General features: G+C 38.3%; 13 protein-coding genes, 1 long non-coding RNA gene and 1 other non-coding gene across 21 annotated transcripts; 11 read left to right on the top strand and 4 right to left on the bottom strand.

Moving 5' to 3' along the window:
- Positions 1 to 7,809: 7,809 nt before the first annotated feature.
- Positions 7,810 to 11,903, top strand: LOC130744310 (uncharacterized). Of its 2 annotated transcripts, none has more exons than XM_057596498.1 (7): positions 7,810 to 8,308; positions 8,605 to 8,805; positions 8,895 to 9,038; positions 9,980 to 10,099; positions 10,198 to 10,284; positions 10,554 to 11,009; positions 11,605 to 11,903. In XM_057596498.1, the coding sequence occupies exons 1-6, from the start codon at positions 7,967 to 7,969 to the stop codon at positions 11,004 to 11,006; spliced, it is 1,347 nt and encodes a 448-aa protein (XP_057452481.1). In that variant the 5' UTR covers positions 7,810 to 7,966; the 3' UTR covers positions 11,007 to 11,009; positions 11,605 to 11,903. The 2 variants fall into 2 exon arrangements, with proteins under 2 accessions (XP_057452481.1, XP_057452482.1); XM_057596499.1 differs by having other exon boundaries at positions 8,898 to 9,038.
- Positions 11,904 to 15,254: 3,351 nt separating this feature from the next.
- Positions 15,255 to 20,625, bottom strand: LOC130744420 (F-box/kelch-repeat protein KIB1-like). Its single transcript, XM_057596606.1, has 3 exons — positions 20,513 to 20,625; positions 15,612 to 16,697; positions 15,255 to 15,354 (listed from the first exon to the last, which is right to left on the bottom strand). The coding sequence occupies exons 1-3, from the start codon at positions 20,623 to 20,625 to the stop codon at positions 15,255 to 15,257; spliced, it is 1,299 nt and encodes a 432-aa protein (XP_057452589.1).
- An 8,467-nt stretch (positions 20,626 to 29,092) lies between these two features.
- Positions 29,093 to 33,852, top strand: LOC130744314 (uncharacterized). Its single transcript, XM_057596502.1, has 4 exons — positions 29,093 to 29,877; positions 31,750 to 32,033; positions 32,561 to 32,788; positions 32,949 to 33,852. The coding sequence occupies exons 1-4, from the start codon at positions 29,448 to 29,450 to the stop codon at positions 33,441 to 33,443; spliced, it is 1,437 nt and encodes a 478-aa protein (XP_057452485.1). The 5' UTR covers positions 29,093 to 29,447; the 3' UTR covers positions 33,444 to 33,852.
- An 8,866-nt stretch (positions 33,853 to 42,718) lies between these two features.
- Positions 42,719 to 43,311, top strand: LOC130744317 (histone H3.2). Its single transcript, XM_057596508.1, has one exon. The coding sequence runs from the start codon at positions 42,783 to 42,785 to the stop codon at positions 43,191 to 43,193; it is 411 nt and encodes a 136-aa protein (XP_057452491.1). The 5' UTR covers positions 42,719 to 42,782; the 3' UTR covers positions 43,194 to 43,311.
- Positions 43,280 to 48,576, bottom strand: LOC130744316 (G2/mitotic-specific cyclin S13-7-like). 4 transcript variants are annotated; one of them, XM_057596505.1, is made up of 11 exons: positions 48,351 to 48,574; positions 46,538 to 46,638; positions 45,242 to 45,389; positions 45,102 to 45,144; positions 44,956 to 45,003; positions 44,653 to 44,844; positions 44,426 to 44,551; positions 44,098 to 44,346; positions 43,869 to 44,024; positions 43,598 to 43,779; positions 43,280 to 43,508 (listed from the first exon to the last, which is right to left on the bottom strand). In XM_057596505.1, exons 2-11 carry the CDS (start codon positions 46,554 to 46,556, stop codon positions 43,361 to 43,363), a joined length of 1,311 nt encoding a protein of 436 aa, XP_057452488.1. In that variant the 5' UTR covers positions 46,557 to 46,638; positions 48,351 to 48,574; the 3' UTR covers positions 43,280 to 43,360. The 4 variants fall into 4 exon arrangements, with proteins under 4 accessions (XP_057452488.1, XP_057452487.1, XP_057452489.1 ...); XM_057596504.1 differs by having other exon boundaries at positions 48,296 to 48,574; XM_057596506.1 differs by having other exon boundaries at positions 45,272 to 45,389; positions 46,538 to 48,576.
- A 6,981-nt stretch (positions 48,577 to 55,557) lies between these two features.
- On the top strand, positions 55,558 to 55,956 carry LOC130744318 (histone H3.2-like). Its single transcript, XM_057596509.1, has one exon. It carries the CDS (start codon positions 55,558 to 55,560, stop codon positions 55,954 to 55,956), a length of 399 nt encoding a protein of 132 aa, XP_057452492.1.
- A 15,936-nt stretch (positions 55,957 to 71,892) lies between these two features.
- LOC130744421 (uncharacterized) lies at positions 71,893 to 72,384 on the top strand. Its single transcript, XM_057596608.1, has one exon. It carries the CDS (start codon positions 71,893 to 71,895, stop codon positions 72,382 to 72,384), a length of 492 nt encoding a protein of 163 aa, XP_057452591.1.
- A 14,916-nt stretch (positions 72,385 to 87,300) lies between these two features.
- LOC130744324 (uncharacterized) lies at positions 87,301 to 89,258 on the top strand. Its single transcript, XR_009021496.1, has 2 exons — positions 87,301 to 87,687; positions 88,818 to 89,258. It is a non-coding gene; the product is annotated as an uncharacterized LOC130744324 (long non-coding RNA).
- LOC130709688 (small nucleolar RNA U30) lies at positions 87,742 to 87,841 on the top strand. Its single transcript, XR_009010165.1, has one exon. It is a non-coding gene; the product is annotated as a small nucleolar RNA U30 (small nucleolar RNA).
- A 3,612-nt stretch (positions 89,259 to 92,870) lies between the features above and the next one.
- On the top strand, positions 92,871 to 95,328 carry LOC130744325 (IRK-interacting protein). The gene is made up of 2 exons (XM_057596515.1): positions 92,871 to 93,440; positions 93,669 to 95,328. The coding sequence occupies exons 1-2, from the start codon at positions 93,204 to 93,206 to the stop codon at positions 95,181 to 95,183; spliced, it is 1,752 nt and encodes a 583-aa protein (XP_057452498.1). The 5' UTR covers positions 92,871 to 93,203; the 3' UTR covers positions 95,184 to 95,328.
- A 13,555-nt stretch (positions 95,329 to 108,883) lies between these two features.
- LOC130744334 (UDP-glycosyltransferase 92A1) lies at positions 108,884 to 110,700 on the top strand. The gene has a single exon (XM_057596523.1). It carries the CDS (start codon positions 108,996 to 108,998, stop codon positions 110,448 to 110,450), a length of 1,455 nt encoding a protein of 484 aa, XP_057452506.1. The 5' UTR covers positions 108,884 to 108,995; the 3' UTR covers positions 110,451 to 110,700.
- A 116-nt stretch (positions 110,701 to 110,816) lies between these two features.
- Positions 110,817 to 112,003, bottom strand: LOC130744335 (uncharacterized). The gene is made up of 2 exons (XM_057596524.1): positions 111,493 to 112,003; positions 110,817 to 111,331 (listed from the first exon to the last, which is right to left on the bottom strand). Exons 1-2 carry the CDS (start codon positions 111,817 to 111,819, stop codon positions 111,287 to 111,289), a joined length of 372 nt encoding a protein of 123 aa, XP_057452507.1. The 5' UTR covers positions 111,820 to 112,003; the 3' UTR covers positions 110,817 to 111,286.
- A 3,396-nt stretch (positions 112,004 to 115,399) lies between these two features.
- Positions 115,400 to 125,109, top strand: LOC130744337 (pre-mRNA-splicing factor ATP-dependent RNA helicase DEAH7). The gene is made up of 18 exons (XM_057596526.1): positions 115,400 to 115,569; positions 115,670 to 115,776; positions 115,866 to 116,010; positions 116,127 to 116,336; positions 116,794 to 116,864; positions 118,494 to 118,704; positions 118,936 to 119,097; positions 119,216 to 119,361; positions 119,555 to 119,649; positions 119,998 to 120,106; positions 120,967 to 121,144; positions 121,240 to 121,469; positions 121,559 to 121,735; positions 122,255 to 122,326; positions 122,482 to 122,658; positions 122,856 to 122,917; positions 123,004 to 123,156; positions 123,235 to 125,109. Exons 2-18 carry the CDS (start codon positions 115,771 to 115,773, stop codon positions 124,832 to 124,834), a joined length of 3,804 nt encoding a protein of 1,267 aa, XP_057452509.1. The 5' UTR covers positions 115,400 to 115,569; positions 115,670 to 115,770; the 3' UTR covers positions 124,835 to 125,109.
- Positions 125,110 to 126,396: 1,287 nt separating this feature from the next.
- LOC130744339 (ETHYLENE INSENSITIVE 3-like 3 protein) lies at positions 126,397 to 129,564 on the bottom strand. 3 transcript variants are annotated; one of them, XM_057596530.1, is made up of 3 exons: positions 129,285 to 129,564; positions 126,899 to 128,657; positions 126,397 to 126,805 (listed from the first exon to the last, which is right to left on the bottom strand). In XM_057596530.1, the coding sequence occupies exons 1-2, from the start codon at positions 129,302 to 129,304 to the stop codon at positions 126,929 to 126,931; spliced, it is 1,749 nt and encodes a 582-aa protein (XP_057452513.1). In that variant the 5' UTR covers positions 129,305 to 129,564; the 3' UTR covers positions 126,397 to 126,805; positions 126,899 to 126,928. The 3 variants fall into 3 exon arrangements, with proteins under 3 accessions (XP_057452513.1, XP_057452512.1, XP_057452511.1); XM_057596529.1 differs by lacking the exon at positions 129,285 to 129,564 and having other exon boundaries at positions 126,397 to 126,799; positions 126,899 to 128,713; XM_057596528.1 differs by lacking the exon at positions 129,285 to 129,564 and having other exon boundaries at positions 126,899 to 128,713.
- A 9,492-nt stretch (positions 129,565 to 139,056) lies between these two features.
- On the top strand, positions 139,057 to 139,488 carry LOC130744422 (uncharacterized). Its single transcript, XM_057596609.1, has one exon. It carries the CDS (start codon positions 139,057 to 139,059, stop codon positions 139,486 to 139,488), a length of 432 nt encoding a protein of 143 aa, XP_057452592.1.
- The last annotated feature ends 2,607 nt before the right edge of the window (positions 139,489 to 142,095 follow it).

Raw genomic sequence — 142,095 nt, forward strand, 5'->3', positions numbered from 1 at the left:
CAAACAACGTCTCCGTCCTCACTCGACACGTCGCCACGTGTTCTAGGTAAATTAAAGTCTCTAAAATCTTACCCTAAGGCAAAGTCGATTCTGCGACAAAAGACACACTTCACAACACACATCGCTGCTCCAACAGCACAAGAGTATCACATACTCGGGAACTAACGGTTCCCCGGACTTATCCCCAGGATAGCCCCACAACAAAGCTGCTCCAACAGCACAACAACCAACGCTGCTCCAACAGCACAACAACAAACGCTGCTCCAACAGCACATCAACAAACTCAACACTTGGATCCGACGACACTTCTCGTTTTCCAAAACTATGATTTTCATCCAAAGCCTCCTTTCGAGATTATTACCCTTACTTAAAGATTTAGAGGTTGTTTAATGTCTTATGAATTTTCTTTTCAAAATAATATCCTTTTTAGTCTTATCGCAATTCCTATAAGTTCTCGGGATCTTCGAATCCCCAAATGACTCCAGAGAATGTCTCGATCCATAAACCCTATACAAGACCCGAACCTCGTTCGTCCTATCAAACTTTCTCAAAACTCTCAAAATAAAATCGGCATGACCTGCCCGCTATTCTCACCGTTCAGAATCTCAGATTCCAGCACAGAGCATATTTAAATCATCACAATCAACAACATGTCATATATCAATAAATCGCATCATAAACACTTAGCACTTAGCATATAAAGCATGCACCACACATCCTAGATTACCCACATAGCACATAGCATGTAAGACAATCTCAAAAACATTCAGTAGATGAATCATCTACATTGTCAGCCGAAACCTCAGAAAACATTTTCCAATCACGCACAATTCCAGTGCATAAACAGTAAACAATGTCGAAACATCGACCCTAAGCATTAACTAGAGATTCAGTGAGAAGCCCTCACCTGAAAGTTCTCCAGAATGATCAACTAGTGCTTCCTCGCACTCAAAGTGTTGGTCCTCGGGGAAATCCTCGAAAACACCTTTATAATAAAATCACAGAATACTATAAGAATCTATCGGAAACTAAGCTATCGATACTTACTAAGGTTACTTGAAGTAATCTATACTCTAAGGTACGATAATCTAGCGCGAAAAGACAAGTTTTCGGAAAAGGAAATTTCCTCCTCCTCCTCTAATAGGCTCGGCCACTTTTCACAATTAAGGGGCTCGATTTTTCTTCGATCAAACTTGGTTCCTATGCTTTCATAAGCCGTAACTAAGGGTATTCTGAACTCGGAAAAATTATCGGATCAAAAACTGTCGCAGGGGTATTTTGGTCATGATTTTTAACTTAGGATTTTCAAAACTGAAATCCCAAAAATAAAATTTTGCAGGGACGTCACCAACGACGTTTATGACAACTAATCCTACTAACACTAAGCTAAGGCGATAGTTTTTAGCCTAAAGGTTGAAGCTTTACCTCAAAAACTCCAAAAATGGGTATTTTAGGTTCAAATTGATTCCGGCGGAATTCCGGCGACATAACGGAAAATCTAATCCGGCAGAAGTGATCTTGGGCACATATAGAAGAGGTTTAGAATCAGAAATGAAAGATTCAGGATAGTTTTGCAAAAACCCATAAACTATCCGCTCAGAAAACTCTACAGAAAAGCTATGGAAAAAGCGATCCGAGGTAAGGATTAGCGACTATACCTCGAAGCCTTGAAGTAGCAACTGATTGATCGACGATCAAGCAAGTAATGAAGAAAAGCTCTTCTTCCTCTTCCTTCTATGGAGCTCGCGGCCTTGGAGAGAAAATGGAGGAGTTTTGTGTTTTTTTCTCACTTGCTTGCTATATATAGAAAATGGTAATTCGCGGGAAAATGAAAGTTTCGCGAATCTGATTTTTCCGGCATCATTCTCCATGAATTCTAAGATAGGTTTTGGCAAAGGAATTCCTAAGCTAAGAAGATGTCTCCTTGTATTTTTGGCAACTAATGCAAAGTCGGTGCATAGTCGGTGTAAAACTATTTTACCCGATAAGTTGCTTTTTGCATCAAATGTCGGAATAGAAAACTTCCTTCGGAAGAAAGATTGAAATCATCAAGAGAAATGGGTGTACGCGTGTAGAATATTCATTTGAAGCTCTGAATAGATAAAGTCTTCATTGTCGAGAAATTCTAGGGTTTTGAAATACAAGGGATTCGGTTTCGGCAAACTTCCGATGATTGGAATCGGACGTTCGTAGATCCTAGAGTTTCGCCTCGAAACGATTGTGATATATGGAAAAAGAGAAGTTCTAACATTTCTCTGAAGATTTTTGGAATTAACTGCCATCGTGCCTAAAAGTGAAAATTAGCTATATACTAGGGTTTCTGACCTAGGTTTAAGCGTAAAACGTTCGTGCTATAACTTTTATCGATCATAATGCAATCCTTGAACTTTTCCTGAACTTTCTCCTTCATAAATATATTTCATTTAATAAACTTTCGTTCAGGTTTCCCTTCACATTACATCAACCCTAATCGTGAATAAGAAGTTTATTCACTTAGCATGAACTTAAAAACTCGGGCCTTACAGAAAATTTCACCCTCACCCTCAGTAAGTCTGATCGGGGTCTGGAGAACTCTACCTAAGTCTGGGAGTGGAAGCACGCTAGTAATTTTGGAGATGCTCCAAGTTCTATTCTGATTCTCCATAAGACTGCTAACTGTTGTGTCTAATGGACCCTCTCTAAGTCTTTCATTGTAGGCCAACCATCTATGTCCCAGCAGATTAACTGACTTTCCATCTCCAATGCTCCATCTCCCCTGGTTGAGGATAAGCTCTCTGCCATGAAGGATACTATTCCAGGCCCAAGAAGCTTGTCTCTTCTTTTTAGCGTGTAGAAAGTTCTCATTGGGGAAGTAGATACCCTTCAGAACTCTGGCCCAAAAGGCATTGGGTTCCTGAAGGATTCTCCAGGCCTGTTTAGCGAGGCACGCTTGGTTCATTACTGCAAAATCTTTGAAGCCCATGCCTCCCTGAGCCTTGCTAAAAGTAAGGGAGGCCCAATTCTTCCAATGAATGCCCCTGTCATTGTTTCCCCGCCACCAAAACTGAGCAATTTGAGAGGCAATTTGGTGACAAAACTGCTTGGGGAATTTCAGAATGGCCATAGCATATGTAGGGAGAGCCTGAACCACTGCCTTGATCAGAGTCTCTTTTCCAGCTTGGTTTAACAATTTCCCTTTCCACCCTTGAATCTTATTCATCATCTTCTCTCGGATCCAGTTGAGTGCTTATGTCTTGGACCTGCCCCATTCCGCCGGCATCCCAAGGTAAACCCCCGGATTATCCCAAACCTGAACCCCAAGAATGGCTGCCAAAGACGCTTTCTTTCTACTATCCAGGTTGCGCCCACCAATCAAACCAGATTTGAGCACATTGATGCGCTGGCCAGATGCTTGAGAGAAAAGATTCAGAACGCTCTGCCACTGATACACCTCTTCTTCCTTGGCCTTAGTGAATAAGATCGCATCATCTGCAAAAAATAAGTGGGTTAGTTCCGGTGAACCATGCCCCAAGGTGAGGCTTGAATAGCTCCTTTCTCTTTCTTACGGATGATGAGGTAAGAGAGTACGTCCATGGCAAACAGAAAGAGGTAAGGTGACAGTGGGTCACCTTGCCTCAAGCCCCGTTGGGGGGTGACACTCTTCCCTATTTTTCCATTGATTTTGTAAGTGTAGGAAACCCCTTTGACCAGCGTCATGACCTGCTTAATCCAGTCCTCTCGAAAGCCAAACACCCTAAGAGCTCCTTCCAGAAAATCCCATTCAAGGCGATCGTAGGCCTTATTCATATCCAGCTTAATAATTACATGCTCTTTTCCAAGCCTCCCTGGTTTTTTTAAGGCGTGAAAAGCTTCTTGGACAAGAGTCAAGTTGTCTTGTATTAGCCTGCCTCCAACAAAAGCACTTTGTGGGTGGGAGATGAGGGAATTCATGGACCCTTTCAATCTAGAAACAAAGATTTTTGAGATGATTTTATAGACAAAGGAGCAGCAGCTTATAGGTCTAAACTGAGAAACCAAATCTGGATGAAGGATTTTTGGGACCATTACAACAATAGACTCATTCACCTCGGGGGGGATGACACCCTTGACAAAGAATTCTTGGACCGCTTGGCACACTGTATGTTGTATGGTATTCCAGTTTTTTTGATAAAAGAGGCCATTTAGGCCATCAGCTCCAGGGGCCTTAAGGTCACCAAGGGAGAACACTGCATCTCTAATTTCCTCATCTGTAACTTCTTCCATAAGAGCTTGGTTAAGTTCAGGCTTGACTACCCTAGGGACAGCTTGTAGACACGCTTCCAGGTTTGAAATAGGTGAGGTTGTGTAGATTTTCTTATACGCATCCAGAAAAAGGTCAGAGATTGCTTCATGGCCTTCCACCCAATCACCCATATCATTCTTCAGCCTCGCTATGTGATTATTTTCTCTTCTTTGGACAGTGGAGGCATGGAAGAATTTAGTGTTTCTATCCCCACCCCTGAGCCATTTAACTCGAGACCTCTGGCTCCAAAATAATTCCTCCTGTTTCCAAAGTCTTTTAATCTCTGCTTGCGCCTGCTTAATCTGCTCCCAAGTGCTCTCTGTGATTCTACCATCCTGTAATCTTTCTATGTTTTTCTTCAAATGGCTAATTTCCCAATCTGCTCTTTTAAACTTCCCCTTGCTCCACGACCTGAGACTCTGTTTGCAGTGGTTAGTAGCAGAGAGTAAGGTCTGGAAGCGGCTCTCCTCTTCCTGGCCTTGGGGGAGGGAGGTCCAGCTCTGTTTGATGATCTCCCTGCACTCAGGGTCTTCTTCCCAAAAAGCCTCAAATCTGAAAGGTGGGTTTCTTTTCTCTTCAACTGCTAGGCTAAGGTGGATAGGCGAATGATCAGAGCTCACAATTGGAAGGGATGTCGCTACTGCATTAGGGTAGGAGGAACGCCATTGCCAGTTAGCTAGCACTCTATCCAAGCGCTCTTGGGTTACCCGACCTTGTCTTGGGTTACTCAACCAAGTAAATTTACACCCTTTGAGATTTAAATCCATTAGGTTGGTTTCATTTAAGAAATCTCTGAACAAATCCATTCTGACTCTGCTCTGTAAACGCAACCCATCCTTCTCTTGCTGACTAAGAATTTCGTTAAAATCCCCCAGGCAACACCAGGGAAGCTGAGAGCGATTTAGCGAGGCAATTCTACTCCACAGGTGTCTTCTATGGCTGAAAATTGGGTTAGCATATATGAAGGTGCAGTACCATTTCTTGTTGTGCTTCTTATCAGTAATAAAGGTGTGAATGAAGTTTCGGTTGGATTCCTTAATTTCAACATCTATCCCATTATTCCACAGTAAGCAAAGACCACCCGAGAGGCCTAGAGGGTCCACACAATGCATATTTGGGAAAGAAAGGGTTCTTTGGATTCTGGAAGCTCTACTCAATGGAGCACGTGTCTCCATTAAGAAAAAGATGGCAGGCTGGAACCTTCTTTTGAGGTCCTTGAGTTCCTGGATTGTCGCGGGAGCCGCCATTCCCCGACAATTCCAGCTGAGTGCATTCATCTAGAGGTTGGGGGCGTGGTAAGGCCTGCCTCCTCAGCCGTAGGTGGTGATGATTCCTGATTCTCCAGGGTCAGGTAGCCCTTTAGACACGCTCCTTCAATCTTTCTTGCTTTGCAAAGACCCTCTCCCTGTGAGCTTGCCTCCAGTGCTCCACTGCCTCTCTTTAGCGTCATAGCTCTTTCAAAGCCCCTTGCCAGGGATTGTTCTTTGGAAGGAGATAAACCCACTGTCTCCTTTGAGGATTGACCATCATGGTCATCAGGGAACTCCACGATGTAGTCTTTTTAGCAGTCCCTCCTTACAGTCACAAAGTTCCCTTTTGTCGCTACTCCAAGTATGGATAGTGACCCCCCTTTTGTTACCCAACCTCATATGATGCAGTTGGACGAGAATATTCCCCCTTTTATTTTAGAGGAGGATCATGACCAAGCTGAAAGAGCTTCGAGCTCTTCTAACACCCAAGGTGAAGCCCTCCCCCCACTGGAAGGAGCCATTGTTGATCTGCAAGTGGACGAGGACCATTCCCTGGACCTGGCAAAGAGGACCCTCATAGGGAAGGTCCTGACTGATAAACCCATCAACAAGAATGCCCTGAAGACGGTGATCGCTAAAGCTTGGAACGCTCAATCTGAGATCCAGATGACAGATATGGGCATTAATGGTCTTCTCTTCACCTTCCCTGACGAGGATAAAGCAAGGAAAGTCCTCGAGGATATAAATTTTAAGATGATAAATCATTTAAAATAATAATACTTTTTTGTTTTCCCTATCTTCTACAAAAAATAAACAATCTTAACAATTTTTCATTTCCCAACCCCAAACCATCCATGCGCCAAGTATGTTTATTTTGTCAACATAACATAGTTTAATATTGCATTGGGCCAAAAAGCCCATATTACAGCAAGGTGGGTACACGTAGCACGAAAGCACATATAGACAAAGCACCAAGATTTATGTGGTGCGCACTGAAGCGGTGAAGCCCATATTGACATCTTATGGCTCCAGAAACTTTTTGCACTCTCAAAAACAGACAAGATTATCAAGAAAAAAAAATAGACAAGAGTTTCAAGGTTGACAAAAGAAAAAAGAAATATAGGCTTTTATGCGACAAAAAAAAAGGAAAAAGAAATCTACGGGTACTTGATCCACCCTTACTACTTGAGATGAATTTAACGAAGATTTTCAGAAAAACAATTTTTTTGAAAGTAATTAAAAAAATTAAAACTAAAACATGTAGAAATCATGAGAGGAGAAGTGTGGTGTAGTTACTAACCAATTGTTGATAATTGTGCTCGAAGGTTAGTTTAAGTGGTAAGAGTTAGGGGATATAGGGTTGAGTGAGATGAAAGTTGAAGGGTCCGAGGTTCAAACCTTAATGATGAACTAATTTATTAACATTACTACCAACGGACATTTATCTATAAAAAAAATCAATTGTTGGTTATCTATAAAAGGACTAAATTATCGACAATTTTGATCGTGTGTAAAATGAACAGTATCATAATCGCTCTAATGGATTGAATTACTGACGATTGAGTCTAACGAAAAATGGTTGGTGACTTTACGATAGTATATGTCGTTAGTAGTAATGTAAAATATCACATTTTTTATCTAATTAATGAAGAAAGTACAATGATAATTTTTTTGTTTTGACCAATGTATCTCATAGTCGGTAGTTGTGAGACTAGTTATTCACCTCACGATCAGTGCACTAAACGGCATGAGCTCTATGATAATTAATAAATATCTCACTAAATATATTGATTGCAGTAATTAAGAAAAGAAAAACTCCTTTTATTTAAGCAATTTACATAAAATGTAATCAACAATTGGTAATGATTCATTCACCACCTCAATTTTTTTGTCATCTCAGTTTCACTCATTTTTCTTTCTATCTTTCCCTCCGGCTTCTATCACATCATATATCATATCACAATTTTCTCTAACATTTCTTCCTTATTTCAAAAGTTGGAGATGATTTAGTTTGTAAAGCAAATATTATTCACAATGAAACCCCAAAAAACTATTTATTGGGAGATACAACTACAATTTCCCAAACATTTTAAAGAAGAAGAAAAAAAACTTAAAGGTTTGTACTAGATTAAGGAGGAGAGGGTAGTCAATCATTAATCAAATTATCAATTGTGGTAAATATCTATACATGAAGAAAAAGAAAAACTTGATCATCCATCCACATATAAATTTTGAAAAAGAACCTTTACTGACAAATTTGTCTCTGTGTATTTTGTTTTTATACCAAAAGAGAAAATTTTAGGGGTTGTAAGTTTTGTATGCACCCAAATCCAAGTCCAACCAATATTCACAAACACCAGCTCACTCACTGGTTTCCCTCTCAAAACTCAAATATTTGAACCAACAACACAATGCCTCTGCTTCTGCCTGCCCTTTGAATCACTCACGCGCCACCATGGACGACGCAAACGGTGGCGCAGTACCTCCACCACCACCGTGCCTCGTATCTATCGCCCCATTCTCCTCCCGCCGGCGCCGCCTCTCCGCCACCTTCGTGCGGCAGAGCCTCCCTGTCTCGCCAGTGGCATGGATATCCCTCCAGGGACGGCTCATCAACGCCGAAGAAGCCAGCTCGGCGAGAATCATCCGCGGTGGCTTAACCTCCGAACAAGCCCTCGCCTGGGACCTCTTCCCTCCGATCCACCGGTTCCTCATCGTCGCCGTCATAGGCGCCGCCGTCGCTCAGTCGCAGAAAAACCGTCAGATATGGTACCTTCAGAAGTCCGTTGAACTCAGAGTAAGGGCTCAATTTAATGCATCTCTGATTCTGTTTTTCTTCATGCTTGATTGCAATTTATTCGAGGGTTTCAATTTCAGCTTGCATTCATTTTGTTTGTCAAGAAAACTGGAACACCGTTACCGTTTCGGGTTTCGAAATTGATACCTAAATCTAATTTCTTTAATTTCCCTTTCATTTTGAAGCAACAATTCAAATGTAATGTAATTTAGTTTTAAATTTGCATGCCTTTGATTTTAATTCTTCTAAAGTTTGTATGTATGGGTCAATTTTGCTTTGTTTCATCATTTTATCAGGACCAGGTGCTATCAAGCATGCAGCAGAAGCTGGACAATCTTTGTGAGCAGGTTAACACTTCTAAAGAAAACTCACCAGCTGCCATCAAGGATAGTGAACTGAAACTGGATGATGAAGCTTTCGGCACCGAGAAGATTAAGTTTGTTGATTGTGGTTGTTGGCATTGCGAACGGCATTCTCCCTTTTTTAATGAATCCATGGTAAGAACTCTTTTGGTGCTTGTGGCCTATTATAACTGTCAATACTAAACAGCTTGGTTTTGATTTTGATCACTTATTGACTTGATTAGCAGGATGCCTCTGCTATGAGAGCCTCCAGTGGAAATGAGGTGCTCCAATATAAGATGCCTTGCAGTAATGAAGAGCAAGAGGAGCGAAGAATGTCCGATTTGTCAGACTTAGCTTCAAGTGTGACATCTGCAGCTGATATCCAGGTACTATTTTCAAATTTCTTCACTCATTTGTTGGGTTCCTATATGAATGAGCAAAGATACCAACATTTCTTTTGTACACCGCTTCTTATCTAGCATTGTCAGTTTGGGTAAATAGCTTAATCGAGCACTTATGACAGTAAACACTTATTACATAAACATTTATTCATAAGCTAATTTGAGAAGTTTATTAAATAAGTTTAAATTAGCTTATAGCTAGGTATAAGTCCTTATTCACAAGCTAATAGGAGTTGCTTATGAAAATAAACTCAAAACAACTTATAATAAGCTATTTTAATAAGTTTACCCAAGCACTTGTATAAGCACAAAGTCATAAACTCTTCCAAACACATTAGTAGTAGTAACTTCTTGTTGTTCTTTCTGACAAAATTAGTTTCTTGGTCTTTTTACAATTTGGTTGAACCCATTATTGTAATGTTTTTGTAAGGCTGATCTTGATATTGATTTTCCTATTATAAGTACAGCATCAATCTGATTTTCCGCCACCATGTCATGTGTCACTGTATATATAACTTGTTCAAATGGAGTTCTCATGAATCATCCTGATCAAACATTTTTGTAGTTTGTATGCATTCCACAGCCTTGACTTTGACTGGAACCAGGATAATTAATTAATTGCAATTGCTTAATTATGTTGTTGCGCCACTAAAAAGTAAAGATAACTAACCATACATGGAGTATGTGTCATGATATGAATGGAAGGAGTGCAGAGTACTCAGTACAATTAGAGGACTGAAATTTTCTGCTTAATTGAAATTCTATAATTGTCTTGTTATTTCTACCTACTTTCGGCAATGCTTCATTTTTCTGGTTTTCTTATATATTCTTAAGTTCCACCATCATTTAACTATTATATGCAAATATGCTTCTCCTTTCATTCTTTTTGGTACTTTGTCATGCCTTGTGACTTGTCTTATCCACAGTTGAACAACTTGGCTGTAGAACAAGATATTTATAATCTTAAGAGAGACTGTGAAGAGAAGAATACGACAATTAAAGAGCTAACCACTCAGCTGAACTATTCTGAAGTTGCTAATAGCAAGGTAATACTTATTTACATTTTATTCTCGTTAGTTAGAATTTTGAATTTCTCTTTCTCTTTGTTTAATCCACTCACTACTCCAACTACTATTTGATACAGAGGGTTACTGAATTAGAAGACATTATACGAAGGAAGAATACAACAATTACTAAATTGAAGAATGATTTGGTGGTTCTTGAACAAAAGGTATTATATTCATCCTAGATATAAAAAATTGAGATGCACCAGGTTGGTAGCTTAGGTATTTAAGTTGATTGTCTAACACAACCTTTGTTAGATACTTGAATATATATTGCATGATGAGAAACCAAATCCTGAATTTGCATTGCTATGGAATAAGCACATAACACTACTGATTACTCTATAAAGCACTGAAAGCAGAGTTAAAGAACTGTTCCTTATCCATCAATTTGAAATGCTTCTTTTACAACTGGCTTTTTCACAATTGACCTCAGGTTGTGCAACTTACAAGACTCCGTAGAGCCTCCTTCTCTGCTAGTACTTCAAATTGCAGCCCACTGCCGCAAATGAGAGATAACCTCGTTTATGATATGGATAGCACCACTAGTCCCTCATCTTCTGATACAGATGGTTCTCCTGCTAACAAGGCACAAGATCCTCAAGTTGATGTCATTGTCTCGAACCAGGGTTCTGCTTCCGGGATTGATCAGATACCTATGCCAGCAGAAGTCTTCAGTTCTTCAGGCAGAGTCTTTGAACGCCGCTCAAAAACAAAATCGCGATCCATTAGTCCTCTTAAAGAGGTTTCAATGAATCGGAAATCTAATGCTGCTTCTTCTTCTTCAAGTCCAAAGCAATTGTCAGCTCGTGGGGACTTGAAAAAGAGTAGAAGACGATCTCTTAATGGACCTAAGAGTGCAACTGCACTTAAGAGATGGGTACAGTAATGAGTAAGTAATCTTGAATAATGTTTACATTAAAGCATAGAATTTTATTCGCTTGTGTTAAAACTTCTATAAGCATGTTTGGATCAACTTCTTTTTCTTCAGAATCAATTTTGAAAGGCAGAAGTTACTCACATTAGCTTGTCCACTGAGTTAATTACGATTTTAGAATCAATTGTAGAAGAATTTTCAAAAATGCACCATTTCATTGCTTTTTTAATTCTCAACCATTTAGAGTCTGCTGCATTATCGGTTTGCATCAGTGCAAACAAATGCTTTTCAAGAAAAAAAGTGAATGCTTTCCATAAGGATCTAGTGGGAAGTCCATTCACACTACACTCTCAATCATTACCCAAACACATGCTTATCGGACATCTTTATGTTGAATTTGAAGCTAATGAACTAAGAACATTGCAAGTATGGTATAAACATATTCTCCATAGCAGCAAATTTCTTCACATGTTTGCTAGAAATTTACACCATGCCCTCAACTATGGCCATCAATGAACGCTTTTTTTATTTTGATATTTTTGTTTTGATTTTATCTTTCACTAAGTGGCCACTTTCACATATGTTCATTCATTTTCATTTCTCATTGTAGGTTGCTATGGGACGCAGGTCGAGGGTAAAGGATTCGCTATGTTATGCAGTTAGCCAGCGGGATCAAATAGTGTTAAATAGGATGTAGTAAATATGCCAGAGGAGTATAGTGATATAAATTATTTACTTGAGTTTTGGCACATTATGGTTTAGATTGATAAATTACTTATGGCCGCAGCAGGGATTTTATTCAAATATAGGTAGCGTTGTCTAATGCAATGTTGTAAAACTTAGACTCTGTCATGAGTAAAACACTAAAACTTATTGCATTCCATGAATATAACCAGTTTATGAAGTAAACTTTACTTTCAGATTATTTTCATTATTTTCATTGTTTGTCAATTCTCCACCTTCTTCATTACCTTTCTCCATTCTTGCTTGTAATTCCCAACATGTTTATGATGTCTAACGTGTGTGAATCAAATTTCATGACAAAAGTAACCCAACATTAGGTTATTTTTGTCATGAAATTTGATTCATTAAAGAACAATACTATATCACACTAACGATGACGATGCAACACGCACTCTAGCACGACATGGTGCAACGCACATAAATCACATTTCTAAATAACATATAAAATAAAAAATCATTGACTCCAAATCACAAATAGACATGTCGTGCAAGGTTGTGTGGTGAGAGTGTTGTATGCTTCGGTGTTTCCCTTCATTAAAAGTTATATGAAACCACGCAAAAAATTAACCATCTTAAATAAGTTTGAGCACTTGGTATGCAAATGGATTAAACACTCATGAGGGGGGACAATGCATAGTAGTACAATCTGGCTCGAGTCAAATAACTTAGTAGGATCAAGATTTTTGAACTCTAGAGGATCTAAGTCCATTAAATAGATGAGAGCGTTAGAGAGCAAAACATAAAACCAGAAGGGAGAAAAGAAAGGTATATGAAATCCGGGTTCGTAGAATAGAGAAAATGAAAATAAGCGATAAAGAAACTCAAACATGAAAGAAAGCGATGTATAATTTCTGCATATAACATGAGTAATGGATATTCCTTTTGAAAATCCATGAGCAAGGCCAAAAATCGAAGTCATAATATAAATAATTAAAGGGTTAATCCTCTAATTGGTCCCTGTGGTTGTGTGGCCGTCTGAAATTAGTCCCTCCCGTAAAATCTAAGTCCTCGCGTTTGAAAAAGTGTGTGTAGCAGGTCCTCGCCGGAGGGACTAATTTCCACACACTTTTCAAACGCGAGGACTTAGATTTTACGGAAGGGACTAATTTCAGACGGCCACACAACCACAGGGACCAATTAGAGGATTATCCCATAATTAAATATGGTCCTATTCTATGACAATTGACAAATGTATAAGCAAAGAGACACCATTTGACCCTTGAAAATATGAGCATCTCTCCCAAACAAAATACACACTAAAGAATCACATAATTGCTCATTTATGAAATCATTGACAAATCTAATCTCTACATGAAAGGAACTTGAAAAGATATATGATAAAAGTAGAGCTTTCATTTGGGCACATAAGGCTTTTCTTGTGTGGGGTTTTTTACCCTAACCCATGTGGGTTAGGGTTGGGCTAGGGTTTGTGGGCCAAATTGACAACTCTACTTCCAAGCTGATTTTGGGGTTTTAGGTCGATTTTTGAGGTTGGGAAATTTTTGGGGATTTATGACCGATTTTTTGGTTTAAAGCTGATCTTAGGTTTCATGGCGTATCGACGTCGAGTCAGGCTGGTCGTTCTACGTCGACATCTTGTTGGGTAGGTCGGCGCTGATTCAAATTGAAATTAGGGTTTAGGAGCAAAATGTTGGAATTACTTTTTATTTTATTTTAAAATTATAGTAGAAAAAATAAAAAATTAAAGAAGAAATACTTTTTGGTCAATTATTTTTTATCAATATTTTGGTCAACTATCAAAATAATAGATGTGGGCTGACCCTGAGACTGACCATACTAGCCCACATCATTAGTGGGCCTAAATGGCTTAGGCTTAATGACCCACCCTTAATAGTGGGACTTAATGGGTTAGGACCAAGATAAGTGACTTGAGGCTGGCCCTACGATTTGGGGCCAAATTCACAGCTAAATGGTCCATAATACTTTTATTATGCACAAAACTCGTTACAAAACGGCTAGGCTTGTGACATGTTCTAAAACACGGTCAACAACATTCCTAGATAGCTATAAAGGATGATCCAATATCTACATCAATATTTACAATTCACAAAATTTCTATCAAAGTGAAATCCATCAAGTACACTGAAGCTTAATTCTATGACCAACTTTTATAGATTGCACACAAATTAGAACAATAACTTTGAATTGGGAAATTAAACTCTTTATTCAGGCATTTCCTCTGTACAAGCAAAAAAAAATTGTGGGTTAATTACAGGAGTGACATGTACCAGTAGGATAATTACACATGGATTTATTGCTAAATTAAATTGTGGACTTTTTAAAACTCCGAATCAACCCAATAAATTTATTTTAATTATAAACCAACCCCAAAACTTACGTTTGTTAGGAATTTAGTCCTTCTATCAGGTGAAAAAATATAAACATGTTAATTTTTTCAGACATTCTTTCACATCTGTTCATTACGACGATATCAGCTTCTTTGGGGCGACTTCTCCGCCGTCACCATCGTCAGCACGGCGGCGCTTCTCGGCGGCGAGGACGAATGAGTCTCCCACGGGTGCATTGGCGGTGGTGTTGTTGTTGATGAGATGGGAAGAGAAATTCTGAGCCACTTCCTCTCTCCACACTTGTGCCAAAAATCTGGGCTGTGACCGGATCTGGTATCATATCTGGGTTGGGAGAGGGTGAGGGACGAGATCGAGGGGAAACCGAAGGAGGCGGCGCTGCGCGGCTGGGCTCGTGACGGTGAGCGACGAGACCAGGACTGGTATCTCACAATGGTAACAACGGTGGACCCAGAAACCTCTCTCTCTCGATCTCGCCTCTTCTTTGGTTCAGAGGAGAGAATCGGGGTGGTGGCTGATGATACTCGCCAAAATTGTTTTGATTTGTTTCTCTGAATATCAGGAATAAATGGGCTTCGAACGAGGATGGGATTGTTTTGATTTGTTTCTCTAATGTTATGATTCCGATTTGTTTCTTATCTTCTACAATGCCCAAACAATTACCATTATAACAATATTCGATTATGTTAAAAGGACATTACAACGAGGATTTAGTGACAATGTAGCATAGAAATTTAAGAATCGAGTGTTCCATGCTTTTATTTTGAATATATATAATTTGTGTTTTGTTTCCACAATCTGAAAAATATTTCCAGTTAAATGAGTCTTTTTTCTGAGTTAAGATGATGAAGATGATAGAGGTAGAAGATGAAGATCATAAGTTTTTTGGGTTTGATTTGTTTAGGTTGGGTTAGAGAAGATGATGTTCCTGAGTAATGGGTAGTGGTGTAGAAGAGGAAGTATGTGCAGCTCACATAAGTGTTATGGGTTTGATTTGTTTAGGTTTGTATTTTCTTTGACATTTGTGTATATGTATGGGTGGCACCCTAGCTTATCTAAAAAAATTGTGGTTAAAAACTTAATTTATGGAGGTAAATATTAAGAAGTAAACTAAAGGTGATAACGTAAATAGTGTAAAAAAGAATCTAGTCAGCTTTTACTTATCCATGACATATTAAATGGAAAAAGATTATTGGTACACTTCACTCCTGTAGCCTACACTCATTTGAATTTGTGGGCATCCAAGTATGCACCCTTTATTCCTTACTTTAATGAAACATGAAAACGTCCTGCAAGGACAGAGATTAAAAAAAAAACCATTACAGAATGATGAGAAACTGAAACTTGCATAAAAGAGAGCTAAATAACAATCATAAGAGTAATATCATCTCACAAGTCACATGAGGGAGGGGCATCTTCAACAGCAGTAGATGCAGAATGAATGAAATGAACTTGACCCCAAACCCGAGTAACAACAATTAACGATCCTTATACGGGCCTCCACAGCGGTGAGGGATGGCATTTGCAGTCACACTCAAATGCATACCTAGGCCAGAGCCAAATGGGAGAATTGGCGGAACTCTGACGAATTAACTCCCTAGCGATCTTCGCCTCATCAACCAAAAAGGTTCCTAATTCAGCTTGATAACCGTTTTCAAAGTCGCCAATGAAGTATATGCGGTTTCCTCGAAGCTGTGGACAATTGTTAGCCGAAAGAGATTCACAAAAAAAATCACTGACAAACAAGGCTTGATCTCCCAAGCTATCCACATTGACAAGCAGATGGGGTGAATGATCACCATTAGTACTTCTTTCTTGTACCTTGAAAATGTCAAAGCCAATGGTCTTGTCAATAATGCTTACAGTGTCAGAGTATCTCTTGACAACCAAAATATTTCCCTTAGACTCCACCAAATAAACATCGAATGTATCTGATAGACTCACAGTTGGGATGGTAGCACATATAGTATCATGGTGAATGAGTTCATCTTTGTCATTATCAAAACGGAATATGTCAACCTTGTTACCATCTTTGTTAATGGCATAAAGTTTGTCATTGTGAAATGCAATATTACCATATTTTTCATTGCTTATGTAGCCTTTCCATTCTTTGTCTCCAATGTTGCACCAAATTAGGTTTGAATCAAATGTGATACCTGCAACGGTGATGGGATTCAACATGGCACACGTCGACATCGTGAAAAATAAAGGTGTTGACACGCGAATACCAGGTTTTGAGCTCATAGCTGGAGGGAGATCAATACGAACTTTAGAAAAGAGGTTCAGAATAAATATTTCATCTCCAGATTCAATGACTAACCATCCCTTGCAGGATCCGATAATTGAGGCATAATAATCCATAGGAGTGAATGGTTTCGGGATAAAGAAGGGTTTTCCAAGTATGACACTGAAAAGCCTATAATGTGAACTGTTGTCTTCATCAGCAAGGAGCCAAGGGATATCCGGAGTCCAAATGCTAGCCTTGTTGGTGGTAGAAGAATACCACTTTTTGCACACGGTGCTTACTTGAGCTTGATGTGGAATTGTCATTCTCTTCCAAATCTGCTCTAGGATCTCGGATAGCATCATAGACCAGTCTGGTCTTGTGAGTTTCACCATATTCCCGTCCATCCTGCAAATATAAGGCCATGAAAATCCATTAATTGTCTACATGTATGAATCTTAATAATATTCATTGGCTAGAATTAATGTGAAATGGAATGAAAATCATTCAAATGGCGTTAAATTAAATCATATATGTATAATTCATTATATCATCAAATATAAAGATACATAGCTACAAAAATTAATCACTGAATTGAAAAGGACACACATTGATACTAGCTAGTAGAACAATACATTAAATCTAGCTAGCTAGCCTCGATCGTTGTCAATGAGAGTTGAAGGGATGTAAAATTTCAAGCTTTGAACTTTGTTTCACAAGGAATATAATCACCAATTAATCTCACTTGGAGAGGAATGGTGATTTCTAATTGCATGGAATGAGAGTATGAGACCAAAAATATACAATCTTCAGTTCTTGTTTCTTGTTTCATATAAGCAAAAAAGGTACAAAGTCTATAAAATAAAACTCAAAACTAAAATCACTGTACGAGAAATGACTAAAAGAGAATTTATCCGATAAATTGTAGTAGTGGCGATTTCATACAAATAACAAGACTTGGATGAGAAAAGACAAACCTTCGTTGCTTAACAAAGATGAAGATGAACTCGTAGAGATAATTCTTAGTTTGTGAAAGAAAAGTAATCCTACAGGTGATATTTGTACTGGATGATATTTGACAATTTTTTTATAGCGGATGAGGCGCCTTTTGGATATATGCATCCAGTTCATGGTTCAAACGTTGCAACGATTGATTTGAAAATTTTAAATACACTACGCATTGTATTAAAATTATTTCATATTAATTGTTAATACTAAATTAAAATGTATACCAAAATCATATTTTATTTTATTTTTTTATAATTTACTTTTTTTGATATTTGATTAATTTCTCTAAATTTATTTCATATTCAAATTCAGTTCCTTTAAAATAATTCTTACTATCTTTAGATAATCTTTCCGTTCTACCATTTTATGCATAAAAAAACATCTTTAGATAATGTTAAATTCATTTGAAAAAGCATTAGCTACCACGTCAATTAGTTACTAGTGTTTTCTCGTGTGTAATGAATGAGAAAATAATTTTCACAATATTAAAACATAAATTTATAATAAATTAGTGTTTTCTAATATGATTTAAACTAGTGTTTTTTTTTACTCGCACGGGGAATATGTTTGTCGTATTTTATACGTGAATCAATACGTTGATTATTTAAAATATAATAAACAAAGATGAAATTGAAGAGTCTTAAATAGTAATCAAAGTGGACAAAAACATAAAGGCAATAGAACAAATCATAAATATAAGGCTTTGCCAACATATTAAACGACAAATTAAAATAGAAGAGTCTGAAACGCTATGCAAAGTGGTGAATAAGTCTTAAATTGAAACACTTGTTTGAAATTTGTGTGGTTGAATAACTAATAAACAAAGATGAAATAGAAGAGTCTGAATTGCGAAGCAAACGACTGATTAACTAATAAAAAGATTGGTTAATAACGAAATCTCAAATTCTCCAAAACATATAAGGGGACGGTTTTACGGTGTCTAATAAACAATAGCTAAGTTAATCTACAGTGAACGTGATTATGCGCGTTCGTTTCCGCTCATATGTTCTCAAAAACTTATTGGTAGACAACATTGCGCGTTGAGGTCGAAACTACCCCTTGTTCATCCACAATGAACACCTTCAGCCCTTTTCTAGACTTCACCCTCAAGAGAACGACATACAGTTGTCCATGAGTAAACACATGCCTCGGAAGGTACATACCCACATGAGAAAGAGACTGACCATGACTCTTGTTTATAGTCATTGCGAAGCATAAAGTCACCGGGAATCGCCTTTGAGAGAATTTGAAGGGAAGACCAGAGTCAGAAGGCGTTAAGGTTATCCTTGGAATGTACTCTGTTTTACCCAGCCTAATTCCTGATAAAACAGTTGCAACAATTATATACCGAGTAAGATGAGTGACTCTCAACCGAGTTTCATTACACAAACCAGCCGCTTGGTCTATGTTTCGAAGAAGCATGATCGGAACTCCAACTTTCAATCTCGATCAGTGGTTTGGAATTCCCAAGCACTGAACGTCGTTTAAAAACTCAGAGGTGAACCACTCCGCGTGAACCTTAGAATCTTCATCCGATCTACACGAGGTATCGTAGCTCAAGTACTCTCTCTCGACACCAGGAAGCTTTTACAGCATGTAGTTGTTGACTTGCTCGACACTCTCGAGGGTCGGGGCGAGAATCGTTCTTTCCTGGAAGTACGAATCATTTTCCAAGTTCGCCACTAAGTCCGGATAAGCAAAATTAATCAATTCAAGAAGAGGATAAGGACCTTGTCCAATCAACAAATCTGACAGAATCTCAATTGTGGTGTGAGCCTCGTCGATGGTGTCAACCGTTTCGTCGCCCACCTTAAGAATTCACTCTGCAAACACTCTTATTTCTGCAACAGGCGCTGAGAATGAGGCACTCTGTAATCTCATGTTTTTGAATAAAACGTGTAACGTTTAATATATAGATATTAAGGCTTAGTTTTCAAAATCAATAAAATACATAAATAATTTTAGGGTTAATCCTCTAATTGGTCCCTGTGGTTGTGTGGCCGTCTGAAATTAGTCCCTCCCGTAAAATCTAAGTCCTCGTGTTTGAAAAAGTGTGTGTAGCAGGTCCTCGCCGGAGGGACTAATTTCCACACACTTTCCAAACACGAGGACTTAGATTTTACGGGAGGGACTAATTTCAGACGGTCACACAACCACAGGGACCAATTAGAGGATTAACCCATAATTTTACTAGTTTTAGTTAAGAAAATGTATAATTAATATGCATTTGATTTATTAAATTTTTACAATAGAAATATAAATTAGAAATTCAATATTATCGTGGATATGTTAGTAAAGTTATGAGAAATAAAGTAAAAAGTAAATAAAATTAAGGATCAAAAGAGAGAAGTATAAATAACATAATGATTACAATTTAATTCAAGTTGGATAAATATTAAAGTTGAATTGAAAATAAAGATTTCGTTACAATAAAAACACGAATTGTCCGATTAAAGACCATCGCTAATGTTGTAAAACGGTCAGTAATGAGAAATTAACGACGACCTTTCGACGGTTAACAATCTATCAGTAATATTTACCGAAGATTTTTGGGAAAATGTCATTGTATTTACCTACAGAAAAGTTTCAACTCTCTTTGTAGCCTAAATGTATTAAGTTTCATAACTGATTAGCTTACACAATGCTTTCCATTGCCTGATAATATTTTTCCCAAATTGAATCGATGATTAGAAATTTTCTAAGAGTGAAGACAAATTATTTTTATTTTTGATCAATAGACAAATTAGCTTTTCCACAAAAAGAGGTTTGGGCTTTCTGTATTTTCACAACCTTCAATAATGTTTTTTTTTTAAGAATGCTTGGTTGAAGTATAGTCAGAGTAATTTCCTCTGCTAGGGTTTCAGATTTGGTGTGCTGCTTCTCCTCCCTCCCTCCTCCACAGGGGTGGGATGGGGGGTTTCCTTGCCCCTAGAGCCTTTTCTTCTCCTTTTTGAGCTTTCTTCGCTCTCCATGGTGGGAGTTTTCCTCTCTTCGGTGTGAGAGTTTTCTATCCTCTAGGTAGGATTTTACTTTTATGTTCTTTCCTTCCCTCTCTCCATGCCAATTTTTTCCTTTATCATCACATGCGACCACCAACCGCGGTAGCCCTTGCATCCCCTTCGTTCGCCACCACTGCTCTTTCAACATCCTCTATCACGTCCTCCTCCGCCACAAGCGCATTCGCCACATCTGCCGCTAGTTCGACCACTTCCTACCTCAACCATAATTCTCTACTACTAAGACCATCGTCTGTTGCCACTGTTTCCACCAACACTGGTGGTTTTGCCATCGGATCCGCTGCATCTCCGCCAACACCAGCTGCTTCCATGTCACCGTCACTGCCACCGTTGCGGGCGCCATCTATCTCCTTGTTTGTTTGTTTCTTTTCCTCTGTCAGTTTAGGATAGTTTGTAGAAGAACCTCTTCCTCATTTCTGTGTTCTAAATGACGGCGACCAAGACTTCATTGTTGCCACCAAAGCTGCGATGACCTTCTTGGAAGATGCACAATATGTAGCCACGACAGAGTCGAATGGGTTGTAAAAGTTTGAAGCACGGTTTAATATTAAAAAAAATGCTTTTTGCTTAGAAGCTGGTTTGGTTGTATTTTGAATTACAGGAGTTTAGGGGTTTTAATGGCTTTGTGGGGTTTTTACTTCATGTTTTTAGCTTGATGTATCCGATAGAGTGGGCATGCTTTGTACTTTATAATTGTCTTACCTAGCTGCATTGCGAGATATCATTCTTTGTGATCTTATTCTCACATGATGTAAGTGTCATTCAACGACCCTTTGGGAGTTAATCCAATCATCTTTGACAAAAAATAATAATAATGTTTTTCTAGCAAATAAATGTTGGACATTTTTTTAAAGACCAAAATTATTGGTTAACATGTTAACTAAGGCTATTTATTTTCACAAATGTAATATTTTTGAAAGTTGGACTTGGGTATAGACCAAGTTAATGGTTTCATATAGACGTAAATTGAATGTTTTAATTTTTAAAAGTGTTATTCATAATGAACATGGAGGTCCTAGATCTAGGGTCTATGTAGTCATCATCGTGCTCAAGAGAGAACCTAATTTATTATGAACGGGGTCAGCCTTTTATAGTGGGGTTGAACCCTAAACCTAAATTTATTACATTTGGGCCTTAATCTTGACTTGTTGGGCCTTGATAGTAATAAACCCAAAGATCCTAGCCACATGCCTGAGTAACCCGTCTCGCTTAGTTCGGCCAGGTGTCATCTGTATGGATCTCGTCAGGCTATACGGGGCAAGACCAGCTCACAAAGTAACTCGTCTTGCGTAGTCCTGCCAGGGGTCATCGGTATGGGTCTCTCAGCAGTGGCGGAGCCACCGCCCGGCGACCCTGGGCGCTTGCCCGGGCTCCAGAGCTTGGCTCCAATAGCAAAAATAGTTGAGTGGGAGGGGTGTGGGAGGAAGGAGGAGGGGTTTTTGGGCAACTGAAACTGATTTTGGCCATGAGATTTGAGGGAGGTGCATGGGTAGGTGGGAGGAAGGTGAAAACTGAAAAGAAAATTGTATAAGATGACCTGGTGTGATGGGTCGTGATTTTTATTTCTCTCTCTTAGTTAGATCAGACTAGGAGCAATAGAAAAATTTCAGAATAAGAGGGTGCTTTTACTATTATTGATTACTTTACTTTACTCAATGCACTAGGTATTTATACCCGTGCGTTGCACGGGTTTATTTACAACATTTTTTAACATTATATAACAATGATTATAGTTCAAATTATTACATAAATGTTAAAATAGTTTTTATTTTAAAATAAAAAATAATAATTGTGTTCATTATTTCAATAATTTTGAAAAAAAAGACTTTTCAATAAATAGTATTGGAGTTTTCTTTATAAATAATTAATATTACTCGAATTTAATAATTAATATTTAATAATCAGCATTGGATCACTTTATAAATTTAATTATTTATTTATTTAATAATGTGAAAAATAATACAGTCCATGTGAAAAAAAGATTAAGCAATAAGTTTTTAATGCCATCAAAATAGTTGTTTTACCATTTTATGTACTTTTTACAGAGAAAGTCGATTTTTGGAAAGAGCAATCACAATTTCCCAAACAGGTTTACACATGTTAGATCCTTTTATAAATTTAATTATTTATTTATTTAATAATGTGAAAAATAATACAGTCCATTTGAAAAAAAGATTAAGCAATTAGTTTTTAATTCCATCAGAAAAGTTGTTTTACCATTTTTTATACTTTTTTCGGAGAACGTCATTTTCTGAAAAGGGCAATCATAATTTCCCAAATAGGTTTACACATGTTAAAATCGAGAAAAATAAAGTAATTTCATCTTTTTCAACTATAATAAGATATAAATTAAATAGATTAAGAATTATGTAATAAATTTATATTTATTCAACTTTGGTCATAACTTTTTTTCTCTATTAAGCTTGCTCAAAATCATTTTTACTAATATGTAATAAGATCATAAAATTATATTGAGATTGTTTCTTCAAATAAAACACACATACGTTATAGTTTTTTTTTTGAACATTACGTTATAGTTAATAGTAAATACCTCATAGTGTCATTTTAAAATTTACACTATTTTATCTAAATTTTTTATGGATAACATTATTTTGTCATTAATCAAGTTTAATTTTTGTTATTTTTCCCTAATGCGAAATTCATGTCAATTTTTAAGTTTATGACCATTATTATTCAATTTAGGTAGTTGAATTACTTTGGACAATACAATTTTTTTCAGTTTTAAATTTTATTATTTAATATATTAATTACAAAGAAATTTTCTATTGCTTCCTTTATTTTATTACAATGGTAGGAAGATTTTACTGCTTAATGTATTTAATAAATTTTTTATGATAATTGAATTAAAAAAATAAATGACTATGACTAATATATATTTTTTGAAATATTTTTGTATCTAATTAAATATTTTATTAAATCATTACACTATCTCGTATTAACCTCCCTACTTGAAATGAAAGTGTAGTTTTTGTTTATTAGAGTGTCTTGTTTCGTTTTTTTTTTCCCACACTTTGTTAGAGAACTAAAGAGTTATGTTTCAGGAGTCTTTTGTCATGTTCTATTCTACCTTATATAACAAACATGAAAATTAGTTGGTAGTTGAATAACTAATTAATTTGAAAATATTATTAATCAAGTTTTAGTTTAGTTTAATGTATATAATACAAATGATTTTTTTTTTTGGTGTATTTATAACAAAATTTCAATTGAATTATACATTTTAGTAGGTGTTTGAATAGCTAATGACTTAGGCAATTTTATTCATTTTTAATATTTTAATATAATTTATTTAATACAAAGGAAAATGTTAATACAAAGGTTCAAAGTAACTTTTACTTTTACATTTTAGTAGGTGGTGTAAAAAATAGTAATAAGTTTATTTTTTAAAAATTCCTCAACTTATGATGAATAATTATTATTAAATTAATTTTAATTTTAATATATAAAAAATTAGAAAGTTTTACAATTAGAAAGAAGTATAAAAAATTACTATTAACTATGTAATATTGTTATTAGTGTAAAGTTAGTCAATCTAAATTATTATTATTACTTACATATTTCCCTCATGTAGTAATTAATAATTAAAATTTAAATTTAAATAATATCAATATTTAATTTAAAATATGAGATTAAAGGTTGAAACAACTTCAAAAAAAAAGTTGAATAAAAATTTGTTTAACTTCATTATTTAATGCCTTTAATACTTATAGCTTAAGTGAGCTTTACATATATATATAGATAGATTGCATTCTAACAGCTGGCAGGGCACTTATTTCATATTTTATGCTTTTTTTTTGTCAAAATATCTTATGCTTTGCTTTGTAGCTTCAGCTTTTTTCTCCTCGTTTGTATTTGACACTTTGGGCCTTGGCCTCTTTTTTAAATGAAATACTTCAATAATTGATAAAAAAGGACAAGCCTAGCTTGAGCAACTAAAAATATTTATTCAAAATGCTTAGACAATGAAAGCATTTTTTCTTGAGTTTATTTTGACGTATCATCAACTAATTAGATTTCAAAAGTTTCTCATGTAACTCAATTTAATTAAATAAAAAAATTATATTTTCCCACATTTAAGAAATCTGATTGGTTGATGATGTAAAAAGACTTTACACTATCGGTACATCAAACATTTTCTTTTGTTTCTTTAACTCAAGTGTCACAATTCTAGAGTTCGATAAATTGAAAGCATTGTTTTTTTTTTTTTGCACGTATGAAAGCATTGTTATACTTTATATGTTTGAATGTTTTAGTTAAAATTATTATAAGGGTCATTGTATTGTTTTTAGTTTTAAAGTATTTTTTGAAAGGAAATAAAATATAAAAAACAATCTACTATTATAAATAATAGATTTATAATAATTATATATAAATTTTTACTTTTTGAGATTCACATCGCAACACCTCAATGTCCGCAACCGCAGCACCTACAACTGCGATCACAACCGCAATTCATAACCTTAGTTTAGACGTCAGGTGTGAGCAGTTAAATTTAGGTTTAACCTTGTCAGGCTCTACAAAAGTCCTGGCTCCGCCACTGTCTCTCAGGCTATACGGGGTGGGACCAGTCCAATAACAAACCCAAAGGTTCAGGATCCAGTCATGTGCCTTAGCGGCTCATCTCGCCTCGTTCAGTCAAGAGTCGTCTGAAGGAAGGTCGCCCCGCCCTTATGGGGCGAGACTTGTTCACATGCCCGCAAGACATCGAGTCTTTGCAGTGCAGAAGGACGAAGTGCGTCTTTAGCACTAGGTCCAGGCACGCCAAGGTCGCTAGGTCCCCTAATAGAGGTCGCGTCGCCATTGTGAGTCGAGACCTGTCCAATAACAGAAGAAAATAACAATTTACAAAAGCTCAAGTTACGAAAGTGTAAGTATGAATGTATGAATGAAATAGTAACTAATATTTTTTTATTGGGTTAATGGTCAAATTGGTCCCTGTGTTTGTAGTGAATTTTGATTTTAGTCCATCCCCGGTAAAAACTAGTCGATATCTCCCTGCAGTTACAAGTATTTTGGTATTAGTCCTCGCCGGAGGGCGGAGCTCCGGCAAGTGTGCCCAGTGGCAAGCTAGAGCTTACATGGCTTTATCCACATCATTTTTAATTAAATGCATTTTCCACCTGTATAATTAAAATTAAAATTTAATTTAAAAAATAACAAAATGACTTTATCAATAACTAACAAAAGTAAATTAAAAAAAAAAAAAACAAAAGTAACAAAATATCCTATTACCGGAAAAAAATCTAAACTCCAATAACACTAACCAAACTAATATTGACCGTAAAAAAAAAAACTCCATCTTCTTCAATCTTCATACATCCTCTCCTTCTCATCTACTTCTTCTCTACTTCTTCATCCATCTTTCTCATCTTCATCTTCATCCATCTTGTTCTTCCTCCTCCTACTCCTCCTTCTTCTTCTTAACCCAAACCCATAAATCTTAACCAAATAACCCCAAAATCAGAATCTGCACACTAGAACATCGTCAATTAATTCACTCTTCATCTTCACCAGCCTCTTCTTCAACCTCCAGCCCAACCCATAAACAATCGCATCTACATTCTTCAGAACTTTTGCTGCTGATTGGGGCTTTGGGTCTCATGGAGGTTGGGGTTTCTCTCTCTCTCTCTCTCTCACCAACTCCTCCTTCCTCCGTCTGTTCTCTAGGCTCTGTAGAAAGGGTGAAGGCGAACCCAGACACCAAACGAGGGAGAGGTTGGTGGTGAAGACGAGTTGGTGGCGGTGGTGGATTTGGGGTTTTTGGGTTTTGCGGTTGAGATTTCAGGTGGGGGTGGGGGTGGCAGAAACCCATGATTCTGTTTCGGTCCACATGGAAAAGATCTACCTTGGTGGAAAGGTCCTAGCTTCCACCCATCATCTTTCTTTCTTATCGTTTGTGGGCTTTGGGGTTAAAAGTTCAAGCTTTATTCATTTTGATCTTCTGGGTGATCAATTTCATGTGTTTCTCAATTGGGTTTTGGTGATTAATGGGTTTCAATTCTTTCTTTTTTGGTTCTTGTTGTCATCATTTCCCTCTCTTGAGAGAATGGTTTATGCTGCATTTTCTGTTTTTGGATTATGCCATTGCTGAATGAAGAGATTATTCCTGAAACGTTTTTACTTGCTTGTTCTGGGATGGTGATGTTATTTCCGAGTTAGTGATGTTTAATTTTGGGTTTGTCAAATTCAGTTGCTTATTTGCTGAGATGAAAGCAAAATGTGGTGGTGGAAATATGAAAAACATTGAAGAAGCGTTCTGGAAATGATGAAAGAAGAAGAATTTTTTTTTTGTTTTTGAAAGAGAAGATGAAGTTGATCAGGAAGATGAAAATTAACTGGGTTTTGTTTTTTGATAGGCATTTTTAACGGTAATGATATATACACACCTCATTTTTAAAACACTTTATTTTCACATCTTTTTGTTTCTATCTCTCTCTTCTTACCATCTATCACATCTCATACTTTCCCTCTCTTACTTTTTTCTTTCTTCCTATCTCTCTCCTCATTCCACCTCTTCCACCTCAAAGAGAGGTGTGTAGGTAACATTATTCCATTTTTAACTCAAATTTCAGTTTTTGATTTTTTCAGTTTATAATTTTTTTAATTAGAAATTAAAAATACGTGGAAATTAAAATTTAATTAAAATGACATGGATAAAGCCACGTCAACACTCGCAGGAGCACTGCCCTCCGGTGAGGACTAATACCAAAATGCGTGCAACTGCAGGGAGGTATCGGTTAGTTTTTTCCGGGGAGGGACTAAAATCAAAATTCACTACAAATACATGGACCAATTTGACCATTAACCCTTTTTTATTTAAGGGACAACTTGGATTTTTTTTTTAATTATTAGGTCTGCAAAGCAAAAAGCATCACCTGGATGACGTACATATTATATACTATATGTTTCGTAACTACGAAGAAGGCTGTGGGCTGCGAATTGAAATTGGATCTGTTTTGTTTTGGTCCAAATTATTTAGAAACTTCCATTCATTCTAGTCAGAGTCAGTAGTGGACCCAAAACGAAAAGTCAGTCCACGTATGAATACATCTTTTCTTTGTGTGCGCGCTGAATGGAATGTCGCTCTTAATTTCTTCATGTTTTCTTCAATCAACTTCCTAATCATTTGCTTCAAGAATTAAATCAATTCTATGACTGAATAATTCCTAATTTTATTATAAAATAATCCACTTGCTTTTGCCTTTTCTCTGACACTTTTTTTTACAAATGGAAAATAACAAACCAATAAAACAAACTAAAAGAAACAAAAATGCAATCAAACTTGAAGGCAGCTGCCTCCATACACATTGCGACTCACTATCTCTCAAAGTTTGACAAGCCGATATATCCGCGGTATATGGATGTATTAGAGAAAACACAAATTACAATTCCTTTTTTTTTATCTCATTTGGTACAAGAAAAAGTTGAGAAAGAAGAGAAAAATCCAAAGTATTTGCATGATTAAACAAGCTCACATTTTCTGTTTTAAAAAAATTTGTTTAGATATTTCTTTATTTTGTTAAATATTTATATCCTCTAATCTCTGTATATTCAAATATCTTTTGTATAATCAACTTTTCTAAGTGAAGTTCTTTCTTTCCCATTTACCAGAAAACTTTTCTAATTGAAGTTAGTATTAATAATTTTCTTTCTTAGTCCTTTTGCTAATAAATCTGAAAAGGTACAAACAAACAAATAATTAAGTTAAAAACAATAGTCTAATTTTGTTACATTTTTATAAAGTGGGGTGTAGTGTTCCAAGTTCCAACCAAGCCAAAAGTTCAACAACCATGATATCATCTAAAAAGAAAACATAAATAATACAAAATGTCAATCAATACGACAAAGAGTCGGTAATAACAGTTTTAGTGGGAGGAAAATGATCAGAAAACCTTTGTTTAGATGGGATTAATTTTGAGAAAAGTTAATATTGGTAGACAGCAAAATCTTAATGGGAAAAAATGAAGAGAAGATGGTAAACTGATATATATATATATATATATATATATATATATATATATATATATATAATAGAAAGAGAAATAGAGATTAGAATTCTCTCATGTCACTTAACAATGCCAAGAGAAATATTGTTTATATGATCTTGATAGATATTCAAAGGAGAGAGAGAGAATTACAACATTTCAGCATAAAAGAATATGGAATAATTGTGATATAGTAGGGTCTAAAGTGCAATTAATCTCATTTTTTAATCCTGAAATTCGAAAAAATATTTGCAACTTTGCTGTACAAGCATACTAACTTGTCTTAAAAGAAAGTTGGTCAAATTCTAGAACCCCATGGTAGCTTGGATCTTATAATTTTCCACAAACCATGGATTGCTTGTAGATACGCCTTAGATAATTATTTTATTAACATTTTCAAATGTAAAATGTAAAAAGTCACTGAAATATGTTCCCACTATCCATCGAAAGATTCTTTTTTGGATAAAAAAATTAAATTCAGGGTGAGGATGCTATCTCATTCCCCGATAGAAAAAATTATTGGACTAAAATATATTTTATACACAACTTTTATTTACCTTATTTCAATTAGGTATGTGAGGTTCGAATCTACAAGACTTATATTTACCTCTCCTTATAGAAATTAGTGGTGTTCAAACCTCTAATTTGTTAGATACGAGGCTCTATTATGCTCGGTTAAACGAACTCCTTCCTTGAGGTTACGTCGACAGATTCTTTGACCTTGCATTATCTTATATCTATTTTTGCATCTTGATAGTACTGTCTAATACTATTTATTCAATTGTTTTGTGTATAGAAGCAAGCCATTTCTCACGGACACGACATCATTCATCATTGCTTAACAGTTAACAACACCACCACCACCCCTCATCAAAATTCCCACAATCATCATCAACTCCCTTTATCTCCTCCTCCTTCCTTTGTAACCAAAACCAGAGCTTCTTTTGTGATTTGGTGATTGATCAGCCGCCTATCGGCTGATTTCCTGAGTGGTTTGTTGGTTTGAAAAATCTCTCTCATCCAACATATCCGCCGGTTTCCTAAGTGGTTTGTTGGTTTGAAAAATCTCACTCAACCAACAAGTCCTCGATTCGAAACGAGCGCTCTGCCGGGAAACTAATACTACTATGATCATGGACAGATCATCACAAAGCAGCAGCTCCGACTCCCCGACCCGAGACCCGAGAGTACTATCCATCGAGTGTCTCAAAGGAAGCTCCAAAGCCGACGAATGGACCGGCGACATGCTCCAAACCGGCGACATCGTGGAGGAGCTCCGGATCGGAGGCTCCGTGAACTCGCTAATCCGGTTCAAGTCGCCGTTCAAGGGCGGCAAGAGCGGCGTACAGAAGATCCTCCAAGACGCGTACAAGAAGAAGGAGACGTCGATCATGGTCCGCGTCCGAAGAGGTCCCGACGAGTTGGCGGAGCTTCAGGCGTGTATTGTCCCTAACGACTCCGGCGGGAAGAAGCAGCTTGTTCTTCGGTCGATTTCTGACCCGAATTATGTTGTCGGGTTAGTGGATCGGTACGAAGCGGAATGCTTTGAGCTTCAAGGTACAACTTTACACCAACTATCACATGATCATAACTCTCTCTATTCTAGTATTCTTCAACGTTCTTCCATTGTCTGTGCTTACTTTTTGACTTTTGAGATTGCGTGCTTTCTTTTTTGTCTCTAAAATATTTGAGTGCGTTAGGAACAGTTATCACCCGCCATTTCCATTCTAGGTTCCTTTCACACGTGTGCCAACACCTTCAATTGTATATTGGTTCATACTTCACTTTTTCTTTAATGTCATTTTTACTTATTTTTTATCACTATTATATTTTCCATCTCATCACTTAGTGCATCTCCAATGTTATGCTAGTTCTTAGAGGTGAGTTTTTAAATTAAGAACTAAAAATTCTTAAGTTAAGAACTAAGAACTAGATTCTTAATCATTAGAAGTGGGTAACGTGGAGTTCTTATGTTCTTGTTTTTCTCTTTTATCTCCAATCCTCATCCTCACGAGGTGGAAGTGATTTTAGAATGTGTATCTGAGTATGAAATTTTATTCTCATAGCATCTCTATTTTCTGTTAGGAAAATATCATAAAGACATAAATTAACAAAAATGTTAGGTTCACACCCTATGAGACCTATATTAGAAGAGAGAAAAATTAAAAGTATAATAAGTGATGTGATGTGAAAAAAATTATGAAAAGAAAGTGCGTAAAAATAACATTTAAGAGAAATTTTAGTATGAATGATGTAAAACTCTAGATAACCATATAATCTAAGAGAAAATAGGAGATGCACTGACAGTGTAAACTTGTTTTATACATGCACCCAATTGATTTCCGCCACATCAGCAATTTATTAATTTACTAATTAAAATTAAAAAGATTTGTAACTACTTAATCTTATGTGGCATAATGTGATTAGATGTCAGTGTAAAACTTCTTTACACTGACAGTGCATATCCATTAATCTCATAATCTAAATTCTAAAATGACAAGTTAGATATTTATGTAGCATAAGTTTATTCCAAGTGGGTTAATAATGTACATGTTTAAGGTTTTGGTCATGCATATTTATGGTATGACAAAGATAATGATTCATTGCAAGAATAAGAGGATAAATAATCAACATGGATCATTTGCTTCTATTTTCTTTAATTTATGAAAAATGTATATTTTTAGTATTTTTCTCCACAAGACCAAGATTAATATGTCTCTGTCGATTTTTTTTTGTCAAACCCTCCCATATACATAGCTACTCATTTTTTTCTATCACATCATTTTCACATTTTATTTTTCCTATTTATCTTTTCCTTTTTCAACACATAATCAATAATTTCTCTCACATTCTCATGCTCCGTCAAACCACTTAATTTGCTTTGTGTGAACTAATTTCTGAGATTATTGACCGAGGGAAACCTTTTGTCTGAACTTAAGTCCCGTGAAGGAGTATATGATATTTTATTAAAGGCTAGAACTTTTCATGCTTCATGGTGCGAGAAACTCGTGACTTTCTCTTGTGAAGTCAACTTGTTCGTTGCTGCTAGTGATTTGGTGATTTTGATGAGGATTAAGGACTGTTGTTCCACCTAACTTTGATTAATTTGGCCCCTTTTGATAATCTATTATGTAAAGTTGTGGCACAAATGTGTATGTTTGGTTTGACGTTAATGCAAACGTTAATGTGATTTCACCAATATCAAAGTATTAATGGAAAATGTAGAATTTCCCACATTGAGTGTAACATGGATCGAAGAAGTAGTATTTCGCCACGCTGAGTTCAACGTGAATTTGTGTTGAGTTTAACGGAAATCGTGAGTCTCAACCTAATCTCTGCATGTGTTAGCTATTGTGAGCTGTTATTTGTTCAACAATGGAATTGCAATTGTCTTTATTTTCTTCATCTGATTGTATCTGCAATTTGCAGCTTCAAGGAGCACTAGGATGGTAAATGAACTAACCAGGACCAAGCTACAAGATGGATATGTTTCATATCCATGGGAGAGGAGGATGCAGGAGATGCTACCAGTTCCCAATTCTAGCAACTTTCTTTCCATATTACTCCTTCCCAAAGCCTCGGATCGAGTAGCTTCAAAGTACAATGATCTGGAGGACACCCTAGCCAGGGCAAATGCATGGCTTAATGCAGGTCAAGCTTCAGGGGTACCTGTTGTCTTCATGAATATTCAAACTGAGTCCCTACTTACTAAGGTAAACAACCACTCCTTACTCACATTAAGGTAGACATAGTCTTGATCAGCTTTTAAAGTGTGCTTGGTTTAGCTTTTGCAAATCAACTTAAGCTGTAGTAGAAACTATATCTCTCATATCAGATTAGGAAATATTGTGATTAGCCCTAAAGATTATAATTAAAAAACTATAACTCTATAGTAATGATTATATGGAAACTTAGTTTGAAGAGTTAAGTTCTTGACAGTCTCATGATGTTTGTTTTGCCTTTAGTTTGAGTTCACATTTTAAAGGAAGAAAGACTATTACAAATGTTCATAAAAGGGATAAAGTTAGGTGTTAGTTACACCTTTTGTTGCCCTCTCTAATAATATACTTGACCTTAAGGAAGTGAATAACACAATTTTGGATATTTTTCATCATCCTATATTCTTGAATCCAACCAAATCTATACAGTTTTTTTTTATTGAGAGAAGTTTTGTCCTATTAATTGCTGGTTTTGATTTTACAAATTGACATTTGAAGTTTCCTTTTTATTTCTGTGACAGATATCTGGAGAAACAGCCTCTTCCACTGTCAATGCAGGCTCCTTATCTGACTTATCTAACGTGGCAAATGTAAGCCTCTATGGCTTTGAGGATTACCACGGAATAGACATAGGCGTTGTTCGAGCGGTTCGCCTATGGTATGCTCCAGTAGGAGGAGAGTTGTCCGTTGAGATAAAGCTCAGAGAGGAAGACACAAAGCTTGGATTCGCCATTAGTCGTACAGAAGAGGTCTCTCTTTTCTGAACTGATTTCAATCAGTTTCTCAAATAAGCTTATGAATAAGCGATTATTGTTTACCTTTAATTAAATGATATATCCAAATATAGTTAAATAGATTGTGATGTTGTTTAAAGTTATAGCTAATAATAATTCTGTCTATAATGTTCAGGGGTTTATTTTCATCTCTTCAGTCATGCATCAAGAGAATGGACCGGCTACAAGGTCAGGGCTCAGCGACCTGTACAAGCTAGCAACAGATACTTCTAGGTTGTTGGTAGTTTCAAGAGTGTCAAATCAGAAAGTCCTTCCATGGATGGTGTCTTCCACCGGAGCCATTCGGTGTTATGACACTGTTTCACTCAGCCAGAAGCTCTCCTTGCACCGCCACACCAGAGTTCCCATTCACCTACATGTCTTCCTCTGGGACCGAGCATTGGCAACTTCGAGTGGATCAAGCAATAGATTCAGGGCTCTGTCTCCTTCTGTGTTGCCATCACCACCTGAAGTTCAAGTGGCGCGCCATCAGGATGAAAATCAGGTACTGCCACTGCCTTCTGAAGCTTCTGAGCCAAGTGATCTTTCGCGACTTAGGCTTCAGAGAGACACAGCTGGGGAAGCCTCATTCAGATTTCATGACTTCGCCTTATCCAGCAATTGGGTATGATAAAAAGGGCGTGCTATAATGTCGACAACCTTAGCTTGCATTTCTGCAAGAGGCTGATTCCACGACTCAATGACCGCAAATATTGTTGTCTATTCTGTTGTATATACACATTGCTTCAGGCTTCAGACTTCAGACTTCAGGGAGGTCCTAGTTTGTTTTGCTTTGTTCACAGAAAAGCAAAGCATATGTTGGTTAATGGTTACTCTCAAGTTGGAAAAGTATGACATTGGTCTGTCTTTCCTTCAAGTTTTGGGTCTGGATAATGTTACTTGGTGGAACTAGTTAACAAGAAATTTTGTGCTTAGTAGTTAAACTGGCTTTGGACAAGCTAGATATTATATTAAAACTATTTTTTTGGTTGGTACACTTGCTCCTACAGTAATATCTTAATTAGAAGGGTTTCTTCTGAGTTCTGTTTGAGAGACTCTTGATATTCACTACAAAGCATACTCTAGCCAATTAGAAAATCCGAATCTATGAAAAAAATGCTAGTTGCTTCTTATTGTTTATGCTACCTAGGAAGAGTCAAACCAGTTTTTTAGAGATTAATGACACATCAGAATTTGATAATGGAAAATGTAAATTAACTATAAAGATGACAGCTAGTTATACTTATGTAAGTGCTCGCAAATGTTGGCTTATTGAGTGAAATGCTATGTACTTTAACTAGAAAGGCCTTGAGCTGTTTCACCATTTGCATTCAAACTTGTGTAGCTATGGCATTGGCTTTAAATTACTATTGCCTGGTGGTTTTACTTGTTTCAGTTAGTTTGTTCATCAGTTCTATGAGTTTTTTCAAGAGGGAAACCAATCAATGCATCATTAATCTTTGGATGGATTATCTTAGGGAAGGAACTATGGGTTTTTTTCATGTGGCAGGTGAGAGATTTGAGTCTCTATAAAGAGTTTCCATATGATAAAGTTGCTTATCTTAAGATTATACTAATAGTTAATTAGGGATGTTTTACCGAGAGATTTTTAGAACTTAAGGAGTTAAGACTAGAGATTTCAAATGATGGATTCACTTAGCTAAGAAATTAGGGGGTGAATAACTCTTTAGCATCTTAAATGAAGGAATTAACCATTTGTAGAGGTGTTTGGGGTTAAGAATTAGGAAATGTATTAAGTGAAATCTTTCATAAATACACCTTTTTTTTTCTCTTCTTTTTACATTTGTAAAACTTCTTTCGTTGCTTTTCTCATTTAAAAATAAAAAATAAACAGTCACTTTTTTTATCACCTCGAAACAATATTTAGCTCGTGAAATTTGCTTAACACCCAATACATGTGGAATATGACAACCTGACATACTATTGTCTTTTCCTAAAAGTAATAAGGTTAAAGATATAACCAATTAGTCTCTCAGTAATTTTTTTAAGGAGAGTTTGGAAAAAGTTGAAAGGTTGGAAGGAAAAATCACTTTCCAGAGCTGGAAGAGAAATACTTATTAAATCTGTTGCACAGGCTATTCCTTCTTATGTTATGTCCTGTTTTATTTTGCCTGATAATATATGTGCAGATATTGACAGAATGATTGCTCGCTTCTTTTGGGGAGGTGATGTAACTAGGAGAGGTCTTCATTGGACGAGATGGGCTAATCTTTGCAAAAATAAATGCGACGGAGGTCTTGGTTTTAGAGAATTTAGAGCCTTCAATGAGGCTTTGGTGGCTAAGAACTGGTGGAGAATTTATATGTTCCCTGAATCTCTCCTGGGGAGAATTTTTAAGGCAGTCTATTTCCCTTCTTCTTCGATCTTAGTGGCGAAAAAAGGGTATAGACCAAGTTATGCTTGGTCTAGTATTTTGAAGGCAGGTGGAAAGATTGAGGGGGGTTTGAGGTGGCGGGTGGGGGATGGTTCCCATATCAATTTGCTTAATGATAAGTGGCTTCCAGATGGTTCATCTTTGGTGTACAGGCATGAGGCAATTGCAGATCTGAGATTGGAAAAGGTGTCGGATTTGTTGGTAAATGGGCGTTGGAACTTAGAGCTTTTAGAGGAGGTCTTTAGTCCTTCCACAATTCAGAAAATTGTGGCCATTCCACTTTCCAATCAAGGTGATACTGATGCTCTCTATTGGTATGACACCTCTGATGGTGTTTATGTGTGCAAATCAGGTTATAAATATCTCAGGGATATGGTTATCCGTGAAGAGGCGTCGTCCTCTTCCGCACCACTCTTGCATGCTTCTCTTTGGCGGAATTTTTGGGCTAGCCCAGCTCTTCCTCGGTGTAAAGAGTTGGCTTGGAGAGCAGTTCAAGGTTTCATTCCGGTAAGAGGTGCCCTTGCCCTTGCAAGGAGAGGTATGCTTCTAGACCCTTGTTGTATTTTTTGTGAAGCAGAGGTGGAGACATGTGAGCATGTTTTCCTCAAGTGCCCAGCTGTGGAGAGAGTTTGGTTTGCCTCTGAATTGGCAATACGGATGGAGAATTTCACTTCCATGGTTGCGTTTATGGTGGCGGTATTGCATGAAGATGAACCTGAGTTCACAGCTGCTGTTCAAACTCTCTTGTATGCGACATGGGAAGCTCGAAACTCAATGGTTTTTAGGGGGAGACGCTTGGATGTGGGGGAGGTGCTTCGTAGATGCTCTACTCTCCATCCTAGGGACGACGCACAGCCCATTAACCGTCCAGAGGTAGGGGCTCGCGCAGCAACATGGAAGCGGCCAGATGTGGGTTTGATCAAGGTTAATGTGGATGCATCCATCAAGGATGGGGTGTGTGGTTATGGTATGGTGGCGCGAGATTCAAATGGAGAGGTTTTGGGAGCTGCTGCTTATTATCCAGTTAATGTTATTTCCTCCTTGCTTGGAGAAGCTTCGAGTCTCCGTTGGGCGATGCAATTGGCTGTGGATTTTGGATTTCGTTCGGTGTGCTTTGAGACGGATTGTCTTCAGCTCTTTACTTGGTGGAAGAAGGAGACAACAGGTTTATCTTATTTAGATGCTATTGTTCGAGATTGTCGTACTTTAATTCCTGCTTTTAGTTTTTTTGATTTTTCTTTTGTAAGACGCTCTGGCAATTATGTTGCGGATTTTTTAGCGAGGAATGCTTCTGATTTCCCCGACTCTGTTTGGGTGGAGGAGGTTCTTCATGCTGCTGATCCTTTGGTGATCAATGATGTAATGGCGTCATCGCCTGCTTTGAGTTAATTTTATTTAAAGCCAACTTCAAAAAAAAAAATTTTTTTTTAGCAAAGTTAGGCCCTCAGCTTGTTGTGATGGTTACCGTTATGTCCCCTATTATTTTTATTTTACTTATATTTCTCAAATTCTAAGCAAACTAGTATTGATCCCACGACATGCACGGGTGGAATTAGAGTATTTTGTCGGCATATATAGTCTTTTTTTTTTCTTCATATTTCCTCTCTCGTTTTTCTTTTTTAAATATGTATATCACCTATTTAATTTTTTTTTTCTAATCCTAGTTACATTCTAATTCTTTTTTTTTTCTCTAATTTGTTATGCTTTGAATCAATATACCAAAACTATTTTAATCTTATATGAAAACATAAAATACAAAAGTTTTGAGTTAATTTTCAAATCAATCATTTAAAAGTTAAAACTATTTGATATCAATTTTTTATTACATATTTAATATTATTTTGAACGTAAGATATTATATTCAATCTTTTTTTTCTTTTGTAATATAAAAATAACCATAATCATTAACAAAACTTTGTCTGCATACATTTTAATGGTAGAAAAGTCACAATTGACTTTTATTAATTATTTTAATGTCATTAAAAATCATTAAATGTCAAATTAATACAGTAGTTATTTTAAAAAAAAGTTACAATTGTCTTTTGTTAATTATTCTAATGTCATTAATAACTATTAAATGCAATATTAATAAATTTATTATTTTTCGCAAATTTGGAATTATTTAATTTTTAAATTACTAAAAATTAAAAAATATAAATATGACATCATCAACCTACTAATTATAGGATGAGAGAGAAAACTTATAAAGAAATGTATAGAATTAGGGAGTGACACTTGTCAAAGTTGCCACTTTTTGGTTTCATATTTAGTATATAGTATAAGGGTCCGTTAGGTGGTCAGGATATGATATAATATGATGATATGTAAACAAGATAGCAACATGATAGGATAAGAGCATGATAGACTCTTATCCTATTATGTTCTGTGTTTGAGGTGCACATGATAAGGACATGATATGATAAGAAAAAATGTATCAAATTTATATTTGAATAAAATATACATTTAAAAATTGATCATTCCATTAAATTTAATTTTTTATACATTTTCATGAATGAGTAGATATTTTAAAATAACTAAAATTAATTTAAATTTTATTAATTAGCCTATTTTATTGTTTTCAAGATAGCCTATATTTCTTTTCAAAAAACAAAAAGATAGCCTATATTTTAAATAAAATTATGCAGTTAACCAATTGGTTTTCACTTAGTTGTGACACGTGATAATTAATAGTAAAAGTTAAATAAATTAAGAATATTATTATTTCAAAAGTACTTTATATTTAAATTATAAATTATCATATAAGTAGATAAATAATTTTAAATAATAGGAGATGAAAATAGAAAATTAGTCGTTGACTATTAAAAAATTAATATTTGCGATTTTCACTTAATTGTGACACGTGATAAATAATAAAATTAACTAAATTAAAAATATTATTATTTCAAAAGTAATCTATATTTAAATTATTATATAAGTAGATAAATAATTTTTAAATAATAGGAGATGAAAATATTAAATTAGTCTATTACTATTAATAAATCAATATTTGTAAGTGAGTAGTCTATTTTACTATTTATGAATAATATTTTTATTTTTATTTTTATTTTAGTGAAATTAATATTATTATAAATAATAAATTATATAATATTAAAATAAATTAATTTGGAGTTAGGATACTGAAAGAAAATATATAACTGGTATCCTATCCTGTTATGATAAGTTATATCCTAACTCCCCCCTCATGATAACTTTTACACATGATGGACATGATAGGATAAGATACCAGGATATGGTTATCCTATCCTGCTGGCGCAACAAACAACAGATAACAACAAGATATGATTATTATTCTGCCATATCCTATCATGTCCTCACCACCAAACGGACCCTAAGAGTATATGATAGGATATCTCACAAATTGAAACAATTAAATAATTCCAGACATTCTTCCACTTAAATTCAATACCTAATAGCCATTTTTTTATTGGGAACATTGCATTAACCTTCCTTGAGGTTTATTATTATTGCACTAACCTCCTATTAGATTAATCATTATAGCACTAAGTACCCTTCTATTATTCAAAATGATATATGAAGAAGAAGAGGACAATGCATTTTGCAAACTCAAGGGGAGATCAGTGCAATAGTATTAAACCTTAGAGTGAGTGTAATTTATCTTGAAACTATTTGACATCCCAAATTCACCACAAAACCTTCAAAATATTTGATTAGAAAATTAAATATTTGGTAATTTTAAATATATAAATTGAAAAAAGGCCAATAAAGTAGACGAACTTAATTATAAATTTGATATATTTATTTTTTGATCAAATATTATTTTACTCACCACAAAATTTTGTTTAATTATAAAACTGGGACCGTGGATGTGTTGTTTACTCTGATTTTCAAGGACAGAAATAATGTCGTGGATTTCTTGGCGCACCAAGCCTCGCGAGATGATTCCCCTCACCGTGTTTGGATATAGCCTCCATCGAGCATTCTTGTGGTATTGTACGAAGATGTTTTAGTTTAGTTGATAAGTTCTGCTCGTTGTGTTTTTGCTGGATTGAGTATGACATGTAATTTGTTTTGTCTTATTACCGGGATTCTTGCTTCCCCTCTTTGAACAACATTATGGTAGGGCTTGTTATGAGGTGTTGGGATTGTACTTGTGGGTTTAGTCGTTTCCAAAGCAAGAAAGCTTTGGCTTGCTATTGATTAAGCTACGTACTAGTTGTCTTGGGGTATGAACCAATGTGGATGGTTGGATCTGGTCAGATCAAGTTCCTTCACGAACATGGGAAATAATGCGCTGGACTTCGGACGAGGATGGAGGAGGAGCACCGGAGGTACCTGCAGGGACTCTGATGTTTGAGTCAGTAAGGAAAAAGAATAGAGGAGAGCGAATGCAAATGGGAATATGAGAACTTACCTTATATGTTGAATGGAGGTTGGAATTTATAGTGGTTGATGGTACCTTGGGCTTGAGGGGTGGTAGTGGTTGATATCGGAAAAGTAACACAAGAAAGGGGGGGTTTGAATTGTGTTCCCTTTAAAACTTGAGTTTTCAATCGAATATAAGTTTAGAAATAATTTTCGCAATCGTTTGATGCAGCGGATATAAAATCGGTAAAGAAATAGACAGTAAGCACACAACGATATACCTGGTTCACCCACAAACATTGGGGCTACGTCCAGTCCTTGGCTTAACCAATATTTTCACTAACAAGTATTAAGGACTTCTCCTAAAACAAGTATTCAACAAGACTTCTCCCAACGAGTTTATAAGGACTCCTCCTAACGAGTTTATAAGAACTCCTCTTTGCGAGTTTATAAGGACTCCTCCTAACAAATATTGTACAAGACTTCTTCTATGATCTTTTCCAAGATCGTTTGGTTCTACAGGGTTCTCTTCTCACAAGAGAGATTTTAGAATTTTACAGCACAATGAACTACAAAGTGTTTGGATGAGATTTGACTTTGAGTTTTACTTTGTGTTCATACTCGAAAGAGAGTTGGATAGAGGATTTGACTCTGTGGTTCTTCTCTCAGACGATGAAAGGATTTGACTCTTGAGCTATTTGAAGAAAATAATTCAGATGTAAGTTATAGAGAATTTTCACAAGTCTGAATATCTTCAAGTCATCCTTTTATACTTCAAGTTCTCCATGGATGTGTTGAGAGTCGTTGGAGCGTGTAGAGCAACTTGAAAAATAGTCGTTGGATCGAACGATCTTCTCGTCAGGTGCATTTAATGCCTTGTACTTCTTTGATGGAGACTGGTTGCTACAATGTGTATCTATGTCAGTAGTTGGTAGCACTTCAAGCCTTGTTCCAGTCCTTGCAAGAGAGAAAGAGGAAACTGATGTTGACAACGTTATAATCATTTCCTAGATTAATGTGCTTTGTGAGATGTCACGTGATTGCTTGCACTTGCTTTCTCTTCTTGATTTTCAGAGGATTAAAATTTGAATATGCCGCTCCTTCTTCTGACAATGCACTTCCTTTACTTGAGACAAACGATGCTGATCTTCATTGACCGCAGTCTTCTCAAACGATCTACTGGCATTGATCTTCCTTGCATAGCTTATCCTTACGCTTTGATTCTTCTTCGTCTTCTATTTCTAATGTTTTGTCTCTTCTCATCATTTTGATCTCCTGTTCTTGACGCTTTGACTTTTCTCGTCTTCTACTCTGTTCTCGTTCAAACGATGTAGTAGATTAGACTCCCTATTTGCTTAGGTAGTTTGTCTTGAAGCTCATTCTCTTTCTTCTGTTGGCCAGACGATCCACATATTTGACTTTACTGAGCTCGTGTCTGCCGTGTAGTCTAGTACTTTGTCATCAGACGGTGAGGATGTGGTTCCATGAAAGATATTTCCAGAAAAAGAAAATCACCTTGAGTGTTTGAGTATTTCATTTAGGTTCTCTGAAAATTGTTATCATTCAAAACATGATAGACGATGTATGTAGCGTTTGAACTTTTAACAATGGTTGTATGCTTTTGGAGTGTTGGATCCCTTGCCCTTGAGGCGATGATCTTACGGTGGAGAGTGAGGTGACAAGGCTTGGCGTGCTCAGTGTTTGATGCGAGTCAATTGCGACGCTGCAAGCTACTTTGTCGGGGGTGGTTGCAATAGGCCGCTTTCGTGACGTTAAAAGCCTGCCACCTCCTGAGGCCAGCAAGTTAGGTGTCACGATATGTTTGGTCAGGGTAATCGCTCGGTTGGGTAAGGATTGTGACTCGCGCCTCGGAGTGTCCAAATCGGTCTGACTGAGGCCGGGTTTCGTGCTGGGATCATCGCGTAACACTGGTCCCTCAACTCTGACCTCGAGCTTGCCGAGCTAGATCATGACAACGTCCCGTAACAGTAGTCCCTCGACTCTTGCCTCGAGCTTTCCGAGGACGAGCTAGATGATGACATCCTTCTATAACAGGGTAATTTTTTTTTTGATAGGAAAATGTTAGTTGTCAGTAAATTATTTCCTTTTCAGGGTTCGAACTCTGGACCCTTCACCATTTATCCCACCCAACTCTTATGTCTCCTAACTCTTACCGTTTGAGCTAGCCCTCAGGACACTGTAATATGATATTTGATGTTGGTCTTTTATCTTGTATGCCGGCCTTAGGTTTTTGTTGGGATTTCCCTTTGAGTCTCTTGGGTGAGACTATTATTTTGGTTCCCTATTGCTCATGCTTGGAGGTGCATGCTTGTATCTTTTGTAATGGGTTGTAACTTGTAACACCCCTTAGAGCATCTCCAATAGAGTCCTTATTTTGGGACCTTAAAATAAGATCCGGATATTATTAGATCCCACCATTGGAGCTATCTTACATGGCATGAGATCTTAGCAAAAGCTAAGATCCGTGCCTTAGCTCAGTTACTCTCAAATGTGAGATCTTAAATAAAATAATATTTTTTTTTCTCTCCTTCAATACCATAACCAAAGTAAAAATTAGGGAGAAAAATAAATAATATAAATATATTAGGTACCGTGGGTCCAGTCAAAAGTAAAATAAGATCTCAACCACTAGAGTGAAATGTGCATGAAGACCTTATGAGTGTCTTAAATCCTATGTGGCAATTTGGGCCCACAAAAATTGAGTTAAGTCCCAAAATAAGTTCCTACCATTGGAGATGGTCTTATACTCCAATTTTGCTTATAAAAAAAGTTACTGCATTGTTTGTTTAGCTTTCCTTTGTAAAAAATAAATAAATAAATAACTTGGACCCTGAATTAGTAATTTTTCTTTCTGAAAGGAGTGAATGAGTGGACAAAAACTGCACACAATGCAAACAAGGATACAAAAATGCAATTGGGTAAGTAATTTATCAATGCGCGTTCATCCAAGAAGTGCCACGGATCGCGATCCGTGCATCGAGCATAGAAACCACTTCAACCGTTGATTAATCTCTCATCGACGGTCCCAGTTTCACACACTCACAATCCGCGAAACAAATTCTCAAAATCAAAACCAAATCTACATCTCAAAATTTTCCCGCTCCAAAATTCTCCACAACCCACTCTATATAAACCCCCCAAACCACTCTTCAATCTCACTGCAATTTCACATTTCAAATCTTCTCACTCATTCCCAATTCCCAAACCCTAATGGCACGTACCAAGCAAACCGCTCGCAAATCCACCGGCGGAAAGGCGCCGAGGAAGCAGTTGGCGACCAAGGCCGCCCGCAAGTCCGCTCCGGCAACCGGCGGAGTGAAGAAGCCTCACCGTTTCAGGCCAGGAACCGTGGCTCTGAGGGAGATCAGGAAGTACCAGAAGAGCACTGAGCTTCTCATCCGGAAGCTTCCGTTCCAGAGGCTGGTCAGAGAAATCGCTCAGGATTTCAAGACCGATCTCCGATTCCAGAGCAGTGCTGTTTCTGCTCTACAGGAAGCGGCAGAGGCTTACCTTGTTGGACTGTTCGAGGATACCAATCTCTGTGCGATTCATGCTAAGAGAGTTACTATCATGCCTAAGGATATTCAACTCGCTCGCAGAATCAGAGGCGAGAGAGCTTAGAAATCTAGGTTTATTCAACCAGTGATTTCGCATTGTAATGGTTTATCTGCGTTTGTTTGTATTGTAAGGTCGATCTTGTTTCAAAGTAATGAAAATCTGAATCTGAGATTGAATTTTATATTCTCTTGCAATCTGGATCTGAATTGAACAAATCATGAAACTGATTATTACATGAGTAATTGATTCTCTATGTTTTTGGTTGGAGGTAGAAGAGCAACGAAACCTTTGTCTTCGCTTGAGAATTTCCAGTACAGTGCGTTAGGTTTTGAATCTGCGGCGCTTGTTTGTAAACTGACTAATAGCTTAGCACATTCTCTGTAATGAAAATATCAAACAAGTGTTAATCAGAATAATTTCATCATTCATATTTCATGGCTGTGAGAGTGATGAGAGGTTATAATTACATTATCTGTTCTGTGCAGTAGCTGGATAGGCGCTTGAGCGTTTCGCTCCAGAATGGACGCCGGTTGAGGGTGCAGCGAGCAGCGTAGATTGCTGATGCCGCAATCGTTGAAGGAGAGTATGAAACAATTGCTTGGTAGTGCTCAAGAGTGAGTTCGGCGAGGAAAAAAGCCAGGTTCTCCATCTAAACAAATGATAACAATCAATGCCTGTTAACCAATCTTTAATTTAGGATATTAGGCGAACCTTGTGGTTAACTGTGTAATGAATCACCTGTTTATCTGGCTGAACACTGCTTAGTCTGACTAGAAAGACATAAGGTGTGGGAACTGTTAAATACCATTGTAACTTCTCAAGAATTGATCTCTCCATGGAATGAATTTGATGTTTGGTGTAAGCATCATTTGATATGCTAACTAAGTCAATCATCTGCAATTTCCAACAATTGATGATGAATTTAGAGGTAACAGGAAAAACGTAGGGAGTATGGTGGTAGTGCTACCTGAGGAGGGTATATCTCTTCATATTTGCAAGCTATGAGCATTGAGCTTATGCCCACTAACTGTAATTCTTTTTTCGGTATGTCCGTCGATGAGAGGTATCGATCAAGTATGTTTATGGTAAGGTAGAGTGTCTCCGGCATTAATTTGAATCTGTTATGGACCTCAAGCAGCCAATCAACAGTAATAGACCTCATCTTCTCATTAATCTCATGCTGTGATTTCATGTAATCTGAAACTCTGCTGTCACCCTACATCATGAGTTAGATTAATGAAGTGACAAAGATAAAGACAGCAAAGTATGGCAAAAGATATGATGATAATAGGTACTTCTGTTTGTTTATAGAATTTGTATAGCTCGTCGAGGTATTCAATTACTGCAAGTTCATTGTTAGCATTTTCTGCATCGATTTCAACTGGCTGATCCGCAGGCTCGGCCACGACTCCGCTAGCAGCCTGTATGGAAAACACACTAAAATATAGAAAACCAGCCAGAATACGAAACCAGGGTGAGTGTAGAAGTGTTTGTACCAAACTATTAAACAAAATTGAGCCACCTTGCTTTGTGCATTAAGCGTTGAGCTCAGAGTCTGGACATTCCTTCTAGATATTTCACACTTCATTTCACAAACAAAATCATCAGAACTAACCATGTCTACAGGATCAGGATTTGGCTTCTGTGTCAAATCTTGTACACCACTTTGCTTGTGAACAATTCCTCCATTGTCCAGTGTAGTTACAATAACACGCTGAAAACAAATATTAGGCAGTTGAAAGTGCATAAAGTCAGTCACAAGGTTTATTCAAGTACAACACATCATTAAATGAGGTAAGAAAATGTCTTGTTGATGCAACTGTACTTTCTTCCCTAGTGGAGTTCCTTGCTCATTAGCTTGTACTACCAGGTTCTGCGAAATCAAAAGGGACATATTCACTTATAACATAATGCTGCATAGATGTTTAATTCAAGTGCATTGACAAATATGTTTAGTTCATAGTTTTATACTGCTGCAGCTTGTGCACTTGCCAACAATTTTGTGTGAAAGTTCCTGCACACAACAAACAAACTTGATCAATTAAAACCAAACAGAAATGACAACACAAACTACTGATAACTTGTATAACTATGTTTGGATATCTATTAACCTCAATGCAAACGGACGAGAATTTGAAAACCTTGTGATGGGCCGTGAAATCTGCTTCCCTTCAGCATTTCTAAGCACCTCCAAATTACCAATGTCTCCAAGAACTTGACGATTGCCTTGGCCTGCCTCCTCCTTCGCTTTGCCTCTCCCTGCAAGCAACACGAAGGTGAACACCAAAGTATAGGCATTGAAGATATAGTCTAATCCCAAAGAAAAGAAATGAAGCCCGAAAAATCTGAGTATGATCAGTCAAAAGTTGAGTTCAACGTGATAAGTCTTTTCATACTAGGTGTCATTGTTACACAAATCAAATGATGGAATGATACTCTATCAAAAACTATGTCTCATGAAAGACTTCATATCTGAATCATTTTTTAGTGTATTAGCTGATAGTTTTCTTCAGTGTTCCTCTTTATCTGATTTACCATCCTAAAGCAAGGGGAAAGTAATGTGGTTGACTTAGTTGAATAACTTTGCAAAACAGCTCTTTACAGGGAACTATTTTAACCGATTTCTTCAAGAGGCTAAATGTTCATCATTTTGATTCTGGGTTCTTGCTAAAGTATTATTTGACAGTGCTTGAAACAAAAGTTTCATCTTCCATAATCATTTTGACAATTGACCATAATTGCAGTTTTTTATTTCAATTCAAACACCACCACTTGTTCTCAAATTATCCTTGAATTGACATATCAGCAAACATTCAAACAGCTCATTCTCATAATCTTCTGCATTCAAATTACAAACTCATTGCTGCTCTATAGTAGTCAATGTTTACATGCTATAAAGAAGTTGAAGGTCAAAAAAATTATTCCCAAAAGAGAGATAGTATGATCAAGATAACACACTAATACAGGGTTCAAGAGCATGATCATGTACAGGCTTGAAGAAAAGAGATACCAGCCACACATATCAGGAAAAGTAATAATGGGATTTTTCTTCTTCTTCTTTTGGGTACATTATAAAGCAACAAGCCTAGATAAAAGTAAGCTAGATCATGGATCCTACATTTTACCGAACAGGTGAGAACATCTGTCAAAGACCAAAAAAGCAACCGAGAGCTAACTACTCGGCACAAAAACCCTACAGAGCCAGCTAAAAATGTTGAACCTTAGAGAACTCTCAAGCACAGAAGCTCACATAAACATAACTAGAGACAGGATCAATGCCCAAAACCCAAAAGAAAGGCATAGAAAATCCCAAAATGCCAGTGCATTCAAGAAAGATCTATCAGCAAATCACTTGAAAAAAAAAACATTCAGAATCAGAAAAAGAAACAAAAAGCTTAAAAAACAACCTCTTGATCTGTTCTCCATCCTTCAGTCGCTGCTCAGGATTTTCGGATGGGTAGATCACATGCAGCCTCCGTCACTCTCTTTTTGAAATGTACAGCTACTTCTGATTATATAACCCTATGATCATTCACAAGTTTGATTTTTCTTCTTTTTCCTAACTTCATTTTATTACGGCTACAAATATATTTGAAATTACAGATCCTAAAATTGTGTGGACGTGATACCCGTTAGGTCCATTACGTTTCACTATCAAGCATTCATTTGAATCAAACGGAACATTCTAACTCATATATTCCAAAACAATAACCGAAAAGACATTTAAGCATTACAATGTCAATAAGAAAGAAAATTAGCATACAAGGCATGAATAAATCTAAAATTAATTCAAATTTAACTACGAGCGTTCATTTTTGTTATTTGGTATTGAGCAATGCACAGAATTGAACCAATAATAAGGTGAGTTTTTTAGGAAAAAGAAAATCAGATATGATTGCAATAAAATCATATTGTAGTGATTGATTGAGGGAAGGAATAGTTAGAATCTTTTTAAATTATTTTATTTGATACAATTTTATAGAGAGCCAAGGAAAAAATGAAAGTAAAAATAACAATAAAGATCTTTCTATCATCATAAATGGGTGATTTCACGAATGTATTATTTTCCTTCTATTTTTTTATGGAAATTTTCCTTCTATTTTTCTCAATTTAAATTCCTTTCTTTTTCTCATTTTCTCACAAAAGAATATATTTTAACTCTTCCTCTTATAACAAAAAAAAAATCTATCTTAAATCAAGTGTAGTGGAGATCACCCGTTATGAGTCACCCACATGTGTTATTCCTACATATTCCATGCTTCAGATGTCCAACCGTAAATATATAAATGTATGTTAAAAAGTCTCATATTGAATAAAAATACGACTAAAATCACCATTATATATGAAAAATAAATCTCACATATCTAAACTATCCTTTGGAGTAGAATCAAACCTCTTAAATCTTATCTTATACTATACAAAAAATTCAAACAAAAAAAGTGGTACCACCACATGCAATGCCTATTTTCACAGTATTTCTCTCTCTTACCCCAATTGGAAAAGTGATGCCATAAATCATTTAAAATAAAAAATCTATGAAACTGTATTAAAAAAAAACCTATTTATCCTAATTCAAATTCAAATTCAAATTTACTTCTAATGATATCCTATACTACATTAACATAAATTTGATAAAGCCTCCTAATTTACTGTACAATTTGATGACCAATAACGATCCACAAAGCAGAAATTTTAAGGACAATATCGAGCTTATAATAGTATGTTTGCTTTTACGTCACTACGTGGGAAAGTGCATTCATCTATCAATGAAGGTTCAGGCCCTCCTCAACAAATCGAATATGCCCTGCCTCACCAGATTGTAAGAAAAAAAAAAAAAGCAGAAGGGAGCGTCACCGAAACAACCATAAAAAAGAACATCAACGAAGAACACCACAACACCAAAGTGCCTCCAACCCAACGGAACCTAGCAAAACTAACTCACCCACACTTCGAAACTGCCCTGCCTCACCGAATCTACAAATCAGCCGCCACACCTATAAAAGCACCGTGTCAGACCACCACAGACATAGATCGCACTATACTACGCCCTTCAAACCCCACTACGACTTTATCATTAGGACGCATCACCATCATATCCGCTACAGTAGAGACAAAAAGCACCATCTAAAAAATAATAGGGAGGACAGAAATAGAGACAGAGGAACCTGAACAAGTCACCAATGAAAGAAGTAAAACAATAAACGAAAGAAGAAACTCCACCGAAGATCTATCGTCAGGACGCATGGAAACCACCACCGAGAACTATGAGCCTCCATGGAAGAGGAAAAACCATTATCCCAAAACCCAGAGAGAGAGAGAGAGAGAGAGAGAGAGAGACGAAAAAGGAGACGAATGTAGCTAAGCTAAAGAGGACGAAATGGTGGGGCAGACACCACACAAAAGGGAGGCACGGCGACCACCCAATCAGGAATATGCTTTTCTGAAGCTGCGCCTAGAAAAGACTTAGAAACAGTTCGGATCAGAAATTTCACTTGCACTTTAGGCTCACGAGAACATATTTTGATACTATTTTATAACTGTGTCATATATTTTAACATATAATTATATCATTTATTTTCACTTGAACTAACTTAGTCATCTTTCTTCTATTTAAATATATATTTTATTAGAAATTATATTTTGTAACGTGATTCAAATATTAAAGTTTAATATATCACACCAAAAAAACCTATAAATGTTATGAATAGGATGATCATTGGACCAAGCCCATGTACTCCATACGTGACCCATTGACTAATGCTATAAATATAGAGGAGGTTGCATCAAGCAACCTATCCCTATTCACAGTTTCTCTCCAGACTCTTGCTTCTCTCTACCTTTTCTATTCTATATACTTGTTTTGCTCACTCTTATTCTTAACACGTTATCAGTACGAAGCTCTAATTGGGTATAATGAAACTACCATGAAGTCCAAGTAGTGTTTTGGATTATTAACAAAATGAAAGTTCATGCTAATGATACCACCACAAAGAGTGAATATATTTGTCTAGCTGATTGTGCAACAACGCACACAATACTCAGGGATGCAAGAAGAAAATGTTCGTACTATATCTGGTACTACAAAAATGATTGAAGCCTCTGAAAGAGCCAAAATATTATTGCCTAGAGGAACGCAATTGAATATTGAGAATTCATTATATTCCTCTAACTTTGTCCTTTGAGTTGGGATATATTTTGCATGTATTATTATCATTGAAATATTTCCATAAGTAAATATTTCATTTAAGATGATAAAAGATGTAATTCGTTATTAAAGAATCATTCATTGTCCCGGAAGGACATGTAATGATGTATATGATATTTTATGGTGACTCTCTGCAAGAGACTTGAAATTGCATGGTAATGTGGTTGTAACTCCACACTCGAGTGGACTGGGCAAGACTCCAGGGTTCCTCGCCCAGGAGCGCTGGCCTAAGACGAGGAGCGGACCAGGGACTTGAGAGCCTTCATCCCGGAGGCCCAACTGGCCCATTAGAATGATTTAGAGGCGCTAAGCTCAACTCCCCCAACTATAAATAGGGGAGGGATACCAAATGTAAATGACTCTTAGCTCATTTGAGAAATATCAAACTTGAAATTCAGTGACACTTTCTCTCTAAGCGGTTACACTCTCATTCTTTCTAGGAATCTCACATCACGTTCCTTGCACCTTAGGTACTATACCTCATCTCGATGTTCATGAAGGAACATCGAGGGAGAGAATGTTGAGAATTCAAATGTGATTTAGAGACTCTCATTTCGAGTTCTCATATTTCCCCAACCATTGGTATTAAAGTATGAAGATAAAATGAGGAAATATAAAAATCCCTGAAGAATTCAAGATGTGAGAAAATATCATAGCGAAGTTCTTCATATGGAAGAAGTGATTATGATTGGCATATGACCGGTTAGACCATTCCGAGTCTTATGATGCGAAAGTCTATTTCTCAGATGTTATTCTCAAAGCCAAAAATAAAAAATTGTGGCAAAAATAAGGGGAATTTCCTATGATTCTTGAATATATTTGATGTGATACATGTGCACATATTTAGTGTTTATCAATGCATCAACCTTGATAGAGTGAAATTTCCAACCTTAATCAAGTTGGTACGTGACATGATTTTGAATGTTGAGTTGCACATGTTCATATTTAAAATGATTTGGCAAAGATATTTAGCCAAATGCTTCTTATTTATAGCTAGACAATTATTAAGAGAACAAATGTCATCTATATGCATCAAGCCAATGAGTCATTATAATTCTCTCCATTGCATTTGGTTCATTGTCTGGAAGACATGAACTTAATATCTCTCATATAAGAACCTTTTATGTGAGCTATGTGTTCTCCGTTGTTCAGTAGACAACACTTTGATGAGATTAAAAGAAAGTTGAGATTATGCTATGAATTTGAGCTATTGCCAGAAGATATTGCATATCTTAGTTATCGTTATTTCTTGGCATTAGGGGGAGAGAATAACTAAGCAGCTCTGAAAATTTGTGAAGAATGCATATATACATTCGCACACAATAATGTGAACCTAAAGTTAAAAAAAAATGCATTCTCTGACCTAAAAGGGATTTCTAAATTCCTTTATGCTGTAAATGTCCTTCTCTATTGAAATTTTGCTAGGCTAAGACATGCCTCAACTTGGTTCCAAAGATAAATCTTAGAGAAGTAAAATGGTCTTGTTATGAGGAAAATTATCATTAAAAATGTAGAGATTACGAAAACTGTTTAAACCTCCTGAAGAGGTTCAAGCACCTGTGATTATTGATACAAAGAGGACTCAATTAAAATGCATTGTACTCTTTTTTCCTTAACCATGTTTTTTTTTCCATTTTGTGTTTTTCGTGGTAGGGTTTTTAATAAGGCAATGTACCAAGACGAACTATATAATGATGTACTATTTTTCCTTCACTAGGTTTTTATCCCACTAGGTTTATCCTAGTAAGGTTTTAACGAGACACATTCTTAAGAGATGGTCATCCAGGGGGAGTGTTATGAATATGATGACCATTAGACTAAGCCCATGTACTTCATACTTGGACCATTGACTAATGCTACAAATATGGAGGAGGTTGCATTAAGCAACCTATCCCTATTTCACAGTTTCTCTCTAGACTCTTGCTTCTCTCTACCTCTTCTCTTCTATATAGTTGTTTTGCTCACTCTTATTCTTAACAATAAAAAAGTATTGGGGTTATTTGAAGAACACATGTACTCCAATGTAAATAATTTTTAAAAATATCATTTAGTTATTATCGTTTCAACCATGGTTTGCCCATGAATGAACCTTCAAATCTTAAACAGGTGTCTAGACCAGTTTAGTGACCAGTCCAATTTTCAATTGCAAAACACACATATAAATTTGTAAACATTAAGGGCCTGTTTGGTTGCAGTTTTGTTTTCAGTTTTTAAAAACAATTTTCAGAAACAATTTTTAAAAACTGTTTTCAGAAGAAGAAAACAGGTTGAATGAAATGTTTTCCAACATTTAGAAAACTGATATCTAAAAACAGAAAATGTAAACATCTTTTAGCTGTTTTGGTTTTTTAATTTTAAAAACTGAAAATGAGAATTGTTTTCAAAAATGAAAACAGTTTTTGAAAACAGGTCCTGCCAAACAGGTTTTAAGTTTTTAAAAACTGAAAACTGTTTTGAAAACATGAAACAAACATGCCCTAAGTGTTTTTAAATGTGCTCATTCCATCAAACATAAGAAATCTCTGAAACTTCTCTCTACAGTGCTATTTTACTTTTAGGGTTTTGATCAGGTGGCTGTCGCGCCGCCTCCCCGCGCGGCGGCAACCCATCTTCCTTTCCTTTTCCTTTCCCCTGCTGCCTTTTCCCTTCTCTCCCCTATTTATTTCTCCATCTCTTTTGTGGGTTATTTAGAGGCTCGCATCTTGTGTTAGAAAAGTTATGTCCTCCTCCTTGCTTTCCTCCTTCGTGTCGCTCCTCCATCCCCTGTCTGACATGTAGCTCGCATCTAAGAGCTCTCTGGTGATGTTAGTAAACCAAATAACCTCTGGTTCCTTGCCTTGCCACCATGCTGTCGCCAGCGAGCCTTGCCCAGATCTGTGCTAGCCTGTTGAGGCCAAATCGTCTCTTTCTGTGCTCGATGGTGACTTTCTGGTTAGGAAGGATGTTGGGTTATGGCCTCTTAGAAAGGAGAAGCCATTCTCCTTCTTCTTCTCTGATCTCTTTCGATTCAAGTGTGGCGACGTCTTTCCTCCGGCTAAGCAACTCGTTGTGTTGTCGGTGAGCTTCTTGGGGCGCCACCGTAGTGTTTATCCTTTGGTTTTGGCTAGTGGGTTGTTATTAGTGGTTCTCGTTGTGGCTTTCAATAGCGGAAGTGATGCTCGAGGTCGAGGCGCCGTTCAGAGTGGTTGATGAAGTTTGTGCATTTCGGTTGTTCTTGTTGTTCTCATTTCCTCTTAAAGGTCGTTGAGGCAACGATTCCGTTCCGCCCTCTACGTTTTGGCTTCTTGCAGGTTTTGGTTGTCGATTGTCTGTGGCGGTTGCTGCTCGGGTCTTTAGGTGATTTAGGATTTTTTTTGGTAGTTCTCTTCTCGTATGGTCGCGATTATTTTCCTAGTTTTCTTTTTCCTTTTTTGTTTCAGGTTCTTTAGACTTCGGGTTTCAGCTCAATGGCGGTTGTTGGGTGTTGTGGTTGGGTTTTGTGTTTTGTATTTGGGTTGTTTCTCTATTGCAGATGTTGTACAACTGGTATGAACCTGTTCGGTCAAACCTACCGTTAGTTTTGACTTTTATAGAGACCTCTTCTATTTGTGGTTGGTTTGGCTTTGCTTGCGGGGTTTTAGAGGGTTTTTGTCGTAGTGTCTAGGTTTTGGCTGGCTTTTGTTGGCTTTGTAATTGTACCCATGTTGAGAGAGGTTATTTCTCAACATTATCTATTTATATAAATATATTTCTCTTTAATTTTTTTTAAAAACATCATACATTTTTTTTAAAAAATTTGAATATATATCATAATTGTTCTCTATAATTTTTTAGATTTTCTAATTACTTCATCCCTTTTTAGTTTTTAATCAAACTTTTTTTACTTAGGGTTAATTTTTTTTCTTTCATTCCTATAAGATTATCACATTTTAATTTTATTTTCTTAATTCTTAAAAATACACATTCACGTTAATTTTGCTCATCATAAAGTATTAAATAGAGACCAGAATCACATGTTTTTTTATAGGGAATAGAACCGAATAATTTTTTTTTCTACATCAGAAAACTAACAACAAAAGAAAACTAAGGAATAGCCAAACGATCTCTCAAAATGAGGATCTCTAACGCCGACGACGGAGCTTCAAGAACACAGATTGTCATAGACGGAGACGATGCACCCTTTTTAGCTAACCAGTTCGCGGGCTGATTACAATCTCTATTGATAGCACTAAGAGTTACCTTCCAACTTCTCATCCTCACCTCATTAATTTCACGCAAAACAGGGAAGAAGACCCAGCTTTCTTGATCATCCAACGCCCGGAGGAGGTCGAGGCAATCCACGTTGCAAATGACATCTCTATATCGAATAAAATTTTAATAGAAATAAGATAAATAATTTTGAATTTTATAGGATAAAAAATATTTTATCATTCTCTTTATAGGTAAATAAAAAATCATTTGTAGTGATGAATACTAATAAAGAATAACCGCAGTATTCAAATCGAAGTTTGTAAGCGATGGATTCACAATAAAAATTAATATTAAATGCGTAAATCAATTTTTAATATAAGAAAAAGAATTGAAATCAAATTTAAAAGATAAGAGAATGCAAAAAGATGAGTTGCCAACGAGGATAAAAATGTGAAGGAAAATGGAAAAAGTAATTAGTCTTTACAAGAAGTAAGATAAAACTTTAATGGAGGTAATACTCATACTAGGTTATCATAAAAAATACTACATTATTTGAGAATTTAGTGGTGAAAATTCCCCCATATCATAGTAAATACACATATCCTTTGGTGCAAGATTTGAACTCTACCCAACACAAATTCCCAACCCCAGTTCCCATCCCTTCCTCCTAGACCATAAAAAAATGTCATTGAGAAAAATAAAAAAGTGTCAAGTAATCACGAGAATACTATAATATTATTGGTTCAATGACTTTGTGATGCATCTGTATATCAATTCGCAACCCCAGTTCCCCTCCCTTCTTCCTCTCCTTTCTTTTGTGTGTCGTGCTTGGTTTTGCAGTTTTTTGGAGCTGTCGGGGGGGGGGGGGGGCTCTCTCTGTTGCAGTGGTGGCGTTTCGTACGGCTTCTGTGGTCTTGGAGCGAGTTCTGGTCACGTGGTAGGATGCTTCCTAGAGACCCGTTGTGGATGCAAATTTGAAGGTGATTTGGAGTTCCGGCGACGTCGTCGCCAGTTGCTGCTGGTCCCTAGTCTCAACTCTACAATGTTTAGGGGGGGAGGGGTTCGTGGGGTTGAGGTTGTTGGATTTTTTCATTTTTCTAGGCTTTTTGGGTCTCTGCTTTGTACGTGTTGTGCGGCTTGATAGGATCCTTCTCAGTCGATCCTGTTGTTGTTTTTCGACTTCAGTGAGGACTTTTCTAGTAGGGTTGTTGGTAAGGGTATTGTTGGTGCGGTGTTTTGTCAGGGTTTTGGAAGGTCTTTGTTGTAGTGGCTGGATTTTTATCAGGCTAGGTTATTGTGCCCTTGTTGTGAGGGGTTATTTCACAACTATATATATATATTTCGTTTTCGAAAAAAAATAAGATCAATGTTTGTTATTCATTATTATTTGTCCTGCTTTTATATTTAAATCACGGAATGAACGAGGTGGAAGGTTTGGACCGTAAAATAAAAAAATTATTGAGAAAAAAAATAGTGTTAAGTATTCTCAGTAACTCTCAAATATTATTGGTTCAATAACATTGTGATGGATCTCATCTTAACTATTAACAAATATAACATCAACGGTTGTGATTCATTTTCATTTGTCTTACTTCTATATATAAATCGTGGAATGGATAGCATGAACAAGGTGCAAAGTTCGAACCCTACCGAACACAAAATCCCAGCCCCTTCCTCAGACCGAAAAAAAATGTTATTGAGCAAAAAAAAAAAAATAGACTGTTATAGTAATTTTGGGAACTCTCAAATACTATTGGTTAAATTAGTTTGTGGTGGATCGTCACCATAACCGTTGATTAATATAAGATCTACGGTTGTTATATGCCCCGCTTCTATGTTATTGAGCAAAAGAAAAACTGTTATAGTAATTTTAGGAACTCTCAAATACTATTGGTTCAATTACTTTGGGATGGATCGTCACCATAACCGTTGATTGATATAAGATCAACGGTTGTTATTCAATGTTATTTGCCCCGCTTCTTTATTTAAATCGTAAAATGAGTAGCATGAACACACAATCACAATTATTTCAATTCGGAGGAAAATTTTGCAATGGCGCGGACTTTGCAAACTGCACGCATGTCCACCGGAGGGAAGGCACCGAGGAAGCAATTGGCCCCCAGATCAGCTCCAAGAACTGGATGCGTCAAAAAACCGCACCGGTACAGGCCGGGGGCGGTGGCACTCAGAGAGATCAGGAAGTACCAGAGGAACACTGAGCCTCTGATCCGAAAGATTCCATTCCAGCGTCTTGTGAAGGAGATCACACAGGCCATCAATAATGAACTACGGGTCCAGAGCGGCGCCGTCTCTGCCTTGCAGGAAGCGGCTGAGGCTTTCTTGGCTGGTCTCTTTGAGGATACGAATCTCTGTGCCATTCATGCGAAGCGCGTCACTATCACGCCTAAGGATATGCAACTTGCTCGTAGGATCAGAGGCGAGAAATTTTGATTTTTTTTTGACATTGACTTGTAATCTTCTGCATGCACGTGTTGAAAATTTATAGTCAGAACACAATAAAATTACAAGTCTTGAAATCAATAATTGCAATTGAAATTTATTGTGCGAATCAATTCACATTATTATAAAAGTATAAAATCAGCCAATTGATTAACTTTCAAAGGGAGAGAATCATAGATAAAATTCTAACTCTAATTGTAAGTTCTTGATTTACTGTTCAATCTCATGTATTAAAACTATTAAATCTCCAAAACCCTAATTTAAAACGTACCACATGTATTAAAATCATTAAATCTCCAAACCCTAATTGTAAGTTCTTGATTTACAGTTCATGAGCAATTTTGTTTGTTCCAAAACATTAGAATGTGGGTTGGGCAAGGATTACCCTAGCATGAGCCCAAATGGCTAAAAACTTTGTCTCGTATGAAGAGGTGTAGTTGTAGGGTGGTGCGAGTCCATCCTCATTTTTGCCTATTATTATGTACTATGTCGAGTTTGAAGGTAAAGTCTTTTGCTACACATTATTTTTATGCTATATATTTTTAATTTGTTTTCTCTAATACTCATAAAACTGAGGTCAGGAAGATAGTTATTATTGTGGTATGGGTATTTGAGTGAGAGGATTTTGATCCCAGATTTGATTGAGATTTGAGGCTTTGTTTTACAAGAGATTTTGATGAATAAATTAATTGAGCCCATGTCCTGTGAAATGTGGTGTTTCCCTTTTTCCATTTACAGCTCCAACTGGCTAGTATTGAGCTTCAGTTTGATTCTTATGAGAAATCATAAGATATTTTATTGTGTCATAGTGATTCTGCATAGTTTATTTAGTAATAAATATGAAAATTGTAGATTGTGTAAGTTAATTTTATCTATTATGACTTGTTTAAGCAACATGACTTGTTTAATGTATGTTTGTTGTTGATGCTCTTCAATCACTAGTGTTTTCTTGATTTTGATTTCATAAAATAATTAATTTTGCTTTGTTGATACAAGTTTTTTCTTTAAGTGGAGGAAAATCAAATGATCCGACTGCTTCTTTTAAAGTTGAAATGCATTGCCCATTTGCAGTATATATTGCAAATTGTTTTTAAATTAACCCAAAGGAGGAATAATGATATTTAACCTTGTTTTATTTTGATAAAAGTTTAAATGTGGTAGATTCATGTTGATTCACCATAATTCCAAGAGGGTAGGTTCGCAAATTGCTAGTACTCATCAATCTCATATGCAAATGTTGGGAAAATGGAAGAAGAGTCGCGCCGTGAACGAACCACTTCCCTATAAGCAACACTCTGGCAGACCTCTTGTGCAATCTAGTGCCGGGTTTTCTCCCCAAGTGATCTTCCTATCCTCAAGGCCACCACCCCAAAGAAATTTACGCATAATGGTTGTACAAGTCCTCACCCCAAAGAAATTTATAAGCCACACTTGACCGCCAAAAGAGATTGTCTTTTTACGCCAAGCGGAAAGCCTCTCCATAGTTTCTTGACCACTGGCTCCCAGGTTCTATGACAGCTAGTGCGGGCACCAATCGGAATTCCCAAGTAAGTAAAATTTGTGGACATAATTTTGCAGCGGAGAATCGAAGCAAGTTGATTAGTTGTAGGACCTGAAACGACAATAGTGGCCAATTTGCTTTTGAAGAACTTAACCTTTAGTTCGGAGCTTAGTTCGAAACAACGAAGAACCCGTTTGAGCACCACCATGTTTTGGATAGACGCAGCTCTGATGAATACAGTATTATCAGCAAACTGTAATAAAGAGACTACACAACTGATGTTTGTGCCAACCTCATAGCCCGAGAACATGCCCCTATTTATGGCATTCATAAACAATCCATTGAGTCCTTCCACCACAATTAAGAACAGAAAAGGGGCAAGGGGATCCCCTTGCCTGAGGCCCTTCTCCATTTTGAATTCATCGCACGGGCTTCCATTTACCAACATAGAGACAGATGCCAATTCAAGACAACATTTGATCCATTTCGGATTAAAATTCATTCGCCCCATCATATATAGCAGAAAATTCCAATAAACTGAGACATGCGTTTCTTGTATTTTGCTTCATGAACGATCTCATTCAACACCACCACGTTGTCCAGCATATTACGCCCGCCAAGAAAAACAAATTGGCGCTTATCGATGACTTTCCGAAGAACCAATTTAACCCCAAAGCCAACAACTTGGAAACAACTTTGTATACACACTCGATCAAGGAAATTGGCCTGAAATCATTAAGGTTTTGCGGGGAGGACACCTTAGGAATGAGCGCAATAAAAGAGTCATTGTTACCTCTAGGCCACGCACCACACCGCCAAAATTCATCGACAACTTTAGAAAAATCAGCCTCTAACCCCTTCCAAAATTTCTTAATGAAGTGAAAATTGAAGCCATCGGTGTAACGCTCCGATTTTCAGGGGTTACAGTAGCAATCTGATAAAGTAAATATGCAATGTTTTTTCAAAAGGATTCATAAACACGAGTATTATTTTTTTTTCTTTTCAAATTAGTTCCAAAACATGTCATGCATACTCCCAACTGCAAATCAAATTACATCGAGCCTTGAACAAGGCAAGTACCCGAGGGTAAAACGACAACACACAACCTACAGAACCTAACAAGAATCAGATTCAACAAAGAATCCATTATGCAAAGACACCACAAAATCCGACATACTCCCTGCGATTTCCACATCGGGGAAACGCAGGAAAGCAACGTATCAGAACCTACCCGAAACCTCAAATATAAATTCCTAAAATCATTATGCGAGCTTAAACCAATAACGGTTAGCTCTCTAACCCAAGGCTCTAGCCTTAAACCTGACTCTACTCGTCGAGTACTCCACTGTCCTTCAAGTCCTCATCTCTGACTCGCACTAAGGTCAAGTTTCATCGAGATTCTCCATCGCCTAATAGCGTTAAGCGCCCAAACAACAAATAACAAACAAAAATGGTTAACTCCATACAACTACCACGTATAAAAGAGAAAAGCATGCTATTCAAATTTAATTGCATAACATGATAAATAGACTAGCAACTTAATTCAAGTAAGATGACAACTCATCCAACAATATGAAATCAAATTACCTATCAACGAAATTGACAATAGGGATTTAAAACATATATCAACGACTTCACAACATATAACCACAAATAGGTAAGCTAACAATATAATCCAAGACAGATATCAATAGAAGCAGCAACATAGAATTAAACCAGATATAAACAACCTTAAAAATATAACATCAAATCAGATATCAACAACTTCAACAATATAGAATCAAATCATATGACAATAACCTCAAATCAGATATCAACAACCTTAAAAATATAACATCAAATCAGATATCAACAACTTCAACAATATAACATCAAATAGATATCAACAACCTTAAAAATATAACATCAAATCAGATATCAACAACTTCAACAATATAACATCAAATCAGCTATCAACCAAAACATCAGAAGCAAATATTATTGCCCTATAATGCAACTATATGCTGCAACCAAAATGGATCGATCAATAATGTCTCGCAAGACGTGATAGAGCGAGGAATGGACTCCCCTGAACTATCACCAAATAGCGCCCATGAAAGACAGGACAGACGGAGAACGGACTCCCCTGAATGCCACTTAATAACGCCCATGAAAGACAGGACAGTCATGTGAAAATATCCACTCCACTGCCACTTAATAACGCCCATGAAAGACGGGACAGACGGAGAACGGACTCCCCTGAATGTCACTGTATAATGCCTCGAAAGACGGGATAGTCATGTGTAAATATCCACTCCACTGCCACTTGATAACAAATCAACATAGTATCAACAATTTTCAATTCAATAATCAAGTCAGGATAACCACATGTTATTCATATTATCAAGACGCATAAGTCAATTCAAATACATACCAACTCAGTTCAATGACAGAAACCAGTAAACGGCCGAAGCCTCTCGGAAAACGAAGAAACACGTCTCAATAAGTTCACTCGGCCGAAGCCTCCAGAAAACATTTTTCCCAGTTCAGTACAACAGTCATAATCCAATGCCAATCAATATAAACATCTTCATCTCAAACGCAGGCAGTGCGATAAAAGCAGGCAAGACTCAAAGACACGCTAAAACTGAGTTACCCTTACCTTTTATTTATCCATCCAAGCTTAACATAACAGTCGATCCAAAAGCAAGTCCCCGAACTCAGCAAGTTCCCTGAAGCGTCCTCCTCCGCCGTGAAACCTCACCGCTTGCTCCAAAGCCTCTTTCCTCAGCTCAACTCGTTCCAAACCTTAAGCAAAGTATCATTGCTTAGTCGCTAAGAAACAATACAACTAATAACACTAACAAAACCCAAAAAGAAGCTTTCGAAGCTTTAGAGTTCAACATTTAGGCACGAATGGACAATAAGATATGTTTTCGCAAAAATGCGCATAACTCGAGCTACAAAACCCTGAATGACACGAAACCAAAGCCAAAACTTCGACAACAGAGAGGGCTACGCTATGGCTTAGGCCATACAAACCCAAAAATTATTTTTGGACACGGTACAATTCCAACAAGTTTCAGCCACTTCCAAAAATAGGGTTTCCCGAACTTTTTCTTCGATCTAATTTAACTCCTAGGTATTCTTAGGCGATATCTAGGCCAGGGAAACTCTCAGAAAAATTATCGGTCGAAAACTAGAACAAGGGTATTTTGGTCAGTATTTTTAGCTCGGAAATTCAAAGTTGGAGTTTCGAAAAATAAATTTGATGAGCTTGATCCTAACGACATTTATAATAACTAATCCTACTGGCGCTAAGCTCAGTCGAGAGTTTTTGAACCAAAAAGCGAAGCTTTTACATGAAAATGGGTATTTCCAGAAAAACGAAGCTCTACGACGATTCGGCGAGATTCAGCGGAAAACAACTGGATATTCATGCTCTTGGGCATGTAGGGAATAAGTTTTGACAGAGAAATCAAGTTATTTGGACACTTTTATAAAAAGCTCAAAACTTTGAGCACAGAAAGACATAGAGAAAAGCGACATAATTTACGATCAGAGGTAAGGAATAGCATCAGTACCTCGAGGTCTATGCGTAGCAACGAACAAAGCGACGATCAGGCAAGAATCTGCAAAAATCTCTCCTCCTCCTTCTCCTCTCCAAGCCGCGGCCTCCATGGGTGAAATGGTGAGGATTTTTGGTTTTTCAAGCTATTTATAGGAGAGGGAAAATGCGGGAAAATAAAAATTTCGCGATTCCGATTTTTCTTGCACATTCCTCTGTGAATTATAAGATAGAATCCGGCGACAAAATTCCAAAACTCGAAACAGGTTTCTTGGAATTTAAGCAAACGATTCACTAACGGTGTTAATCGATTTAACCCGAAAAGTTACTTTTTGTAGTTGATGTCGGAAGAGAAAACTTCCTTCTGAAGAAAGGTCTAAAACATCGAAAGAAATGGGTGCTTGCGTGTGGAATCTTCGTTTGAAGCTCCGAATAGAAAAAGTCTTCATCGACAGACCCTTTGATCTCATTATCGCCAAAAGGAGAAATCAACAGTGAATTATCTTGGTCGGATAAGGACTTAAATTGACCCCATCTAGTTTTGGTCTTGGGCCAGCGTCTGCTTTGAATTGGTTTTCCAAAAAATCATGAACTACCTCCTTCACGCGAGACAGATACTCCTCCCAAACCCCATCCACCATAAGGCCAACAATCGAATGTGCGCGCCTCTTCTAGTTGATTGTGAAATGGAAGAAGCTTGAGTTCTGGTCCCCCTCCGCAATCCACCTAGAACAGGCCTTCTAACAAAGAAGTGATTCATGAAGTTTAAGCACTTTCCAAAACTCAACAATAAGTTCATGTCTTAGCCGAATCTTATCCTCAGAAAGACTATACTCCTCCTCTTTTAAGTCAAGTGCGTTTATTTGTTGGACAACCACTTCCTTTTGAGTCTTCAAATTCCCAAAGACCTATTTATTCCATATTTTCAGATTTCCTCTGAGTCCCTTCAATTTCTCTTTTAACACATAAGCGCCCCAACCACGTATTCTCATCTCAGCCCATGATTGTTCCACTACCCCCTGAAATCGTGGATCATCGAGCTAGTAGTTTAAAAATATGAAGGGCTTGGGGAGGCAATGATCGGATATGTCACTGTCCAACACAATTTGAGAGCAATTTGGCCACATCGAACACCAATCAGAGAAGACCAAGAATCTGTCTAAGCGACTAACCGACCGATTGTTAGGCCTGTACCATGTGAGTTTCTTACCATCCAAGGTAATATTTTGAACTTCCATAGTAGAGATAAAATCATTGAACTCCTACATTTCTCTATTTTGAAAACTAGATGGAAGTTTATATTCAAATAGTAAACAAAATTTATTATTCTACTATCGAAGTTTAGATTTTGGAAGTTGTGTTTCTCCCATATTACTTATCTTTTTATTGGCAGCGTTTATGGACGATGAATTTAGTGATATCAACACATATGAAGTGGACAAGACATTTTTTACTCATTAAGGTGAGGCGAAATCTTTTTATGTTCATGTGTTGTTAACTCGGAATTTTACTGTGACCCAAGAATGGAGATGGAGCCGTGATGCAGAAGGTAAATACACGGTTAGTTCAGCTTATAAAATTCTTCTGGATCCTATTGTGGGGGAGAACCCCCTCATTTGAAAGCGGGCGTGGTTGAGTGTTGCTCCCTCTAACGTGAATGCCTTCGTGTGGAAGGTGTTGATTGATAGGATTCAGTCGAAGGCCATTAGGCCAACCTCCGATGAAGGAATATAATTCCTAATATATCTGAGACAAGTTCGTTTTGTGATAATGCAAAAGAAACAACTGAGCACATGTTCTTCTCCCTATGTGTATCAGGTTTGGAATTGATGTTATAAATGGTTAAGCATTGCAATTGTACTACCATGGGATAGGAAAGCTCAATTCTGGTTTATTGCCTTATTTGAAGGACACCTGTCATCTTGGCAATCAATGGAATTGACACTTTTGAGGAGGGGTTATTGATTTGGGGTAATGTGTATTGATGAGTGGGCTTGAAAGATGGGTTCGAACTGAATGGATAGGTCTTATTTGTTGTTCTGTTTCATTTCATGTCTTATTTTACTAGTTAATATCTCTTTATATTTGTATCGGGTTGAAGTACCCCTTATACTTTTATTCAATAAATATGACTTATAAAAAAAAAAAGACCCAAGAATAGATCAAAGGTAGGAATTCGTAGAAGACTTTCTCAAGTCAAGACCATGAGATATAATTTTTAGATTGTGATTAAAAAAATGGCTAAGTATTCAAATCAAGTTGAAGCTCCAGGACAAAGGTTGAAGTCCCGTTCTTCCGAAACTTAGCGAAAATCACAAACGTCCAGTAAAGAATAAGCGGATTTTGAACCTGAGACATGGCAACCGCATCATAGGAGCAATTACACAATTCAAAGGCAAGGAAGAAACCAGTGGGTAATTTTTCACGTCGAAGGACACGTGTGAAGATCTTATAACTTAAAGGTTTAGAAGTAATTTAAAATTTCCTCGATAAGCAGTAGTAAGCACAATGTAATAAGGGTTGAAAATCACTACTCGAAGCAACTCACTAAAAAGCTACATGCTCATCCTGTACAAGTGACATACAACGATCATAGGAACCCCAAAGAACACTGCGTGAACCGCCGCTTGACTTTTTCTCAGATAAAAAGTGAGTAACCAAGAATATGGCCCAGAGTTCCGCCCACAAAACACATATGGAGTTAATAGTTTGTTTGGTAATATGAAAATGAGAAGTGAGAGCAGGTGTTTATATTTACGTTCATTTTGGCCAAAACCGCATTCACTCCAATAATACAAAAGATACAAGTTGGCAAAATCACATTTAATTAGGGATGGCAATGTGGCGGGGAGACAGCTCTCACTTCCCTCATTTTGCCTATCCTCATCCCCTGTCCCCATAGCACAGTGAGTTTAATTCCCCCCCCCCCCCCGTTCCCGTTCCCCGCCTCCTAATGAGTCTCCATAGCCCATAGGAGTTCTCAATACGTCACAAATAAATAGATAAGGAAATACGTAAAATCATGAAATAAATCTAAAACTACAAATGGCAACATAACCACCTCAAATTCAATACAAATACATAAAAAAGTTTGAATAGTATTAATTAAGGGCTTAATCCTCAAATTAGTCCTTGTCTTTGTCTCGCCGTCTGATTTAAGTCCCTCACCGGAAACATTTGTGGAAAACGTCCTCACCTTTGCAAAATGTCTGGAGCAGGTCCTCGCCGGAGCCCCGAGCTCCGGCGAGTGATGATTTGGATGGCTGACTGTGTTAATGATGCTTATGTGGATTTTAAAAATAAATAAAAAATTATAAATAAATTACACATCAGATATTTTAATTTAATTAAAAAATATAATAAAATAAAATTAATTGAAATCCCAAAAGATTTCTTCTCTTTCCACAATCATCTTCATCTTCTGTATCCCAGCCCAGAAACAAAGAACTAATACTTTGTAACATCCAAACTTATGAGTACATGATTTGAAAAATTCAACACTGCAACCGTGGGATGGAAAAAGACTAGGCAAATAGCTTCCAACATAATAGGACCAACATCCATCTTCAATAAACCCAGCAACCCCAACCTCACCCTCCCACCATCTTCTTCTTTATCTTTCTAAACAAAAAAACCACCGAGGAACCCAAGCAAAAGAACGAAAATCTAGAGAAAGAAATAGAGATTTGAGAGAAAGATAATCATAACCCAGATCTTACACAAGAACCCAGATCGCTGGAGAACCCAAATCGCGAAAAGAACCCATATCCTTTGCAAACGGCGGTGCCTTTCTTGCGATCGGTTGCAGGTGGTGGTGGGGTTGGGGTTCTGTGGTGCGAAAACGGTGTTCGCAGATCCAATCACAGATCCACTCTCTCACCCTTTTTTCCTTCTCCTTCTCTCATAAACTGAGATTTAGGGGTTTGTGGTTAAGGGTGGCGGTGGGGAGTGGGTGGGTATGGTGGGAGAGGAAGGAAGATGAGAAGACGGAAAAAAATTGTTTCTCAGAAAAGAATCTATGAAGATGGTAGAAGATAATGATAATGAAGAGGGTAGAAAAGTGATGATGATGATGGTGGGGTTGAGGTTGAGGGCTCCATGGGTTCTGTTGATGATGATTTAGATTTTTGGCCAACAATGGTGGTATGTGACACCATGAAAGAAATTGAAGATGGGTTGCAGAGGAAAGGAATTGATTGTGGTTAATTGCAGTGACTGATGATGAATGGGTTTAGTTGATTTTTTGGTAACAATGGGTTTAGTTGATTTGTGGTAGTTTATGTTGCCATGTCCTTTGATTTTAATTTGTAAATAGGTCGAGATTCTCTGGACAAATGGCAATGTATAGATCCCATCATATATGAAAAAAGATTAAGTAATACTGGTTTTTTAATTTGAGTATTGAGAAAAGAGGATGAAGATGATTGGATGGAGAAGATGAAGATGTTTGTGAGATGATAAAGATGATGAAGAAGGAGATGAAGATGTTTTGATTTTCTGGAAATAGAAAAAAATTTATGATGTGCAATTTAATTTAATGTAGTTTGGATTTTTAATTGAATTTAATTTTCTTAATTTAATTTAATTATCTTATGTGTAATTTTTGTTTTTATTTTTAAATTCCACGTAGGCTTCATTAACATAGTCAGCATGCCAAATCATCACTCGTCGGAGCTCCGGGCTCCGGCGAGGACCTGCTCCAGACGTTTTGCAAAGGTGAGGACGTTTTCCACAAATTTTTCCGGTGAGGGACTTAGATCAGACGGCGAGACAAAGACAAGGACTAATTTGAGGATTAAGCCTTAATTAAGTGTGGAGTCTACAAAATAAAAATGGAAATGTTAATACCAACGTTCAATTCATCCAAAATGTGAAGTACGACACTCAAATGTACAACTAAACATTCAACTCATAAAAAAAAGTGAAGTCTTCATTATAAGCGATCTAGTTTTTATTCTAAAACTAAAAAAATTTAAATTATTTTTTCGTTTTTTTGTTATAATGGTTTGTGTAGCTATTTAACTTTTTTATTAACAGTATTATTGTATTGTCATTTATATATGGGGCACGAGCTAGCAAGGAAGGGAAATTGGTCCCCACCCTCGTCCCCAAATTTTCCTAGGGGGATTTTCATCCTTGCCCCCATTCACACAGGGAAAAACTCTCCAAGATCAAACCCCTCAAATGAGGAAATTCCCATGGGGATCCCCTACGCAAGTAGAAATTACCCTATATTCCTTACTTTCAACCTATCTTGGAAAGTGCACTGGTAGAAATACTCATAGAAGAGAGAACTTGAGTGAAGGAAGGATGGGAAACCCAAATCAAGATTATCTCAAGTGTAAGGGAATTGTTATTTGAACCACCTCATCTATTCATATCACTCTTATATTCGTAAAATCTGAAAAAAACCTTTAAAAATAACTTCGCTCGGTCTTTCAAAATGCGCTACTTACGTACAATTCAAACTGTGTTAGCAAAGCTTTTTAAAGTCCGTTAGGGTGTCACTTTAAAGTGTTAAAGTGCGATAAAAACACACATATTTCTTTCTTTAATTTTCTATTTAATTTCTGGAACGAATCTTGGACTAATACTTCTTGGTTAAGGTAATAGGATCATTATGAGCTCAATAATGTAGTCCAAAATTGCAAATTCCAACGTCTTGTAAGGATTTCTACACTGCATGATGTATTGGCCCAAAAAATTCAGTTTTTTTGCAGTCTCAGGTCAATGTGGAGTCAACTACAAAACCTGGGTCAATACGGAGTCAAAAACGGTTTTTTTGCCACAAGAGCTGTGTCTCGGACCCAAATTCTTTTCATCTACTATTTTATTTTAAAATTCAATTTTTTTTTATTTCACCATAAATCTCCAAATGTTCTATCTTGATTTACTGTGGTGGTCTCATAATTTTTTAAAATTATCTGATATCAGTTATGTTGAAATTTGCATCTTAACACACTTTAGAGTGTGTGACTGACTGCGTTGCGTTGGTTAACGCACGTTGAAGTGTGTTTAGTTGCAGAAAAAAAATAATCTAAAAACGACCAATGTGACGGCGACGACCAACGACGGAAAGGGCGACGACGATGGAAGCAGAAAAAGGAGAGAGGAGAAGACGAAGGTTGAGTTTGAAGATGAGTATGATAATTGGTGGTGCTGATGAGGGAAGAAAGAGGAGAGAGAATGTGAGGATGGGGTGGTGGAGAGTTGTTATACTTTTTATTAATTAAGGACATTTTATTATTTTCGTTGTTTTAAGGGTGGTCTGAATATAAGTGGGGATAGTTTGAATAACAATTCCCTAAGTGTAAACTCTCTCAAGTTTCATCAAGTTGAAATTTGGTGTTTATCTATTTCTTCATATGTATTTAATATATGAACTCTTTGAATATTTATGACAATAGATATAGACACTAAATTTCACTTGTAATTGTCATGTCACTTGAGATGATTGTAATCTTGGACAACCATGTTTAGTTGTATTTTTTGAAGAGAGAACGTGTGAATATTTCATCGGAGCCACCACGTTTTTCTAAATTGTGTCATGTTAATTACATATGTGGTTTAAAAAAAACATAACATTGATTAGGAGAAACTTGGAAGAAGACATCATATGATGACAAACAACCTTAATCCTATTGATAGAACTTGGGTTTGGTTATTTTATTTACTATATTTCCTCTGTTTTTAACTCGAGCTACCATGTAATCCAAAATCAGCTGTTTTTTTTCAAGCTAGATTGTGACCGTGAGTGAAAATGAAAAAAAGAGTATTCTTCATGCACAATTAGCTTGGAACCCGAGGTACATTCCCGTGTTCTATTTCCAAGAAAGAGCATGGAACAAAAAGAAAATATTACAAACAAGAATTTTGTCGAAACTATTCTAGTATGATGGGCCTTAATCTAAGTTACCATTTTTGGTGTGATGCGACAAATGTTGGGTGAATATTTAAAAGGTGTAAAAACCTAAAATAAAATATGAATTAAGGATGAGATAAATAATAGATATGATAAATACGATAGATGTGATAAAATGAAAAAGATGTATTTTTTTAGTGTATGGACAAAGATGTTGTTATTGTTGAGTGATTTTATGAATCGCGAGAGAATTAAACAGCGTTAGAGGTATCATATTTCCGCGTCTATTTGTTTTTTTAAAGAGGGATTTGCTTTTAAATCTCAAGCTTGGAATACACTTATAGTTTTGCTTGCATGATATTCAATAGTAATAGAAGGTTATAATGGGTTAGTTTCTTTTTGTTGTTGTTGACATGATCATCGTATAGGGTCTTAAATTTCCCTTGAGAGTGGAGTAGAGTCAATTATTGAAGAAGAGGCAGAAAGGAGCTGCATAAACCTTACACCATGATACACGATTCACTCCTATTTGTACTGATGGATGATGTATCTTATTTTGATCCCATTTGATGGCCATCATTTAAGACAAATGTTAGAGAAAAAGGTCAATTATTTACTTTTGTATGTAGTATATAGTTGATTGCTTTTTGATATGTTAATTCTATACGATAATTATATAAGTTTAATTCCTCCTAATGTTAATCTTGGATCAAAATCTTCTCAGGTGAAAACTCTTCCATGTTACTTCATGTTTAAATAATATTTTTATCCCCTATTCATATGTAAACAGACGTGACAACAAGATGAGTTAGTTTCTTTTAATAAGAATGTGTTTAGAAATATCTTTAGAAGAAAGAAGCTTGTGGCGTCTAAGATTGAGACTCATCAGTGACATCTTGAAAGAGTTCACGTTAATTTCTACTGCTTTGCGGCGAGAGCTTTAAGAACTCAAAACCCAATAAAATAATATTCTTTCCTAAGAGCATCTCCAATGCTAGTTCTTATTTCTTAGTTCTTAGCACTATTGATGTGAGTCCGTATTGCCACATGTGTTTAAGCAACTCTCAAGCAATTTTGCTCCAACCATGAGTTCTTAGTTCTTAGTTCTTAGTTCCTATCACTATTCATTTGGTCACACCAACCACATTATTTATACTTTTTATTTTCATAAAGTAATAAAAAAAACTAATAAAGTAATAAAGTAATTTGGATGAGAGAGAAATAATTAATATTTTAAGCTAAGAACTCAAAAAGCAAAACTTCTTATATAAGAACTGAGTTCTTATTTTTAAGAACTAAGGAGTCCATGCCAGCACCCTCAATGGTAAAATTCTTAGTTCTTAGTTCTTAACTCCAAAATAAGAACTAAGAACCTTGCATTGGAGATGCTCTAAGAGGAAATTCTTTGGTACCAAAATCCTCGCGAGAAGTGGGTTCAATACGAGGATAGAAGCACGACTTTCTTTCATGCCCAAACAATCATTAAAAGAAGAAGTTTTGTGTTATTGGGTCGAATCTTCCAAATGAGACTTGATGCACGAATAGATTTGTTCTCCATAAGGAAATCCACCGATATGTGAAGTATTTATTTGAGGATTTAGATGGCGTGCGTGGGTCGTCTTTGTTTACCTACGTACGCCTAATCTTCATAGAATCTCAAATGCCTATCAGGATTGTTTTTTTATGGAGGTGACCTAATATGAGATTGAGCTAGCTTTCATGGAAACACGTGGGTTTGTTTAAGTTCCTCGACCCAAATAGTTTTTGTGCATTATTCTTCAGGAGATATTAGGATGTTGACTTGTGGACTGGGCGAGACCCTAGGGTCCCTCCTCGCCCAGGCGCGCCAGCCCAGGGCGACGTGCAAGCCAGAAAATTGGGCCTTCTCCCGGGAGGCCCAACTGGCCCATTAAGAGAGATTAGGGGCGCCAAGCCCAACCCCCAAATCCATAAATAGGGGACGGTTACCAATTGTAAGGGATTCTTCGCTCATTTGAGAAATAAAAGCTTGAAATTCAGTTACTTTCTCTCTCCAAGCGGTTACGGTCTAAACTCTCTCTAGATTCTCACATCACGATCATTCCATTATGGGTACCGTACCTCATCTCTATGTTCTCGGATAGAACATTTGGCGCCGTCTGTGGGGATCGGTAGATTTCGATTCCCAGACTACGTGGATTGTGATTTGGTTGAGGGAAGTTCGATTTTCTGTGTAATTCTCTTCGCTTTTTTGGATTTTTGGTTGAATTCTTGGTTCGCTAATGAAGTCTGATGGAGACACGTCGTTGAAGACGCGATAGAGAGCAGGAGCAGCGGTGTGGTTCGCCACCGCGTCGAATGAGAGGCAGGCCGCGACGCGAGCAGGTCCGTCGCGACGAATCTGAGCTATTGACTCCTCCTCCGCCTCCACCTCCTCCTTCTCCAACACCTCCGTTGCCTTCTCCACCATCATCACCGGAGCAACAGAGGTCACCGGCGCACTCGTCAGGAGCCTCAGGGGAAGGAACACCGCCACCGCAGGCTCCAATCATCGGTCGAGATTGGAGGCATCTGATCCGCAGTGTCGATGACATACGGCAGCGGAACGATTACTTACAGGAGCAGTTAGAGTATTATCGCTTCGAGCAACAAGACGAAGGAGGGCGTGAAGCCGAAGCCGTGGCGGAGTTTGAGCCGTTCTCAGCGGCGGTGAGGGAGTTGGCTATCCCGGACAACATGAAAAATATCGTTCTTGAAACGTATAGCGGAAAGGCCGATCCAAAGGAACACCTGCTTTATTTTAACACGAAAATGGTAATAAGCGCTGCTTCCGACGCGGTGAAATGCAGGATGTTCCCATCGACGTTCAAAGGCACGGCCATGGCTTGGTTTACGACCTTACCTCGAGGATCTATCACAAATTTTCACGACTTCTCATTGAAGTTCCTCGTCCAGTTCTCCGCGAGCAAAACCAAGCAGGTAACGATCGATGACCTATACAATGTCCGCCAATCAGAAGGTGAAACTTTGAAGCAGTACGTGAAGCGATTCAGTGCGGCGTCTGTTAAAATTGAGGAGTCAGAACCACATGCCTGCGCGCGCGCTTTCAAGAACGGGCTGCAACCAGGAAAACTGAACAGTAAGTTGAGCCGTAAGCCGGCTCAGTCGATGGCAGAGATCCGGGCGCGGGAAAACACTTACATCTTGGACGAGGAGGATGATGCTTTCAAAAGAAAGCGTGCAAAAATGGAAAAGGATGGCGATCAGAGGGACGCATCTTCGGAAGGCAAACAAAGTAAAGAAAAAGGAGAAGACGGTAAGCGGCGAGATAAGAAGGTAAAGTCAGGAGAGAGGGATGCGAAGGAACCGTTGTACCCTAGGAAGGAAAGCTTCGAGCGCTGTCGCCCGTGGCATCAGGCCGACTCCCGCCGGCGTGAAGAATCAGGGAAAAGTCTAAGTGTGCATTTGACGGAGCTACTTCGGGAGGTCAAGGAGACACATGCGGTTGAGGAAGGCGAGAAGGAGACCGACCCGCCTCGAGTGGCGATGGATAAAACAAAGTGGTGCGAGTATCATCGCTCAGCGGGCCACGACACCGGGGATTGTTTCACCTTAAAGAACGAAATTGAAAGGCTCATCCGGGCGGGACGCTCGCAGTTAAATTACCGAGGTGACCGCTGGCGCGGCGAACGACAGCAGGGAAATTGATATAAAGGGGACCGTCAGCAAGATGATCGCAGGCGGGACGATCGCCGTCGTACGCCGACCACTGACAAGAAAGAAACGCTGGCAACAAGGAAGAAGGGGGCAGAAGAAACCTTCAACAAAGATCTCGAGCCACCAGTTGGGACGATAAATACAATCTCAGGTGGCTTTGGTGGAGGCGGCGACACAGCCTCGGCGAGATGAAGGCATGTAAGGGCGGTGACATCAGTACGAGAGTATGAAACCCCATTTGGTTTTCATCACCCAGATATCGTGATATCATCAGCATATTTTGAGGGAATCAAGATGCATAAAGATGATCTTGTGGTAGTAATGGTAAGGATCAATAGCTTTAATGTGCGAAGAGTTCTTTTGGACCAGGGAAGTTCTGCAGACATTATCTACGGAGATGTGTTCGATCAGTTGGGATTAACAGACAAGGACTTGATGCCATACACTAGGACTCTAGTAGGCTTTTCAGGAGAACAGGTCTGGGTGCGTGACTACCTGGATTTAGACACGGTTTTTGGTGTTGATGAAAACGCCAAGCTTCTGCGTGTAAGGTATTTGGTATTGCAGGTTGTGGAATCATACAATGTCATCATCGGACGGAACACGCTCAACCGTCTCTGCGCAGTGATTTCAACGGTTCACCTGGCGGTGAAGTATCCACTGATCTTCGGAAAGGTGGGAAAAATCGTGGTCGATCATAGGAGAGCAAGGAAGTGCTATAACAACTGCCTTAGTTTTTATGGAAAGAAGGGAGTCGGCGAGGGACACAGGTGCCACGAGATTAAGGTCTTAGAGGGCGATCAAGATGGCTAGGGCGTGCAAGATCAGGGGCGAAACGGACCAGGAAAGTTGGAACAAATGATTGATCGAAAGATATAAAGATTGAGGAACAACCAAGGTCAGAGAAGGCCAGATGGCAGGACAGGAAGAGACGGACAATTCACAGATGCACATGCAGAGGAGCGCTGAGCGAACGTAATAGAGGGTTTGGAGAGGTATAAATTCAGCAAAGGAGTGCTAGCAATCGAGCCCAGGCTCACGACCAGTCAAGCAAGGCGCCTAGAGAAGTTGGTAGAGGACAATTTTGACCTCTTTAGTTGGAGTCAGAAGGATGTGACGCTTTGGGGGCTGCCAAGATTCAGGAAGCCGACTCTCTTGGGGACGGGCCAAGAAGAGAGAAAGGAAAAAGGGGCAGTGGTGCAAAGAATGGATCAACGGAGTTTCCAGCGTGGTGGCGGCGAATGAAGTAGTCACAAGGCACTTGAGAAACCTCAAGACAAGCTAAGGGTAGGGAAAAGGAGCCCAGCGTGCCGCCGCGCGGGTAAGGGAAAAGGAAAGGCAGGATATTGGAAACTAGTAGGGCCGACAATTGTTAAACCTGCGGCAGCTAGGCGCGGCAAGCAGAGAAGCAAGTTAAGTGAAGTCCCGCGCTACTGTGGGGCGAGCTGGCGAAGGGATCAACCTCGCAATGACAACGAGTGGGAGGCAAGCACATCGGGTTCGAAGGACGAAGTGCTCGGCGTGGTGCTCTGATCTGGGGGGCTAAAGACAAGAGCAAGGACGCGACGAGGGAATTGAAGAACTAGGACAAAAATAAAGATGCACTCTTTTTCTCCACCACGGGAGATTTTAACGAGGCATCCCTCGAATGTAAAATCTTTTTTCCAAATCAAATACAAAAGGATATTCCCAGCAATACTCCTAGCTCGACTAAATTATCACGGTCGCCCGATGGGAAAAATTCCCTGAAGGTGGCGATCCCAACACGACCTTGATGTCTGGGGATCGCTCCGGAAAGTCCAGCGCGAACTGCTGCTACTCGATTAGCAACTCAACTAAAATGTCACGGTCGCCTGGTGGGAAAAATTCCCTAAAGGTTGCGATCCCAATACGACCTTGATGTCTGGGGATCTCTCCGGAAAGTTCAGTGCGAACCGCTGATTACTCGTTGGCGATGTGTGCGGATAAGTTACTTATCCCAAAAGCCTCCCCGAAATATGGGCGAGCAAAACCTCCCCGAAATATGGGCGAGAACCCAAAGCTAGGCTAAGTCTCGGGCAACCCACATGGCCATTGTGTCCCGAGCAACCATAAGTCCTCGCCAAGACAAAACTGGCAAGGCCACACCTGATCTTACGGGAAATACGGTGTGAACAAAGCCTCGGTTCAAAACTGAGCAAAAGTCCTAGTTTTCTTTGGCACACACTCAAAATCTTTACACGAAGTCTAGACCCAAAGGCGTAAAACAAACACATGGAGGAAATATGGCAGGGCGGTGAATAAAATAAGACAGACGAAACTGCAACAAAATTTTGTTCATTAACATAGAGCAATATTAGTTACAAAAGGGTAAGGGAAAATCAATACAAAGTAATTAAACTACATTAACATTTTCTGCTTTCCCTGCGTTTTCAGCAGCCGCAAAGTATGCAGCGTCGAAGCCTGGAGGATCATCAGGGCTGACCAAACCCTCGGGGGTGACCTTTTTGAAGGCTCCCATCCCGCTGAGATCTATTCCCTCATAAAGGTAATGGACCTGGGCTTTAGCAAGGAAGAAACCGCGGCCGCGCCCTTCCACAGCCTCAGCAACAGCTTCGACCTCCATCCTCGCTCGAAGGGTTTTGGCTTCAGAGGCCGCCCGGGTTTCCGCCTCCGCAACAACTTTGGTTTTTGCTTCCAGCTGGTTCCTCACCTCAGTGAGAGACTCGTTCGACAACGCCAAATCGCTGTGCAAAGACGCAATCTCCTTATCTTTGGCGATACAAGCAGCCCTACTCACGGCAATTGCCTCGGCCCTCGCCTCCAACTCCTTCTCCAAGTCGTCCCGCTCGTCCTCTAAGTCCTCCATTCTCTCTTCGTAAGCGGATAAGTCAGCATCGCGACCGTTCATCTCGATACCCAGGTTGTTCAGCTTAGTTATTTGGGTCGTCACCTGAGTCAACAACTTGTCACGCTCTCCGTACGCCTCGAGTGTGGCAAGGCGATAACTCTCAGCTTTCTGACGAAGCTCTTCAACTTCAGCGGCAGAGGCCGAATCCTGGGATAACTGGGCGAAGAGACACCCCGCGCGCAGGAGACTCGAGATGGCTTCTTGCGCCACACCATCAAGGTCGGGATTCTCAGCTCCTTTCATATTACCAAAGAAGGGATCAGTCAGCATAAAGTCGACAGGAGTGGGTTGCTGGTTTGAAGGAGAACTCTCCTTCTCGTCAGCGTTCAGATGGCCGACGGCAGGAGAAGAAGGGCGAGGAGAAGGTGAGACGGCAGGAGCTTGATCCTCGTCACTACAAATCGTTGTGTGGATTGGGAAGGCCCTGGGTGAGCTTACCTCTGCTTGTTGGGATGGATGGTCAGAAGGGGAGATTGTTTGAGGGAAATCAGAAGCAGCGCTCTCTGAAGCACCTTGACCAGTAAGAGTCTCCTTGGGAAGGGGGAGGGTCCCGCCTCACCCTTGGGGTTTGGTTCATCCTCGCCCATCATGCCTCATCGAGGAACAGATGACTTGTCAAACTCGAACGCTTTGGCGGCCAGGGCACGCTCCAGTTTGACTTGAGTGAAATTGATTCCTCCTAGGAATGAACCGAGGGTGTTCTTGCGAGCGGCTTTGAGAAATTGTGAGCACTCAAGGACCGGAAGCCCAGCAAGAAAGCTAAGGATGATTTTATCTTCATCACTCAGTAACGCATCTGATGGCAACGGAACAACGCGGGGGCTCTTGGTCCAGTAGAAGGGAAACAGGGCAGTCCCGTCCCGAAGGGTGAAAGCTTCAGGGTAAGTAGGATGCACGGTTATGCGGAAATACCGGCGCCCAAGCCCCATCTTGACGTTGCTCTTGTAGGGGTGAAGACGCTGACGACCTGTGCGCGATTTCAGGGAAACCCACCCTGGGTTTTGGTTTTTAAAGACTTTGGCTCCACGGCGTAGAGGTAAAATGAGTGGGCGGTTTTTGGTTCAAGACCAACGGCGTTGCAAAGAATCTCAAAACACCGAATGAAGGCCCAGTCATTCTGATGGAGTTGGCATGAGGCCACATTGATTTCCCTCATAACTTGGCGAAGGAAGGGGGAGAAATGCAGTTTGATTCCCAGGTCGAGGAATAAATATTCGTAGACGTAAAAGAAGTGGGGTTTCTCCACGCCATGGTCGACCGCACGGTGCTGCCAAGGTCGGCGAATCGTTGGGCACCTCCCGGTGACAAGAATATCTTCGAGAGATTTCTCGTAACAAAGCCCACCGGCCTGGCGGGCCATCTCAGTAACGGACTCATCAGAGGACAACTCAGAGGGTTGACAAATAGCCTTCTGAACGGGGGTTTTATCCGTGGACTTGGGAAGGGTGGCAAACACCCGGCGCCATAAGGCGACGATTTCCCCCTCGCCAAGGGGAAGTCCTCCGGAGGGAGGAGGGTCGACCGGAGGCGGAGATGCAGGAGCAGTGCTTCGGAATCGAGAAGATTTTTTAGTACAGCGTGGGGAAGTCATTCTTGCCAAGGGAAAAAGTGGGAATGAAGATGGAAGAGTGTGCTAGGGTGTCGATTTTAGCAGGTTATGAGGATTCCAGAAGTGGTGAATGATGGATCAAGGGGGAATTTAAAAGTTAAGGTGAGTAGCGGTTGGGAAATCGTGTTCCATCATGGCAAGATGAAATGATTACACGGGGGAACGTGACGCGGTTTTTGGGGGAACGGGAACGACACATTAAATGAAAAGTTGCAACGGCCGAAGTTCATTGGTTTGAATTCAAATTGACAGGCTTTATTATGATTTGAAGGGACATATCGGAGATAGCAGTTGAGATTTTACAAATTCGTTGGCTTTTGTATTATTTCAGTACATTGCATGTGGCTTACACGCGTCAATCCATCATGGTCCATGGCGATCACTGCTGAAGCGGAGCGAGGGAGCCAAGCACTGTCGCCACGAGCCCACTTGTGGACTCATGGGATCGAAGGAACTTGCTGGGGAAATAAAAAAAATCAGTCTTAGGCTTTAGTTATCAAGCCATGTTGGCGATTGTTTTGAGTCATTAGGCTTTAGCACTAGTTTGTTTTCTCATAATCGTCGCCTCAGGTTTCTTCTTAAAAGACACACTCAGCTCTCATGCTTCGAGCTTGGTGTCTTGTGGACTTGTGGACTGGGCGAGACCCTAGGGTCCCTTGCCCAGGCGCGCCAACTCGGGGCGACGTGCAAGCCAGAAAATTGGGCCTTCTCCCGGTAGGCCCAACTGGTCCATTAAGAGAGATTAGGGGCGTCAAGCCCACCCCCAAATCTATAAATAGGGGACGGTTACCAATTGTAAGGGACTCTTAGCTCATTTGAGAAATAAAAGCTTGAAATTTAGTTACTTTCTCTCTCCAAGCGGTTACGCTCTAAACTCTCTCAAGATTCTCACATCACGATCCTTTCACTATGGGTATCGTACCTCATCTCTATGTTCTTGGATAGAACATGGGGAACACAGGAAGCTCGTTCATTTGCTTATCTTTGAAGAACCTACATTTTACATCTGGTATTGAGAAGATACTGTTAATTTTGATCCAGAAAACAGATAAACCAAACATTTAAGGAGCTAAGACCAGTTAGCCTGGGCAATGTCATCTGTATTCTTATAAAAAAATTATGGTCAGCCGAATCACACCGATCCTCTAGGACATTACTAGCTCTGTGTAGAGAAACGTTTTTCCCGAGAAGAAGATGCACATTCTTGTTGTGAGTAGTACAAATCAAATCTTGTAAGCTCACTTCAACTGTATAGTCTCATACATATACAGTCTCAAAATACCTATCATTTTGGCGAGAGATTGACTCGGTCATGTATCCCTTCAACTTTGTTACATTCCGATATGACGACTAGCCTCATGGTAATAACGTGAATCTGGAGGTCACTCACCCTAATATTTCTCCAAGGAAAGCATACTTAATCTTGGAATTTTAATTAGTTATGCTCTCGAAATGAAGATGCACCTTGTTGTTATAAGTAGTACTAGTCAAATCTTATAAGTATTTCTAAACTGTATAATCTCATACCTATACAATCTCATAATACCTCTCGTTCTAGTATGACATTGGTTCAGTTATGTTTCACTTTGCCTAAGTGCCTTGTGGAATACCGTGTGTCACAAAATCACCATTAAACCCCTCAACCCTAGTATCAAAGCTCAAGGAATCCCCACCGGCTATGACCTTCCACCGAGGCGATCTTTGGGGCCAAACTCAAAGTGCATTGTGCTTGAGACAGCAAACGACATCAATGTTACATAGAAACCCTTCAACCTTAGACTACTTAAAGGATCGAGGTAAACCTTACTATGTATGCCACCATGAAGTAGTCAACATCGTTCTCTTTTTTTCAAAGTTACAGACTTATCTGAGTAGTCGGTCACGTTTTACCCGGTCACTAATTAGTTTTTCTTTTAATTTTACAGCAAGAATGATCACGAATACAATATATGCAGTTTCTTTGGATTTTAAATAGAATGTTAACTATGAAACAAAATCCATGCATAAGTTATAATCTGTTTTCGTCTATCACACATCTTCTAAATACTACCAAAATATATAGGCTTAATTGCACTTTTGGTCCCCCAACTTTACCTTTCCTGCGAAAATCGTCCCCCAACTACTAAATTAGCAAAAACCATCCTCAACGTTTACACCCTGTTGCAAAACTGGTCTGTCGTTACACTTCCGTCTGAAAACTAACGTTTTCTGGGTAAAAAATAAAAATAAAAAATACATGAACTTCATCATCTTCATCTCTTTCTTCAAACATTCTTCACTATCTTCTCCACAACAACAAAAAACACATCCTTCCTTTGTTCCATTATCACCATGTCCTCCCTTGATCCAATTTCCTTCCATCCTTGTCATTCCCGTAACGCATCAAGACACGGGGCAATTCAGCAAATGCACTTCAATCCCACATTATATGATCCCTTCACAATCAACCAATACACAACACAACAAAACCTGCCTAATAAAAGAAAATACGCACTACATAACCCTGAAATGTTCTTGTCCACATATGTTCTTGTCCATTTCAGATCAAACCCAGAAAAATTTCAGATCAAACCCAAAACACAACACACCAGGGTTTATTTTGGTGAGAAATGGCCTAATTTCAGATCAGATCAAACACAACACAACAAAACCTGCCTAATTTACCATCCAACAATCAAACCCAGAAATGATAAAACCAAAATAAACCCACAAATAAGGTATTAATCTTTTGGATCTGCGACTTCTGTGCTTGTGATGGTCTCACTGTGGTGCTCCGATCTGGTGGGCGTGAACACGGTGGTCGCTGGATCTGCAGCGGTTGAAGAAGAATCTGCGGCGGTCGTCGGATCTGAGCACGGTTGACAGCATAAAGTGAACCTTTTCTACTTCAAACCCTAAAAATCCAAAAAACACAGAAAGAAGGAGAAACCAACAAACAAAGCAGCAACAACATCTAAATTAGGGCCTAGAAGCAGTTCTTTGACATAATCTTCTGCAAATAAATTTCAACCAAGAAAGAGAGAACCTTCAATGTTCACTTTCTCCTCATTCCCTACAAGATGAATTTGAACCCAAACCCAGATCTGAGAACCTGAAACTTCGTTTTTAGATCTCCATGGAGAAGATAGTGAAGAATGTTTAAAGAAAGAGATGAAGATGATGAAGTTCATGTGTTTTTTATTATTTTATTATTTTTTACCCAGAAAACGTTAGTTTTCAGACGGAAGTGAAACGACAGACCAGTTTTGCAACGGAGTGTAAACGTTTAGGATGGTTTTGCTAATTTCGTAGTTGAATGACGATTTTCGCAGAAAGGGCAAAGTTAGGAGACTAAAAGTGCAATTAAGCCAAATATATATATATATATATATATATATTTTGAAACGAACGTAGTTGTTTGAAAAAGTCTAGTCTTAATTCTACTAACCACCAAGTATATTTCTTGTTCCCACCAAACTTAAAGTATGATATATATTTGGCAATACTTGGCAAAACCAAATATACTTGGCAAAAATATATATCATACTATAAGTTTGGTGGGAACAAGTAATATATTTGGTGGTTAGGAGAATTAAGACTAGACTTTGTCCAACAACTACGTCCGTTTTATCGTCAAAACCAAATGCGCATGTCTTCTAAAGGATAGCAAAATTACCTACTATGAGTTTCTCGAGTGGCTGTGATCTACATGCTTACGTACGTTGAGGTTTCTAATTTATTTCATGGATTATAACTTTTCTGAGGTGGATTAATGTTCATGTTTTTAAAACCAAAGTCAATTTTAGAGAAAAAAAATTGTTAGTAATTTTTAAGAATTGATTAAAAAAAAAACATGCTATTCATAAAAATTGTAAGTTTAATTTTAACTCAATTACTTTAAATAATATCAAGTCCCCAAATTAAAGAATATCTCAAGTGATAAGAGCTAGCGGTGGGAAATGTGGATTGGGGAGGGGAAGATCCTGGGATCAATCCCTGGAGGTGTAATCTAACTTTCTAATGCACAATTTTTTTTTAACTCTATTACGTAAGTTAATTCAAGTATTTGCAATTAATATTAACAAAGTGTTGTCTTGCTGTAAGTAAGCTAGACTCCCGTAAGAATGAGAGTATAAGTTTGAGTCCTCAAAAAATTATTGTTAGAAAAGACATGCAATCGTTTCGCAAACAGATGACGACATTCGTCAAAAATCGAAAAATATTGCAATTAATTAATAATGCTATCAATTAAGAAAGGAAGCCACTTTTTTTCATGTTGCAATTAATTAATAATGCTATCAATTAAGAAAGAAAGCCACTTTTTTCATGTGGTTGTTTGACAAATCTTCCTCGCTAGGGGTGTCCAAGGTGAACCGGTTCGAATCAAACTCGAAAAACTGAGCTCATTTTTGTGAAATCGGGTTGGTCAAAGCAGAATACAGGGCTGGCGGATGAAGTGAATCGGTTTTCAATGGTTTGAGGCGGTCAATTTTGTTTGGGCTCTAGACTCAAGAACCAACTGAACCAATTCTTATAAATAAATCAAAAAAGCTAACTGCTTCAACCCGTACATGTAGTCCAACCCTACCTTATAATTTATAAATACTCTCATTATCCCACTAACTCAGCCTTTAGCCTCTCACTACAAACCCTAGCCGCCAACCCCACCAGGCCAGACCCTACCCTTCCAAGCAACCCTTAAGCGTCGCACCACCAACTACCACTTCTCCTTTCTTCTTGTCGTCGTAACGAACATAATTATAAGCCACTGCCACCGCCACCACCACCATCACTTCGATCTCCTCGTCAATACAAATCTAGAAGCCACAACCTCTACCACCACTTCTCCTCTCTTCTCCAAATCTGAAACTACCTCTCACCTATGGCTTTATTTCGCATCATTAACCAGTTCTCCCCTTCACTGCAACAACCAGTGCCACTGCAACATATAAGACATGTGTCTTATTCTCTTCTTCTTCTCTCACACTTTAATCTTCCTTCCCCGTCAAATCCTAGGTAGCCCCTCCATTGCATGCTTCACCGCCATCAAATTCAAAGAACCTTTGATGAATCTGCTCGAAATCGCATCCTCGCCTCTGATCTGCTCCACTGCGACTTGAAATGTGAGAAACCACACCGTAGAAATGAAAAATTGCATTGGCAAGACGGCCATGGCTCCAAGTCTTCAACTTTCTCGATCTCACACTCATTTTTTGTTTTGTTTGTATTATTTCTCATGTTTGTATCATATTCGTTTGATTATTTCCTAAGAATGGAATTTACTTTCTTTGTTTCTCACTCTTGTCTCCATTTCTGCTTTGATTTGTTTGCGGTTTTTTTTTGAATTTCCGGTTGTGTGTATCTGAGTGAGGTCACCCTATACAATTTTAACTCGTTCAACCCACAACCCGTCGAAATTGAGACGCTCATCGAACGATTGCAGCCTGATTCTGTGATGATTTTCACCTGACTAAATTTACTGTGGTCCAAAACTATCCAATGACGGCCCTAAATCTTCCTAACTGCCCTAGCTGATTGGGAATACATAGGGATCTTAATAAAGTATTGTCCTACGTGGAATTCCATTTCCAATTATTTAAAAGTAACGAGACAAATTATATATGGCATAACGTGGGTTTTGTGTAATTTTAAAATATGCTATTAAATCCAACTTGGTCCCCACTGTGGTTCTCTGTTCTGTCAAGCAAGATTCATTGTCTGTAAAGATTTTGGACCTTTTGGTTACTTTTCTTCACCTTTCGGCCGGAAAACCTAAACCCTCACCTCGTATTCTTTATATTTTATGTTTGTGGTTGGATGTCTTTGACATTTGCCACCCTAACTGAAATAATCAAGGATTTGCAAAAGAAAGCATATATTGAAGCTTATAAAGGCCTCCTAGCGTGAGCCGTAAGATTTATACTTACGCCCCGTTTGGAAACACAGCTTAATTCAGCGCTTATGGTGTCATAAGCGCTTATTCATAAGTTATTTTAAAATATTTATTGAAATAAATTGAAAATAAGTTATATATAAGTATAAACTCTTTTTCTTATGAAAATAAGCTCAAAACATCTTATGGTAGGTCATAAGCTGTTTGCATAGGCTCTCTTAAACACTGGCATAAGAGATTATGCTATCAAATAAGCTCAAATAAGTTGCTATAAGATGGATTTTTATAATTGCATATGTTAACTTTTGCATCGATAGAAACATAAACTTAGTTTAATTTCATGTATATCAAAATGGAGAAATAAATCCTTACCCTATTGAATTTAATATCAAAATGATAAAAACTATCACATTAAGTTTTTTTTAGTACATCGAAAAGATAAATTGCGCTCGTCAGGAAATGAACCATGGACCTCGCCTTACCCAACTCATATGTGTCCCCAGCTCCTACCACTTGAGTTATTCTACGAGGAAGTCACATTAAGTTTAATATAATATAACAAAAAAAAGTTTAATATAATTCGATTTTAAGTTCAATAAAAATTTCTAAAAAATTTAACACACACTCGGAACTGGATTCGTTTACACATTTAGAGTAAAATAATTTAGATAGAAGCATTACATGCATGATCTATTCAGCTCCATCAAATTTCTAATTGCATGTGAGGTCAACAACTATTATTTGGAGTTTCAAAATATGTAGTCCTTACTACTAAGAAAACACGTAATTCTCTCCGTTCCAAAACTATTGTAGTTTAAAGTTATGCACCAAGTTTAAGAGTTCATTATTTGATATTATAATTTAACTTAAACACTCTTATTTAATACTCCCTCCGGTCCTATTTATAAGCATGAAAGAGAAGAAAAATCTTGGTCCTTTTTATAAGAACCAAATGAAAGTTTGAGCTATATTAATTAATTTTTTCCAATGATGCCCTTATTAATTCTAACTTGTAAAATGTGTCTCATTAATTATTCTCTCTCTTTTTCACTTTCCAACACTAATAACAAAGGGTAATTTTGGAAGTTCATTTTAATTTAAGACAAATTTAATGCATTTTATCTAGTTTAACTACATTTCTTAAACTATGTGAATTTTTTTTTTGTTGCTTATAAATAGGACCGGAGGGAGTAAGTTATATATATGAAAGAGAGAGAATGAATATCATTGGTAAACTAATTGGTGGGAATTGTGATTGGTGGAAAAAAGATGTGGTACTTGGGAGATACAATATTAAATGAGGGCATAAAGGGAAGATAATGAGATAAAGTGCTTTGAATATGTAAAACAACAATGGTTTTGGAACAAAACAAAAAGGCTTAATTGCACTTTTGGTCTCCAACTTTTGTCTTCCTGCGAAAATCGTCCCCAAACTTTAAAATTAGCAAAAAAAAAGTCCCTAACATTTACACCCGGTTGCAAAATTGGTTTTTCGTCCAATTCTATCCAATATTTAACGAATTCTGGGATAAAAATTAAAAAAAATAAGAAAAAATAAATAAAAACCTAGAAATTGATGAATCTTCATCTTCTTCAAAGAAGCAAGCAACCCAGAAATAATGAAGAAGCAACAACATAGCCACCACCCCCAACCTCACCCACACCGAGCCACCACCGTACCCCAACCACCAACAAAACCCATAGAATCCCAAAACCCCAACGCAGATCCGGTCTTCACTCCTTCTACCTTCTACCTTCTCTTTTCCTTCAAACACGGGAACAAAAGCTTCAAGCTTTTCAACCCAAATCTAATAATAAATATTAAAACTTGAAGCTTTTTAACACAGCAAACCCAATACTCGGTCTTCTCCTTTCCAGATACCACAAGATTGAGTTTTGTTCCTGGGATTTGATCAAATCGACGGTTTCCAGATTCAACCTTCTCTCTCCTTCAATGGTGGTTTTTCAATTTGGGCCCTAGATCTGGAATTGATGAAGATTCGTCCCTCACCTTCACCTAATCAGAGACTCAGAGTTGAGTAAAATCATCAATTCACGAAATTCCTCCTCACTTATGATGTATACGAAAACTTGGAGAAGTGGGTATTTTTCTAGATCGGTTGGGTCTGTGATGCCTCTGAAGTTTTTCCAAACCTGGTTGTAGGGGTGTCCATAGGTCGGGTACGGTCGGTTTCGGGCCGACGCCGTCGGTTACGGCGGGTGAAAAACACCCAACCATCAGGCCCGCCACCGACCATCCAGCAGAATCGGGTTTATCGGGTTCGGGTTTTTCGGGTTACATTCGGTTCGGTCGGTGCTGTCGGTTTTTTATAAAAAAGAAAATCACAAAAAGAGAGGAAGATCCAGCAAATAGAAACCCTAACCCTCAACAAATCATAGAAAAGACAGAAACTTTTCAAAAACATGCATTCAATTCCAATACATATTACATAGATCAAGAATTCTTAGAAGAAAAAACACCTAATTTTTACACTGAAAATAAACCATCACTGTAACCAGATCAAGAGAGGCCATGAACGGTGTCCTCTTCACACCATATTTTGAAGATCGAGCCAGATCAAGAGAGGGAGATCTAGATCGCGAGAGGGAGAGTCAGATCAAGTGAGGTAGAGCCAGAGACCAGCGACCTGGGTTGGTGGTGAGAGACGGTGTTCGATGGTGGCGACGTAACCCCCTCCGTCGTCGCTGCTCCAACCAAATGCAATCCATCATCTGGTCCTAGTACGATTCATCGATGGTGGGGACTTAACCCCCTCCGTCGTGCGAGGGCGACGGCGAACAAAGAAGAATGAGGCTCGAAACCGTGTGGGTGAGGGTGGAAGCGCATGAAGAAGGAGGCGACGATGACGCGCGGTGTTTGAGAGGAGGTGGCGGCGCTGGGTGGTGCTTAGGGTTTGCAGGTTGGTGCTCTGAAGATGTGTGACTTTGTGTGTGTGACGGCTTGATAGATAGAAAGTGAGGTTTGTAACTTAAAAAGATAAAAGTAGGGTTTCTAATGGACTATTACTATTGGACTGGATTGGGCCTATTTTTTTTTTTAAACATAGATACTTCGGTCGGTTCGGTCGGGCTCGAGCCCAATCCGACACCGACCGAACCAACTCGCCTAAAACCGCATTTTTGCACCCGGTTAACCCGAAATCCGGCCCGTTTGGCCAAAAAAGGCCTCGGTTTAGTCGGGCCCGGTTCGGGCCGGTTGTACATGGACAGGCCTACCTGGTTGCGTAGAGAAGTGAGAGAATTTTGATGGAGAAGTGGGTATTTTCAAGATCTGGTTTGTCAATTTGCAAGTTTTGGAGAATATTGATATTTGTAGAGAAATTTGTTTCAGTTCTGTGCAAGAGGGAGGGAGTGTGACCACATGAGAGAGAATATTTTTGTTTTTTTGGTTAATATTCTTGGATGAGAAAGCTTAATTTTGATTTACTCATTTATATGAAGATGAAGGGAAAATGGGATGAAGATTATGAATTTCTGGGTTTTTAATATGAAGATGATGAATGTTTCAGAGACTAAATTTTTTAATTAATTTTTTGAGGAATATTCCGTTAGTTTTTGGATGGAATTGGACGGAAAACCAATTTTGCAACCGGGTGTAAATATTAGGGACATTTTTTTGCTAATTTTAAAGTTTGAGGACGATTTTCGCAGGAAGACCAAAGTTGGGGACCAAAAGTGCAATTAAGCCAAACAAAAAAGCTAAAACTACAATAATTTTGAAACGGATGGAGTAAGAGCATATTTATCCATCACATTCTCTAGAGTGTCTACACTTTATTTTATATCATTCTTTACAATTCCTCATAGTGTCAGATCATCTAAACCATTTTACTAACTTTTTACTCCAACCTAACAACTCTTAAAAATTTCTCTAGTAGACCCCACAATCAACTACACACTTTATTATTATCTTCATTTAAATTAATTATATTTCTAATTTTTTGTTAGGAAAACGTTGTCATCTTATCAAATCAAAATTATCCGTAAAATGTGAATTCACCAACAAAACATTGAAAACAAATTACTGTTTGTTCAATAAATAATAAATTGCAATGATATTGTATTTTTTTTAGGCATACGAATTCATGATAAGCAAATATAATAATATTAATTTTTTTGTTTTACATGAACAACTTATGATAGACACTAGAGAGAAAAGTTGCTGCATTAACACACTTCAATTAGCCAGCTTGTCAAATTTCATGTGCTCCAATGGTGTGAGACACTAGTGGAAGAGTCTCTATAGTATGAGACACTCCCAATGGAGATGCTCTAATATTTTCTTAACGACGAGCTTAAGGGTGGCACAAAATCCTACCGATATTGATAGTCAGGGCGTTGGTAACTTATTTTCTTAATAAGTGTTACTGACAACATCAATTTTCGGAAAAGAAGTTGTCACATTCTCAAAATTAAACAGTGGTTACACCCCTTTGGTACTGTTGGAGCATCTCCAACAAGTGGATCTTATTTTGGGATTTAACTCACTTTTTGTTGGCTCGTACTACCATATAAGATTTAAGGCACTCATAAGGTCCCGATACCCATTTCGCTCCAATGGTTTGAGATCTTACTTTACTTTTGGTTGGACCCACAATACACAATATATTTACATTATTTGTTTTGATTAATTTTAATATTGAATGAGAGAGAAATAAATATTTTTTTTTATTTTAGATCTCATGTCATGTAAGATACCTCCAATTGTAAGATCTAACAAGATCCGAATCTTATTTTAAGATCCCAAGTTAAGATCTACATTGGAGAGGCTTTAAAGTGCATTAGAGGTTAGGTCTTGCACTGATCCAATTCTTTCATAATCTATTGCACCTGAGATGTTTACATTTTGTTTGATCATTTCTTCACTTGTCTCACATATGCATAATACACACACATGATTTTCTCTTGTTAGAGCATGAAAGTGTCCATAGTTTGACCAACGTTTATTTAATTCATAAGGTAGATGTTAAACATTTTAATCTCATCTACATGGTATAAGATAAATTTGAGCACCATGTATCACATTTTAATCATTATAACAAATTAAAATTTTATAAAATATATATGTGGGACGGGCCGGGTGACCCGAGTGTCAACCCGAACCCGACCCTACCCGAAGTCGGGTAACTCGAAGATCAACCCGAACCCGGTCTCTTTTAATGATCGGGCCGGGTTGAACCCGGCTTTAAAAGCTTGGGTCGGGACGGGTTGGCGGGTAGGGCCGGATCTTGTACACCCCTACATGATACCTTTACGACCACATAAATCGAATATTCCATTAAGATACCGTATGTGTAACCTATTAAAGCCCCTCAAGTGCCTTTTTCCCTCAACCTTTTTCACCAGCAATAATTGAACCCCTAAGATTTTATATTTGCACCCAGACCCCCAACTGACTCCTCTCTCTCACACACTCTGATACTCACGCTCTCACCCTCTCACGAATCACATTCACGCTCACCCTCATCACGGCACGGCGGCACCACCACCGGCCACCACCACGCCACGGCCACGCCACCACCAGTCCAGTTCTCCTTTCTCTTCTAAAGCTTGATTTTCCCAAGCAACCATGAATATGATTTCCCCTAAATCTGGAATCCCTAATCCTAAATCCTAAAATTGTCATACTCACTCAGTCATAGAGTCTCCTCTCCACCTTGGCTTGTAATTCTAAATCCTATTCCTAATCCTTCAAACCTCGCCTTGCCTTCCCTTCGTATGCAGGTATTTGCACTGTTTGTTGTTGTTGTTGAGTTGAAATTGTGAACTGGGAGAAGATGCTATGATGATTAGATAAATAATCTCGTTAATCTGATGGATAAATCTATCTTTACCCATAAGGATTACTTTTCTCAACCATTCATTGATCTTTCTGAGCACCTTCTTCCTCTCTGTACATTTTTCTTTCACTATTTGTCAAATTTTGAAAAGTTTTGGGAAAAGCATTTGCATTTAATTTTTGTGATCAATTTCGTTCTTTTAATCTCAATATTCAAAACTACTTGCTATTCAATGAATTTTCAGTATTATACCAAAGGGAATTTGGCACTGTGTTGAATCTGCTACTGAAAAAACATGAAAATTGTTTAGATTTATTTCTATCCTATTTGCAGTTTGCAGTTTGTTTTGTTGTTCAGATTGAGGCCCTCTTTGTTTGCAATACATGAGCTTTGTGAATAAATAAATAAAACTTCTATTCACAGATATCTAGGATGCACAGGTACGGGTGCGGTACCGGGTACGGGTACGGTACCGGGTACGAGGTACGGCATTTTTAGAAAATCCTAGGTACGGGTACGTTATAGGTAATATATATATTAAAAATATATATAAATATATATATAGTGAAGTAAAAAAATAGATATCAAATAATCTATGTTACATAATATTATTAATTACATATCAAATCTCTCAATATTCATATATCTTGCATATAATAACAATTCAAACACATGGTAAAGCTTGTAAAAAAAAAAACACATGGTTTCAAAGTACCCATGGCGTACCCACGGAGTACCGGTACCCGGTACGTACCCGGTGCGGGTGCGTAGCCAATTTCAAAGTACCCGTGCTTCACAGACAGATATAGTGTTGATACATTTCAAATTTATACTTTCATTTCAAATTTGTTTCATTTACTGGAATAGTTATATTGTTGCCTATATTGAAAAGAATTGATTTGACCATTATTTGTTTTTGATGTTCTTTTACTTGATGCACATGAGAAATTGAGTTAGAACTGAAAATACATTGACTAATTGATTGTGTTGAGTTGCAAGCATTATGGTTTTGTTGATTTATAAATAATGGCATGGTGAGCACCAACATGTGATGGATCGCTTGCTATATCTTAGGGCACGTGCGTAACCGTGACAAGGCAAGCAAACCAGGCGCCATCGCCACAAGCCCACTTGTGGACTCGAGCCGTCAGGGGAACATAGCAAGAAGTTCAAAATGTTAACTTTTAAAGTTTTAATCACCAAGTCATGTTGGCCGTTACTCTTTGTTGTTAGACCTCAAGTTTTAGCATTAATTGGCTTCTCATGGCCGTCGCCTTAGTTTTTCTACTTAAAGACACACTTAGCTCGGTGTCTTGTGGACTGGGCGAGACCCCAGGGTCCCTCGCCCTGGAGCACCAGCTCAGGACGACGAGCGGACCTGGGAGGAGGCCCAACCGGCCCAATAGGAAGGGTTAGAGGCGTCAAACCCAACTCCACATCTATAAATAGGGGATGAATACCAATTGTAAAGGACTCTTTTCTCATTTGAGAAATAACAAGGTTGAAATTCAGTTACTTTCTCTCTCTAAAGCGGTTACGTTCTCATTCTCTCTAGGATCCTTGCACTATAGGTATTATACCTCATCTCAATGTTCATGGATAGAATACTTGTTCGTTAAAATGATTGTCCCATATCATTTCTATTCGTTTGGGTCGTGCACTCCAACGTTCGTGCAATGCAGCACTGTAAATTTTTCAATTTAAGGTCAAAATCTTGAATTTGATAAGTGATTTTATTTTTTCAATTAAACTATGCGAAACACATACGTATATTACAGCACATTCTTAACTGTACAAGTGGGGTATAAGAAAAAGAATATATAAGTTACAAAGAGATGCATATGGATCAATATTTTTATTTGTCTACAATTTTGGAAATTCCCAGTGACCTCTGGTTCCATGAACGGGATTACCATCTTAAACTTCATGAAGGGGCACCCCATTTGCATCGGAAAAAGAAAATAACCTCAAAGATTTTTTTTTACGGTACAAAGAGTACGTTATAACTTGTGCATTAGGCATTAAATACGAGATAATATTCTAAGAGGTTGTTTTCAATTTTTACTTCCAAATGTAATGTAAGCAAAGGAAAAAGAAGTTCCACCCAAATGTTCCCTGCAAATTCTTTTTTATTTATTTATTTTATAACGGAAAGATAAATTGCACACTTCAGAGATTGAGTATTAGACCTCCCTCCACTCAATCTATATGTTTTATAACTCTTACCACTTAAATTTTCATTCGGGATACACATTCTTTTAATTTTAGTTACATATGTCAAATTTAAACTGAGATGATTTTTTTCCTACTCAAATACTTCTACCCAACAAATCCTAATGTTATGACTAAACATAAGTAGCACGTTTCTTTGTGAAAATGACAAACAATTTAGCATAATTATATTAAGGGATTCACCCTTAAAAACAAAAAAACAAAAGGCATTCACCAACTTATCACCACTTTATTAGGGTAAAGGATGGTTTTTTTAACACAGATCCAAAAGATAACGTGATTACACGCGAAGTGTAAACAAGTACTAAGGCAACATTATGTTGATAACATCCTCAATCAATTGAAAGCTGATCGAATTACTCGATCTTACATGTGATGGTGTTGGGGAACATGATGAAACTTCCTATAATTGCTTCTAAAGCAATGCCACCTAATTCTGTTTTCTGGTAATGTTGGGATATGTGGACATTGTGATAAACTGGTGGCTTCGCCCCCTGCTAAATGCACACTTGTGCAAATGAGAATATATCTTTTAGGGTTAAAAACTATAACCGTCCCTGAACTTTGAGCGAGTTTTGAAAACCGTCCCTCGCCGGAAAATTATCTGAAAACCATCCTCAGACTTTTAAAAACAAATTTGACTCGTCCCTCCGGCAGCCTCAGGTCCGGCAAGCGTTGACTTGGCGGTCTACGTCAATTAATGAGGATCCGACATGGAATTAATAATTAATAATTAAAATAAAAATAAAAATAAAAATAAAAATTTAATTTAAAAAAATGTTTAAATCATTAAAATTTCACTTCCACCTTCTTCCTTTTTCTCTTCCTTTGCCTCCATCAACCCAACCCAGAAATTTATACATCCACCCAAAAAAGTCACCATGATAATCTTCTTTCTTAAATTAACACCAAACCATTCACTCATAGATCATCCAATTTTTTTCTTCATCATGAAATACATACAACAATTTGAAGGAGAAAAATAAAAATAAAAAGTGCTCCTCATAAATAAACTCATACTCAAACAACAACTCAACCCCAGAAAACTTATCACCCTCACCACTCAGCCTTCAACCAACAATTCAAAAAACAAACCCAGAAATAATCAAACCACAAGACAGCAACAGCAGCAACCCTCACCCACATCCTCTCACTCCATCTTCTTTAACTCCAAACCCTAGCCCTTTTCCAACCCAGATCTGAAACTTGAGTGTAGCTTCCCTTCTTCCTTTCTAACAAAAGCATTGAAACATAATAAAGGAACGCAAGAGTCTTTTTCCATTCCTCATTCTGAACATCGATCTCGCTTCAAGACCTCCCATTCACCAGAAATGGGAACGATTGAGAGATTGGTGGGTTGCTGTGAAGGTGGTTCTCAGCGGAGAAGCTTCAAAGGAGGTGCATGGTTTGCTACGATTTGGGGCTGGGTCGAAGCCACTCTGGTTGTCGCGGTCCCCAGGTTGTGTGATGGCTGGGTCGATCTATACCTTTCGCAGATCTGGAGGGATTTTGTTACTGGGTTTCGAGTGATGTGAAGAAAAGGGGGTGGAATAGGGTGAGTTTCAGAAACTGAGTTTTGTTATTGGGGTTTGAGAAAATAGATTTTGTGGGTTTTGTTGCAAGATGAAGCAAGGTGGAACAGATTTGCTTGTTTTGAGAGAAGGAGGTTAGTGGGTTTTGTTTGAGAGAAGATTTGGTGGGTTTCGTTCATGGTAGAAGAAAAGAAGATTCTGGGTAAAAAGAAGATAAATTTTGATAAGCATCCTAATCTTTGAATATTGAGTTACAATCATTTAATTTAGTTTAAGCCTTTTTTATATTAAATTATTTATTTTATTTTAATTATTAATTACACATGTGGAATAAAAAATCCACGTCGGTCTCTCATTAATTGACGTGGAATGCCACATAAACGACTTGCCGGAGCTATGGTGGCCGGAGGGACGGGTCCAATTTGTTTTCAATAGTCTGAGGATGGTTTTCAGATAATTTTCCGGCGATGGACGATTTTCAAATCTCACTCAAAGTTCAGGGACGGTTATAGTTTTTAACCCTATCTTTTATTACACTTTTTTTATAAAAATAATAATTACAACACTACTTTTTCAATACCACTTAATGCATGTATGGAAACTAATCATTCAAAAGTTCTAAAGCTAAAAATCATTGTAGACAGAAATAAAACTAGAAAAAGATATCCCAATGTTGTTAAGATTATATATACAAAAATATATTTTTTCTACAACTTGATCCAAAACAACACCAAATACTTCACTTTTCAGGTGATAAATCAATTTTTTTAAAATGTTATAAATCAAAATTATTATAAACAAGTAAATAAAGTTAAAGACATATGAGGGGTGCATTTTTTATTTACACAAACTTCTTTTATTTCATTTTCACCCAAAAAAAACATTCAAACACGTGATCTAACATATTATTTACTTATCTCTCATATATTTTTGAATATCTTTGAAAGTAATTGCTTTTAGTTCGGAATAATATTCTTTTCATGTTCACATGAATTCAAATTCTCTACATCCAATAAATAATTATAGATTCATTATAGTCATTGATTTCAAAATTCAATGGCTATAATTGTGCAGAGGATACTATCGTAATCTGATTATGATCATTTCAAATGAATTAAAAATATCAATTATTATTACATTGTGTCTATCTCTCTTTATAAATATTTAAAGAATTTACCTAGCTATTTTTTTTTGGATAAGCCAATTATATATATAAATACCTAGCTATTTAATACATGTGAAGAGATACATAGACACAAAATTTTGCAACTTTGAGAAAAATTGGAGGAGTTTACAATTGAGAAAGATCCTGACCCATCATAAACCTCTTTGTGTGGATGATCCAAATTGGTCCTTCCATCTTCACATGTGCTCAAGCCATCAATTCCTTTTTGTGTTAAAACAGGGACAAAGCTAGTTGGTATTGAGATGTGACCCTTTCTACCCTTCTCTTCTATTTCTCTGGTTCTCCACATATCATCCTATTATTCCCATTCTAACCATAGATATATACAAACACAAACACCCTTCAAATGAAATCCAACCGTTGAATACCACTTGTTCATCCATTTTGTTCTTTTTCACTTGTCAATAAATTCCCATAGCACATGATATATCAATATTCTAGTGCACACATTATTATCCTCTCTGCATTTACACACTCCACTTTGTTCTATCCTCTGTCGTGGCTCATGTCATGGCTCCTGCAACCGCTACCACCACCACCGCACAAATTTTCAGCAACAATGGCAACAACCCTGAGTTTAGCAGGCAAGAAATCCAATCCGCCATAGCCAAAGCAGTGGAGCTAAGAGCCCTTCATGCTGCACTAACGCAAGGAACTAGCCCAAATGCTAGAAGATTCTCTTCCCCTTCCCCTGCTTCACGCTCTGCTTCTCAGTTTTCAGCTCAAGATTACCCTGTTTTCACACCAGTAAGCACTGTGCAAGAACACTTTTTTCTTGGTTCTCAGCTTTCAAAATTGTCTCGTGCTTAATGGGTTTTCACCTTTTCAGAAAAAGTTTATGACTTTTTGCTTTTTCTTGCCTTTCATGAAACTTTTTAGATTGAACAAGTGAAACCCATCAAGGTGTTTGTTATAATGTCTAGATCATGCTTTTAAGATAAATAATTTGTTTCTAAATGTGGGAATTGTTGACAGAGCTATGAGGATGAGCCACATCAAAGCCCAAAATCAGAAAGCTGGGATGAGAATGGGGTAGAAGTAGGAAACAGCATAGAGACAACAACCATGGTTCCAGATTACAAGGAGAACTCAAGTTCAAAGATGGGACAACCTTTTAGTTTTCCCAACCTTAACTTAGAATCTCACAATTGTCCTGCTGATGATGCCAAATCAGTGACTGGTTCATGTGGAAATCACATCACTGTTCTTCAAACATCCCCTAATGATTACTTCAAGTCTAGGAGGAGAAACAGTTTGGATGATTTCAGACCTCAATCTTCCTGCAATAGATGTAAACCTGCTGTGATAACTAGTGAATTTGAGAGTACAAGGAACAACAAGAGCTCTAACATTGTTGTTCCCCTCACAGATTCTCATGCATCTTTTCAAACACAACCTAAAAGTAAAGGGATGATTTCATGGTTGTTCCCTCGGTTCAAGAAGAAACACAAGAATGAGAGTTCCCCAAACAGGACAGAATCTGAGGAGGTTTCTCAGGTTCTTAAGGACATGGGGATAATGTCAGTGGAGGCGTTGAAGAGGGAGCTAATTGAGGCCAACGAGAGCAGAGACACCGCGATTGCGGAGGTTTCTGATATGAGATCTTCATTTGGGGAGCTGAAACAGAAGCTGGTGTACTTGGAGAGTTACTGTGAAGAGTTAAAGAAAGCTTTGAGGCAAACAGTGCAGGCAAAAGAATCACCACTTTGTGAGAAGCTTAGCAATCATCCCATTAGAGGAATTCCATTTGATGGGAATGGAGAAAATTTTATGCCTGTGAGTGAGGAGGTAATGGTAGAGGGCTTCTTGCAGATAGTGTCAGAGTCGAGGCTATCAGTGAAGCAATTCTGCAAGACCCTCATAAGCCAGATTGAAGAAACAGATCATGCTTTGATAGACAACTTGAACTTGCTTCTTCAACCTTACAAGCTCTCCCTTGATTCCAAATACTCAAAGGCAGTTCTGTACCATTTTGAAGCTTTCATAAACCAATCTCTCTTCCAAGACTTCGAGAATTGTGTGTTCCAAAAGAATGGCTGCGCAAAATTCTTAGACCCTAGACAAGATCGCCAAGCACAATTCTCCTCATTCGTCGCGCTAAGAAACCTGAGCTGGAATGAGGTGCTGAGAAAGGGTACTAAATATTACAGTGAAGAGTTCAGCAAGTTCTGTGACCAGAAAATGAGTTGCATCATCACTGCACTGAATTGGTTGAGGCCTTGGCATGAGCAGCTACTTCAAGCTTTCTTTGTGGCAGCAAAATGCATATGGTTGCTGCATCTTCTGGCATTTTCTTTCAACCCGCCATTGGGAATTTTGAGGGTGGAAGAGAATAAAAGCTTTGATCCCCACTACATGGAAGATTTGGTCACAGATAGGCAGAGGTCACAGGGTCCAAGCAGGGTTAAGATCATGGTGGTGCCTGGGTTCTATGTTCAGGATAGGGTCTTGAAGTGTAAAGTTATTTGCAGGCACAAATCTGCACCCTAAAGAATAATGGAATTTGGAAACTGGTTTCATTTTTACTCTCGACTTTCTTTTGCTTTTATTTAGACTCTGTTAAGTTTGTAACTACTCAAATGTTGTATGTGACAATGAATAATCATTCAAATTGGTTACATTTATCTATTGCCCACCAGATTCTTGATGCTTGTTAATGAGCAGGTTAAGATGCAAGGGATAATCTCAATTAGTAACATGTTTGGTTCCGTGGTGAAATGTTTTAGAATCCTTTTTGGGTAGAAACTACAAGTCTTGCATTATTTGCAAATCGTGAAATCAAACATGTTATAAGAGTGGCAATATCACAATCTCATTTGGATCTCTTTCAGTCATTCGGTGGCATATCATTGTGGCAATGAGGAGCTAGATCTTAGCTTCAAAGTTCAAAGGACGGAAATCATCATTGGTCAAGTAGTGACTTTAGTAGTTAAGACCAAGTGTATTTTTGTTTGCCTAATCTTCTTGTGTATTGTATTATATGTGAAAATTTTCCTAACAAATGTCTAAAGTATGTATATAAAATACTACTATTATGAATGTGGAGTTGTTAATTGTTGACCAAAGTGCTAATCTGAATGACCAAACAACATATTGAGACAATGTCAGGACAACTAATATGACCAATTTGCGTATAAGGATAGCTAATTTAAGAGAGTAATCGGCTGAGGAAACCAGTGAGCCCTACTACATAAATCACGGGCCCAGTTTGCCAAGCTAGCACTCTTGGGCAGAAATCATTAGTTACTGATATGTGTATTTTGAATATTCCACTATCTTGTATTCCAAACAATGCTAGTTTTTAAGCTACAAAGGACCTGTTTGATAACTCTTATAAAACTGAAAAACTTGTTTGGGTAATCAAAAATATGTTTTTAATTTTAAAAACTGTGCTCAATTTTCCCTTTTAAGGGAAGTGGTGTTTTTAGTAATGGCAAAGTTGGTAAATATTACCAATGCGTAAAATGCTTTTATGTTCACGTAAATAGGGTTCCTTTCCTGCAAACTCCCATAGCTTCTAAAACGAGTTCATCCCAGCTATCTGCGACGCAAAACCCTCAAAATTCTCTCTTCTTATTTCATGTTCCACTAATAAAATTGTTTTTAAAATTGTAGTATGTAACTAAAAATTAATCATGTAGGATTGTAATTTATATTCATATTTATTTATTTATTTGACGTGATATAATTTTATTAGTGTGACAGAGAAAGATAATCATATTTCTATCTTTTTTAAATACGACTATAGACACGATTATTTGTCGGATAACATTGTCACCCTCCCCCCCCCACCCCACCCCATATCTCCCTTCTCAACTTATGTTTTTGTCTGTTTAGGATCTTCACAACCCTTCCTTTTCTCTTTATGTTCTCAGAACAACCAGATTGACCCCGGTTGGTGCTAGCGAAGCTATAATTTAGACTTCGCTGATAGCTGCACAGTTTGCAACCTCAACAGAGCGGATTAGTTGAAAGCACTGATTATAAAGGGAGCTAAAAGTTCTCTCCGCTAAAAAATCAATTGATTTTGGGGGTGTTATAAACTTTTGTATGACATTTTCTCTATATATGTATTTGAATGCAACATAGATTAAGCAGAAAGAAAACTTTGTATCTCATCCTTTTTTCTCTCAAAGAAAATTCAATAAACAGATAATCTTAATCCAAATGGCACTTACAAACAGGATTATAAAATTATAATGTGAGTTTTTTTTTTGATAGGCAAAGAAATGCATTATTGGAAGTACAAGGGGTACTTAACCCATAATACAACAAAGAGAGACTAGAAGAAAAAATAAAAGCATGAAATTAGTCATGTAAAACTACCCCACACCGAACTGATACAATACATGTCAAACTACCCTTACAAAACACAAAAACACATGACAGACCCCAACACAAGCACCATTGGCACGTCCAAAATAACAAAATCATGCATCCCAATTCCACTAACAAAGCTGAACCATGAAACCAAAATTCATGACAGTACAAGGCTAGTGGCGCTCCAGCTCCTGCAAACAAATAATGGGGTGTGTAGACCATTCAAATAGAGAGCAGCTAAGATTCCCTGTCTTGTGCTTTATCCAAGTCCAAGATCTCCATTTAATCACTTCCACAATTGTAGGAATATTCAACACCCCATTCCTGAAAATAAGCTCATTCCTCATCAACCAAATTGACCACACCACCGCAAGCCAAATTGAATCGGCACCCCTCTATTGTTTCTGACCCCAACCAAAATGAAATTGCAGCAAGTGATCTCTTGGATTCATGGGCAACACTGTACAGGTGCCCAACCACCGATAGCATTCCCGCCAAATATCCAACGACACCGAACAAGAGAACAAAAGATGAGCAGTTGATTCCACCTCCAAGGAGCAAAGCTTACAAATTGTTTCATCTTGAGACTGTAATACCTTACGCTTCCATAAATTCCAAAGACAAGGAATTCGATCCAATAGAAGCCTCCACGAAAACGCCTTCACATTGGATGGTGTCGCTGATTGGTGTCGCTGATTTCCAAACCCGGGCAAAGATATGATCAGGAGGTTCTAGTACCGGTGCCTGCAAAAAAGAATAAAAAGAGTTAACTGTAAACCCACCGTGCCTGGGAGCCAACACCATTTATCAGGCACCCCCTCCATGAGACTAATACTCCCCACTTCATCAAGCATCATAGTTAACCACTGCAACTCCCGCCCCAACAGAGGCCTTCTCCATCTCAAATTCCACCTCCAACTCCCATCAACCCATTCACAACAATTTTGTACGCTTTCATATTTAAGCCTGGACAAATTATACAATCTATAATGTGAGTAATACAACAAGCTTAGCTCAAAATCTTCAATGCGACTTACAATAATGTGTACTGAGTAATGGACCCGAGATATGGGCCTCTCTGCCTTATTTGTTAGGCTTTGTACCTTGGACAAAACAAAAAAATTGATTTCCTGGACCAAGTTCGTGATAGTCGCGGATTGTATAAACATTATTTTTAGGCTTAGTTCCATTTTGGGCCCCTGATCTTTCAAAAATGAGCGATCGGGGGCCCCCGTGTTTAAACGTAGCGGTCAGGCACCCCAACGTTTCAAAAACGTGCGTTCCAAGCCCTTCTGTTAAGTGTTGTTTGTTTGACCAAACAGAGCCAGTGACGTGGCTTTTCTTTTTCATTCTTAATTTCACTTTGGGCCCCTGATCTTTCAAAAATGAGCGATCGAGGCCCCCCGTGTTTAAACGTAGCGGTCAGGCACCCCAACGTTTCAAAAACGTGCGTTCCAAGCCCTTCTGTTAAGTGCTGTTTGTTTGACCAAACAGAGCCAGTGACGTGACTTTTCTTTTTCATTCTTAATTCCACTTTGGGCCCCTGATCTTTCAAAAATGAGCGATCGGGGCCCCCCCGTGTTTAAACGTAGCGGTCAGGCACCCCAACGTTTCAAAAACGTGCGTTCCAAGCCCTTTTGTTAACTGTCGTTTGTTTGACCAAACGAAGCCAGTGACTTTTCTTTTTCATTTCAACATTATCTTTTTTACTCAAAAATTCCCCTCCCAATTCACAAACACGATTGCCCCCAATTTTCACCCTAATTTCATCCTAATTTAACACGAGAAGAGAGATTTAGAGGATAGAATTTGTGCGGCTGAATTCGGATGAAATTAGGGTAAAAATTGGGGCAATTGTGTTTGTGAATTGGAGGGTAATTTTTGGGTAAAAAAGATAATGTTAAAATGAAAAAGAAAAGCCACGTCACTGGCTCTGTTTGGTCAAACAAACGACACTTAACAGAAGGGCTTGGAACGCACGTTTTTGAAACGTTGGGGTGCCTGACCGCTACGTTTAAACACGGGGGGCCCCGATCGCTCATTTTTGAAAGATCAGGGGCCCAAAGTGGAATTAAGAATGAAAAAGAAAAACCACGTCACTTGCTCCGTTTGGTCAAACAAACGACACTAAACAGAAGGGCTTGGAACGCACGTTTTTGAAACGTTGGGGTGTCTGACCGCTACGTTTAAACACGGGGGGCCCCGATCGCTCATTTTTAAAAGATCAGGGGCCCAAAGTGGAATTAAGCCTTATTTTTATGTTGTTCCGTGCTAGAACATAGAGAGGGAAGGTAGTACCCAAAGTGTGAGGAAAGTGATGTGAATGCTTAGAGAGAGAAACTCTAACTGCTTAGAGAGAGAAAATATAACTGAATTTCAATGCTATTAATTCTCAAATGAGCTAAGAGTCTCTTACAATTGGTCTTCCCCTCCTATTTATAGAGGTGGAGTTGGGCTTCGGGATGAGAGGCTCAAGGTCATGGCGTGTCCTATGCCCAAGGTCAGGTCTCCTGGGCGAGGGACCCTGGGGTCTCGCCCAGTCCACAAGTCCACAAGACACCGAGCTCGAAGCATGAGAGCTAAGTGTGTCTTTAAGCAAGAAACAAGGCGATAGCCCTAGGGATGCCGACTAAAACTTCAAAACTTTAAATTTAGAAATGAAAAACGATGGCCAACATGGCCTGATAAATAAAGCCTTTTGCAATCGACACTTTGGACCTTCAGCTGCGCCCTCTTCTTCCGGGCGACCCCAATCCACAAGCAGGCTTGTGGCGGCGACTTTTAGTCCACCCGCCTCAGCTTAGTTATGCACGTGCCTTGAATCGTGACACTCTGTCGTGTGTTGTGTCCATCCCGCGCGTCGAGCCCTGAAGTGACGCCAGGGTCAGTGAATCCATAGAATCTCAACCGCTACCTTTGACATGTCCCTTCTAGTCACGTCACAACTTTGACAATTTGAATTTTGAGCAATCGGCAGCAACCGTTGCAGCTTTTCATTTAATGCGTCTTTCTCACTCCCCAGAATTTCGCAACTGCAATCATGTTATTTCCTGACGTCATGGGGCACAACCTCTCTTTTTCCTCCACATCTCTCGGTAACCGTCCACAACTTCTTCCTACACGTTCCCTTTTGCACGTCACTCCCCGCTTATAACAGCATTATCTCACTAACCCCTTTCGTTCTTTTACGATTACGAACCTTTGCTTCTTCACCCTTACGCGAACTTGTCCAGTGTCAAAATTACCTTTATTCCTTGCAATCCCTCTACAATGACTCCAAAACGCCAGACCAAAAGTTCCAAACGTAATGTCGTCGCTGCCACCCCTCTCCGATGCGTTCCTCCTGTTCTCCCGCCCCCTCCAGGAGGCATTCCTCTTGAAGAAAAAGACGTCATTGCCTTCCGAACGAGGACTTGGAAATCTTTAAGTGCTCCCGCCGCGAGGGCTTTGCCCGCCGGGACAATGCCTAACCAACGGTCAAGTTTGGAAAAAGAATCGTCCATTTGGGAGATTTCCACAGAATCCGGCGGATTTTGTCATGAGAAACCTCTTGACAAGCTTTTGTATGTCAGTGCCTGCTCACCCCTTGAACGCCCTTGGCTTCGACCCAAAGACGACTCCGTGGGTGCTCCTCACTTCTTTTACGTGTATGGGTATATGTTCACAAATTTGAGGATTAAATTTCCTTTTTTCCCTTTTATCTGCTCCGTTCTTCACAATATCAATGTGGCTCCTAGTCAACTTCATCCCAACAGTTGGGCCTTCCTCCGGTGTTTCGAAATTCTCTACGACGCAATTCACCAGGAACCTGAACCTTCGACCTTCTTTTATTTCTATCGCGTATCTGTCCAGCCCTCCCCGCAGCGCAGCTGGGTTTCCCGGGAAGCTAGGTTTGGTCGTCAGCGCTTCAACCCTATCTGGCCTAGCATCACCGTCGATTTAGCCCGGAAATTCTTCAGGGTTGTGGTGTCCCACGAATATCCTGAGGTTTTCACACACAGAGATGGCATCGCTCGATTTCCTTTCTACTGGACTCAGGGCGCGCGCCAAATAATCGACCCGTCTGAGGACTCCCTCACTCCTGAACACAAGGCTGTCATCGACTTTCTGGCCCGTCTCGCCGTTTCAGACTGCTCTCGCGTGATTGGTAAATCTTCCTCTTCTACCCCTCTCGTTCTTTCTATTGTCCACCAGCTTACCTTTTTTTTTTAGGACAAACTCACCGTGCCGATGAGGAGCTTCTGGCGGCCTTTGAGAAGAAAAATAACGTATCCTTTCCCCCTCGAATAAATTTGAAAGGCGACAAGGCGTCTCTGTTGAGAATCCAGGCGAGCGGAAAACGACCCCTTGGCGAGGAGGATCCTCGCCCTTCCCCGAAAAGGTTGAATTCCAACGAGCCTTCATGGGCGATTCCAGCCCAACACGGCCTTGTCGACGGCTCACTTTCCCGTCTAATAGTTATTTCGTCGCCGCTTGGTCTAAACCTGACGTCTTCCGCCAATGCCCATCCTCCACCTGCTCATACTTCCACCCCCTCCTCAGGGTCTGTGAGTCGGGGATTCCCGTATTCTTTAACTTTGACATCAGCCCAAATGGCGCGAATAGATAAAGTTGTTAAGCAGCGTGGTTTGGATAATGTCTCTGAAGGGGCTGTGGCGGGAGTGCTCCACGCGTTCCACTACTATAGGTGCTCCGCCCAGGATGCTGACGAATTACGATCCGAAGTGGCGCGCCTCCGCGCTCTCAATTCTCAACTTGCTGAGGATCGCGAAGTGCTCGCCGCTCAACTGATCGCCAAGGAAAACTCCTTTTCCAAAGAGTTAGCCGAGCAGTCCGCTCCTGCTGAAGTTAGCTTAGAATTTCGAGATAGGAGGATTTCTGAATTGGAGAAAACTCTTGCAGAGCTGCGGCAGGAGGCACAGATAGAATCGAGCGCGAAAGCAGACCAAATAGCTTTGACGGAGGCCGACCTTGAAAACCTTCGATCTGAACTGGCGAAGAAAGATGATCTTCTGTCCTCAGCGAAGACTCAAGCCCATCTTGACGCGAAGGCCGAAGAAAGATGGAGGTCAGAAGCTGCTGTTTCTGCCGTTTCTGAGCGCGTCCGAGGCTTCTTCCTCGCCAAAGCCCAAGTCAAACATCTCCATCCTCTGATTGATCTCAACCAGATGGGGGCATTTAAGAGGGTTACACCCATAGGATTGGTCGGGCTCGACGATCCTCCAGGCTTCGTCGCCGAGCGTTTCCTGACGGAAGAACACGCAAAGCCAACTCAAAATGTTAGGAGTCCTTAGGCATCCGGAGGATCCCAACGTTTACGACCTGACCAACAAGCTGCTGGGAATGGATTTGAGTCCAAAGATGGACGCTATCCTCAGAAATTTCCTCTGCTTCGTGGAAGAGATTCAAGAGCTCTGCCGGCGGGAGCTAGATCTGCTGGAGGAGATAGGAGCAGTGAAAACAGCTCTGGAGACGGCGGAAGAAGGTCCTGAGAAGCAGGAGCTGAGCCGAAGACTGTGCAACCTAGAGTACAAGCAATACTGTTTGGATCATGAGATGACAGAGCAACGCAAAGAATGTAGGAAAATGAGAAGAGATCCTTCCTTTTGAATGTATAAAGTCAAATATTTGAATAAAAGTTTTGTTTCCTGAATTGTTTTGACGTGCATCATTATTAATCACACGAGCAAACAAATAACCGAGTTAGTAAATCGTCACGACACAAACAGATAAATGAATGAATAAATGAATAATTAAATGAGTGAAGGATAGTTAAGCGGGCGAGGCGGGCGGCCCGCTACTTATCTTCGCCTTTCGTTGATCGCCGTTTAGCACGTGTTTTCAGTGCTAGTCTCCCAGTTTTGCGTGAGTAATTTTCGAGAGTGTGCTACGTATAACTATGACTTTCGCTCGGTAGTTTACCGAGGCTTTTGTTCGCACCAATATTTCCCGTAAGAGCATGTGCGGCCCTTCCAGCCTTATTAGGTGGGGACTTACAGTTGCTCGGGGCCCAATGGCCAAATGAGTTTACCCGAGACTTTTAGCCTAGTTAAAAAATGCTTCCCGCGTTTCAGGAAGACTCGACTCGCCCAAATTTTGGGGAGGTTATTTGGATAAGGAGCTTTATTCGCGCACGCCGCCAATGGGTGGCGACGGGAAGCTCATCCGCACACGTCGCTTGCAGGGGCTACGGTCAGCGCCGGACTTTCTGGAGTGATCCCCAGACATCAAGGTCATGTTGGGATCGCCACCTACAGGGAATTTTTCCCACTAGGCTGTCGTCTCAGTTTGATAGTTAGGAGTATTGCTAAGAATATCCTTTTGTATTTGATTTGTTTAAATTTTTACATCGAGGGATGCCTCGTTAAAAAACTCCTGTGTCGGAGAAAAAGAGTGCATCTTTATTTTGGTCCTTGCTTTTTGGTCTCCTTTTCAATCAGAGTATTACTCCCAGCATCCTGTCTTCCTCGCCTTCTTTGCCTTCTCTGCCGTGGCGAGGGATCTGTCCTTGTCCTTCCTCGCGATTGGCTGGCCGAGCTGACTTCGTTGGTCTTCTGTCCCCATCCCTTTGTTGCTCGCCCTCCCTCTTGTTACCTCTTCCTTCTGCTCTTTTCTTTCCTTCATTCCGGTTTGACGATGAGTTTCCCCCTTTCCTGCCTTCCGAGGGGGCCAAGCAAATGCAGGCGGCTCCCCACAAACAGTTCCTCTTTCCCCGCAATTGAAGAGGTCAACGTTATCTTCTACTAGTTCACTCAAGCGTTGTTATTGTTCCTTGGTGAGTCTGGGCTCGATTGTCAGTATTCCTCTACTGGTAGCGTTCATGTCCCAATTCTCGTCATACCACTCATTATCTTTCTGAGCGTAGATCTTGCCTTCCCTTACCCTACAGGATTCTTCACCCTGATTCCTCCCCTTCCTTTCATCGCTGCCGCTCTGGCTCTGTGCTCCCAAACGCTCTTGTTCGCCTTCACTGCCTTCAGACGTCCCAATCTCGTGGCACCTGTGCCCGTCGCCAGCTCCTTTTCTGTCATACAGGTTGAGGCAATGGCTATGGAACTTCCTCGCCCCCTTTTGGTCTACTGCCAGTTTCCCTATCCTTCGGCAAAGTAGGGGATACTTTACCGCAAGGTGGGCCGTAGATATCACTGCATGGAGGCAATTTAAGGTACCTCGCCCTATGATGACGTTATAAGCTGTCGCGACTTGTAGGACCAGATATTTTATCCTCAAGAGCTCGGCGTCCTCGCCCACTCCGAAAACTGTATCCAACTCTACGTAGCCACGTACCTGAACTTGCTTCCCGGAGAAACCTGCCAAACTTCCCGTGTATGGCTTTAAATCTTTGTCCGTCAGCCCCATCTGTCTGAATGCGTCCTCATAGATTATATCTGCCGAGCTGCCCTGGTCTAAAAGCACCCTCTGTACATTGAAACCTTTTATTCTTACCATTACTACTAACGGATCGTCCGTATGGGTCTTGATTCCCTCGAAATCCGCGGCCGATATCACTATGTCTGGATGTGGGCACCCAAATGGTCCTGGATACACCTGTACCGATGCTGTCGCCCCCACTATTTCCCGGCCAGCCGCCGATACGTCGTTGCAAACTTCTAAACCTCCAGCGATTGTGTTCGTTGCTTCAACCGTTCCTCCACCCTCGCTGCTATCAGCTTCTTCAAATTCCTTCCCCTTCGCCTTTTGCGGCCGTTTCGCCCTGATCAGCTACCTGATTCGATCCTTCAGCATGAAATAGTCGGTGGTGTTATGGCCCTCTAAGTTGTGATACTCACACCACCCCAGCGGATTCCTCGCCTCGCTTCTGGGGTCCTTCCTGCGCTCGCCGACTCTGTTCATGTTCTGAATTTCCGCTTCGAGAAGTAACTTTGCTAACTCCTTGTTTGAGCATCCCTGCGACCTCATTCGCTGGCTTACCCTCGCTTCTCGGCGAGGGCACCAGTGCTTTCTATCCCTCGTTTTCGGGCGGAGTAGCTGTCCTTTATTCTTCTTTATGAACCGGCCAGCTTCCCCAAACCTCTGCTCGCGACTTGCTTCCTTGTCTTGTATCCTTTTCCTTGCCAGCGACACCTTTGCCGCTCGCTCGCCCTTCCTCTTGTGCGCTTCAATTTCCTCTTTTAAGATGTAGTCCTACGCTCGGGCGCGGACTTCCACCATTGAGCATGCCAGCTCCCTACTCAGCACGCAATAAAATTCTCCCCGGGACAAACCGCCTTTGAAAGCGCACACGCACACGCGTGGCTGCAATTCCTCGAACCTCGCGGATATGGCACTATATCGTTTCACATATTATTTCAAGGTTTCACGTTCCTCATACCGAATATCAAACAGATCCTCGATCGTTCTCGCAGAGAAATGGTCAAGGAATTTTGATGAGAAATCGCAGAACTTAGTTATGGATCCTGGAGGCAAATTCGTGAACCATTCCTTTGTCGCGCCTCGAAACGTTGATGGAAGCATCCTGCATTTCACAACGTCGAAAACCGCGTACTTCGCCATCTTCGCATCAAAACGAGACAGATGATCCTTTGGACTGGTTTGTCCGTCGTACGCCTCCAACACGAGGTCCGTCATGCCGTCCGGTACAGTCACCTCTCGTACTGCCGTCGAGAAAGGCTTGGTTCCGGCCGTAGCCGCAGCTTCCTTCTCCTCTTGATTCCACTGCCAGAGGTGATAGTACCTCAAATGCTCCTGTAAACACTCATTTTGCATCTTCAAGTCGCCACTTAGCGCTCGACGTGCTTCTGCACAGCGATTTCTATCGCTCCTTGCGGTGTGCGGGGAAGAGACGTCGTTGCCACGTCGTTGGCGAGGCGTCTTCATCAAACTTCGCTAATGAAAACGAAAATTCCGCCAAAAACCTTCGAATTACGGAGAATCTCTTGGAGGATCGAACTTTTCGAAATCAAATCGCAATAACCCTAGAACCAAGTCCGAATGAGGAGAATCGTACAAAAAAGCAAGCTTCACTCCACTGAATCACAATCCACATAGTCTGGGAATAGAAATCTACCGATCCCCACAGACGGTGCCAAATGTTCCGTGCTAGAACATAGAGAGGGAAGGTAGTACCCAAAGTGTGAGGAAAGTGATGTGAATTCTTAGAGAGAGAAACTCTAACCGCTTAGAGCGAGAAAATATAACTAAATTTCAATGCTATTATTTCTCAAATGAGCTAAGAGTCCCTTACAATTGGTCTTCCTCTCCTATTTATAGAGGTGGAGTTGGGCTTCGAGAAGGGAGGCCCAAGGTCATGGCGTGTCCTACGCCCAAGGTCAGGTCTCTTGGGCGAGGGACCCTGGGGTCTCGCCCAGTCCATATGTTATGTTAACTGATTTAATGCTTACGTTTAAAAAAAATGACTAATTTAATCAATTGATTTTAATTTTATAACCATAACTCAAAATTAAAATTTTCATTTAACTCATTAAGGGACCTTCCAACACTTTATTTAGTTTATGAGAGAATGAGGAAAGTGAGAAGATGAGGGAAAGAAATGAGAAATATAGTAAATTTTGTATGGTGTTTGGTATGAATAAATAAAGAAAATTAGAGAAGAAAGAAAGTTATTTTTTATGTCTAAAGGCAATTTTGTCAAATGTAGTGTTTGACCCAGCTTCTTTTTAACTTTTAAGTAAAAGTTGGGCCAAAAACAATTTTTAATAAGATCTTAAAAATTAAGTTACCTTTTTTTTTACAAAGAAATATAAAAATGTAACTTTTAAGGAAAAAGTTAAAAAAGTGAGTTTTTTTCTAATAAGCTGTTGAGACTTGAGAGTAACCCTTATTCTACGTTGCAAGTTGCAACACCTTCTTCTTTTAGCTGCGCAAGACTCTATCGTTCTCTTCTCTAATATGTTTCTCGTGTACGGGCTGTGTTCATCGTTGTTTTTCTTGTGAGTGTGGCTTTTTTTCTTGGTTTTTGATTTTTCATTGTTGGTGATAGGTGTTCGCCTAGTTCTATAGGAATTATTTGGATGATACATGTTTCATATTAGTTTTTGATTTGAAAGTTTCTTAGATCAAAGTTTTACTGAGATTTGTCACGTACCAAGAATTATTAAAAGCTTTTGTGAGTGGGGCTGTTTTCTGTTTCATTGTTTCAATGGATTATTTGGTAGATTGGAAAGCAATGAGAGAGGAAAAAAGAAAGAGAAATATACCAAACAACTTTTAACTTAAAAGTAGTTTTTAAGCTATTTAAAAATAAAAACTGACAAACAGTTTCTGTCTTTTTTTTAAATCTCTTAATTTGAGCTTAAACTTAAAAGTAACTTAAAAGCTACAAAAGCTGGGCGAAACGCTTAAACAATTTTCTAACAGCTTGATGAAGAGACATTTTTAGTTGTTTTGAACCTCTATGAAATGTGTGTAAACTAGAAAGAAAGAAAAATAAACTCACGCACTTACTCATTTTTTCTCATTTTGGTGATACCACAAAAAGGTGGTGGGTCTCACCTATGTGACTCCCCCTCCTACCTCCCACCAATGGTTAGTTTACTATGTGTCTCTTTCCTACCGTTCTCTTTGCTAATTCTTTGGAATCGAAGCTATTGGAAATTACTTGAAGTAAACATTGAGTAAAAGGTTTAGGAGGTTTTAAAATATTTTAACATTATAAGTTAGATTTTCTAAAGATACACGTTTTTACTCAAAGCAGACGTTAAGATTGTTCTTATAATTGCTGGAATACTCAACTCAAAAAGAATATGTGGTCCTCACACTTTTCTATCCTAAATTCCTAATGACTCACGTATGAACATGACATGACGTTAGCCCACAGGCATTTGTTTCTCTTGGTTTAAATTATCTTGTTTCTCTTGGTTAACAAGGTGCATGCAGCCTCTTGGCTCTTACTGAAAAATGGAAAAAAATACTTTTATCTCGTTAATTACTTTTATCTTTATACTTTTATCTAGAGACACCTGTTATCATTAATTATTCCTCCCTCCCTTTTTTTTGAAAGACCCTCCCTTTCTTTTTAATGGATGAAGAATAATTGATTTATATTTATCTACCATTTTAAAATTAGCATAATATTCCTTTCTCATGTATCAAAAAAAATTAGCATAATATTGACTATTATTTATTAACCATATTCTTATCTTTTCCTAATAAATCAATAAGAAAATTATAATTAAAAATGTATTACAAAAAATTAAAATATATTTAAATGAATGATCATTCTATCATAAAAAGTAAAAACATCTAATTGTATTTCTTAATCTATTTGTTATTCATTATTCAAATAAATTGTAAAAAGGAAACAAAGTTTTTTTATTTTTCCATGAAAGAACTTTCCCTTCTCCATTTATAAGGAAAGACATAAAAATTAATAAATGACTAGTCAAAGACTCATTGAGATTGTTGACCATAAAGAAAAAGTATCTTGAATAAAATCAAATAAGAAGACTAGAAGAGTGGAGCCAAAACTCAATTTGAGACTTGCTTAAGTCTTACCAAGTCTTTCACAAAAGTCTTATTTTTATGGGGTTGGAATAACTTTATCACAATTTTTTTAATAAATCAATTGGATTCTCATGATCTTCGGCGGTAGATATCTTGAGAAGATAAAAAATATATCAATTAAATTACTTATAAATAAATAAAAAATATGAAAATTTTAATCCACTTATTTTAAATATAATTGATAAGATTAAGGAGATTTTTCAAAATTTACCTTTTTTTGTTTTGAACAATTTTTTTAAAGACATTCGTCTTAAGTCACGGTCTCTCAGCTCTTACTAGAAGCTATCATTCCACAATTTTTTTATTAGCTAAACTTGAGGTCCATTAAACTGTGAGTAATTTGGTAGAACCCCACATGAATGAATTCTAATAAGACAATTTGAAAGATAGTTTCAAAGTGATTAAAGTCATCAAAATGGAGGATTCCAAGATGTATAAGAAAACAAGAACCACAGGCAACAAACTGTGACCTTTCTTCTCTGTATCTCAGCAGCAACAATGACACAACAACAGAGAAAACATTCCATAGTCCTATTCCCTTTCATGGCACAAGGCCACATAATCCCCTACTTAGCCTTAGCCCTCCACCTTGAAAAAACAAAGAACTACAACATCACCATTCTCAACACCTCTCTCAACATCAAAAAACTCAGAACCTCTCTCCCACCACACTCCTCCATCAACCTCCTTGAAATCCCCTTCGACAGCACCCACCACGGCCTCCCTCCGAACACTGAGAACACCGACGCCGTCCCCTACAACCTCGTTCTTCCACTCCTCCAAGCCTCAGCTTCACTCCAACCCTCATTCAAGCAAATCATCAAACACCTCATCGACAACCAGCTGGAAGAAGAAGAAAAACTCTGCATCATCGCCGACTTCTTCTTCGGCTGGACCGCCACCGTGGCCAGAGAATTGGGCGTGTTTCACGTCATCTTCAGTGGTAGCAGCGGCTATGGCTTGGCCTGCTACTTCTCCCTCTGGGTTAACCTCCCCCACCGCCGCGTCGACTCCGATCACTTCCCGTTGCCGGATTTTCCAGAAGCTGGTCAAATTCACCGCACGCAGCTACCCAGCAACATCGCAGAAGCTGACGGTGAAGACGCGTGGTCCCTGTTCCAAATCTCGAACATTTCCAACTGGGTCAACTCGGATGGGTTTCTGTTCAACACGGTGGCGGACTTTGACTCTATGGGTCTCCGCTACGTCGCGCGGAAGCTGAACCGGCCGGCATGGGCGATCGGACCGGTGCTCCTCTCCACCGGAAGTGGTTCTCGCGGGAAAGGCGGTGGAATCAGCCCGGAGCTTTGCCGGAAATGGCTTGACACGAAGCCTTCGAATTCGGTTCTGTTTGTGAGTTTCGGATCGATGAACACGATCTCTGCTTCACAGATGATGCAGTTGGCAACGGCGTTGGATCGTAGCGGGAGAAATTTCATCTGGGTCGTGCGGCCACCGATCGGTTTCGACATAAACTCGGAGTTCCGAGCAGAAGAATGGTTGCCGGAAGGGTTTCTGGGGAGGGTTGCGAAGAAGGGGTTGGTGGTTCACGATTGGGCACCGCAGGTGGAGATTCTGTCACACGGGGCAGTTTCCGCGTTTCTGAGTCACTGTGGGTGGAACTCGGTGCTGGAATCGCTGAGTCACGGCGTGCCGATTCTCGGGTGGCCGATGGCGGCGGAGCAATTTTTCAACTGCAAGATGTTGGAGGAAGAGCTTGGTGTTTGTGTGGAGGTTGCGAGAGGGAAGAGGTGTGAGGTTAGGCATGAGGATCTGGTGGAGAAGATTGAATTGGTGATGAATGAGGCTGAGAGTGGAGTGAAGATTAGGAAGAATGCTGGAAACATCAGAGAGATGATAAGGGACGCTGTGAGAGATGAAGATGGTTATAAGGGTTCTTCTGTTAGGGCCATTGATGAGTTCTTATCAGCTGCTATGTCACTGAATGAATAATTTAAAATAGTTGACTTATAAATTATAAATTCTTAAGGATATTTCACTCACATCACTAAGTATTGTTTCCATTGAGCATTGCTTGTGGATTTCACTGCTCTTGGGTAATTTGATGTAGAATATTAGTGCTTTGTTTTGTTTTGTTTTGTTTTTTGAATAGAATATTAGTGCTTTGTTGATTCTCATGTCTGTTGGCTTTATGTACATCACCTATTTGATGAAATGAAACAAATGCTAAGCCATTGCAATATGCACAGGTTGTGGTTGGGAGGGTTACCGGCAATGGCAATGATTTTGGGTACCCACCTCATAGTCATAGGTGTAGTCATTAATTGGTACTAATGTTTTGCTTCTTTTAAATATTGAATGGCTTATTAGCACCTTTGGTCCCCCAGATTTCACAAATGTACAAACGAAGTTCCCCAAGTTTAAAAATAGCATTCTGGTAACCCGATGTTAGGCTCCGTCAACAATTTTGGTCCCTGCCAATTTTCGTCCAAAAACTAACGTTTTTTGGCTGATGTGGACTTTTTTTTAATGAGTTGGCATGACATTAGGAGAGAGACTGATATTAGGATTAAAAAATAAAAAATAACAAAATATTAATTCTTAATCCCTTCTCTTCATCTTATCTTCACCATCTTCATCTGCAACCTAATCCATCATTCTTCATCCTCAACTTCAACCAAAATTCAAAAAATTTGAAAACCCAGATCTGAAAATAGCAATAAAAATCGAAATTTGGGAATGAAAAACAGAAACAAAACTCTCTCTCCATTAATCAATTCCTTCTTCTCAATCTCTCCCAAACCTGAACACCAGTAAAGGGAGGCTCCTCATCTTCCATAAATCTTCATTTCATTTACTCCAGAAACCACCACCTTCACTAACACACAAAAAACCATTCAACAAATGGGAACTATGTACCAAAAATAACAAATGGGAACTGAAGACTAGAGTTTTTGTGGGCATTGGTTGAAGATTGATTTGTCTTTTGATTTCCTCTCCTCTCTCAATGCATCTTTCAAAAACATTAATTCACCTGAAATGCAGAGGTTTCAACCACCACGAGCCACCGAACCACATACACATTCATACGAAACAGAACCCACCACCATGAACAACTCAACCAGCCGGATCTGTTTTCCCGTAGGCTGCAACCAGAACAGAGCATCGATAGGCCAAGACCAGCGCCAAATTCACCACCTGCAGAGCCTTCTTCTCCGACGATCCATGCTCTGCTGCTGCCAACTTCTGTGTGACTAGAGGGTGAGAAGATCGAAGCTCCGCTGCAGCCTTCTTCTCTCACGATCCATGCTCCTGCTGCACCGCGGAAGCCGCCATCCTGGATCCTTTGCGAAGCCTCCATTGCGGGCTAGGGAACCTCGCAGATTTCACTCATGCAGCGCCGCACCGGGTTGTCGCCATGACCTCCATCGATCCCAAGTCTCGCTCACTCTCTCACTCTCAATTTCCTCTGTGTCTAGAAGCTTCAATTTTTTATTTTTATTTTGGAGATGAAATTTTTTGGACTTTTAGGGTCTGGGAATTAATCACATGTCCAGATTCCAGAAGCTTCAATTTTGCAATATGAGGAAGGGGACAATCACGTGCAGCTCACATGGGACATGGGTCCACTCTCTGACTCTCTCTCCTAATGTCATGCTAACTCATTAAAAAAAAGTCCACATCATCTAAAAACGTTAGTTTTTGGACGGAAAACTGGCGAGGAACCAAAACCGTTGACGGAGCCTAACGTCGGGGTACCAGAATGCTATTTTTAAACATGGGGGACTCCATTTGCACATTGTTGAAACGTGAGAGACCAAAAGTGCTAATAAGCCATATTGAATTCAAAATTATTTCCAAAAGACAATGGTATAACAAATGGACAAGGTGATTTATGATGGTAGAAATTTCATAACTGGCACACTCAGTTTGGAGGGTCTAGACTCTAGATAGTACCCTGCTCGTATTGGAATTTGCATATCAAGTGTTGGACTAGTAAAGAAGGCCAAAACAGTTCCATGGACTTGCACTGATGTTGCTACTTGCTAGGAGAAGATTGGGGCATGGAGTAGTTTCATCGTGGAAAATGTTAAGGTTCGAATTTGTACACAGAAAATAAATTTGGCCCCGTTTGTTACACCGTATTAGGCATGATAGTATAAGCTTATACAGTATATTATTGGCTTATGCATCAATCCTCTCTTATACATTAAAATGATGGATTATTTAATCTACCCTATAGGATAGATAAGACATGATAAGAGTGTGATGTATAAACTACTTGAATGTATTTAATCAAGCGCCACTACCACCATCGCCATTGCCCTCTACCACCATCGTTGATACCGTCATCGCTATCGCCACTACTACCGCCATCGTTGCCGCCACTACCGCCACCACCACTACCGCCACCGCCACCACCACCACCACCATCGTTGATATCATCATCGTTATCTTGACTACCACCACCACCATCGCCGCCACCGCCCTCCACCAACACTGTCACCACCACCCTCCACCACTGCCACCACCGCCGCTGCCACCACCACCGCCGCCACCCCCCTGCACCACCACCGCCCTCCACCACTATCGCCGCCACCACCACTGCCACCGTCATTGATACCGTCATTGTTATCTTCACTGCCGCCGCCACTACCACCCTCCACCACCACCACCACCGCCGCCACCACCATTATCGCCACCATGGCACCACTCTCCACCGTCGCCGCCACCACTGCCACCATTATCACCTTCCAATGCCACCCATATTGTCGATTGTCACCAAATTATACAATGTATGACCAAACGCTGTATAGTATTAAATTTTTTTCAGGCCTTATTCTATCAGGTCTAATACAATCAGGTCTTATACTATCAGACCTTATACTATACAGCATATCAAATGGGCCCTTAACACAATATTAAAGCCCTTTATGCCTAGCAAAGGTACCAAATAGCAGACAAAAAATAAATAAATTCGTGTAAATATTATTTTTTGACACAACATCATTTTTTTTGGAGTAAAATACACTCACCCCCCTCAAGATTTGCAAGAATGACACTCCACCCCATTCTTTTTAAAAATCTACACTCCACCCCATTTTTTATAAAGGCAAAATTTAGTGACGAAAACAAATTCGTCACTACTAAAAACTAATTACTAATTAGTAAAAATTTAAATAAATTTAATGCATATACACTATCATACATTAATTTATGAAAATAATTTTACTGAATTAAATTTAAAAAAACCATCCACTCTGTCTGTTAAGTCCACGTCCCATCTATCTCCAAATCATATTTCTCACCACAAACGGCCACCACCAAGCTTTTACTCCCTTTAACACGGCTCCACTATCCCACAATGTGAAACCCCATGGCACCACCATGTCTCAAAGTTTTGTTGCGACCTGAACCCCAGAACGTGAATCGCACATCCCTAAAGCCACTTGTTCAACTACTTCTTGTGAATTTCACCCCTTTAAGTTGTGAGCGAACGCTCTGTTGGTCTAAGATATTGTTGGATTTTGTTAAAAACGATGCTCCACCGCCTCGTTGGGTTCTAATAACCTCAGATCCACTTCATATTTTCATAATTTTGTTTCTCTATTTTCTTCACACATTTGTGTTGCTTTTTTGGCCTACAACCCAATTTTGAAAATTGGAGGTATAATTATTTTGATTAAAATTGAATTATTACCAAATATGAAAACACAGGCATGTTTCACTATGTTCGAGATATGGTTTGTAAATCGGGCAGGTGTGCTATTGCATAATTTGCATTGTGAATTTACAGAGGAAAAGCGCGATTGAGAAAATGAGGAGGATTGTGATGCTTTCATTTTTAAATTTATTGGATTATATTGATTTTTTTTTTGAAATTATTGATTAACAATTTAAATAATAACTAATTATTAATGAAGAATATTTTTCATCACTAAATTTGCCTCTATATAAAATGGGGTGAGGTGTAGATTTTAGATAAGAATGAGGTGGAGTGTAATTCTAACAAACCTTAAGGGGGTGAGTCTACTTTACTCTTTTTTTTTCATTATTCTTTCATAAGGAAGAAGTCACACTTTATTTATTATGCTTAACAATCTATCAGTTATCCTTCAATGATTTCTTTCTCCTTTATGCTATGCAATATACATCTTGAATCATCTACCTAAGTTGAGAACTAATATATGCCTCTACTTCTTTCAGAATCTTGATATTTTGCTTTTGACAGATTACAAATTCACAATTCATGTAAATATAATTCTTGACACACCAGAATAAAGACAATTCTTAACATTTGATACTTCATATGAGCCACCATATATTTTATAGTTAGTTTAGGAACATCACTATCTTCTTTAAATACACACTTAATGATGAATAATCATCCTTGCATGCTTGCAGCCGATATCTCATATTTCTCATCATCATAGAAGGGTGGTTCACCAGCTATGTTTTGTTGAGTTTTTAATCAATGAATGTAGATAAAAAAAATTGTACTTTGAAGAAGATAAATTTATTTGAGAAAATACATAAAGGGAATATAATTTTTTTTTTTTTTTACATCGGAAGATTGACAGAAAAACAAACGACTAAGGAACACCTAAACGATCCTCCATGATGAGGATCTCCAGCTCCCCTGGGGGATTGATCAACACGTGGAGCGGTGAACTTGGAGAGGAAGCTCCCTTCCTAGCGGGAATATAATAAATCTACTAATAAAATGATATAAAATTCGATTAAATCAAGTGATAAAAAATATCTCAATTTTTTTAAATGTAACCTTTTATTTGAGTAAGAAAAATCCAAATTTAAAGAATATCTAAATATTATCCTAATTTGAAAAAAATTTGCAAACAATAACTTATAAAAAACACAAAAAAATCTTTAAAACAAAATATAAAAGATCCTAGAATTTCCTTTTAAGTTTAACTCTCCAACGGTCCAACCAAAATCCCTTTCACACAGATCCGCTGAACCGGAACCCAGCTATCCAGTATCCACCGTCTTTACATCGACTCTTCGCGCGCGCCTCCTCCTCTCTCTCACCCGCATCTCGCCTCCCTTCACAACCGTCACCGTCGCCGGCGATTCACTCTCACTTCCCAAGGTATGCTCTCTACTTTCACTATTTACGAAACACGTTTTTCGAATTTTAGTGGTTCTTAATTCGGGTTTTTCTCAATTTTTTTGTTGTGTTTCGTGATTAGGGTTTTGGAAATACACTTCGTAGATTAGTTTCCATTCAATTTTCATTGAACAGCGAGCTTGGGATTGCTATTTTGCTATCATCAAAGGTTTTTTCGCCGTCATGGAGGTCAGTTTTTCACATTCACTCTGTTTACCTAGATGCTATAAACGGTTTGGAATTTTGGTTTCTCATTGTTTGTTTCTATTTGTGAATAGAGTGCTGGAACTGGTGCTTCCGGAGTCGTTGACTTAGACAAGATGACGGAGACACTGGAACCGGAGAAGTCTTCAGGTGGCGGTCTCTATGTTCCTGGGAAGGATAGAGTGGTGTACGTTGCTCCCGAAAGAAAATCTCGCTTAGGTATGATGTGCATTTTGAATCAATGATCTGTGTTTTTAGCTCTATTGATTATCCAACATTATTGAGCAGCGAGTGCTGATGATTTTCATTGGTGTTTTTGTTGAATGACCGGACAGGACTTGATGCCCTTGCGAGTGCGAAACGGGGAGGGGCTCAGTATGATGGGGGATTCAAGGTGCCTAAAGAAAGAACCATGTCTATTGCGGCCTCGGCGGATGATGAGGATAAGTCTGAGAGTTCTGTTGTTGATGATGGTGGGCATGCCGGTACACGCAGACATGCTAAGAGGAGGTATCGTGAGACAATCAGTGAAACGTCGCGTGCAGGTATCTTTTTGATTATATAACTAACTTCTTTGCATGTATATTGCTGGCATTTGGATTCATGTATATCTGTGTTCGTTGATGAATATCGATGTGTGAGAAAATTTTCTTGAAAAGCATATCCCTACATTGTTGGAAGTGCGTACTGCAAGATTTAATCAAAATTCAAACACTACTTACGTGCATGAGTTTCTTGTAACGAGATTAGATTAGTCTGATGCACCATTGCAGAAGTGACATTGACACCTCTTGTTTTTTGGCTAACATTTGAGGAATGCTAGTAGAATGTCTTTACCTCTTCCAACTTTAGAAGCTTGATCTGTCTGAAATGATGATATGAAGTTCTTTTTGATGTATTCATGTTGCATTTTTGCATGTATGTGTGTTCAATGTAGATATTAATTTTTTATGCTCAAGAAACAAAAATAATAAACTATATGTTCTGACTTTGTCTGCACAGAAAGTTCTCTGTCTGAAGATCGCTATGGTGATACACCGGGGTCCCGATCAACTGAGCATATGGGTTCAGATGTAAGTGTTCTTCTCTTTCCTCTTTTTGGGTTCTCAGTTGTTTTCTCTTCGACAGTCTTATTCGGTTTACTTCTTTAGGAACAATGTCTAGACTTTTGAACCACAACCCAAAACTAAGGCCTTACAAGTAATGAAATTGAAAGGAGAAAATATTCAACTATTATAGACATAATGAAGATTAAGTAATGGCATTTAGACTATTCAACTATTATATAAATTTGTGTCTATTTTTAATTCCATAATTGCATTCTCTAAGATCTTTTAAGGCTGTAAATGGAATTATAGGGTTGAAACATAATCAATATTTTCACTATTATTTTTTTAACTTTAACTCACAATTCCTTTTTTGGGCCTCACTGATCCTAGAGCCAACATTCCAGAACTATTTTCCTGTGATTTCATTCTTTACTAGGTTTGTCTCAAAACACACAAAGGGGGACGCCAACTTGTTACTTGTATGTGTGTTTGCAACTTTGTAGCACATGAATGTCAGCAGGAAGTTAATTGTAAAGAATCTCTAGTGTTATAATAGGAACTGGCACCAAGAAAGAACCATACAACAAATGATAGCCGTTGTAGTTGGAGTGTCCAAGATCTTAAAAACTCCACACTAGAATTCCATATTTCAATGTGGACCAAGTCCCATACCCTATACCCTTGCAATTGGATCCTATAATCCGTCCACGCTCCTCAGCCCCTACATCAGTGCAGGCTGGTTGTGCCTGTGCACTATCCCTTTGATTAGTCTCGGGCAAATACTGCAATGCTTACGTCACCACCCGCTCTGATCGTTTGCATTTGCGACAGATGATGTAAGGCTATGATACCAACTAACAGGAACTGGTGCCAAAAAAGAAGAAAATAAAATTTTATTCATAAATTCCCAAATTCAACAGGTTTCCCTTAATACAGAGAAACCCTAGAATGGGGAAGAAGAAGATTTCAACGAGTGTTGCTGTGGTGTTTAGAGTAGCTCAGCCTGCTCCTACCGGTTCCCAATTCCCAAAACTGTTTCTTTTCTTTCATAATGTGCTATTTATAGCCAAACTGCTCCTAGCTATCCACTAACTGTATTATTCAGTTAGTTTCATCTGACTATAACAGAAAATAACAAAAATGACCCTTCCCTTCCTAAGAGTTATGAATCCTCTACTACTGTTTTTTCTTATATCATATACTTGCTCAATAGGGGGTTGATCCCCATTCCCATGACATTATTTGACACAGCTACATAAAAACCCCTCCCTTGTGTGTGTGTGTGCGCATTTTGTTTTTTAGTTTACTAATTGTAACGAAGGTGATGGATCAGAGTTCAAACTCATTATCCGAATAAAGATAAGAAAGATAAAGAAAAGATTTTTTTTAGGGAACTTATCTAGCTTATTGTGTTGCTTTTAGGTGTCTGTTTGTCAGTTTTTTTGACATTCTCCGAGGAACATGGGGGAACACTTTTCAGTTTTTTTGCAAAGTGTCAAGAAATTGCTTTTCTTAATCTATGTAATAAATTAATGTTTTTTCTTGCTTAATATTGACATTTCCCTTTGACGATTAGCAATTTTCGTCCAAAAAAACTCTTGTTATTGTGAAAGTCTGCTGCATATGTTTAATTTTAATATTTCAATTTTGAAGGTCCGTGCCTCGCCTTCTGAATATGACAGGGAGGACCGTAGGAGTGAGAGGAGGCATTCCAGGGATGATTCAAGAAGTGGTAGTAACAGAGTGCGGCATAGAGACACTTATGAAAGTAGGGAATCTTATTCAGAAAGGGATTCCCGTAGTCGGTATGACCATGAATATGGTAGGAAGCGAAACAGATATGAAGGTTCCAGAAGAACGCCTGGTATGTAGTTGTATTAGTTTTTAAAAAAAAAAAATCAATCCATGTATTAAAAGCCTGGAAATGTCATGGATTTATCCGTATTTGGAACACTACAAACTTTTTGCTCCAATTATATCAAATTGAAATTAAGAAAGTTTCATTTCAATAGTATGACTTTGCAAGTTAGCCTCAGTATTGGGGAAATCTAGTTATTCTTTACGACCTAAGAATCAACAATTTTTGTATCTGCAGGCAGGTCTGACTGGGATGATGGTAGATGGGAATGGGAAGATACTCCACGGAGAGATAGTTCTAGACGTCATCAACCTTCACCATCCCCAATGTTCGTTGGTGCCTCACCTGATGCACGATTAGTTTCTCCATGGTTGGGGGGCCACACTCCCCATTCATCATGTAATTCTAATTTCCAAATATCATGTCATTTTTTGTTACTGTAAAAATTTGGATGATTTTAATTTTTAACTATAGTCTTCTGAGAAATAACTTTATGTTATTGCTGAATTGAATGTAGTTACTTCATCTTCACCATGGGACCATGTTTCTCCCTCTCCTATTCCAATACGTGCTTCAGGATCCTCAGTCAAATCTTCTCTTTCTGGACATAATGGAAGGTCACATAGACCGAATTTTTCTTCAGGAACTTCAAATACATATGAGGTATATTTTGCACCTAATGTGTGATAAGCCCCTTGTTTATTTCATAATTCATCATAGTTTCTAGACGTAAATGACTTTTACCATATCACAAAATAAAGGCAAGGTCTTAATATATTGAATGGTTTTCTTCTTTCATGCTACTTTCAATATGAAAATAATGTATATATCATCATTACTAATTCAATATGTACAGGATGAAGTAGCGGATAGGTCCTTGGGTGAAGAGCACAAGTATGAGATTACTGAAAGCATGCGCCGAGAGATGGAATACGATGCTGACCGAGCATGGTATCTAACTTTAGTTTTGAAGCTATTTTTCTTTGATATCTTTCTAAATCACTGTCCTGGATATGTGCAGTGTAAGATCAGACTGCTTAATAATATGTTGGAACAATATGCTGGTTCCTTTGTTGTGATTGTCTTCTTTAATTTTGTTTCTGAGAGTTAGATACTTAGATTACTTATAGTTATACTTTATTAAATAAATCCAAAATTTAACTCATTATGTAATTTTTGCCTATCTTTAGTGGTGATAGAGCTGAAATGGTTGATGTTTCTTTCAGACTTACCATTGATTTACTAGTTCTATTGTTTCACATATTATAGTTTAATCTAGTAAGTATTATTGTTATGTAGGTATGATAGAGAGGAAGGTAGCACAATGTATGAGGCTGATAATTCATCAGTGTTTCTTGGAGATGAGGCTTCCTTTCAGAAAAAAGAGGCAGAGTTGGCCAAAAGACTGGTAATTTTAAGATTTTAAATCATATCTAAGCTAACTTTTCTGCATTTGTATGTGTGTGATTGTAATATATTTGGAGCTCTGCCACTGCTGTAAGTAGGTAAATTAAAGATAGTTGGATATATTTTAATATTTAAAAGCTTGTTTCTGAAAAGTTTACACCCTATATTTTGCATTTATAGATGGTAATGGTAAATGGTAGCATGGAAATTTTTCATCAACATGATTATTTGATTCTGTTATCTTTAGATCTCATCTAGCCAAATATTCAAGTTTATAAAGCTATTATTATGTTCAACTTAGTTGTGATTTAATTTTGGAGCAGTTACTTTGACTTTATCCGTGTGCTTGATTGTGGTGGTGGTAAGCTAGATGGATATACTTTAGCTTGTAATCTACTAAATTAGGTGGATTTTTTTTTATTTGCATTTGAATATGGTAAAGCGGTATATAGTACACTTTTATTAAATGGACAACAAAATTAATGTCGGTTATAGATGCTCTTTTTATGTATCAATTGGACCAATTCTAATGTCCCATTCTGCTTCTTGGAGTTGGTCTTTAATTTAACATTTCTATGTTTAGGATTGTTATATTTATCATGTGCTAAGACATGTCTGAAAGGTTATGATACCTATCCTATTCAACAATAACATGTATTTTTGGAACTTCAAAATTCCTAAGTTTGGTACTGGGCATGTAGTGTTCTCTGTAATCCTCTCTTGATGGTCTGCTATTGTTGTAAGTGGTATATTTATTATGAATGATTTTGCTTATTTACAAAGTGTTCAGTGTGTTGGTGCACCTTGCATTATCTCTAGCAAGTTAGTATGAGTTCATTAAAGTTTGTATTGATAAAACAGGTCCGAAGAGATGGGACTAAGATGTCACTTGCTCAGACCAAGAAATTGTCTCAGCTCACAGCTGATAATGCTCAGTGGGAGGACCGGCAATTACTGAGATCAGGAGCGGTTAGAGGTACAGAGGTTCAGACTGAATTTGATGATGAGGATGAACGCAGGGTTATTCTGCTTGTGCATGGTAAATATTCATCTGGCCAACTTTGACTGATTAATGTAGGTTGCTTGGTTTCAGTCTTCTGTTTTTACTGATTATATATTCCCTGTTGGTCACAGATACAAAGCCTCCTTTTCTTGATGGCAGAGTTGTTTATACTAAGCAGGCAGAGCCAATAATGCCAATAAAAGATCCAACATCTGACATGGCTATAATTTCTCGTAAAGGATCTACTTTGGTCCGAGAAATCCATGAGAAGCAGAGTTCGAATAAGTCTCGCCAACGCTTTTGGGAACTAGCAGGCTCAAAACTTGGTAATATCTTAGGAGTTGAAAAGACAGCAGAACAGGTATTCTTTTGAAATAATCGTTACCTTTGCTTTATCTCTTCATGGTTTAAAGACTTAATTTTGTTCAATTTTTTTTTTCCAAATGCCAGATAGATGCAGACACTGCAACAGTGGGTGAAGATGGGGAAATAGATTTTAAGGAGGAAGCAAAGTTTTCACAGCACTTGAAGAAGGGAGAAGCTGTGAGTGAGTTTGCTAAGTCAAAAACCATGGCAGAGCAAAGGCAATATCTGCCAATTTTTTCAGTGCGAGAAGAGTTATTACAGGTTGCTTTTTCTGTTACACACTTATTTATGTATGGGTTTTATTGCTAGGGTTTCTTTTTGCCCATATAACGAATGCAGTCTCAGCTTGAAAATTATTTGATGGTCACAATAAATTAGTCTAAATGCTCAAAATCAGGACATTGAATATCTTAGTCATTAAGACCTACAGTCTTAATCCATCTGTATGTTATGTGGAGGGAGGATGGGTTGAGCACCTCAACTCAATATTTCTCTCTATTTTCGTGATTAAGTTGTCTGTTGACTACATTTATAATATTATATTATATTATGATTCTGTTATACACAAAACCAAGTCCCTTCTTTCATCCCATTAGTTGTGATTTGGCATATGTAATTTTTCATTTTTATATGCTTTTTTGAGCTGCTCTTTTCTGTTTTCAATGTTCATATTTTGATTTTTAGTATCTTCAATAGTATCCACTTGTATTTTCTGTTTAAACATGTAGATCTTGGCTCATAAATTTTTTTGTAATAATTTTCATTATATACAATGTGTAGGTGATTCGTGAAAATCAGGTGGTGGTAGTGGTTGGAGAAACTGGTTCAGGAAAAACAACGCAATTGACACAGGTTTTGATGTCCTATTCTTTTCCTTTTGTGTTTTAAATTGTGTATTTATGTTTATCTGATCAAGAAAGGGGAAAAAGGATAAGAATCACTCTTGATTGTCATAAATAAGTACCTATATTAACAAAATCGACTTTGACATTTGGCTTTCTGAACAGTATCTTCACGAGGATGGCTTTACTATAGGTGGCATAGTAGGTTGCACCCAACCAAGGCGTGTGGCAGCTATGAGTGTTGCTAAGAGAGTTAGCGAGGAGATGGAAACAGAGTTGGGCGATAAAGTTGGTTATGCTATCCGTTTTGAAGATGTGACGGGGCCAAATACCATTATAAAGGTGAACCATCTTATTTAAGGGATTGAGATTAATTATTATCCTGTGTGTTACAATGTGCTATTAAGTATGATTACTTTTTTCATCATATTTATCCTTTATAGCATACATGCTGTGAACATGCACTAAAATTATTAGACACATTTATCATATAAACTTTTTTGTGCTATGCTCTAAGCTTCAGTTGTTAAATTTTACAGTACATGACAGATGGGGTACTTCTACGTGAAACACTCAAAGACTCTGAACTAGACAAATACCGGTATGGATATATTGGAAACTTTTGCCCCTGTCATTGCTTGCAATAAAATTACAATATTACTGATCATGTTGTTAAAACTGTTTCAGGGTTATTGTCATGGATGAAGCCCATGAAAGATCATTAAGCACAGATGTTCTTTTTGGAATATTGAAGAAAGTTGTAGCTCAACGTCGTGATTTCAAGCTTATCGTCACTTCAGCAACTCTGAATGCAGAGAAATTTTCAAATTTCTTTGGAAGGTAATTTCAGTTCCTCGTTTAACATTGTTTCTTGTTGTAAACTTCTGTTTGGTTAACCTAATTGGTGCATCCTTGCAGTGTGCCTGTTTTTAATATTCCTGGGAGGACATTTCCGGTGAATATATTATGGAGTAAAACCCCATGTGAAGATTATGTTGAAGGTGCAGTGAAGCAGGCTATGACTATTCACATAACCAGCCCTCCAGGTGACATCCTTATCTTCATGACTGGCCAAGATGAGATTGAGGCAGCTTGCTATGCCCTTGCTGAAAGAATGGAGCAGATGGTGTCATCTGCAAAGAAAGAAGTCCCTAAACTATTGATTCTTCCCATATACTCTCAACTTCCTGCTGACTTGCAAGCAAAAATATTTGAGAAAGCTGAAGATGGAGCCCGTAAATGCATTGTCGCCACTAATATTGCAGAGACATCGTTGACTGTTGATGGTATCTACTATGTCATAGATACAGGCTATGGTAAAATGAAGGTGTATAACCCTAGGATGGGTATGGATGCTCTCCAAGTCTTCCCTGTTAGCCGTGCTGCTGCTGACCAGCGTGCTGGTCGAGCTGGTAGAACTGGACCTGGTACGTGCTATCGCCTGTATACTGAGAGTGCTTACCTAAATGAAATGTTGCCCAGTCCTGTTCCAGAAATTCAAAGGACTAACCTTGGCAATGTGGTCTTGCTGCTGAAATCTCTTAAAGTTGAAAACTTACTTGATTTTGATTTCATGGATCCACCTCCACAAGATAATATTCTCAACTCTATGTACCAGCTGTGGGTATTGGGGGCCCTTAACAATGTAGGGGGATTAACTGATCTTGGCTGGAAAATGGTTGAGTTTCCACTTGACCCTCCGCTTGCTAAGATGCTTTTGATGGGTGACCAGTTAGGGTGTCTAGAGGAGGTTTTGACAATCGTTTCCATGCTTTCAGTACCGTCTGTTTTCTTCAGACCCAAGGACCGAGCAGAGGAGAGTGATGCTGCACGTGAAAAGTTTTTTGTTCCAGAATCCGATCACTTAACCTTGTACAACGTTTATCAGCAATGGAAACAACATAGTTACAGAGGTGATTGGTGCAATGACCATTTTTTGCATGTCAAAGGTCTGAAAAAGGCTAGAGAGGTGAGATCTCAGCTGCTTGATATTCTCAAGACTCTAAAGATTCCCTTGACTTCATGCTTTCCTGATACAGACATTGTCAGGAAAGCAATTTGTTCTGCATACTTCCACAATTCAGCAAAATTAAAGGGTGTAGGAGAATATGTCAATAGCAGGAACGGGATGCCATGTAATCTTCACCCCAGTAGTGCTCTATATGGCATGGGTTGCACTCCTGAGTATGTGGTTTATCACGAGCTAATCCTGACCTCAAAGGAGTACATGCAGTGCGCCACAGCAGTGGAGCCCCATTGGCTGGCTGAGCTAGGACCCATGTTTTTCTCTGTTAAGGAGTCTGATACATCATTGCTTGAACATAAGAAGAAACAAAAACAAGAGAAAACGGCCATGGAGCAGGAGATGGAGAATTTGAAGAAGGTACAAGCAGAGCTTGAGCAAGAAAGGAAACAGAAAGAGAAGGAAAAGATGGCTCAGCATCAGCAGCAAATTTCCATGCCAGGTTTACGAAAGGGTTCTTCCACATACTTGAGACCAAAGAAGTTTGGTCTGTAATTATTTTGTATATAACTTTGATATATTGGTAGTCTCATCAGAGAGGAAGAGGGGGGAAAAGCCTACACAAAATGATTGTGATAAATCCGGAAAGTCTAAATTACTGATTCATTATTTAGGTTGAGTTTGCTATGCAGGTTCTAGATTATGCTACATTCATATATCATTTTTCTTTGCAACCTTGCGCTGTCATGTATTTGTTACTCTCCTTGCTATATTGTAGTTACTGAAACAGCTTTTAACATTCTTATCTGAATGCAAGAGGTTAATTGTCACACGGTTGTAACAACGATATATCATCTTTCATAGTAATGATAGCTCATTTATTTTGTGGCAGACCAAAATATCGACTGAATATTGTTTCTCCATTTCTACTTTTTTTCTTCGAAGAGTAAATGTAAATTCCTAACTTATCAACTGTGATGGGTGACGTTTCATTAAGTTTTAGCCAGGTTAATCCATGAACCCAAGATATGTTAAACACGACAGTCAGTGACTTGTAATGGTTATAACACATTAGTTTCATTTACGATACGATATCATATCATTGATACAAAAAAAACATATGTAGCATTTAGGATCGGTCACCAAATTGCGAACTCCTTGTATTTCAATTTGTAATGCTAACTTAAGTTATCATGTATTAGCTCTTTGGGAAACTCATCCAGTTATAAAAAAGATTATTTTCTTTTTTCCTCTTGGTGTGAACTGTGGAGCACAAACACATTGTTCGAGGAACCCTGGATGTTGTCGGAGTAAAAGTTCGTCAACAAGGGCGTTTACATTTCAAGGTATTTTCAAGAAAGTTGTCTGTCTCTTGGGTAATTAGTTAAGATGGAGCATAATTCAAATATTCCTATGATCTAACTCGAGCTTTATCTGTGAATTTGATGGTTTTCTAGAAGAAAATTACTTAATCATGCAAGAGTCCAGGTAGTATAGAAATGTGGTTGATGTTTCAGAAAAAAGTTATAGGTTCGATTTCTCATTACAAAAAGTATAGCATTTGTGTGTATAACACCAACTTCTATAAGTTAGTTACTTTTTTCTGGATAGCATGGAGGGGCAAGAAACTAAGCACCAGGTTCGACAGACACTAACATTTTGCCAAGAAAAACAATGACAAGCGCCAAAAGAAGAAATTAACACATCAGCACCGAACGGAAAACTTAAAGAAGAACTAGCTAGCCACTTTGTTACTAAATAATGCCCTCTTGGAACAAACATTAGTAAAATGCACCCATGAAGTTGGATGTCATGACAAATATGATTGAGCATCGCAGCATAAGGATGACAAGGATTCCGGCCTAAAGAGACTAACCGGATAATTCTAGTGAATCACTCTCAATAATTACTTGAGGAAAATCCAAAGCAAGAGCCGTGGTGCGAATAGACCAATGCTCTGCTCAAGGAAGGGTTCGTTAAAGCCAGATAACCAGCCACCCTCACCGTCTCACAGAACTCCCCCACAACCAGCTGAGCTATCTGCTAACAGCGCTGTCAACGTTGAATTTCACCCCGCGCTAGGACGCTACCATTGTTAGATCATCAAGCCATTCCAGGATACAAACGACTAAATATTTTCTATAAATAACTTTGAATAGAGAATACGAAAATTTATTTCTCCTTTAGTTAAAAAAATAAATTACTAATATTTTCCCATTCTAAAGGATGACACGGAGAAGTACTATAAAGACAATGATAATTTGCCAAACTGTATAAAGACAACGATGTTAAATTTAGAAGCATTGACCCAACGCTATTCTAGCCAGCCCCACAATTGACAAATTTACATGGGAACCCCAAACATATTTATTGATATGAAAATGGGGTCGGTAATCAATAAAACAAAATCCATGCTTCAGTTCTTCAAGTTCTGCACATTTATGACTTGCCAATGCTAAGATTGTACCTTTCAACCTTAAACTGCATAAACACTAACACCAATCTGTAACCTTCAGCCACCTGTTCCTGGAAAAAGAATGAAACAAACACAACAGAGAAGTCATTATATTTATACGTCAGATAACTGAAAGCATAATTTAAGAGAAGAACAGCACTTACAGTCTGTGCTGATTTACTAGTTGCAATAATCTATGCTCCAAAGTACTGGATCATTTCATCATCGCCCAAGAAATCACCTATATCGAATGGTGGACTGTTGAGTCCTCCAAAATCTAAACCGAACAAAGCGTGATCTATAGGCCTATCAAGTTCATTTTGAAACGGGTCTTTGCCGAAATAATGCAAGTCTCCTCCTGGAATTTCATCGCTTTTCATATGTGCTGCTGCTGGCATAGAAACTGCATCATTCTGTGGCCTAATTTCAGGGTTCACATACTGCAGCGGCTGCACATCTTGAATATGTCCATATCCTGCCACTGGATTATAGAGATTGTAGGTAGTTTCATGATGCATGTTGGGAGTTTGCAGCTCAGGATACTGCAATGGCCTTCCATTCCCATACATGCTATCGGAGGAAATTAAGTTGTTTGCGGGCAGATAAGAATAATGATCAAACTCAGGAGCTGGTAGTTGAGCTGGGACCTCATGATGATTTTCCAGTCCTCTAAAAGCAGAACCTGGCTCATTCCCCTGTTCATTTCCATGAATCTGGAGTCCAACTACTTGTGTTTCTGTCTGGTTCATGTTCGGCAGTATGCTTCTCGGCTCGACATGTGAAATTTCATTGTCAGATTGTGCTGGTAGTTTGTCGGTTGCGTTTGACCTTGAGCGGGGTCTTTTCTTCCTGGGTTGCTTCTTAACTTGATCTGTGTCTTGGACAGGATTCCTGTGCAAGTTATCTGATGGTTCAGCATCATCCATCAACTGAATTCTCCTATCTTCTTTAGATGAAACAGATCCAACGCCATCAAACGCACCGTCAACATCATAGTTGCTAGCACTACTAGCAGCAGCTTGCTTATTCTCAACAAGAACACCAGGAGGCGTTTCAGTTATTCCAGACATACCATTATCACTACTAGGCTGCCTAATGAGAGCTTCTTCTCGACTTAATACACCCAACCAAATCGCGCTTTCTTTTGCAGTCATCTTGTCCTGCAAGCACTTTGATTGGCGGACATGCCTCCTTATTTTTGCAATATCAGGCGACATGTGCTTTATAACAGCAGTTAGCACTCCCACTTTCCACATCTTCTTCAAATCATGTGGCTTCTTATAAGGAGGACTCTGGCCATGAGGTAAATTCAGATGTAACCACCAATCCTCATTCCCAGTTGGCCACCAAGGTGGGGGAATACCCTTTTCCAATGGATACTTCCTCTGAGGAGGATCACAATGTTGCATGAGAGAAGACAAGAGTGACCCGAGTGTTGCATCTTGCAAGTCTTGGAGATTGCTCTGAGAGTTCCCATTTCGGCTATTTTCGGCTTCACTCATAGCAAGGCACTCTGCTTCATACTTGGCTATGGCTGCAGGGCCATTCTTATCAAACTTTACCTTTTCTTTCCACCAGGCACGAATGTTATCCGAGGAACCACTAACTGGCTTTCCTTTCTCAGGAATAATTCCATACACAAATCCGCGTGCTTTACAGACTTCCATAAGCTTCAGCATATACTTCAGAATACCATCTTGTGCTCGGGACATTTTCTTCCTCCGAGCTTGATCAGAGGACTGCCTGGGCTTTCCCTTCTCCGCAGCCTGCTGTGCGGCAAGCTTCTGTTTTTCCTTGAGCCTTTTGAGCTTGATGCGATCCTTCCACATCCGCCTCTCCAATTCTTCTGGTTCAATCTCTTCATCACTGACATCTTTCTCAGCTATATTTTGGCACTGAATATCATCAACTTCTAAATCTGAGCTGCAGTTCAATAAGCCATTGCTAATCAGAAGACGCTTCATTCAATTAAATAACAAGTTCTTCTATATGGGCCTCAGAGAAAAATCAATTGAACAAGAAAACAGCAGACTTTGAACTTAAAAAATTAGTGCTGGCTCTCTCCAAAGATAAAAATCTGAATTTGCATATCTCTAATGGAAACTGAAACACACAAAGAATAGCAGAACTCAAACTAGACTATCATTTGCATCAGGATTAACTAATAAATAATCAACACCCAATTCTCATTCTCAACATTTTTCTCTAGGAAACCAGACATAAACATTGTTCCATTTTAACAACATCAAATTCCCCAATGAAGATAGATTCAACAGTACAATTATTGCACAATACAATATCAAACTGAAAACTACCAAAGTGCAGGAAATTGCTAATAGCCCATAGGATGAATCAAAACAACTCAAACACAATCCAACTAAGAACAAATGATAAAAACCAACAGAAATTCTGGGAGCAAAGCTAAAATCACCAAAAAAACAACAGGGAGTCCCACAAAAAGAAAAACAGAACAGAATCTGAAAAGACCTAACTTTAAAGAAAAAATAAAAAAACACGTTACATGAAATAACAAAAATTGGAATTACATACCAAACTCCAATTTCTTCCATTTCAAAGAATTGGTGGGATAGACCAGGTGAAGACAATATTCGAAAACTGCAAAAACCAATTTGTTGGATTCGAATTGGGTACTATGCTTTTGGATTCGAAGATGGGGAATTCAGAAAAGAAGAATTTTTTTGTCAAGAATCCAAAAAGGGTTTTGCTTTCGATACCCAGAATAGCACGAACATCGATGATGGTGTTGCTATGGTGAGATTTTGGGTGGAGAGAGAGAGAGAGAGAGACAGAGAGGAGAGAGAAGGTGAGTTTATTTATATTATAATATGCTCCATTTTTTCAATGATGAAAAATGTACCACTCAATTCCAACTTTCCTTTCAAAAAAAAAAGAAATGATAAAAAATTTAAGTTTGAAGATTCCCTGTATTGCGCCCCATTCCACGTACTCTGCACCTTATTTCTCTCATGAATTGAGTCAAAGTTGTTTTCTTTTTGGTCTCCCTAACCAATTAATTTAATTTTATGATCATAATTTTTTTTTTGTAAAAGGTGAAATACGCATGGAATGAATTTGTTTGATAGAAAAACAAACTATTAAATAATCATAGTTATTCATTTATTTTGATTGTTAAATTTTTAAAATCATAATTACACATGAGTATAAGTCACTTATGTGAGTTTCTTTTATTCCTGATTAAAATTTTTTTTTTTTACTTTCAAAAAAAAGAATTCAATTCTTTTTGTTGCCTAGTAAGTCTCTTTATTTTTTTAAAGGATAAGTCTCTTTCTAATATCTAGGAAAAATGAAATATATTTTTTTTAAAAATTTAATCTCATATAGAGATAGGTATATATATTTTGAAAACTTGTTACACTTCATAAAAAATTCATGGAAAATTAAGATAGCTAGGCGATATATAGGTTGGGTATGAGAGGTCTAAAATCAATTTTTCGATGGTGCAATTTATCTTTCCGATGTAAAAAATAATACAAGATTATTAAATAATATTGTAAATCATTAAATTGTGATTTACCCAGTAGTACAATGAAATAATATTGTAAATAATTAAATATTAATCATCAAATACAAGATTATTATATAAATATTTCTAATAAAATTGACTTGACAATACAATAACAAGAGAGTTAATTGTGATTTACCCAGTAGTGGGTCTTTGCTGGCCCTCCCAGCATGTCATTGACGTCGCCCTACCCGGTAGTCTAGAAGTGTTTTCTCTCCGTTCTACCATTCTGAAAACCAAAGAATTATTTGTGATTTGAGTTAAAATTTATAAGTTCATTGAGTAAAATTTGTAATTTATAATATAAGTATAGTAAAATGATTTGGCAAAAATTAATGAGAGCACTAATCATGAATTAAGTAAAAACTTAAATTTCATCAATGAAAATTTATATTCTTAAAATATAAAATACTAAAATTTATCATAACATTAATAATCATTAATAAATTGAAAAACATATTAAGAAAATACATATGAGTAAAAGCCATTTAATGATGTTATTGACTAATTATTACTATAGCTTTTAATATTTTAAATTTAGTTGATAAATTTCAAATTTTTTAAGTTAGTTAATATGTTATTAAATATTAAAATTACTTCAATTTCAAAAAAAAAATTTAAAATTACTTGAATAGAAATTATTAAAAATACATTAGAAAAGACTTAATAACTCTTTTGGTCCTCACTTATCACGATTTTGTTCAGAAAAATTAGCAAAATTAGTCTCTCGCATTTACACACTTTTGCCGTTTTAGTCTTAAATAAGGATCATTTTTGCAAAAAATTAAGCCCTGTGGAGGACCAAAAGTGCTAATTTTTTTATTAGGGACCAAAAGAGCTATTAAGCCTTAAGAAATATCTAGTACACCATGAATCTTTTGAAAAAGAAAAACAACTTTCATCCCGTTTGGTTTGGTGGTCAGGACAAGATATGTTGGATATGATATGTGAACAGGACAGGATAAGAGCATGATAAACTCTTATCCTATATTATGTTTGAGGTGCACATGATAAGGACAAGATATAATAAGGAAAAATGTATCAAATTTATATTTGAATAAAAATACATTTAAAAATTGATCATTCTATCAAATTTAATTTTTTTTACATTCTCATGAATGAGTCTATATTTTAAAATAACTAAATTTAATTTAAATTTTATTAATTAGCCTATTTTATTGTTTAGAAGATAACCTATATTTTAAATAAAATTATACAGTTAACCAATTGGTTTTTACGTAGTTGTGACATGTGATAATTAACAATAAAAGTTAACTAAATTAAGAATATTATTATTTCAAAAGTACTTTATATTTAAATTATAAATTGCTGTATAAGTAGATAAATAATTTTAAATAATAGGAGATGAAAATATAAAATTAGTTTATTACTATTAAAAATCAATATTTGTAACCAATTGGTTTTCACTTAGTTGTGACACGTGATATTAACTAAATTGAAAATCAATATTTATATATATATATATATTTCATTTTATAAAAAAATTAACTAAATTAAAAATATTATTATTTCAAAAGTACTTTATATTTAAATTATTATATAGGTAGATAATTTTTTTAAATAATAGGAGATGAAAATATTAAATTAGTCTATTACTATTAATAAATCAATATTTGTAAGTGAGTAGTCTATTTTATTATTTATGAATATTAATTTTATTTATTTTTTATTTTAGTTAAATTAATATTTTTACATTTTATTAATTAATATTATTATAAATTATAAATTATATAATATTAAAATAAATTAATTTGGAGTTATGATACTGAAAGAAAATATATAACTGATATCCTATCCTGTTTGGATAAATTATATCCCAGCTCCCCCTCATGATAACTTTTACACATGATGGACATGATAGGATAGGAGACAAGAGTGTTATCCTATCCTACTGCCGCAACAAATAACAGATAACAACATGATATGATTACTATCCTGTCATATCCTATCATGTCCTGACCACCAAACCGACCCTAAGGGGCAAATATACATTTTTTTTTTATAAAATATTAATAAAATTGACTTGACCAAATAATAATGACCGAATTAATTATGATTTGAGTTAAAAATAATTAGTAACATTTATAATATTCATTAATGAGATAAATGTTTATTATTTAAGTGTAAAACGTTCAATTTATTAGAAAAAGTTAAATAATATATAAATATCAAATATTGAGAGAGTTAATTATTTTCTGTTTTGGGCTCTTGTGGGTGCTCGGAGGTGGGGTAGGTTTTTTGGCTTGAGCTTGTCTTATTTTCTCTCTGTTGGGTTTTCATTGTTTTGGGTTGGTGTCACTATTTCTTTTTTGTCTAAAAAACATTTTTGGCCCCTGATGTTTTAAGTTTGTGCAAGTTCTGCCCCTACTTTTTTTTGTCGACGTTTATACCCCTCATGTTTTCAAACAGTACACCGTCTACCCCTCTGTCAGTCAGGCTTTCTCAGGAGAGGTTCATGAGTGGATTGAAGAGATGAAAAGGAGTATATGAAGTTGATGATGATCAATGTAACACCCCGATTTCGGTGGCGTCACTTTAGTAACAAACAAAGAAAATAAAGCGGAAAAACGTGAATATTTTTTTTTTTCCGATTTGTTTAGATAATAAATTTTAAAGACTCATCGACATAAAGGCTCTACAACGAAAGATAAACATAACTAATGTACAATATATTTACAGCCTCCGTTGTAAGTAGAGAACCACGTCACGAGTAACCTCAAGTGACGGGAAGTAACCGAAAGTAGTGCCCGTGGGCAATATGTACAAACCAAAGTGAAAGGTCAAGTGTTCGCAATACAGTCCTCCAAAATCAAAGTAGGTCAGCCCAAAACGGCCTGAATAAGACCTCCTAGTCCAACCAACTCTCTGTGATTTCCATAAAGAAAATCACACAAAAAGCTAACGGTCGGGAACCTACCCTGCCCCAAAATACGAACATGACGACCAGAGCTATAACTCTACTCCTACCCTAATCCTGTCCAGAGGAGTACACCCCAGCATTCACAACTACATACTGGCGTAATCATCGTCCGAATCAGAATCCAGGACGACTAGGTCAATGTCTGTGATCATCCCTCCTCTCGCTACTGCAACATGCTCCTGTGCTGGTCTCACGGGTCAAGGACTCGAAACAAGGTCAGCAGCAACGGCAACAATAGGTGAGCTAGAGTCCAATGAAGTCCCTCCCACAGGCTCCTCCTCCGAGGGATCCTCGTCGTCGGAAGACGACGGTGGTGGTGGTACTCCTACTCCGGGTCCGCAGTGCACGCCGGGTGGCAGGTTGAAGCTGACAGTGTAATGCCTCAGAAATCCCTCCGTCAAGTGTCCCAGACTGTCGACATGATATTCCATTATTCTCCTCGAGTAGATCGCTCTGTGGCCAGCGGGGTCGACCACACATGAGCCGGGGATCTCCTGATCAAGCATCTCAAACCTAGTCCCCCCGAAGGGTGGACCATCGTGAACCAATCCGCCATGGACATCTGACAAAAGGCGTAGTCCGCCCAAACACACACAGAAGACGCGAGGGTCAACTCCAAAGAATTACATAAGTAATACACCCAGTAGGTAAAGATTAAGGGATAGCTACTTAGGCTTAGAAGTTTGTGATAGCATTATAAATTGTATAACTTCCAATGAATATAAATGACAAATAATGAAAATTAGCATGTATCAAATAAAATTAACAAGTAACAATCACACTCGGCAACTAAGTCAGTATGCATGGTGCATGAATGAGATGACGAGGAACAAGATGCAATCCGGAAGGATGGGCACCATCGAGTCAATCCTAGCACCGGCCAAAGTGGGACCATTTCCGCTCGGGTGTCTCTTATACCAAACAAAATGTAGTCAGATCAGCAGTATACCCGCAGGCCTGCCATTTCCGTCTGCTACTAAGAATCACCGCAGTGTTCTTATGTGGAAATCAGGGTCTTATGACCATTTTGGAATCCACTGAGGTCCGGCATCCCACCGTGTATGAACCCCAGAAATGTGTGCATGAATGAAAAGTGATTAGCCAAACAACGTCTCCGACCTCACTCGTCACGTCGTCACGTGTTCTAGCTAACTTATTGTCTCTAAAAAGAATACCCTAAGGTAAATTTCGATTCTGCGAAAAAAGACAATTAATTATAAAAGTGTATTATCTCATGATGACTTCTCAAATCATCCGACTCATCTCCATCCGATGGTCAAAAACTGCTCAGCGAGCAAAGAGTACCAATGTACTTGGAACTTATAGTTCCCCGGCTTACCCTTTAGATAGCCAAACAACAACCTGCTCATCGAGCAAAAGAGTATCGACATACTCGGAAACTATCCGTTTCCCGGCTTATCTTTTAGATAGCCAAACAATAAACTGCTCATCGAGCAAAAGAGCATCAACGTACTCAGAAACTTATTAATTTCCCGGCTTATCTTTTAGATAGCCAAACAACAAAACTGCTCCTTGAGCAAAAGAGTATTAACATACTCAGAAACTTATTAGTTTCCCCAAAACTTGGATTTGACGACACTTCTCTTTTTCCAAAACTAATATTCAAACCCTAAGCTTTCATCTGAGATTGTTATCATTATTTAAAGGGTTCGGAGGTTGTTTAGTGTATTATGAATTTTCCTTGTAAAATATTTTCCATTTAGTTTTATCTCTAATCTTATGAGTTTAAAAGATCCCATAATCCCAAGTAACTCCCAGAGAAGGTCTCGATCCACTAAAATATGAATAAGGGCCCGAATCTCCGCTCGTCCCATCAAACTTTCCCAAAATCTCATGATAAATTTGGCATAACTGCCCGTTATCTTCTCTGACGTACAATAGATATATGTGTAATTTCATAATCAAAGTAACACAATCCAACAGTCATGGCACATATATCAACACATCCTGGATTAACCATTTAGCACATAGCATGTGAATCAATATCAACACCTCCTAGATTAACCATTTAGCACATAACATGTGAATCAATATCAAAAACAATTCCAGCGATAAATGATTATCATTGACAGCCGTAGCCTCAGAAAACACTTTCCCAGTCAATCACAATCAAGTGCATAAACAATAAATCAAGTCGAATTCGTCGACACCTAAAGCATTATCTAGTATTCAGTGAGTAGCCCTCACCTAGAGCTCCTCCAGTGTGATCCTGAAGCGTTCCTTCACAATCTCCTCCTTCCGCTCCTTGGAATTCCTCAAACGAACCTTAGAGCGAAAACCATAGAATTCAATCACAATCAGTCAGAAACTCAGCAGACAACAATTACTAAAGTTACTCGAAGCATCATAAACTCCGAAGTACGATAATCTAACGCGTTAAGACAAGTTTTCGAAAAAAAGAATTTTCCTCCCCCCTTGGAGGTGCTCTCGGCCACACACACTAATTGTGTGCGCCGACTTTTCTTCGATCAAACTTGGTTCCTAGGTTATCATTAGTCGTAACTAAGGCGAATTAAAGCTCGGAAAAATTATCAGATCGAAAACTGTCGCAGGGGTATTTTGGTCAGTGTCTTTAGCTCGGAATTTCAAAATTGGAATTTCAAAAAACAAATTAGATGGGGACGTCACCAACGACGTTTATGACAACTAATCCTACTAGCGCTAAGCTCAGTCGAGAGTTTTAAGTCTAAAGGACGAAACTTTGGCTAAAAATGGGATTTTCAAGCAGACTTGAAACTCGGCGGCAATTCGGCAAAATGTAATCCGCTAAACATGCTCTTGGGCATGCAGGGAATAAGTTTAGACAGAGAAATTGAGTTATTTGGACAGTTTTACAAAAAGCTCAAAACTTTGAGCACAGAAAGACATAGAGAAAAGCGACATAATTGACGATTAAAAGTGAGAAATAACATCTATACCTCGATGTCTTCGAATAGCAACTGTCGGTGCAGCGATCAGGCAAGAAACGGCGAAAATCTTTTCTTCCTCCTCCTCCTCCTCCAAGGTAGCGGGTTTGATGGCTATGGTGTTGGAAATTTTTTGATTTTTTTCAAGCTATTTATAGTTTATGGAAAATGCGGAAAAATGAAAATTTCGCGATTCCGATTTTTCCTGTGCCTTCCTCTGTGATTTCTAAGATAGGTTCTGGCGACAGAATTCCAAAACTCAAAATACGTTTCTTGGAATTAAGACAAACGATCCAAAGTCGGTGTAAATCGATTTTACCCAAAAAACTACTTTTTGCAATCTATGTCGGATGAGAAAACTTCTTTCTGAAGAAAGATTAGAAACCTCGAAAGAAATAGGTGTACGCGTGTGGAATCTTCGTTTGAAGCTCCGAATAGAAAAAGTCTTCATCGACCGTTTATTTTAAGTTTCTTGAGTTATCAGGGATTTAGTTTCGGCAAACCTCCGAGAATTAGAATCGGACGTTCGTACATTTCAGGGTTTCGTATCGAAATGCTCGTCATGGAAAGATTAAGATAAGTTCTAACATTTCTCTGAAGATTTTTGGAATTAGTTTCCATCGTGTCTTTAAGTGTAAATTAATCGTTTACTAACGCTCTCGTCCTAGGTATAAGCGAATACTACTTGCGCTATAACTTATATCGACTTTAATACTATCCTTAGCCTTTTCCTGAAGTTTCTCCTTCATACATTTATTCCATTTGATAAACACTTGTTCAGGTTTTCCTTCACGTTACATCGAAACTAATCGTGAATAGGAATTTTATTCGGTTTATTCTAAGCTTAAAAACTTGGGTCTCACAATCAAGGAAATGACATAAATTAAATTTGCTTGATGTATATATCAATTATGTATGTAACTGAACTTGTTAAATGCATGTTTTGCTACTTACAGGTCTTGAGTTTGAATCTCTCATGCCCCATTTTTCCAATTTCAATTGTAATTTCCACCTGACAGGTAAAAAAATTATTAAAAAAAAGTCAAATCAGCTCATTCAGTTAGTTTTTTAGCGTCTGACTGACGGAGGGGTAGACGCTGTACTGTTTGAAAACATGAGGGGTAGAAACATCGACAAAAATAGAGTGGGGGCAGAATTTACACAAATTTAAAATATTAGGGGTGATAAGTGTTTTTAGCCTTCTTTTTTCTTTCCTCCCTTTGTGGGATTGTACTTTTTTATTGAATTTGAATAAATCATTTTCTAAAAAAACAACTAGATGCAAAAACTAAAATATAGTATATACTACATTAATCTCGCATCATGCACTTTGTCAGCATACATCAAATTTTTTCATATTTTCTCTCTCATTTTTCTTTTTTAAATACATATATCACCTATTTAAGTTTTTCTTTTCTAATTCTAGTTACATTCTAATTCCATTTTTTTATAATTTGCTATATTTTGAATCAATATACAAAAATCATTTTAATCTTCCAAATGTATATATGAAAATATAAAATAATTTTTTTTAGTTAATTTTAAAATCAATCCTTTAAAAGTATTTGATATGAGTTGTTTTGATAGAATTTTTTTTTTTGCAGCAGAGTTATGTATATATATTTATTTTTTCATCAATATGATATGATAGGATCTCCTCATGTTCACCACTAGAACAACCGCAAAGTAACCTACTAAGAAAACAAGCACGCACAAAATACAATTTGTTTAATACAAGCTCATCATAATCCAACTTGTCCACGGAGGTCGATCATAACATCTGATATATGCAGTGGCGGAACTATGAACAGACATAGGGGGCCATGACCCCCTCAAAATTCTAGAAAATTTCCATAATATATTATGTGGACTGGGCGAGACTCCTGGGGTCACTAGCCGCAGGGCGGCGCGCGAGCCTGGGAGTTAGGCCTTCTCCCGAGAGGCCCAACTGGCCCATTAAGGACGGTTAGGGACACTAGGCCCGAGCCCCGAGCCTATAAGTAGGGGGCGGTTACCAAATGTAAGGGTCTCCTAGCTCATTTTGAGAAATAACAAACTTGAAATTCAGTTACATTCTCTCTCTAAGTGGTTACACTCTCTCTCTCTCTAGATTTTCACATCGCGATCCTCTCACTCTAGGTACTATACCTCATCTCTATGTTCTTGGCTAGAACATCTGGCGCCTTCTGTGGTGAATGGTAGATTTCGATTCCCGGACTACGTGGATTGTGATTTTGGCTGAGAGAAGCTTGAAATCTTGTGCAATTTTCTTTGATTTTCGAGTTTTGGTTTGAAATTTTGGTTTGCGATCAAAATCTGATGGAAACTCTCCGTCGTCGACGCAACGAGTAGCTGGAGCAGAGGCGCGGTTCTCCACCGCGCCGCGTGAGGGGAAGGCCGCGTCGTGAGGAGGTTTGTCGCGAGCAGCCCGAGCAACCAACTCCTCCTCTACCGCCTCCTCCTCCTCCTTCTCCGACGCCTTCATTACCTTCTTCATCGTCTTCACCTTCACAGCAGGGATCTCCAGCACGCTCGCTGGAGGTCGCAGTAGGTGGATCGCCGTTGCCGCAAGCTCCGATCACCCAAAGAGATTGGAGACGTTTGATCCGCAACGTTGACGACATACGGCAGCGGAATGATTACTTGCAGGAGCAGTTAGAATACTACCGCCTTGACCAGCAAGACGAAGGAGAGCGGGAAGTAGAGGCCGTAGCATAGTTTGAGCCGTTTTCGGCGACGGTAAGTGAAGTAGCCATACCAGACAACATGAAGAATCTCGTTCTGGAGACGTATAGTGGAAAGACCGATCCGAAGGATCATCTACTTTATTTCAACATGAAGATGGTGATAAGTGCAGCTTCTGATGCGGTCAAATGCAGGATGTTTCCATCAACGTTCAAAGGCACGGCGATGGCTTGGTTCACGACTTTGCCTTGTGGCTCCATTACAAATTTTCGCGACTTCTCGTCGAAGTTCCTTGTTCAGTTCTCTGCGAGCAAGATCAAGCAGGTAACGATCGACGATCTGTACAACGTTCGCCAATCAGAGGGTGAAACTCTGAAACAGTATGTGAGGCGGTTCAATGCGGCATCTGTTAAGATCGAAGAGTCGGAACCGCATGCTTGTGCGCGCGCTTTCAAGAATGGACTGCTGCTGGGAAAGCTGAACAGTAAGTTGAGTCACAAGCCAACTCGATCGATGGCGGAAGTTCGCGCTCGGGCGAACACCTACATCTTAGATGAGGAGGACGACGCTTTCAAGAAAAAGCGTGCCAAAGCGGAAAATGATGGAGGTCAGAGGGACGTATCGCCAGCAACAAAGTCTGGAGAAAGGAGGAAGTAGTAAGCGAAGGGACAAGAAATCAAAGCCAGGGGAAAAGTTTGCAAAGGAGTAGCTCTATCCAAAGAAGGAAAGTTTTGAGCGTCGGCGCCCGTGGCATCAAGCCGACTCTCGCCGGCGAGATGAGTCGGGCAAAAGTTTGAGCGCGCATTTGACAGAACTACTCCAGGAGGTCAAGGCAACGCACGCAGTCGAGGAGGGCGAGAGGGAAGTCAACCCGCCTCGGGCGGCAATAGATAAAACCAAGTGGTGTGAGTACCATCGCTCGGTGGGTCATGACACCGGAGACTGCTTTACGTTGAAAAACGAGATTGAAAGGCTAATCAGAGCGGGATGCTCATAGCTGAATGATCGAGGTGATCGCTGGCAAGGCAATCGACAACAGGGGAATCGACATAAGGGAAACTGTCAACAGGTTGATCGCAGGCGGGACAGCCGTCGTCAGACACCAACAGCAGACAAGAGGGAGACACTGGCGACAAGAAAGAAAGAAGCTGAAGAAACCTTCAACAAAGACTTTGAATCGCCGGTCGGGACGATAAATACAATTGCCGGGGGCTTCGGCGGGGGCGGTGACACACCCTCGGCAAGACGCAGGCTTGTGAGGGCGGTGACTGATAAGTGTCGGTTTTACGTATATTTGAATATCATTTAGGCACTTATTTGACATGTATGCTTGCATTATTTATCATTTTATCCCCCAAAGTAGATAAATTATTATATACTTAATTTTAGCTTAGAAATAGTATAAATATTATATATTTCATAAGCTTAACTTGGACTTTTGATGCAGGGAAGAAATTCATGAAGAATCCAAGTTTAAAGTGAAAATTTGTATTTTTAGAGAAGCAGAGCGCTGAGCGCCCAGAAAGGGGCGCTGAGCGCCCATGGCGGCTATAAAACCCAATTCTGAAGAAAGCTGGGCGCTGAGCGGCCTCTGAGGAGCGCTGAGCGCCGTCGGCCGCCTCAAACACTTATAAGTGGCCAGAAATCAGATTTTTTGGAGGATCTTTCACCATTTTCTCTCAAAACTCATAGCAAGAGAGCTAGGCACGACTCTAGAAGGATCCCTGGGCTAGGATTGGATGGATTGGAGCTTCAAGATGGTGATGGCAGCCATGGGAGGACGGTGACAACCTCCCGGAAGCCATGGAAAGCTTGGGAGAGCTTCCATGGTTGTGGTTACGTCTTCTCCTCTTGGGTTTCAGTTCGTTCTTCCCTTTCCCTTGTAGTTTTTGTTTTCTATTTGTGTATTTAGATTGTATAACTTGACTCTTTGATTGTTCTAAGTTTGTTCATTGATGTAAGTGGAAATCTTTCATGTATGGTGTTTTTCTTTGTACTTCATGCATCTAACCAATCAATTGATAATCAAAAGAGCTTCACTAATTCATAAATAGATCAAGAGGTTGATATGAATTAGTGCATGCTTAGTTCAGTGAAGGGTAGACCGCCTATGTCTTAGGTCACAATTTGTGTGTTAAAGTTTTACTTTCTTCTCTTCAGGTATTGATTGTTTGTGTTAGATTTCTATGGACTAGCATGAGATCGGGAGATAATTGTGGGTCCGGTTCAAGAGAGAAACCACTCAGTGAACTAGTTGTCCTAGAATAAGAATATCTTGGGTAGGAGCAATAGTGGATTTCCATGTGACAGGTGGAGTTCTGAGTTCTAACAGGAGTTTCCGGAGTGACAACGGAGACTTGCAAGCCTATGGTACCTTGTCTCAGGATGAATTGGTCATTGAGAATGTCTTTGAGAGAGAACTTGAGCTATATTATTCCTTTTGGGTTTTCTAGATGGTAAGGGATTACGTCTAGGAATTCCAATTGATAGATTCACCTAGGCTAGGGATAGTTAGGTGGATAACTCTCGGCATCGTAAATGAAATGAACCATTGCAAAAGTGTTTGAGTTGAAAGCAATTAGGGGATTAGGGGAATGCATTCTAAATACGTTTTCTTCTTTGTTATCCCTGTAAACATTCTTTTACCGCTTTCCTTATATTCAAAAACCACAAAAACACTTTATCAAACATCTTTGTATCCGCTCAGATCAATGTTTAACTGGTGGAACTAATGTTCACACAATCCCTGAGGACGATAAACCTGTATCTGCTTTACTATGATTGAATCATAAAGGTTTAGCCAAAAGCAGTACAAACAACGAGGAAAAAACCTTTATCAAATTTAAAATTTGGCGCCGTTGCCGGGGATTGTGTTTGTAATGTTGGTGAAACTAGTGGAATGTTGGTTTGAGTTGTAAATAATGTACATATTCTATGTTTTGTTCTTATGTGTCAATTTCACTGATTTGTTCTTGTTATTAATGCTTGTTGTAGCCTGATCACCTATAACATGATTTGAGATTTGAAATTCTGTGAATCTGACCTAGAAAGAATCAGCTAGTGAATCTAATCTTAATTAGGTCATTAGTCATGAAATGATGATTTTGATACATAGGTTTGTTGTATATATGTGAATTGTGCATATTTTTTGTTTTCTTTCTCTTGTTTTCTTGTTTTTGTTTTTCAAATCCCTAAGGATTCCTCACTTTTGGTTCTTGAATGATTGCTGCAAGTTTTAATGAGAAAAGTCATCTTTTGAGTTGT

The sequence above is a fragment of the Lotus japonicus genome, chromosome 3, assembly GCF_012489685.1.
Source record: "Lotus japonicus ecotype B-129 chromosome 3, LjGifu_v1.2".
Lineage (NCBI taxonomy): Eukaryota > Viridiplantae > Streptophyta > Magnoliopsida > Fabales > Fabaceae > Lotus > Lotus japonicus.

What these genes read in the sequence shown, in the direction of transcription:
- LOC130744310 (XM_057596498.1), top strand. Translation starts at nt 7,967, where the DNA reads ATGGACGACGCAAACGGTGGCGCAGTACCTCCACCACCACCGTGCCTC. An exon ending in AGAAGTCCGTTGAACTCAGA is followed by an intron (nt 8,309 to 8,604) that starts GTAAGGGCTCAA and finishes TCATTTTATCAG; the next exon opens with GACCAGGTGCTATCAAGCAT. An exon ending in CATCTGCAGCTGATATCCAG is followed by an intron (nt 9,039 to 9,979) that starts GTACTATTTTCA and finishes TCTTATCCACAG; the next exon opens with TTGAACAACTTGGCTGTAGA.
- LOC130744420 (XM_057596606.1), bottom strand. Translation starts at nt 20,625, where the DNA reads ATGGAAGCAGCTGGTGTTGGCGGAGATGCAGCGGATCCGATGGCAAAA. An exon ending in AGTAGAGAATTATGGTTGAG is followed by an intron (nt 16,698 to 20,512) that starts GTAGGAAGTGGT and finishes TTATATTTGCAG; the next exon opens with GATGGACGGGAATATGGTGA. An exon ending in CCCATTTGGCTCTGGCCTAG is followed by an intron (nt 15,355 to 15,611) that starts GTATGCATTTGA and finishes CTGTCCTTGCAG; the next exon opens with GACGTTTTCATGTTTCATTA.
- LOC130744314 (XM_057596502.1), top strand. Translation starts at nt 29,448, where the DNA reads ATGATCATGGACAGATCATCACAAAGCAGCAGCTCCGACTCCCCGACC. An exon ending in CTGAGTCCCTACTTACTAAG is followed by an intron (nt 32,034 to 32,560) that starts GTAAACAACCAC and finishes TTTCTGTGACAG; the next exon opens with ATATCTGGAGAAACAGCCTC. An exon ending in CCATTAGTCGTACAGAAGAG is followed by an intron (nt 32,789 to 32,948) that starts GTCTCTCTTTTC and finishes TATAATGTTCAG; the next exon opens with GGGTTTATTTTCATCTCTTC.
- LOC130744317 (XM_057596508.1), top strand. Translation starts at nt 42,783, where the DNA reads ATGGCACGTACCAAGCAAACCGCTCGCAAATCCACCGGCGGAAAGGCG.
- LOC130744316 (XM_057596505.1), bottom strand. An exon ending in GAACTCCACTAGGGAAGAAA is followed by an intron (nt 44,845 to 44,955) that starts GTACAGTTGCAT and finishes ATTTGTTTTCAG; the next exon opens with CGTGTTATTGTAACTACACT. An exon ending in AATTCTATAAACAAACAGAA is followed by an intron (nt 44,347 to 44,425) that starts GTACCTATTATC and finishes CTCATGATGTAG; the next exon opens with GGTGACAGCAGAGTTTCAGA.
- LOC130744318 (XM_057596509.1), top strand. Translation starts at nt 55,558, where the DNA reads ATGGCGCGGACTTTGCAAACTGCACGCATGTCCACCGGAGGGAAGGCA.
- LOC130744421 (XM_057596608.1), top strand. Translation starts at nt 71,893, where the DNA reads ATGGTAAGGATCAATAGCTTTAATGTGCGAAGAGTTCTTTTGGACCAG.
- LOC130744325 (XM_057596515.1), top strand. Translation starts at nt 93,204, where the DNA reads ATGGCTCCTGCAACCGCTACCACCACCACCGCACAAATTTTCAGCAAC. An exon ending in ATTACCCTGTTTTCACACCA is followed by an intron (nt 93,441 to 93,668) that starts GTAAGCACTGTG and finishes AATTGTTGACAG; the next exon opens with AGCTATGAGGATGAGCCACA.
- LOC130744334 (XM_057596523.1), top strand. Translation starts at nt 108,996, where the DNA reads ATGACACAACAACAGAGAAAACATTCCATAGTCCTATTCCCTTTCATG.
- LOC130744335 (XM_057596524.1), bottom strand. Translation starts at nt 111,819, where the DNA reads ATGGAGGCTTCGCAAAGGATCCAGGATGGCGGCTTCCGCGGTGCAGCA. An exon ending in TTGAAACCTCTGCATTTCAG is followed by an intron (nt 111,332 to 111,492) that starts GTGAATTAATGT and finishes GTGTTAGTGAAG; the next exon opens with GTGGTGGTTTCTGGAGTAAA.
- LOC130744337 (XM_057596526.1), top strand. An exon ending in AGGTTCCAGAAGAACGCCTG is followed by an intron (nt 118,705 to 118,935) that starts GTATGTAGTTGT and finishes TTGTATCTGCAG; the next exon opens with GCAGGTCTGACTGGGATGAT. An exon ending in CCACACTCCCCATTCATCAT is followed by an intron (nt 119,098 to 119,215) that starts GTAATTCTAATT and finishes AATTGAATGTAG; the next exon opens with TTACTTCATCTTCACCATGG.
- LOC130744339 (XM_057596529.1), bottom strand. Translation starts at nt 128,698, where the DNA reads ATGAAGCGTCTTCTGATTAGCAATGGCTTATTGAACTGCAGCTCAGAT.
- LOC130744422 (XM_057596609.1), top strand. Translation starts at nt 139,057, where the DNA reads ATGGCTTGGTTCACGACTTTGCCTTGTGGCTCCATTACAAATTTTCGC.